Genomic DNA, 126,615 nt, shown 5'->3' on the forward strand with positions numbered 1-126,615 from the left:
CTTGCCTCTTGGGGGCTGTGAGGAACTGGATTCAAGTTCGGCACAATTTGCCCTAGAGTAACCCATTTTCTCCACCTGGTAGAGACACCAACTTAGACCTCCCAAGGAAGATAGATGTCTGTACTTTTCACACTCGGGGTTCTGGGCCTTGGCTTGAGAACCCTCTAACCCCGTGAGCTCTCTTATATCTCCTCTCACCCAGATGAAGAAACAAAAAGGCCTATCCTTAGTTTAGCCCTGTAGTGTAGTCAAGGGCAATTTGCGACCAGCCTGGGCTGCATGAAATCTTGAATCAAAAATAAATAAACAAAAACAAATGCAAAAAGAAAAACAGGCCGGGCGTTGGTGGCGCACGCCTTTAATCCCAGCACTCGGGAGGCAGAGGCAGGCGGATCTCTGTGAGTTCGAGGCCAGCCTGGTCTACAGAGCGAGTTCCAGGACAGACTCCAAAACAATACAGAGAAACCCTGTCTCGAAAAACCAAAAAAAAAAAAAAAAGAAAAACAAAGAAAGGTAACAAACATACCAACCAAGCAACAACAAACTAGGCAGGAGTAGTGTCTCAGAGGTTAAGAGCAGCCACTGCTCTTCCATAGGACAAGTTTGGTTCTCAGCCTCCAGATGAGGCTGCTCAACTGCCTTTAATTCCAGCTCCAGGAGATCTGACACTCTCTTTTGGTCTCCATGGGTGTTCATATACATGTGACCTATGTTCACATATACACAAATGAAAACAACAACAGTCTTAAAAGGAGATAAGGGCTGGAGAGATGGCTCAGCAGTTAAGAGCACTGGCTACACTACATAGAGAAACCCTGTCTCGAAAAACAAAACAAAACAAAGCACTGACTACTCTTTAGAAGGCCTGGATTTCCAGGACAGTTTGTTCCCAGCACCTACATGGTGGCTCACAAGCCTCTGTAACTCCAGTTCCCAGGAATCTAACGCCCTCTGCTGGCTGCTCTGGGCACTGCACACATGGTGCATAGCCTATGCAGGCAAAATACCCATGCACATAAAGAAATTGTTTAAATTAACAAACAAGCCAGGTGGTGGTGACACACACCTTTCATCCCAGCACTCGAGAGGCAGAGGCAGGTGGATCTCTGTGAGTTCCAGGCCAGCCTCTTCTACAGAGCTAGTTCCAGGACCCTGTCTTGAAAAAACAAAACAAAACAAAAACAAACAAAAAACAGGAAAAACCCAACAACAACAAAAATAACAAACAAAACAAACAGGGCTAGAGAGACAGCTCAGCAGGTAATGCAGCTTGCCCTGACACTGGTGTGGAGACCACAGAACCCTTAAAAAAGAGGGAGACTAGAGAACCCACTCTAGGATGTTGCTCTTTGACCGCCACACATGCACTACAGTTTTCTTGTGCTTTTAATCCAAGCACTCAGGAGGCAGAGGCAGGGGGATCTCTGTGAGTTCAAGGTCAGCCTGGTCTACAAGACCTACTTCCAGGACAGCCTCCAAAGACACAGAGAAACCCTGTCTTTGGAAAAAACAAAACCCAAAAATCAAGAAACAAAACCAAACTGGGCAGAAGTGGTGGCACATGCCTTAAGCAGGTGGATCTTCGTTGTTGTTCTTGTTTTGCTTTTTGGTTTTTTTTTTTTTTTTTTTTTTTTTGGTTTTTCGAGGCAGGGTTTCTCTGTGGCTTTGGAGGCTGTCCTGGAACTCACTTTGTAGACCAGGCTGGCCTCGAACTCACAGAGATCCGCCTGCCTCTGCCTCCTGAGTGCTGGGATTAAAGGCGTGTGCCACCAACGCCCGGCATTTTGTTTTGTTTTGTTTTGTTTTGTTTTTGAGACAAGTTTTCTCTGTGTAGCTCTGGCTGTCCTGGAACTCCTTGGAACTCATGCTGTCGACTAGACCGGGCTACCCTCGAACTCACAGAGTTCTCCCTGCCTCTGCTTCCCAAGTACTGGGATTAAGGTTGTGTGCTGTAGGTGGCTCTTTATCAGTTTCTGTGAGCTGGAGGCCAGCCTGATCTACATAAGGAGTTCTAGGCCAGCCAGGGCCCAGAGAGACCTGAGACAGGGTTTCTCTGTACTGCTTTGGAGGCTGTCCCTGGAACTCGCTCTGTAGACCAGGCTGGCCTCGAACTCACAGAGATCCGCCTGCCTCTGCCTCCCGAGTGCTGGGATTAAAGGTGTGCGCCACCAACGCCCGGCGAAATCCCCAGATATTTAAAACAACAACAACAGCAACAAAAATCTGCACAAATTTTTACCAAGCACTTCTGCTTTAGTAAAATGTCCACTAAAGCGAGAGGCCGGCTGTTGCGACAAGCGGCCGGCAGGAGGCAACAGCGCTCCCAGCAAAGTCCCGGCCCTCCTGGCCCCGCCCCTTTCGCCTGGCCCCGCCCCGCGTCGGCGGCTCGGCTTCCGTGCGCGCGCAGAGGGCGGGCGCTGGCAGCAGGTGGGCGGGGTGCGGGCCGGGTGCGCGAGGCGGGGCGGGGGGCTGCCGGCTGCGCTCGGGCCGGCGCGGCGGCCCTGCGGACGGGCGCGCCATGGACTTCAACATGAAGAAGCTGGCGTCGGACGCGGGCATCTTCTTCACCCGGGCGGTGCAGGTGAGGCCTGGCGCGACGCTGCTCGCGGGGCCCGGATGTGGAGCGTGCCCCGAAGCTCCTTCCCTGCTGCTGCTGCTGCGGCGGCGGCGGCGCGCTGGGGACAGCCTGGGTCCCTGCTCCCCTGTCCCTGAGCTGCCCGGGGGAGTTCCCAGCGGGGTCAGCTTCAGCTCCCTGGTGGCCCAGGGTTGGGGCCTGGATCCGGTGCCTGGGCACCCGGCAGTGCCGGTTTGCAATGACAGGTTTGCCCACTGACCTGGCGCCTGCACAGCTTGGGAGGTGAATGACCACTGGGTGGTTCCTACTTCCCCGCCCTAGCCAAACGAGTCCTGGCTGGCAGGCCCAGGTCCACACGCAAACGTCCCAGTCCCTTCTGTGGACCTCAGTCTCCATACCCGTACAATGGGCAGGTTGGTGCTACGGTTCCACTCAGTCCCTTTCACACGCTTGGATAATCAGGCCGGAAGCCAGGAGTAATTTCCTTTCTGTTCTGCGGGAGGCCTGTTTCCTTTTCCTTCCCAGGCCTAAAGGATGGTGACAAGGCTAGAGTCTGGCCGGGTGCCCTCTTTGGGTTCTGTCCAGGCCGTTGATGCTTGTATTGGAACAAGTTCTAAGCATTTGGGATCAGAAAGAGAAACTGAGGCGAATTGTTATCATAGTAAAGGGCTGGAGTGGGTTATGGATGTGACTGCTTCGCTTGTGACCTTGGGGATGGGGCGTTTACCTCACTGGGCCTCTGTTTCTCCGCCTGAGAAATGGGCTCTCTCTCCTGGGATGGCTCTAGGTGCAGCTGCCCTGGTTAAGCCACACATGTGACCCTGCACAGTCATCAGACTCACTGTGACTTTCTGCACAGCAGGTATAAGGCTCAGGTCGGAGGTCTTGCCTGCCCTGAGGGTGAATGTGCGTTTCTGGGGCTTCCATACCCCGGGGCTGGCCCATCTTTGTACCCCAGGAACAGGATCTATATGCTGCCCTTGTGGTACTTGTTGACTCTGCTGAATCCCGCCCCTCCCCCCTCAGAGGCCCATGTGGCCATGTTTACTAGAAAGCTCGGGTTCCCATGAGACCTGGTGTCCCAGTGAGGATTGCTGCTCCCACTCCCAGCTCCAAGCGTGGTGGGCAACCTCAGCACCAGAGAGGATGCCATCCGAGCCCCAGGCTCTGCAGGAGGGGAGAGCCTGGCCCGCGTTGGCATGGCAACCACACTATCTCACACATCTGTGAAGAACCTGATCTGCTGGGTCCTGCCACCTGACCTGGCCAGGCCCACAGAAAGGCCGTGGTGGCTTGGGCTTCCTGGATCGGCCGATGGGGGCAAGCCCGCAGGGTCTCTGGCTCACACCTGAAGCGGAGCCAGTGCCCAGGCCCGGGCTGGGGTGGAGGAGGGAGCTGAGCGTGTTATAAATAGAGGCTTTCTGTGCTCCACACCCACCCTCCTGCTGATGCCATCTTGCTGGAAACTGCCTTGGGCTGGCTCAGGCGTGATCCCCTTCCCCTCCACAGGAAAGGGACTAGACAGCAGGAGGAAGGCGCCTGCAGGGTGACCCAGAGAGGCGTCTGCCACGGTAGTCATCAGGGAAGATGGTGGTATTCTTAATTACCAGGACGTGGACTCCTCCTTTGGGTCAGGGTTACCAGACTTGCTGAGCGAGCACACAGCACCTGTGTGGCTCAGGGACACTTCTGAGGGACTCACCCACCCCCATCCCACAGGGAACGTGGCCTCCCCAACTCGAAACCTACGGGCAGGATCCCTTCTACAGCAGTGATTTAGGGGCCCCAGAGCTGTGTCTGAAACGTCAGTCAGCCGGAGTCTCTGAGGCAGGTGCAGGTGGCAGTGCCCCATCCGGGCAGGGAGGTGAGGGAGGCGTGCCACACACAGCACATTAGAGTAATATGGTGACACGCCCGTGGGTGGGTGTGGAGACCCGCTCCGCTGAGACTCTCCCCAGTAACCACAGTGCAGGTCTACAGGGCCTTCACCCTCATCCAAGTTAGGCAGGTAGCGATAGGTGAATGCTTTGGGGGCTCGGGAAAGCCCGAGAGGCTTGGGAACTGGTCAGGATCCGTCTGCTTGTTAGCATCCTCCAGTGATACCACTGGTGCCCCGGGAGACTTCACAAGTGGTAGCACCAGCGAATGCTACCCCGGGCTCAGCAGAAGAGCCCACGATATTTGAGGTCCCAGATTCCATACCCAGTATTTCCAAAAAGGGAACTATTAAGCCCACACTTTACGCTGGCCAGATATTCTGAGATGGGTTTTCACCATTTTCCAGGGAGAAACTGAGGTCCCCGGGAGATGCTCCTGCCTCTCTGAGCTTTTTCCTCAGTTGGAAAGTGGGGGTCACAGCAGTTCCACAGCAAGGGCAGGGACTGTAAGACAGACAGGGAGAGGCTGAGCTGGACCCGCAGCTGAGGGAGGAGGCTTTAGAGCAGGGAGAAGCCCAGGGCATGCTGCATAATTGATGGCTGCCGAGAGGCTCAACCCCGATGATTCATCCCAGGCAGTGGCTCTGCAGGGCTCCAGCCTCCTAGACCCTGACCTCAGGACAGCCCTTTGCTCAGTCTCAGCAGCTCCATCTGTGCAATGGGCAGCCTGAGTGCCCCAGGCTGTTCAACCACGGTCCTTCTTCCTGATCGTACACCTGTAGCAGATTTCACCTTTCCGGTTGGACGATGACCCTGGGCAAACCTGGTCACCTGGCTGGAAAAAGCTTGTGCTTGGCGACAGCTGTTCCTTGTCTTTTAGATTACATGGTGAGGACTTGGACTGGTTTCTGGTTATTCCTAGGTGGCCCACATGGCTTTAGCCAGCTCTGGCTGGGAACCCATGTGACCTCGCAGGTCCTGGGTACACGCAGCAGCTGGCTCTGATGGGCTGGCAGTGCTTACCACACCCAGAGGCCAAACATTTGCCCAGTCTGCCTCCCACTCCCCCCCCCCCAGCAGCAGTGTGGGCACTTTACACTGGCACAGGTTCAATTCCAGCCTCTCGTGTAAGCCACACCTTTCCATTTCACCCTGTAGAGCCTGTGAGAAGCATCCTTACTGTCTGTTTTCAGGGGAAACAGACCCGGAGAGGCAAAGCCACTTTCCCAATGTCACACACTCAACGGGTAGAACTGAGATATGAATGGGGTCCCTTTGATTCCAGAACCTGAATTTTTGCTGGTGCCCCATGGAGTTCCTTGGTACTTCCCAGCCTTGCTCTGGGCCCCCTCTGTTCCCTAAGGGCTTGGTACTAAGCCCTGGTGGCCACCTCCTCCGAGTCCGTACTCATGGGCGCATACATGCTCTCGTGGAGAGGGAGCAGAGCTGCTGTAAGGCTTCCAGGAGCCACGATTCCAACTCACACAACCCCCTCCCTCACCCTAGAAAGGGGCAGCTGAAGTCCAGGGTGGGTGGTGAGAGGCCACCCTCCAAAAGTTTTTGACCCTGGGACTCTCTTGCCACTTTCATCCCAGTTCACAGAGGAGAAATTCGGCCAAGCAGAGAAGACTGAGCTTGATGCTCACTTTGAAAACCTCCTGGCGCGGGCAGACAGCACCAAGAACTGGACAGAGCGGATCCTGAGGCAGACCGAGGTGCTGCTGCAACCCAACCCCAGTGAGTGGGTGCGGGGCAGGAGGCAGGCGGGGCCCGGTCCCGCTCAGGGCCTCTGAGCGGGAGGGGAGGCCAGACTGGTACACAAGAGCTGAAAGCCTCACTTGAACAGTGGGGAAGGTGGCATGAACTGCAAATGCCAGCCCGGGCTCCCTGCCAGAGGCGGGACAGGGCTTGACCAAAGTCAAGCAGGGCAGCTGACTGCAGGGGAAGCCCAAGGAGCAGAAGACTGGCTTGGAGGCAGCCTGCATGTCACCTGTCAACCGGCAGTGGCCTGAAGTGTCCAGAGGGGTTCGGGACCAAGGCCAGGGCACGTTCACACCTGTGTTACACACTGTAAATCCCACTTAAATGGGGAGACATGGGAGGCCCTGACTTCAGTGCTGCGGGGCTGCAATCAGCTGTGTCCCATCGTTGAGCTCTGGCGCCCTCTCTGGTCTCACAGGGTGGGTGTGGGTGTCAGAAATGTGTCTGGACGTCTTCAGTGTGGGTGCCCAGTGGGGGTTGGGGGCTGGCCAGGGTTTGTTCTGTCACTGTGGCTGTCATTTTTGGCTTGGACCGGAGAGCCCTGTGGTTGTGGCTGCTGTCTCCCTACAGGTGCTCGAGTGGAGGAGTTCCTGTATGAGAAGCTGGACAGAAAGGTGCCCTCGAGGGTCACTAATGGGGAGCTGCTGGCTCAGTACATGGCAGAAGCAGCCAGCGAGCTGGGGCCCAGCACCCCCTATGGTGAGCAGACCACAGGGCTGGGGGCTGGAGTGAGGGGCACTGTCTCTGGCCCCTGCCCCCTCCCTGTCTCCCTTCCCCTCTCTTTTTATTTTGGACTAGGTTTCCCTATTTAAGGCTGACCTTAAAATCACAGAGCTCCACCTGGCTGTGTCCCCTGGGATTTAGGGTGTAGGCCCCAATTCCTTCCTGTTTAAAAAATGATAGCGATAGTGGGGCGGTGGTGGCACATGCCTTTAATCCCAGCGCTCGGGAGGCAGATCCCGGAGTTCGAGGCCAGCCTGGTCTACAGAGCAAGTTCCAGGACGTCCAGGGCGAATCTCTGTGAGTTCGAGACCAGCCTGGTCAACAGAGAGAGTTGGCTCCAAAGCTATAGAAAAACCCTGCCTGGAAAAACAAAATAACAACAACAAAACAAACAAACAAAAAAAGAGATTGCCTGAGTTTGTTCTGAATGTAAGATCTTCCATGAATGTAGACAAGAATAAAAGAACAAATCCTCCTGTCTCAAAAAACCAAAAAAAAAAAAAAGAAAGAATCCTCCTTTAACCAGTTTAGGGGTATGTGCGTGTGTGTGTGTGTGTGTGTGTGTGTGTGTGTGTGTGTGTGTGTGTGTGTGTGTGTGTGTGTGTAATGTGTATGGCATGTGAGGTGTGTGTGGTGGTGTACAGTGTGTGGTGTGGTCTGTGGATGAGTGTGGTTTATGTATAGTATGTGTGGTGTGTCTATAGAGTGTGTGTGGTGTGAATATGTGTAATAACTGTGTATGTGTGTGCAGTGTGGTATGTTTTGGCATGTGGATGTGTTTGGTGTGGCATGTGTGTATGTATATGTGGCATATGTATTTGTGTTGTTTCTGTGGTACTGGAGTTGGGACGTGGGGCCCTGTGCATGCTTAGCAGGCAGTCTACCCCAGCCCTGGGCTGTGTGTGTACATGTATGTGCATGTGGGGGCTAGAGGCCCAACCTTAGGCATCTCTCACCCTGTTCCAGGAGACCAGGTCTCTCCCTAGGACTTGGTGCTTGCTGGCTGATTAGGCTAGGCTGGCTGGCCAGCAAGCCTTTGGGTCAGCCTTGCCTCAAATTCCTGGATGATGAGCTTCCAATCAGGTGTCGCCATGCCTGCTGTTTCCGTGTGCTGTGGGACTGACCACAGGTCCAGGCTTGCCCACAGTGTGCTTTACTAGCCGAGCCGTCCCAGGCCTCACAGCTACGCTTCTTTCTTTTTTTAAACTTTTTTTTTTTGGCCGGGCGTTGGTGGCGCACGCTTTTAATCCCAGCACTTGGGAAGCAGAGGCAGGCGGATCTCTGTGAGTTCGAGACCAAGCCTGGTCTACAGAGCGAGTTCCAGGACAGGGTCCAAAACAATACAGAGAAACCCTGTCTCGGAAAACCAAAAAAAGTTTTTTGTTTCTTTCTACTTTATGTACCAACCATAGTTCCACCTCCTTCCTCTCCTCCCGCTCTCCCCTTCATGTTCTCCCAACCCATACTCCATCCACTCCTTAGAAAGGGTAAGGCCTCCCATGGGGAGTCAACAAAGACTGGCATATCAAGTTGAGGCAGGACCAAGCCCCTCCCCCCATCTAGGCTGAGCGAGGTGTCTCACATAGGGAATGGGCTCCAAAAAGCCAGTTTAAGCACTAGGGATAAATCCTGGTCCCACTGCCAGGGGCCCCACAAGTCAGAACTGTCACCCACATTCATAGGGCCTAGTTCCCTCCTATGCAGGTTCCTCTGCTGTCAGTCCAGAGTCAGTAGCTTGGGTCAGCTGTCTGTGGGTTTCCCATCCACATCATGATCTTGACCCCTTTGCTCATATTATCCTTCCTCCCTCTCTTCGACTGGACTCCGGAAGCTTGACCCAGTGCTTAGGTGTGGATCTCTGTATCTGCCTCCATCGGTTACTGGATAAAGGTTCTATGATAATTAGGGTAGTCATCAATTAGGGGAAGGCCTGTTTAGGCACTGTCTCCACTATTGCTAGGAGTCTTAGCTGGGGTCTTCCTTATGGATTCCTGGGAGTTTCCCTAGCACCAGATTTCTCCCTAACCCCACAATAGCTACCTCTATCAAGATTTCTCTTTCCTTGCTCTTCTGTCCCCAAACTCAACCACCCCATTCCCTCATGTTCTCCTCCCCCCTCCTCTCAGCACCCCCATTTACCCAGGAGATCTTACCTGTTTCCCTTTCCCAGGGGTATCCATGCATGTCTCTCTTAGGGTCCTCCTTGTTACCTGACTTCCCAGGGGTTATGGATTGTAGTCTGGTTATCCTTTCTTGATGTCTGATATCCACTTATGAGGAAGTATATAGCATGTTTGTCTTTCTAGGTCTGCATTACTTCACTCAGGATGTTTTTTCCTAGTTCCATTCAGATGCCTCCAAATTTCAAGATCTCATTGGGTTTTTTGTTTGTCTTGTTTTGATTTTTTGAGATTAGGGTTTCTCTGTGTAACAGCCCTGGCTGTCATGGAACCGGCTCTGCAGGCTGACCCAGAACTCACAGAAATCCGCCTGCCTCTGCCTCCTGAGTGCTGGGATTAAAGGTGTGCACCACTACTGCCTGACTTGATATGAGCTTTTCAATGGGATCTTCTGACCCACAACCTTTTAAAAGTTATTTATTTTTGTATGTATGTGTGTTTTGCCTGCATATATGTATTGTACCACCTGTATGCTGGAAGGGGTGTCAGATCCCCTGGAGCTGGAGTTACAGGCAATGTGAACTTCCTAACATGGTGCTGGGAATTGTACCCTGGTCCTCTGAGGATTATCCAGTGATCTTAACTGCTGAGCCACCTCTCGAGTTCATAAGTCATTGTCTTGCAGATCTATTATGTTCATGCTGGCACACCTCATTCTCTCTTAATTTCAGAATTTTATTTGAATATATCTTATATGCCGTAACAGATAATTGGTTTATGTTATATATTCCAGTGAATTTAGAGTTGTACAAACATTTCCATAGACCAATTAAAAAATTTCCTCATCTCAGCTGGGCGTTGGTGAAGCATGCCTTTAATTCCAGCACTCGGGAGGCAGAGGCAGGCGGATCTCTGTGAGTTCGAGGCCAGCCGGGTCTACAGAGTGAGTTCCAGGACAGCCTCCAAAACAGTACAGAGAAACCCTGTCTTGAAAAACCAAAAAAAATTTTTCCTCATCTCATCTAAAACTGTCCCCTTTATAGAGTCAATCCTGGTTCCCAGCTCAGGCTACCAGTAACGTTTTTTGGGTCTGTTTTCCATTGCTCCAGCCCCATATTTAACCTGTTAAGAAATTGATGGGCTGGGGACCTGGCTCAGTTAATTGATGATGCCTGCGACTTGATCCCTAGCAACACATAAACTTGGTATGGCAGCGAAGAGAAAGAAATTGCCGAAGTTTTTTCCATCTCCCCTAGTAGTAAAGATCTTCCGCTGTCTGGATTTTAAAGCTCCTGGTTTTTTCATGGCCTAGAGCAGTGGTTCTCAACCATCCTAACGCTATGGCCCCTTAATACAGCTCCTCATGTTGTGATGACCCCAACCATAACTTTATTTTTGTCACTACTTCATAACTGCAATTTTGCTGTTGTTGTAAATCACCACATAATCTGTGTTTCCCTATGGTCTTAGGCAACCCAGAGGTTGGGAACTACTGGCCTAGCAAAAGACCTGTCTGGGTTTGTTCTGTCACGTGCTGCAGGCCACAGCGTTCGTTGTTCAGGAGGGTTGGCTGCTGGTGTCACCTGCCGTGTGTCTCACCCAGGTTATTGAGAAAGGGCATGGATCTTTCCTGATGTTTTTTCCAGTTTCCTTCTGTAGTTGGTCAATGTTTGGTGTGTATTTTAGAGCCCTATTAGGTCCATGTTTATCTTTCTGATGGATAGCGTGTGTGTGTGTGTGTGTGTGTGTGTGTGTGTGTGTGTGTGAGCATAGGACTGAAGTCAGATTTGAATGTCTTCCTCCACTGCTCTCTCATTGGAACTGTAGCTCATTTACTCTGCTAACCCCGGTAGCCAGTGCACACCAGGGATCTGCCTGACTCCACTGTCACTGTCATCTGTAACAAAGGTTAGAGATGCCTGCCACCCCACTGGCTTTTATGCAGGTTCTGGGGTCTGAACTCAGGTCCCACGCTTGTGCAGCAGTCACTGAGCAGTGCCCCACCCTGGATTGACTGTGTTGTCCCCATGCAGTGCCCCTCATGAGTTTGTGTTCTCAGTGCTTGAGAGGTTGAGTGTGGAAAGCATCTAAGTCTGGAAGCCTGAGAGCAGCTTGGGCAACAGAGTAACACTCCATCTCAAAACTAAAATTAAAATGCTACTCATTGTCTTTTGTCAGACTTTCTGCCTGAAAGTCCATTTTGTCTGATAACTGTATGGCTATTTAGATCCAGTGCCAGAATGCATAGTATCTTTTTCTGCCCATTTCTTCTTAACCTGTTTACTATATCATAAAATCTCAAGCATGACTCTAATCAATGACATTCAGTATAGACAATATTTAGATAGTTTTAAAAATATCAGATAGTCATTGACTTTTCTTTAGGGTGCTCAATCCATTTATGTTTTAATGTAATTATTGATGTGGTTAGATTTTTTTTCATTTAGGTCTTAGGTAATTTTTGTCTTTCTTTACTGCCTCCTTTTATATTATTGTTATTTTGTATTATGTTTTCTTCTTCTTTGTTTCTTTTTGTCAGTACTGGGTATTTAACTCTGGGCCCATATGTGCTCAGCAAGTACTCTACCAGTGAGCTACATCCCAGATCCTTATCCCCCACCCTTTTCTTTTTTAAACAATATCCTATTAAATTGCTCATAATGGCCTCTAGTTCTGGGTCTCCCAGTCGTAGCCTCCCAGTGGATGGGACTGTGGGCCTGCCCACCATTCCCAGCTTACTCTCCTCATTTCAAGCCGGCTCCCAAAGAACTGTTTGGGGTCAGGACATGTCAGCTAATATTGGTCAGTGGTTGTTTTTAAATGTCTTCAGCCACTGAGACTTTATCAGTCTGTGTATGTGAATTGGGAAACCATCTAAAGGTTGAGCAGTTTACAAGTCTAGCTCGATTTCTGTTCAGCCCAGGGTGGGAAGTTACTGTGTGCTCTCCAGCCTGTCTCAGACATGCTACAGGTGTGCTTGCTGGGAGGTTTTCTGGATTGTGTTAAATTCTGGCAGGGGTGGCGCCCTTTCCACCAGGTCCCCAGCTGCAGGTTGGCTGCTGTTGTCAGTGGTGTCACCTGGGACGCTGTGGTGTTTCTCTCATCAGCCTCAACAGCAGCTGCACGGGACAGTAGCCAGGAAGAGATGGCGCATCCCCAGAATAATACCCTTCATTGTTCTTACCAGGGCCCAGCTGCTCTTCAGAAAATGCCTCTCCATTTGTTTCTGTGTTTTGATCAATCCGGACTCTGGAAGCTAATGTCCTTAATTTCTGGGGGAGATTCGTCAGACTCCTTTTCTTCATTCTAGAACTCCCAACCCTTTGGTTTGCCCTTGAGACGCTAGGCCTCATCCCCTGTCTGCTGGGCCCCAAGAGCCACTGTCCATCATTGTAGGGCTCCAGAGCTTCACGCTGGATGCCCATCTGTCTGTCCCACGTTGGCAACTCTGTAGGTCACCTCCACTTGCCTGGCAGACTTCTGGGGACAGAGTGACCTGAGTCTTGCCCCTCCCTCACCCTACAACCCTGTCTCCCTAGGGAAAACACTAATGAAGGTGTCCGAAGCTGAAAAGCGTCTGGGAGCAGCGGAACGGGACTTCATCCACACCGCCTCCCTCAGCTTCCTCACTCCCCTGCGCAACTTCCTGGAAGGGGACTGGAAAACAATCTCGGTGAGTAGTCTGGGACCACTGCTCTGAACTGTGCACAGGCTGTCATCCCAGGCAGGGAACCCGGGCCTCTCCAGAGGTGGCTCCTGTAGGCTGAGTGACCAAGAATGACAGTTTCCCAGGGGTCTCTGGCCAGGTCTCACTGTTCCTGTCCTCCACCCTGCAGAAGGAGAGGCGGCTCCTGCAGAATCGGCGCCTTGACCTGGACGCCTGCAAAGCACGGCTGAAGAAGGCCAAGGCAGCAGAAGCCAAAGCCACGGTAAGTGCCCCTGCCTCTCCTTGCCACCAAGCAGCTGTTGGGGTTCCAGAGATGGGGCACACAGGGACCTGGTGTTTGGCATGCTCTTTCTTCTTCCCTGGCTGGAGCCAGACTGCTGACTTGTCAGGTTATGGCTTCTGTCCCCACCCCAGGGTAGACATTTATGAAGTAGGCAGGTTCACAGTGCCTTTAAGTGGGCTGGGCAGCCTGCAAGCCTCCTGGTGGGTGTCAGATGGGATTCTTGCATGCCTCTCCTGCCTCTGTGGATGCTCAGCCTGGCCCTGTCTGGGCATGGCTTCCCTACTAACTCTCCACCTGCTGCTTGAACATGGGTACAATGTGCCCTATGCTTAGGCTCCCCTAGGCTGAAGGCTGTGGAGAGCACTAGAGCTGGCCAGCCCCCAATCCCCATGCAGGGACTGTCTGAAGAATGGCCTGGGCCATCCTGCTCCTCCTTCACCCCAGAGCCCACTGGAGCCTGCTCAATCAGGGCAGAACAGGCTGAGCTGATTTGACAGGCCTAGGCCAAGAGGGATGCTTAGCATGTAAGGGACCTAACAGCCACCTCAGGTCCTGAGAAACTCTTAGGCCCTGGGCACGTTAGGAAATCTATTTCTCAGACTCTAGCTGAGGAAAGGTAGGCCAGACCAGGAGAGCCTAGTGGCTCTCCACTCCCATAATGCACCCTACAACATGGCCAGTGTGGTCACTGAGGCCTACACTGCCTCCGGCAAGAGCCATAGCAGGCTCCCAAGTCAACCAAGGTGTACAGGGCACGCATGTGGAGAATGACTGACTATTGTGATCACCTGTCAATCACCTGGGCAGATGAGCCCGACCCCGTTACTTCTGTCTTTTCCTAGTCAACTGCAGAGTGACTGCTTTTCCCCTTGGTACCCAGAGAACCTTGGGCCTGTGAATCAAGTGAGGCAGGAGCATTGTCCATAGGGACACAAGCTCAGCAGCTCACTCCTGGGCCCTTATGTGCCACTCAGGACCCCCGAGGGAGGCTTGTGAGTGTCCTTCCAGTCCTTCTACGCCACCTTGTGCTGGGCTGGCTATGCCTGCTTTTGCTTGCTGTGGACTTAACTAACTCTGTGTTTTTGTTCCTTCCTGTTCTGCTTTGGGTAACTTGGCTCAGTGTGAGGGAGATGTGAGTATACCTGTCCCTTGCTGTGCTGCTTCTGGTTCACCCGTCCTGTCCGAGGGCCCTCGTGGTGTGGCCAGCCCAGGGCATGCCCTCAGGCTTTGCAATTGGCTGGCCTCCACGCAGTCTCCGGTTTGTGGGGATGCAGGCATCAAAGCCTGTGAGGCAGCTTCTTGCAAATGTCAGAAGCCTGTCACTCTCCATCCATGCATCCATCTATCTACTCTTATGGGGAGGGATCTGGCCTCAATGGAGAGGCATAGACTGTGGTGAAATTCTGAGCTGGAGAAAGCTGTGGTGGGGGAGGGCTGTGGATCTGGTGGGCCTCCTTGTGTGCCTGAGACTCAAAAGTGTGGCAGGCCCAGCCTGTGGCTTACTTGGACTCTCAGCACATCTGTCCATTGGGTCTTCATGTTGGACCCATTGAGCCCCCAAGCCTGTCCCATCTCCAGATGGTTGGAGCAGCTGCAAAGGGTCTGTTATATCTGTGTCCTCCTGTCCCTGGGGCCAGAGTTTCTTGCGTCTCCTTATATAGGAGACTCCGGGGCCACCTCCTGGCCTCAACACTGGTCCTGGCCCAGGGTGACCCCCCTCCCCCATGAACTCTGTTCCCCGCCAGACGGTGCCTGACTTTCAGGAGACTAGACCTCGTAATTACATTCTCTCGGCCAGCGCCTCTGCGGTAAGCACCCTTCCCACTATGCCCTGCCCCACCCTGGCCTCCTCTGCCTACAGCTCCTGCCACTGGCTCTGCCAGCGCAGGACCAAAAGCCAGAAGGTGAGGCAAAGCCCTGCTCATGTGACAGGCTGTCCTAAGAGGCTGAGGGGCAGCTCAGAACAGGGAAGTGACAACTCCCTCTGTTCCAGTCGGGCCCACCAGGCAGGCTGATCTGGCTTCTTCCTATGCAAGGTGGAAGATGTTTTGTCCAGCTGCGCAAAGCACACTCTACCACCTCTAGGGACCTGAGGGACGGTCCATCCTATGTTCTCTCCTACAAGGGGACACCACCCCAACACCTCATTGTTGGAGGGGAAGGGGGCTGGGGTTAGGGCAGAGGCTGCCTGGGCTCTCTTAGACTAATCAACTGTTGTTTGCCTTAGAGCCCTTGTAGCTTGCAAGCTAGATGGCCTGGGAAACACGTGGAGAGCAGGTGGGAGGCCAGCTGGAGACCAGGGTGGAGGCAAGTTAGAGCGAGGCTGGGTGAAGCTGTCCTTCCCAGCCGTCTGGCCCTCTGCTCCTGTCCTGAACACGCCATTGTGTGATTTGTGCTCTTCATCATCCCATGGCTGGCAGTGGTCAGAGATGTCAGCCGCTGTTCATGCTCACCCAGGCCTTTCAGACGGCCCTCCAATACGGCACATGGCGATGTTCCCTCCCACTGTGGGCTGCGCACCCTGCTGGCCCAGTTCAGCAGTCCATCCACGTGTCAGGGTGTTATCCTAGGCCAGACTTCCACAAGTGGCCATAAATTGGGTCTCCTAAGTCATGGTGGGGGGAGGGGGTATCTTTCTTCCCTAGACTCTGGATGACACTTCCCGCTCCCTTCCCTGGGCCGAGTTGAAGGAGAAACATCCCGGAGGGTGGAGGCTGCCCTGTTTTTTTCTTTTGCCACTGGCCCCCAGTGTGACTCTGGCCCGAGGCTGCCTTTCTCTGCCGGAGGACAGAAAGGTTCAGTGACTGGCCCAGGGTCACTTGTCCTGTCCTGCCTCCAAGCAGGAGTCAGGGTGGGGTGGGGACATCTGGTCTCTAAGACCCACTTAGAGTTGGGGGCGGCTGTAGGAAAAGTACAAGCAAGACTTCCCAGCTGGCTGGCCCTGCATGTAGCATGCTAGATGGGATGTGGTGTCATTTCCCCGCCCTATGGCAAACTTGTTCCAGCCTCAGCTCCTGCCTGGGCTGGGGCAGGTTATGCAGGCTAGGATGGGCAGAGAGGTTGGGTCCCTGGGAGCCGGGGCAGGCACAGGCTCTGGCATCTGGCTGTCCCTCCCTCTCCACTCATGATGCCCACCTTTCCTTCCCTGCTCACTGGTGCTGTTGTGGTGTCCACAGCTTTGGAACGATGAAGTAGACAAGGTGAGTTGGGGCCTAGGGAGGCAAGGTCTAGGAGGTTGATAGAGGTCCAGGCTTAGCTGCTGCCATAGATAAGGCATCTATAGCACTGGATTCTGCCTTGCACTTGTTGGGGGTACTGGTCAGTGATGCCAAATCCCCCTCTGGCTAATAGTTGCTGTGCAGCACATTAGGACCCGCAGAGGCATCTCTTGATAGATCCTACCCTGATGGGTGGTGGAGGGTCTGTCATTGAAGCTACCCACAGATCCCAAGTTGGTGCTGGCTTCTTGAATGTCATTTCTAGGTGCAAAGCCAGGCAGCTGTGTTCTGAGGACAGTGATATGGTTTCCAGTAGGCCTCAGGGCACAGGGAAGGCTGATATAAAGGGATGCAGGATGGGGGGCTGTGCTCATCACTGCCTGCCCCACCCAGGCTGAGCAAGAGCTTCGAGTGGCCCAGACAGAGTTTGACCGGCAGGCAGAAGTGACTCGTCTTCTGCTGGAGGGGATCAGCAGCACTCATGTGAGTCCCACATTCGTGTTTCTAAGGGTCTCGCCACAAGCATGGACCCCAGAGCCAGCCCACAGACTGGGTGTCCTAGCCTCACTCAATGGTGCCTGGAGTATGGTCTGGCAGGGGACAGGATGGGGACGATCTATGCTGAGGCCATAGGCTACATGAAGTCCCGACCTCTTCCTTCCAGGTGAACCACCTACGCTGCCTCCATGAATTCGTTAAGTCTCAGACAACCTACTATGCACAATGTTACCGCCACATGCTGGATCTGCAGAAACAACTAGGCAGGTGTGGCTGAAACCCCTTATATCTCCTAGGCCCAATGCTTCAGGCCAAGGGCCTTTTCTTCAGAGCTCAGAAAAATCCCACAACACATGAGACTGAACTGGAGGCTCTGCATAGAACCCCATCTGGGTACCTAATGACCTAATGTGGTGAGCCTCACAGGGCTGCCATCAGTGCCAGGAGTCACGGGGGGGGGGGGGGGGGACGGGGGACGGGGACACGGACAGGGAAGAGAGGTGGGCTCTAGTGTTTGGGCTAGGGAAGTGGGCAGGGACAAGCAGGTGGGATGATCTCAGCTTATTTTTTCTTTTTGTGCTGCCAGCTCCCAGGGCACTATGTAAGTTATTGGTGGGTATGGCCTCCTTGTGTTTAAACTGGCTGATGTCTCTGGTATGTCTTGTAGAGTATTTGAGACTCTTGGGTTAGCGCTGACTGAGACACCCTCATTTCTCTAGATTTCCAGGCACCTTTGTGGGCACTACAGAACCTGCCTCTCCACCCCTGAGCAGCACCTCACCCACCACCACTGCAGCTACCATGCCTGTGGTACCCACTGGGGCTGGTTTGATCCCTCCAGAAGAGGCAGCACTCTGTCTAGAGGAGGTGGCTCCCCCAGCCAGTGGGACCCGCAAGGCGCGGGTGCTCTACGACTACGAGGCAGCTGACAGCAGTGAGCTGGCCCTGTTGGCTGATGAGGTGAGTCTAGGGTCCTGAGGAAGCAGGCAAGAGCTGGACAGGAGACCAGAAACACTGGGTCTGCACAACCTAGTCATTCTGGAATCCCTGGACCCTGGGGAGGAGCTGTGGGTGTCAGGGGAGGCAACTGACTACAGGTCTTAAGAAGCAGTCAGTCCCTAAACGGACATGGCCCAGTATAGCCCCTTAGTGACACCCTTCACAGGGCTTAGTCCTGGGGCCTATTTCCAGGGCACAAGTTCCGTCTCTGCTCCCCACAGCTCATCACTGTCTACAGCCTGCCTGGCATGGACCCTGACTGGCTCATTGGTGAGAGAGGCAACAAGAAGGGCAAGGTCCCTGTCACCTACTTGGAACTTCTCAGCTAAGCAGCCCCCTTCAAGGCCCTGCCACTACCTTGTCTGCTGGAGACATATCTTTCTAGGATAGGGGAGCTAACCCTATTCTGGCTGTGGCTCTGTCACTCAGCTATGAAGGACCTACACAACAGAATGGCTCCAGGCCCCTCTGCTATCCCTGCTTCTGACCTGCATCCCTGCATACTCCGGGTTTCCCAGCTCCCTTAAGGCAGGAGGGATACTACATTTGGTACTACAATATGCTGGGGATGCTCTTGGCATGAAAAGAATATCTATCTGCCTTCTAGCTGTGGAAGGTTGAGGGGGAGAGCAGTTAACAGGGCTAACGGTCAGGGACTGGACAGTCTGGCAGGGGACCAGAAGGGATGGTCAGAGCAGCAGCACCAGGTGCTGCCCCTCCCTCCTTCCGTCGCAGCTCTGGCTGAGTGCAGTGGCTGCAGCCATCACTCACGCAGTTTCTAACTGGCATTCTTTCTTCTGCCTGTCTTGCTTGCTCTCTGGCAAATAAACTGTTTGTGTGCAGATTGCCTGGGCTCTTGTCAGGGTCTCAGAGTGCATGAGTGGCCCTGAAAGCGTGGTTAGACTTCATTATCTCCCTTCTCTGGGTAGGGTTTTCATGGAGCCATGGCACAAGCTTATTCCCAGAGTGCAGACCAGAGGAAAAGTTCATATAGCACCCAAATTCCCAGGGTCCCATACATGAAGCTGCACAATGAAGGAAAACTTCCCTAAATTGGGATCCACTGGACTGCAGTGGCTTGCCTGCCAATAGGGAAGCTTCAGTAGCCAATAGCTGTGGGCTCAGCCTGGAGCTATGAGGGATAAGACATTAGCCAACCAACTCTTCTTGTCATCTCCATGCTACCCCCTCATGTCTGGGGCCTCTGAGAGCTGCCGCGTGACCCAGGCTCTGAAGGCCCAATCTATAAACAGTACTTTAATATTTGTATAAATAGACCACAGTATTACCAAAAAAAAAAAAAAAAAAAAACCTGCAGGAATAGATCATGGAAAATCCTGACTATACATAGGCTTCTCCTGTGCTGCCAGCACCCAGGGCCTCCCTGGCCGGTGACATGCCATGGGAATGCTTGAAGGAAAAGGGCCACCTTGGGGACATTGTAAAGAGCCTGAGCACCAGACCCTTGGCTCCCTGCCCATGCTGTTGACCTCTTGATCTATTACAAAAATAATGTCAGCGGGTGGGCGGGAAGAGGACGAAGGGAGCTGCTTGCTCAGTGGCTGGCTCTGTGGTGGCGGCACCCTCTGCCCAGGCTGCAGTGCAGGTCGGTAGGAGCACGAGCAGTCCACTTCCTACCTCTGCACATGCCGAACAAAGGCGTGCACAAGTTGGATCAGAGGTTCCTGAGATTCTGGGCTGGCTTTGGAGAGAGAGGTGGCCTTGCCTTGCGGTGAGGGCAGGACTCCGGCAGCAGGGGAACTGGGGGTTCCCCTTCTGAAGTAACGTGAGAGGCTGGAAAGCAGTGTGCTCTATAAGAAAAGCAGCAGCTTAATTAGGCCCAGGGACCCCAAAGGACAGGCAGCACCCAAACAGCTTTCCCTGTTGGTCAGCCAACATATCTATACCAGCTCTGAGCTCAGTTCCTGCTTCATCCGCTGCTTGTCCCGGGGGTGCACAGCCGGGTCCCTGAGGTAGCGTACTGCCTGGGAGATGAGCAGGTAGAAGCAGTTCTCCATGGTGAACATCAAGAGGGACCTGGAGAGGCAGGTGTGAGAGTATCTCACAATCATAGCTGAACCACAGACAATGGCAGCCCACAACTGCCCCAGGCACTAAGATTCAGGTCTTACTTTAATGTTCGGGTTCCTTCTGCTTGTGTGCTGAGTCCCACAGCTTGGGTAAGGGATTCTTTTTTCTTGTCCAGCTAGAGGAATAGAAGCAAGCAATACAAAAAAATCAAACTAACAGTAGCAGTAGCAGTTAAGGTCTTGTATACCATTTCCCCTGGTACTTTACAGGGTACTTATGGAAACTGCTGGCATGCCATTGTAGGGAGGGGCTGGATACGTCCCATATTACTTGGAAGTGAAAGACCAAGTGGAAAGTTTTGGGGTTGGGGCCCTACCTCTCCAAGCATGTTGAGGGCCACGTTCACTGTGGCCAACAGGGTTCCAAAGGAGGGGGCCACTTCAGAGTCAAAAGTGGGAGTGGTGAAACTTAGGGCAAATAGGAAGTTGTATTCAGCGAGATCCAGGGACTGAAAGACAGAAAACAGCACTCTGGAAATTGCTGGGAGCTCTCCAGAATACAGCATTGTGTACTGCAGAGCCCAAGTTCAAGGTTAGTGTTGAGAACCTACTGTAAGAGGTGCTGGTCAGTACCTGGTCCAGCAGGATCTGGCAGACATCTGGAGTGAAGTGGCGCAGGGCGGCCAGGGTCCTGCTGAGGATCTTGAGAAGGCCATACTGGACTGTGTGTAGCGCTCGCTGCTCTGAGGCCTCAGCATCAGCAACAGGCTGCTTGGAGGAGCAGGCAGATGGTGCAGCAAGAACTGTGGTAGCAGTGGTGGTGGTGGCAGTGGCTGGCCGCTGAACTCGAGGAGTGACAGCTGAGGGGAGGCCATCCCCATTTTTGTTCTGAGGAGTCAGGAAATGAAGGAAAGTCACGGGAGAGGAAGAGAGGCGCTGCCAGCGCTAACAGGCTAGGGGCTCCGGTTACCTGTAGGTAGTGCTGCAGCATCTTGCGGCTGTGTAGGAGGGAGGTACACGCCTGGCACAAGTAACCCAGGTTCACCTGGGACATAGGAGGGACAGGAAAAAGCTCATGGGCAACTCCACATCAGGTCTCTCCAGGTGCTTGCCTTCCTCTCACTGACTAACGCTCTAACTTAACAGCTGCCAGCAGGGATCAGGTCTGGAATGTTTCAGCTGCATTTCTGATATTACTCAGTTCTCAATAAATCAACAAGATGGGAATTACTGTTTCAATATTGCAGAAAACCAGAGGGGATGTGACCTGGCCAAGGTCATATAGACAGTAGCCCATGGCAGCAACCTGCTGCCTTTAAGGTCCATGGGCTCCTAAAGCTTCAAGCCTTCTGAGGGTTTTGAACCTAAGTCTCCCTCATAGGGCCCAAGTTCTCAACCTATCCAGTCACTTTGCTGTGGAGGGAAGCACCAGCCTAAGTAAGCAGCCTGAGTCAAGCCTGTGTCCCCAAACAAGAAGTTCACATTCAGAAGCAGCCTGCAGTTCACTGAGGATAGCCACTGGCTCCCCCCATCACGTCCCCAAGCCTCCCCAAGTTACAGGGCTGCAGGCTCACCTGAACATCACGCATCAGCTGAGGCAGGTGGAAGTGCCACTCCTTCCTGAAGTGGGACAGCTGTAGGAGGAAGCCCACAGTATGATCTGCCTCCTCCAGGCACGCCAGACTCTGTACCGTCCGCACCGCAGTAAGACACTGAAGGCAGAACAACAGAGAATGCTCAGGGGCCTGGCACACTGTGTCTACCTACCTATGCAGATCAGGTCTTGGGCCCACATAAGCTGAGGTGGCTGGCACTATAATGAAGGCTTCCTCTTAGTCGGGTGACTCAGTCAGATTTCTTCCCGCATCTCAAAGATAAGGGCGTTGATACCCCAAGTTCTACAGTCACCTGCCCCAAATGGCTCCAGGTATCCCTTTCTGTAAGGCAGGCAGGCCCTTACCTGCAAGGTCCGCTCCTGATGGACACCCACAAAGTCTAGAGCCTCAGTCAGGAAATTGTAGCGTAGAGTCTTGAGCAACCGCTCCATCAAGGACATGGACAGGCGGTAGACCCCTGGCCAGGACGGAGCATCCAGGGACTTTCGAGAAGTGCTGGGTGTCTACAACAAATGGCACACAGGCTCAGGATGGAAGCCACAGGAACCCACTCAGAGCAGCAGAGTTACTGGAAAGTGGCCCAGTTACTGGAAAGAAAAAAATGTCTTGGAGTGGACAGTTACCACTATTATGAACAGAGCTAGGAGGGGTAAGGCTATCAGACTTAGCAAGATCAGAGGGCTCTAAAACTGGGTCTACTACTAACCAAGTATGTTAGCTTGGCCATGTCCCTGCCTTACGCTGGCCCTCTAAATTTAGGGAGGCTGGCCTAAAGGAAGCAGACTTAGCAGACTTAACAGTTCAGACAAGAGGCCAGGCAATGGTGACACATGTGTTTAATTCTAGCACTCTTGAGTTCGAGGCCAGCCTGGACTATAGAGTATCAGGACAGGCTCCAAAGCTACAGAGAAACCCTGTCTTGAAAAACAAAAAACAAATACCCAAAACACAAAACTAAACGCAATTCAGACATGAGGTACTGTGAAGATGACTCCAGACCCAAGATACAACTGCTGGCCAGCCAGAGGTAACTGAGGTCCCTAAGGGGGACGACAAGGAGGACATGACATGGACACACATACATATACACACGTACGCACACACAAAGTAACACATTGACTTTTGAAGTGACAACTGTCCAGGCTAGTAGCCTAGCACTGGCGGCACTTATTTTGTTTGCTGTTGGGATCAGCTTGGCATCAGGTTCATGCTAAGCATACACTTGGGTACTTCCTCTCGTGAGTCATGTGCCGGGGCAGGAAACTTTACCAGAGAATTGGGATAACACGAGGGAAGAGCAGCAAGATGAGGGCACCTGTCACCTGAGAGCTACAGGAGGCAAGATTCTGGCACTCACCTGTCCTGTACCATTGCTGCTAAGCTGGTACACACTCAGGAGGGGCAAACAGATGCTCTGGGTGATGCCAGCTCCAGCCACTGCTGTGGCTCCCTGGAGGAGAAACCCATAATTAGATGGAACCTAAAAAGACTTACAATGGTAGGAAGAGATCTGAGTTAGACTCTGGCTTCTGGGAACAACTCAGCACAAGCAGGGTATCTTTTGCACCCTAAGCAGCCTCCTACCTGCTGGGTGCGAGCCAGGGTGAGGAGCAGGTGCAGTGCAGCCTCAGTAAAATGTAGGTTCTGCTTCATGCGGAGGCTCACTTCCAGGGTGGTGAGGAGCGTGGGCAGAATGGGGAGCCTGCGAGTCACCTGTAGCCATGAGTCTCCATCCTCATCCACCTCACAAAGCTCCTTAGCCAGATGCAGCCCCAGGACACACACCTGCTGGTAGCCAAGGACAGCCACAGGGAAAGGCAGAAAAAAAGCAGCTGAGGAATAGAAGAGGAGGAAGGCAGCCCTGGGTCCCACTACCCAATGCTCCTCCCAGGAGTGCGACGATGTCACTCCTGCTTCTTGCCTTGCTAGTCTCTGGGTGTCCTAAACTCTTGCTGACCACAGTATTCACCTTCATCTCCAACCTTAGTTTTTTTCCCTTCCTTTTATCTTTTTCTTTAAATTAGAAACAAGCTTGCTTCACATGTCAATCCCAGCTCCCTCTCCCTCCCTCCCCTCCTCCCCCAGGCCCCCCAGTCTCCCACCCAATCTCTACTTCGAACCCCAAGGAGCGTGAAGGCCCTCCCACAAGAGTCTAGGCTGAGAGAACATCCCTCATTGCGGGTTGGGCAGCCAAAGTCCATTTGCATGCCAGGGATAAATACTATCTCCAACCTTAGGTTTTATATATATTTTTGGGGGGTCATTTTTAAATTTCATTTTACTTTCCAATCACAGTTCTCCCTCTCATACTTCCTCCCCCAGCCCCCAAAGCTTAATCCCAGTTCGCCCTTTCTCAAGGGTAAGGGCTCCAATGAGGAGTCAACATAGTCTGACACAGTAAATTGGGGCAGGCAGGGCCAGGCCCCTCTCCCATGCAATAAGGCTGAGTATGGCATCCCACCACAGGGAGTGGACTTCAACAAGCTAGCTCATGTACCAAGTTTGTTATATACTTACTTTTAACAAAAATAATTAACTTTTAATTTACTTTTAAAAAAGATTCATTATTTATTATGCATATAGTATTCTGCCTGCATGTATGTCTGCAGGTCAGAAGAGGGCACTAGATCTCATTATAGATGGTTGTGAGCCACCAAGTGGTTGCTGGGAATTGAACTCGGGACCTTTGGAAGAGCAGTCAGTGCTCTTAACCTCTGAGCCATCTCTCCGGCCCAAAGGACAGCATGTCTCCCTGTCAGGGAATTGAACCCCGGTCTCCTGCATGACAGGCAGGGATACTCACCAGTATACATTTTTATTACTGGAGAATTTCCTATAATGTATTTTGATCATATTTATTCTTTCAACTTCTCTCAGATCTATCTCTACCTCCCTACCCACCCAACGTTCTTTCTTAATCACCAGGCATGGTGATACATGCCTTCGGAAGGCAGAGGCAGTCAGATCTCTGTTTGAGGCCAACTGGTCTACAGAAGTAACTCTCAGGCCAGCCAAGACTACATAGTAAAACCCCATCAAAAACAAAACAAAAACCATCAACAAGAAACACATTGAGAGCTAGGTGGTGGTGCATGCCTTTAATCCAGGCACACAAAGAAACCCTGTCTGGAAACAAAACAAAACAAAAAAAACCAAAAAATCAAAAACAAAAAAAAAAAACAACAAGCTAACAAAAAACAAACAATATCAAAAAAGAAGCACACTGAGGGGATGGAGAGATGGCTCCGAGATTAAGAGTGCTAGCTAGTCTTCCAGAGGTCCTGAATTCATTTCCCAGCAACCACATAAAGGCTCACAACCTTCTGTAAGGAGATCTGGTGCCCTCTTCTGGCCTGCAGCGATACATGTAGACCAAACACTGTACACATAACAAATTTTTTTTTTGAGACAGGCCAACACCACCCGGCCAAATAAATATATCTTAAAAAAAAAAAAAAAAAAAAGAAGGAAAAGAAAAGAAACACACTGAGTATAATTATGCTCTCCAGATACATTTCAGAGTTGAGCCATCCTGTAGACCATAGTCATCTAAGCAGGGTTCACACCCTTAAAGAAAACTTCCCCAAGCTGGGCGTAGGTGGCGCACACCTTTAATCTCAGCACTCGGGAGGCAGAGGCAGGTGGATCTCTGTGAGTTCGAGGCCAGCCTGGTCTACAGAGTGAGTGCCAGGACAGCCTCCAAAACAATACAGAGAAACCCTGTCTTGAGAAACCAAAAAGGAAAAAAGAAAAGAAAGAAGACTTTCCCTTTCCCAGCACCCAACAGTGCCAATAGTGTCACAGCTATGGGTGGAACTTTGAACACCAAATAGGACTAGAAAAGAACCTTCCAATGGCACATGTCAAAATACTAAGTTACAGACCAAAGAAAGGGATGTTTTTCTGTAGTACTAATTTTGACCCACACCAACCATGAAATAGCTTTTCTTGCTTTCCAGAAAGTGCAGTGATTCACATCCAGTGCGTCTCATTTAAAAAGGTGTAGGGCGGGCTGGAGAGATGCCGAGAGGCAGAGCACTTGCTGCTCTTGCCCAGCTTCGGTCTCCAGCAACCATGTGGTGGTTCAAAGTCACCTCTAACCCAGTTCCCCAGATCCACTGCCTTTTCTCATCTCCCATGGTCCCCCAGGGTAGTGACAGCTACCACACCACCTGCTAATAAATACTCCCTCACCCCATCACGCTGGTCCTTGTGCCGAGGCCGCGGGCAGTCATCGGTTTCCATGCTGTCCTTGTCCTCTGCGGCGCTGCCTGATGCCAGGCTGTGGCGGGTCTGATCAAAGAGTGCAATCACCTCTTCTTGGAGAGTCTCACAGACATTCAGCACCAGCTGGGAGTACTGGGGGATCTCACTTACTGCAGAACAGATGGGAAGAGGTGCTGTCACACAAGGCTGTCTTCCTGGCAGGAGCTAGAAAGGCAGTTCAGTAAGAGGAAGGGTGTCATACTGCTGGGAGGGGAAGAACTGTTCTAGGGTAAAATTCTAAGACTGACACTGAGACTCAGAAAGCACATGTGGCCCTATGTTAGGAACCGGAACCCAGGCTGCCTGCTCACCTCGCATCTCCTTCATCTGCAATACCGTAATGAATGCAGAGAACACCTTGGCCTTGGTCTTCTCCATGAGCTGCTGGTCTGCCTGCAGCACCCCTTCCAGGGCCTCTGTCAAGGGTCCAAGGATTTTATCCACAGCACCCAACTCTCTGAAAGAACCAAGGTGAAGCAGTGCACCTCACTCATCGCCCCCAGTGTGCCTCAGAAGCCACATGCAGGCTGCCCTACTGTGTGCTTGTCTGCCAGTCGGTGCATTTCCTGGAAAGCATGCTAGACCCCTTCTCCCCTCCAAGGAAGGAAAGGTGGGTCAGAAGTATGGGCAGGCGCCTGCTAAGGCAGATGGTACCCCAGCTGCACCTCTTGTCACAGCACTCACCGCTGCCACTGCCGCAGGAGGACGAGCAGCAGAGTGCACATCATGGAGCCCAGTCGGAGGCAGTTCACTGATGTTGACACAAGGAGCTGCCGGGAGGGACAGCAGAGCCGTCAGGAGTCTGCTGTGCCTTCCTCGCCCAGCACTGACCGACCTCTCACATCTTTCCCACTGCATCCCACCTCCAGGCTTCCTGAATCCCCACCTAAGCATGTGCAACCGCCAGACCGTGAGGTCCCTGCGTGGCCTAAGGGACAGGAGACCTCCAGACACACTTACTAATGCTTTGGTCCCATCAAGCACGTCAAGAAAAAGCTGGCGCCGCACTGCCACATCAGTCAAGTGCATAATGTCTGCCTGCAAGTACATGGTAAAGGGATTGTTTAGGAGCCAAGAAACGCAGGGCCCTCTGAGGCAATTACCAATTGGGAAGTCATGATCAAGCCCAGATTAATCTACCCCTCAGAACTGCATCCTTTCTCTGTTCAGCAGTTTCCAAAGGTTTCCCAGAGTTCACACCTACCACATGACCTTCAACCCCACCAGTGTGCACTGCAACCCGGCCCTCCCCACAACCTCCCTTTCTAGTTTTCTGAGACTGGGTTCACCCATTGTTATATAGGCTGTCCCTATATTATACTCCTGGCTCTCTCTCGAACCCCCCTGAACACACCATGTGCTTTCTACTTCTGGACTTGGCACCTGCGACTACATCTGCCTAAACTTCTTGCTACCTGAGGTTTCTTCATGTACTTAGGTAGCTGGGGTATCACCTTGGAGAGGCCACCCTGACAACTCTTACCTCATGTGTTAAGCACCACAGCACCTTCCTAACCATTACAACAAAGTAACAAGCTCAAGTTACATTTTTCATCTGTGAATTTTATAAATCTTATAACTTAGCTCCCTTAAGGCTACTCTTCATGAGAGCAGACCTTCCCTGCCTATTCACTGCTATAGCCCTGGTGCCAGAAGGAATGCAGGAATGCAGGAAAGCAGGCAGGCAGGCAGGGAGGGAGGGAGGGAGGAGAAAGGGGAGGAAAAAAGGGAGAAAGGAAGGGAAGAGGGGAAGGAGGGAGGGACCAAGGTCTACCAGTTTCCCAGCAGGCAGAGGACAGCAGCAGTACAACTTAAGAACTGCTGTTTGGTTGGGTTCTAAAAGGCAGTGACATGGACATCACACGCTCAGGTGGCCAAGCTCTGTAGTAGGTTTGCAGATTCATGGGTCTATGGTTATTACATCATAGCGGGTATGGAATGGACAGATCTATTCTTTCTAGGTTTAAAACTCTAGGCACACAGGTAGTCTGTTCTGGAGAACAAGTCAGAGACATGTGCAAGGTTTTGGAACAAGGAGGCATTTGCCAAGGTGAGGTTGTAACCCGAACAGTTCATGTGCTATTATGGAAGCACAAGCACTCGCTCTCTCACACTGCCTGGAGACATGGCTCAGGGGGTAAAAGCACTTGCCACACAACCCGAGGACCTGAGTCACAGACGCCTACGGTGTCCAGAGGCAACTACACATCCTAGGAGAGTCACACCAGACCTATCCAGGCCCAACATGGCTGACAATGTCTGACGGATTTGGAACTTCTCTGTCCTGTCCCCAGCATGTTCTATTATGACTCAGCCCCTAAGCGCCCACCCATCCACATTTCTTGGCATACTCTTTGTTGCATTTTAGTTCTCAGGGACAAACTCAGATTCGTTTCATCCCAAGGAGCTGCGTGTGCTAGGCACCTTAGCGCACCACTGCTTCCTTCTTAAAGCAAAAGTCAGATGCCCAAGAGGTGCTTACGTGACTGGTGGCAATGATGAGAAGCATCCTCCAGGCGGAGACCAGCATCTGATACTCCAGCAAAGACGTGCAGCTGCTGCCCTCTGTTTCAGCCATGTAAACCGCCAAAGACTTGACATACCCTGACCAGTAGGCAAAGCGTTTCTCGCTGGAAAACTTCTTGAGTGTATCTTTTAGTGACTGGTCTAACGAACCCCTATGGTGCCAGAAAACACAAAGCCTAGTCAGGATTCAAAACTAGGAGGGAATGAAGAGAGTGTAGGCCCTTGGTGAGACAGAGGAAACTGGCTCATATGGCAGCAAGCTCTAGGATCAACTCTAGGATGAGAGAGGTTGAAGTCCTTTCAGGAAAGCCTCCTCCTCCATCAAATTCCAATCAGACAAGATTTCCTTTTTCTTTCTTTTTTTTTGGTTTTTCGAGGTTTCTCTGCTGTATTGTTTTGGAGGCTGTCCTGGAACTCGCTCTTTAGATCAGGTTTGTCTCGAATCCACAGAGATCCGCCTCCCTCTGACTCACAAGTGCTGGGACTAAAGGTGTGCATCACCCCCGCCTAGTCAGACAAGATTTTCTTAACACTAACTCTGAAAACCATAAATGCTATCAATGGACTGGCCAGGGACAGTTCACTATGGGCCAAACTATCTCTTTTGTCTGCCCTGCTTAGCAATCATGCACTGAATGATAGACTTTCACCATTCTCCATCCCTCCATCTTTGCCTAAAATTTCATGGGAGAGTGCTGGAGACATGGCTCACTGGTAGGGCACTTGCTTATTAGCATGCAAAAGACCTGGATTTTTGACCCTCAGTACTACAGAAACAGTAAGACCACCTCACAGGGGAAAGGACTCACTTAACTACATAGTATATCTCCAAACATATTATCTTCATGATGAGGGCACAGGTTTCCAGAATGCTGGGCTGTGGAGAGGAGAGCAAAACACACTAATTACATGGAGTAATATATCTCCACCACACCACCACTGAAAGCAAAGACCTAACAACTAGAAAACAAATAGAGACACCTTTACAGAATGCAAATGGGCATCCACCACTGGGCAGGACACCGTGTGTACAATGTGGAGACACCAGAGCTGTCCACCCAGGACAGGAAGCAGGCACCGCTCTGCAGACCAACCCTCTCCCCAGGGACTCCCTTCCCTCTACCATGGCTCACCTCAGATGTCTCTGAGGGAGGAGAAAGAGTTCCAAACAGCGGACTGGTTAAATTCTCCCAAAACTTGGGTCTAGAACAAAAACACTTCTTTGTTGAAATGACACTTTTTCTTTCCCATAGCCCCTTTCTCTCTAGTTCCCCTTGCTGGTAGTTTTTCATACTTCAATGTCCCAACCCTAAAATGTTTTTCACAAATCAACCATTACTATATAAATGTAAAAAGTCCATAAATAAAATCACAGCTTCTACTTAAGAAGTGCAACTGGGGGGCTGGAGAGATGGCTTAGCGATTAAGAGCACTGATGCTCTTCCAGAGGACCCCGGTTCAATTCCCAGTACCCACATGGCAGCTCACAACTGTCTGTAACTCCAGTTCTAGGAGATCTGACACCCTCTCACAAAGTATATACAAGCAAAACACCAGTGTATATTAAATACATTAATTAATAAATGTATATGCTAAGTATTCTATGCATAATCTGGTGAACTCATAACAAACCTACTTCCATTTTATAGACAAGACAGTCAAGCTCATAGGTCCGACACCACTTAGAGGACACTTACTTGGTTCTGAGGACAAGCATAGCACTGTCCCTACGGTCTTGCCACAGGGCATGAAGGAAAGCAATGGCTGCACGATGCAAGAGGGGTGGGCACCAGTATCGGTCTTGCTGTTGGGAATCAATCAGCTCCAGCACCACATGGAGACAACTCCACACACCGAGGCTGAATTCCTACAAGAGGAACAGGCAGGCATTCAAGTCCCATAACTGGACTTCTAAGAAGCTATCACCTAGTTCCACCAGGGGAGGGACTGACCTTCGAGCCATCACTGCCATCCTTCACCTCCAGATTCAGAAACAGCTCAATGAGACCTGGTTGCGTCTCTACAGCAACTGTAAGGAACTCCAGAATCATGACTTTGATGCGCATGTCCTCAATCTTGCTCTGAAGGCGCGTCAGGAAGGCATCACGAATGGCGGCAGCATCACTGCCCAGACAAGCATACACTGACATTGGGGCCACCTAGAGACCAGAACATACTTGTTTAGGGCTCTATGTCCCAGAAAACTCCAATGAAGTTCTGCAGAAAAGCACTGAGGAATTCCAGGAAATGGAAAATAAGAAAACAACCCAAACTTAATTTCTGGAGTGAACTAAGAAAAAAACAAAGAAGACAGTAAGGGCTAGAGAGATAGGTCAGTAAGGTACCTGCTGCACAAGCATGAAGACGTGAGTTCAGATCCTTAGCCCCATGTAAAGGCTGGGCCAAGGAGCCTATTAATCCTCGTACTGGGGAGGTAGAAGGCAAAGGACCACTGGATTTGCTTACGATCCAGTGTAGCCAACAAACAAGCTCCAGATTCAATGAGACTGTCTCAAAAAATAAGACACCCAATGTTGACCTCTGGTCTCCACAAAGCTGTACACATGTGTGCATATGCACACATGCACATATGGATGTTAAACATTTCTCATAGCTGAATTAAGTAAGACATGAAGTATGTGTCTATCTATTAGACTGACATAAAACAACTAATGATGCCATCATGATGAAGACATAAAATTTGGTGTTAAGAGTACAAAGGGCTCCTGGCAGTAGTGGTGGTGCACGCCTTTAATTCCAGCACTTGGGAGGCAGAGGCAAGCAGACCTCTGTGAATTCAAGGCTAGCCTAGTTCCAGACAGACAGCTCAGTGGTTATGAACGGTTGCTAATCCCAGACTCAAGAGGCAGAGCTCTGTTGAGTTTCAGACCAGCCTGGACTACAAAGTAAGACTCAGTCTCAAAAACCAAAACCAACCAACCAACCAACCAACCAACCAACCAACCAACCAACCAACCAACCAACCACACCCTTTCTTGCAGAGAACCCAGGTTCAGTTACTAGAATTACTGTAGCTTCCAGCCATCTGTAACTCCAGTTCCAGGGATCCAATGCCCTCTACTATACTTGTTGTGCACCAGGCACACAGAAAGTGTACATACACACACACACACACACACACACACACACACACACCACTCATACACATAAAAATAAGTAAAAAGAAAAATTGGGGGTAGAGAGGTGACTCAGTGTTGACAGCAGGTACTGATTTTACAAAGGAACTGAATTTGATTCCCACAACCAACATCAGGCAGTTCACAACCACTTGTAACTCCAGTCCTGGGGATCCAACATTTCTAGCCTTGGTGGGCATCTGCACTCAAGCACACATACCCACAAAAACACATACATACATATAATTGACGTGATGAAATTAAATTTAAAAAAAAAAGAAAAAGAGTACAGGCTGCTACAAGCTTGTCAGTCAACAGCATTTACAGTGGAGCTCTGTGGTAAAAAACAAAGAATACATCTAATACTTTAATCTTTTACTATTTTATTATCTCTAGTTTCTGTGCACATGGGTATTTTGGCTTCAGTTATGTCTGTGCACCACATGTGTGTATCTAGTGTCCGTGCAAGCTAGAAGAGGGTGTCAGGCCATGGAACTGAAGGAAGGACCTTTGCAAGAGCAGCCAGGGTTCTCAACTGTTCTCAAGGATAGAGGTTTGTAACTCAGTGGCAGATGGCCTGCCTAACATGTATAAGGTCTTGGGTTACATATCAAGCACTACAAGGAGATTTTTATAAAAAGTGTTGGAGAGCCTGAGAGCAGCAAGGAGAGCCCAGATTCCTACTCTAACCAGCTATATGGATCCTACCGTGGCCAGACGTTTCAGCAGCTGGATGGCCAGACGTGGCAAAGCTGGGTCATGTCTGTGGTAGATATACTTGGCTAGGACAGCAATGAGGTTGTTCCCATGGGCACCTGAAGTAAGGAAAACACAAGAACAGGGTGCCGATTCGAACTCTTCTAAAACATCTGTCCACTGTGTCATAAGTCCAGGTGGCCAATGCATTAACGGCAAAGATATATTTGTAAGGAAACACTCTTTAATAAAAAAGTTACAAAAGTCACTATACTGAAATTTCAAAAAGAAAAAACCTTAAGCCTTGAACCTTAAGCAGAAAAGCCACGAGAAAAGCCATGACTCAGTGGGTAAAGGCCCTTTGCAAAGCCTCACAACCTGATTCATCCCCAAATGACACGGGGGAGGAGGGGAACCAAGTCCCACAGTGTGATACACGTGTGTTCTAATTCTCTCTCTCAAACATGCTTTAAATCTCAGCACCTGTAAGGTGAAGGACGGGGACAGTGAGATTGGCTTAGAGTATTTAGGTCCTTGCTACTAAGCGTGATGACCAGAGTTCAACTCCCAGAACCCACATGGTAGAAAGAAAGAGCTGACTCCCAGACATAATGCACATGAACCTAATAAATATAAAAAAAATAAAATAACAAGTAAGAGTTCAAGGACCCCTTTGAAACACAGACAGTTTAAGGCTAGCCTATGTCTCAAAGGAAAATAATTTGGCTAGATCAGTCAATAGTGGATAGTGGACCGAGCAGCTGCTACTGTGAAGAAGGACCTGAGTTCAATACCCAGCACTTGAACCTTAAGCAAAAAAAAAAAAAAAAAAAAGTAATAATCTTAGACATGATATAAAACGTTACTAAAAATGAGATTGAGCCAAAGATTAAACCAATTTAAAGTCACATTGTGATATGAGCCAATGTGTTTTGGAAGTTTTTGTTGTTGTTGTTGTTCTTTCTTTTTTTGTTTTTGTTTTTCAAGACAGGGTTTCTCTGTGTAGCTTTGGAGCCTATCCTGGCACTCACTCTGTAGACCAGGCTGGCCTTGAACTCACAGAGATTCACCTGCCTCTGACTCCCGAGTGCTGGGATTAAAGGCATGCAGTTCTAATTAAACGCCTGACAGTTTGTTTCTTTTGAGCTCTTGCTATACAAACAAGGCTGTCAGGGACTGATGACACAGAATGCTAGTCTTGGCCAGCAGTTGGCTCTGGCGCTTCTGATTCTGAATCGCTGGAATTACAGGCACAAACCACACTTTCTGTCTCCTTTGTGTGTTGTCAATTCAGTTGTTCAGTTATCTATTTACTTCCGTCATCTCTTGTCAGGGATCCTGCCATCATTCCCATTCTATAGTTAAGAAATCTTTTTTTTCTTTTTTTTTTTTTTTGATATGGTTTCACACTGTTGTCATCATAGTGGTCTAGACCTCAACTTGTTAGGCAGCCCTAGCTGGCCTTTTATTCCTGCCTCAGTCTCCCAAGGATGCTGGTATTTACTATTATGCCATGCTGGATGAGAACTCCGAGGCAGAACATGAATACGCCTGAGGTTTGCACACAGCTGGCCAAAACTTAAATTTGAACCAAGGAAACCTGACTCCAGCCTTCTTCCTTAAGCATTACTATGTCGTCAACAGTAGGTCAGAATACAGTATGATCCAGTCCCCTTGTTTCCAAGTCTAGGGAAATGAGTTGAGAACATTTCCCAATGTCCAAACATAGGACATAAAATATGTCTTTATAGGTAAAAATATAGCTGAGGAAGAGAAATACATACCATGCTGTGTGAGAGCCTGTTCTAGAGGGGACACCACATTAGAAGGAGGTTTCAGCCGAATAACATTATTGGTGACAGAGAATGCCAGCTTCACCGTCTTGATCAGCAGTTGCCCCTGTCCCTGACCTTCTGGCCCATCACTAGGGTGCGAATGGAAATCACAGTTAATTTAGACAACATGGTTACACTCACAGCATGTGTATTTTCACAAATCAGACTCTCCACCAGCTTCTAGGGCCCCAAGTTCAGACTAGGACAGAGAAGAAACAATGCATCAGACACTAGCTAGCTACAGCCTAGGAAATACAAAGTTATTTTTTTAAAAAGAAACTGCAAGGACCAGGAAAGCTATTATGAGACTGCATATTCAAGAAATGAAATGAAGCTTCACCCCAACAAAATGGCTGCTAAAACAAGACCTAAAGAATACAATACCATAGATACATTAAGGAAGGGAAGTGGCAAATCTCACAGGGCTCAACGCTTAAACAAAGAACTACAGGTAAGTAAGGAATGTTAAGGGCAGGAAAAATAGTCTTTTCCAGAGATTAGCCCCTTAACTGATTATCCAATACCAATTAGTCAGGCTTGAAATCATATATGCAACACCAAACATATTAAGCAAGTTGTATTTATATATACAAAGAAAAAAAAAGACGATCAATTTGAAGGAAGACAGCATGGAAAGAGTTGGAAGTAGGAAGGAGAAAGAGTAAAATGATGTAATTCTAACTCAATAAGAAAAAAAATGGGATAAACAAACAAAGCCACTACAAGTTAAGCTAAGTTGGGGCTCTTAGAAAATGCAGTACCTTGAAGACCAATGGGGCAGGCACAGAGGAGGTCCTACCTGCGGGGCTGAGCAGCCATCACCATGTCAATGGTGTCTACACCAATACCCATGATACTGATGACTGTCTGTCCAGCTTCTGTATATGCCAGGCTGCAGATGCAGAGGGATGGAAGGCTGGGCGTGTGGCTAGAAGACAGAGGGTTCTCAATTACAAGGAGCTTGACTCTTAGCAGCACTACCCTGGTGTGCCTAGCCAACTGGACATAGGTGAGATAGATTAGGTATCTGCAAAATGAAGATATTCTGAACACCTTTCTCAGATATGTCCTAAAGACCACCATGAAAAGTGAAGTAAACACACATGAATTAATGAATGTATTCACTGAAATAATTCAGGACTAACCCAATCGTGACACTTAAGGAAGTATGGCAGCAAGGGAGTGTAGTGATATATTATTCATGACTTATTCAAGCTTGTCTGAGATTCAGAAAGCAAAGTCAGCCACAAGCCATAGAAGCCAGGCACACACCTTTTATCCTAGGACTCAGGATTAAGAGGCAGATGGATCTCTGTGAGTCCAAGGCCATCCAGATCTATACAAGATTGATCCAGTCCTATAGAGAAACAGCTCACACAAAGATCTCACACACGCCTTTAATCCCAGGCGTTAAGGAGGTATGTAATACAGGAGAAAGGAGTTCCGTATTAGGCATTGATTCTCCAACCACCCTGAAGATAGGAGGCATTTATTCTCTAGCCACATTGAGAATAGGAACGCCCCAGCCCTTTAACAGGTTAAGAATTCTCTGTTAGTTTGGCTGCTTTGATTCCCTGATCTTCAGCTTGAACTGCAATATCTGCCTCTGGGTCTTTGACTTTTTATGCTACAATAGAGGGCACAGAATCAATCTACAGAGCTCATGGAATAGAAAAGCCTGGATCTGTACTGACTTGGTAGTAATAGGTACCTGTGAGGTGGCACATTGCACCACATTGGCATTTTCTAATGGACATGCATCATTTTTTATAATGATCACATAGTAAATGATTGTATGTGCACATACATGCATCTTCATCTGACCTTTCCTGTCCACAGGGAGGAATGACAACTGAGTCAGTAGAGAGTAAATCATAGTAGGAGATGAATGAGCTTTGGGTTTGTATTAATTTTTATGTCAACTTGACAAAGGCTAGTCAATTGGGAAGAAGGAACTTCAACTGAGAAAATGTCCCCACCAGACTGACTGTGGGGTATTTTCTTAATTAATAGTTAATGTGGGAGGGCGCAGCCCATTATGGGTGGTACCATCCCTGGACAGGTGGTACTGGGGTGCTTAAGAAAGATAAGCAAGCCAGGCGTTGGTGGCGCACGCCCTTAATCCCAGCACTCGGGAGGCAGAGACAGGAGGATCTCTGTGAGTTCTAGACAAGCCTGGTCTACAAGAGCTAGTTCCAGGACAGCCTCCAAAGCCACAGAGAAACCCTGTCTGGAAACAACAAAAAAGAAAAAGTAATCCTAGCTAAAACAGAATTCAGTTAAGGTGAGATGTTGGGAAGAAATGAGGGGACTTAAAACAACCAATACACAGGGTTTCCCCTGCTGAGCCCCACAATTTGCATTACCTGTTATGCAGGTCTGTCTCTTGGCACAGGTTCAGTATTGCATGAATCAGCTCCAGAATTAGGCAACCTAGACTCCAGAAAAGACATGCAATGATGTAGCATTGTATTGATCATCCTCATCAAAGAAGGGAGGGGCAGAGCTTCAGTGAGACAGAAACTCTGGGGTGTTCAACCCACTCTGCCCTTACCGATCAGTTCCCGCACGCCATGAGAGTTGTAGCGCCATTTGTGGTAGCTGGGAAGCATCTCCTTCAACACAAACATCACACACGGTACCAGGCCTTGGCTCTGGGTACTACCAAGCTGTCCCTATGGGAAAGCATTCTGTGAGGGCCTTGGCCATATAAGAAAGGATCTTTTATTACTCAAGATTTAACCTCAAAAGTGCGGACAGGTCCAAAGGAGAACTAGGAACCACTGACCAACAATAGAAGGAGACATTAACTGAACCTATTCTGTGAACAGGGAAAACAACTAAAAAGGCAATATGACAATATCACTAAATGCGCTGACATGAAGGAGCAGGAGGAGAATTAGTTTGACAGGAGAGAGGCACCCTAATCATCAAAGATGAAGAACTGTCAACAACGAAACCTATTCACTGCCAATGATTTCTCACCCACACCCAAAGCTCACCTATCATGAAAAAACAGAGTGGAGTACTGATACCCCAAATTCTCTTATAATAGTGCTCTTTAATTTTAGTTTCTGTATTTAAAACTGAAGACTGCCCACTTTAACTCCACAAAATAATTTCTTTCTAAGCCTTCTTCATACAGGAAGGATATGTGCAATATGTTGAGTAGTTTTTGCGTATGTGCAATAATAGTTGAATTAAACCCACATAAACAAGTACTATGCCACTGAACTACATTCTGCAGGCTTGGCCTTCATTTTACACTGCAGCTCAAACCGACCTTCAAGTTGTCATCTTTTTGTGTTTGACTCCTTAGAAGTTAAGATTACAGTCTGGGGACACCAAGCTGGCTGCTGAATGTTCCCCATGTTTGAGCATCTAAACTCCATCAGGTACTGACCATATACTATTGCTATCCTATAGAAACTTTCAGAAATTCTCAATTGCCTAACATCAAAGAAATTCAAATAGTAAGTGATGAACTTCAAATGTCACTTCAATCCAATTCCAAAATTCTTTTTTTTTTTTCCTAGAGACAGAGTTTCTCTGTACTGTTTTGGAGGCTGTCCTAGAACTCGACCAGGCTGGCCTCAAACTCACAGAGATCTGCCTGCCTCTGCCTCCCAAGTGCTGGGATTAAAGGTGTGTGCCACCAATGCCCGGTCCCAACTGAATTTTTTTCCAGTTCTCAGTCTACTTAATAAAGAAGTAAGAGAACCAAGTAAGAAAAGTCAAAATACCTTCTATGTAGTAAATACTAGACCATGAAACTATACCCGTAGAGGGTGCATATAGGCACATACTTGGACAAAATATAAAGTCCACATACCCCCGATGACAACATAAAACTAGACTTGTAAAGCGAACATACAGATGTACACTAGGAGGGATATGAAGTGCACAGAGATGACAGGTAAAACAGGCTGGAGAGATGGCTCAGAGGTTAAGAGCACTGACTGCTCTTCCAGAGGTCCTGAGTTCAATTTGCAGCAACCACATGGTGGCTCACAACCATTTATAAGATCTGGTATTCTCTTTTGGACTGTAGACATACATGCACAGCACTCATATACATAATATAAAAACATAAAAATTTTTACCGGGCAGTGGTGGCGCACACCTTTAATTCCAGTACTCTGAAAGCAGAGGGCTGCTACTGTAGCAGCCTGGTCTACAAAGTGAGTTCCAAGGCAGCCAGGGCTACACAGAGAATCCCTGCCTTGAAAAACCCAAATAAGTTAATAAAATAAAGTATGTATGTATTGCAGTAGCCACATAGTTCTCAACTTTCACTGCAAGCCTTCTGATTACTAAACAAACTCATACCATCAGGAAAGCACCAAGGAACAAAGGGGCACAGACGCTCAACACGAAGAAGCTGAGGTCCATTAACTTCCAGACAGCTGTCCAGCACATAGATAAGAAGACTACAGTAGCAGGCGGTGGGGGACTGGTACAGAATTATCTGATCAGACAGTACCTTGATAAGAGTGGTGACCAGACGCAGAAAGGCAACTGTGACTCCATACTCGCCCTGGGGCTGTTCACTATTCATCAGAAGATTGCCATACCCTCCAGCATTCATTCCTTCCGCACTAGAATCAGACAAAGGCAGAGGGATAAAATGATGAGCAAGGTTAAGAAAGAAATTATACAGCATTCTTGTTATTGTGTAGACAGCTTCAGCATAAAACACAAAAGCTCTTCAAAGGGAAATAATCAAATGCAGGCAATTTTATAGCCAGGGAATAATTTAAGATTGTGTTTTATTGATGTACAACTCCAACAGGTTTAGAGTGAAAAATCAAATGAGCATTAGGGAAACACCAGTCATCTAAGCAAAGAGCGAAGTTAGCATGCTCAGGTAGTAAGACGGCACCTGTGTCTCAGTGACTGGCCTAGCTCACATACCCTCAGACTGGAGGCAAAGCACACTGACTGTGCTTGTGAATAGGACACCAATTCTCTGGATCCAAGCAACCTTGGAAGGAATGTCCCAGCTGAAAAGTAGATGCCCACACAGCTAATGAGGTTGCAGCTGGGTGAGGAAAGCCTCATCCTACTTGTCAAAATTTAAAAACTAAACTATCCAATATTCGGAAAGCAGAGGTAGGAAGATCTCTGTGAGTTCAAGGCCAGCCTGGTCTACACATCAAGTGCTAGGTCAGCCAGGGCTACACAGTGAAACCCTATCTCAAAAACAAAACAAAAAATTGTGAATCACCAGCGTGCCCCAAAAAGAGCAGTTCTGTACCCCAGTCTCCTCTTCTTCACCTTATCCTCACCCTCAAGTCCCAGAAGACAGGAGCTTCTTGAAAATGAAAAAAGGCAGGCTAGACTAGGAATGCTTCATAGTACGAAGTAAGGTCTACACACTTAGGACCTGGCTCACCTAATCATCTGAGTCATGTTGGAGACAGGGTGGGCCACAAATGGCAAAAAGCCTGTGTGACGAAGATCAGTCCAGACCTGGGAAGGAAAAAGTAGGAATCAGGTGTCCATACCCCTCCAGATGCATATGTCAAATGTGAGAGTACTCTGTTAGAAAGACTTGGCATTGCACCTTTGCTGGATTCCGAGCAGCCAAGACAGTTAAGCAGTTGACACAAGAAGCAATGACATTCACAGGAGGGGAGATCACTGTCGTCAACCTGGTTGGAGAACAAAACACTACACCCAGTAAAATAAATAACAAGCAGTCCCCAGTTTTCTCTGCATTCCTTTTGAATGACAGAAAAGCCTTCAGCTGGAGAGCTATCCCTAAAGTCCTCCCACAGAGGAGCATAGGGCCAGGCTCCTGGAAAGTAAAAGAATCATTGCTCCACCAACCACAGGGACTCACCGCTGCAGCAGCATGTAGATGCGGGATGTGATGGGCAGCAGACAGTCTGCTATGGACAAATCTGTACTAATGACCTTGTGAACCAAATCAATGATGGGTTTCACCCGCTGGCAATGCTGGATCACATCTGTGGGGAAAGATGGCCTGTGACTTCTCAGCACAGAACTGAGAGCAGTGTAAGACCAGATAAACTAAACCCAGAGACCCCAAAGCTGGATAGCTTTGAATTTTATCTTGAAGTTGAGTCTAGCCTTCAAATGTTTTTATTAATTAATGAATTTATTTATTTTAATTTCATATGTATTCCTGTTTTGCCTTCATGTATGTCTGTGTGAAAGTATCAGATCCCCTGAAACTAGAGTTACAGACAGTTGTGAGCTGCTATGTGGGTGCTGGGAATTGAACCTGGGTCCTCTAGAAGGACAGTCAGTGCTCTTAAATACTGAGCCATCTCTCCAGCCCTAGCCTTCAAATACTGCAAGCATTACTCACTCTTCCCATCCATTGCTCACCAAGCGCTGACCTTACCTGCCGTGGAGACAACGTGGAGCAGCATTTCAATCTCGCAGGTAAACAGAGTCCAGCTGCTGTAAGAATATTCCCAACGTACAAGGTAAGCCCTATCATCCAACATGACTTGGCCCACAGTGCCCTGAGGAATTCGAAGGTTGGTCGGACCCCCTGTGGAAGAGAAATTACTGTAATCCTAGTACAAATGTGAGAGGAGACTCTTCTTCTGGACATCACCACTCAACACACACAGATAGGAACTCCTCAGTAGATAGCACTCATATAACTTTTACCTTGAAGAATGATAAAAGATCGAATACCTGTTCACACCTGAATCTTACACTCTTAAGGCTGAAGTAGAAGGAATGCAATACATATAAGACCTCCCCGGGAACTGAGATCTCACCCTCAAATTTTTATCCTTTGTTCTTTCTTTTTTCAAGATAGGGTGTCACTATGTAGACCAGGCTGGCCTCAAACTCACAAAGATCCACCTGCCTCTGCTGGAATTAACAGAAAGTATGTGCCCCCACAACTGGCTTGCCCCAAATCTTAAATAAAAACTCGGGGACAACAGATAAACACACTTGCTGCCAAGCATAATGATCCAAGTTTGACATCTGGGAACCAACATGGTGGAAGAGAGAATCAATTCCCAAAAGTTGTTCTCTGACCTCCACAAATATGTTTACGTGTATGTACAGTCCTGCTTAGGCTTGTACAGAACTCACAGGCTCAAGTGGTCCTTTCAAATCTTTCAAGTAGCTGGGTCTGCAATTGTGCAAGCCTGGCTTCAAAAATTTCTTTTTAAATATTGTATTTATTTTTATTTTGTATGCATTGGTATTTTGTCTACATGTATGTCTGTGTGAGAATACTGGATCCCCTGGAACTGTAGTTATAGACAGTGGTGAACTGCCATGTGAGGTCTGGGACTTGAACCTGGGTCCTCTGAAGAGCAGCCAATGCTCTCAATCCCTGAGATATCTCTCCAGTACCCAACATTTTTTTAGTTGTAGTAAAATAAACGTACCATCAAATTTCCTATGTTATTCATGACCAAAGCCGCAGTGGGGACACTCACACTGGGCTATGGCTGTCACTTCTCTCACTCCCCAGTTTTTCCCTAATCTCTCTAGCTCTCAGTTCCCAGCAATCAGAGTTGTATTTCCTGTCTTAGAATGTTTCCATTCTGAGGTACTTCCTATGCCTAAAGGGTGCATCCAAGTACAGTACAGATATAACACTATTTCAGCAACTGCAGAAAGACAGAACAATAACTATCCCAGGAAGTGTCAGGCAGTAAAACAAAACTACTGTTATGTTTGAAACTGAGTGTAAGACTTTAACACACATGGTGCTGCTGATCAGAAAAGAATAAGCAATCTACTGGAACTTAAAGTATCTCACAGAATTCTCCACTCAAGTGGAGGTAGAAATTCTAGGAAGTCAATCTCTTCCATGCAGTTTGCTAATCCGGTCTCTCTCTTTTTTTTCTTCTCCTTTTCAGACAAGGTCTCACTATGTAGCCCTGCATATCCTAGAACTAGCTCTATAGTTCAAGTAGACCACAGACTGGTCTCAAACTTACTCTGCCTCCACCCCAATCAGCCCAATTTAAAATCTTAACACCAACCATCCATGCAAACAGGTAATTGAAAGATTGTCTGCTTTCTACCTCTTTAAGCCCACTAAGTTTTAATTCTGTTTTGTAAAATGGGTAATTGGGCCTACTTCCTTCAAAATGTTTTGGTGTGTCACCCTTGGTAGACTCTGGCAAGGAAGCCAGTGCTGGCCCTGCAACCCACGTTGCATATCATTTCATGTACTGCATAAAGACTGGTGCAGGAATGCTTTGGTGGCAGTGAATGTCATAGGATTTTCACTTGATTTTAGTCTGTCATCACTTTGTAAACAATATCCAAAATCTCTGGATATGTTGGAATAACCAGTGTGCTTGTAGAAAGAATATCTGACAGCATCAGAAGAGAAACAACCTGCATCATTCCATCTGTGATTTCTGCAGTGGCTTATGTAAAGACTATCATTGAGCAGAGCACTGTAGCACACACCTCTAGCTTCCAGCACTCAGGAGGCAGGGGCAGTAGGATCTCTGAGTTTGAGGTCAGTCTGATCTACACAATGAGTTCTGGGATAGCCAGGGTTATCCTTCAAAATAGTTTTAAATCAAAATTAAAATACTAAAACCAAAAATGATACAGGAATACAATGAACATATAGAAGGCAGTCAAAACTGTTTTTCTTTTAGTTTAATATTTGAGTCATACTTGTAACAAAAAGACAGGTTTTGTCTTTTTCTGTGCACTGATATTATACATTACCAACTATTCAAGATTGGCTGGGATTTATTGGTTTGTAGCTCTATAAGGCTTGAACTATAAACTCCTAAAGAATGGTAAAACATGAGATGGATTCTATCTCATACCACCTAGAATCTGTGAGAAAAAAAAAGCCAACCTGGTTTACAGAGTGAGTTCCAGGACATCCAGGGCTACACAGAGAAATCCTGTCTCAAAAAACCAAACCAGCAGGCATTGGTGGTGCACGCCTTTAATCCCAGCACTTGGGAGGCAGAGACAGGAGGATCTCTGACTCTGAGACCAGCCTGGTCTACAAGAGCTAGTTCCAGGACAGCCTCCAAAGCCACAGAGAAACCCTGTTTGGAAAAAAACAAAAACAAAAATCCCAAACCAAACCAACAGAAAGGAGACAGAAGCTCAGTATGGTGCATATGATTTTTACCTCCACTACCTGGGTAGGTGATGTATGAAAATCATGGATTCCAGGCCAGCTTGGGCTAGCAGCAAAACAAGATTCCCTCAAACAAAGAAGAAGACCAAAAAAAAACCAAAAACAAAAAAAACAAAAACAAAAAGGAAGGTGGGGAAGGAAAGGAAAAGGGAGGAAGGGAAAGCAAGCAGAGGCACTGTTCAGTTCTGGACCATTTATCCACAATAGAGCAGGTCCTGGACCCACGCTCAGCAATGAAAGCTGAATCTGTGTGTGTGAGTGTGTGTGTGTGTGTGTGTGTGTGTGTGTGTGTGTGTGTGTGTGTCTGTCTGTCTGTCTGTCTCTCTCTCTCTCTTTGCTTTTGAGACAGAGTTTCTCTATATAATTTTGGAGCCTGTCCTGTAAACCAGGTTGTCCTTGAACTCAAGGAGACCTGCCTACCACTGCTTCCTGAGTGCTGGGATTAAAACCCTGCACCACCGCCCGGAGGCAAGCCAAATCTCTTTATCAATGAGTCTACAAACTGTGAGAAGACAAGGAATGGATCAAAGGATCCAGCCAGCATTAGGTCTAACAATGTCTTGAAGCAGGGCTACTGCAGAGGCTCTCTGTCTTACCTAGAGGGTACAGGAGTTTGGGTGTTTGCCTCCGCCAAAGAGTTCCATCTTCATGGGAGAGCACATCATGGGGTTTGTGCTTATGAAGTTCATTATAAAAAGACATCTTATCCAGGAAACTGTATACCTGCCAATATCCAGAAAGAAACCCAGTCATATACTCACTTAGGGGACAAAAGTGTTCCATGCCAGTTCTTTAAGCCAAACTGCCTGTGCTTGTCCCCTACACTTCTCCCAGAGTACTACTCAGGCTCTGCTTGGAACTGCCTTCAGCTCTTCTGAGTTAAGGCTCACCATTCTTTATCTAACTCAAGTTCCCCTTACCCCCCCCCCCCACACACCTCACTCTGTCTCTCTCTACTTGCAACTTCTTTCTCTCTCACCTACCAACCACCCACTCCAATGCTGGGAATCAAATCTAGGACTGTGGAAAAGCTGGGAATACAGTAAGCACAACTATTACTCATTTCTTACATTTACTGTCCTCTCCTAAGCAAACATCAGACAACTGCACACTTATTCTCATGGTACCTACAATAGGAACATAGCAAAAAAGATTCTTTTTTTAAAAAGTCTTATTATGTATAGTGTTATGCCTGCATGTATTCCTGCAGGCCAGAAGAGGGCACCACAGCTCACTACAGATGGCTGTGAACCTCCATATGATTGCTGGGAATTGAACTCAGGACCCCCGGAAGAGCTATCAATAATCTTATCCTCTAAGCCATCTCTCCAGACTGAAAAAAGACATTTATGTAAATACATAGAACTAAGGTGACACCAGTGAATTAGAGTATTCCATCCAATTTCAGACAACTTCTTGTACTGAGAGTGGACTTTCAATGTAGAGTACATACAGGAGACCCAGAGGAACCTCAGCCTGCCCTTCCCTCCCTCTTTCAGAGATCTAACTTTATAAAGCACTCACCTTTTTGGCAGTAGACTTCCCTGACACTAGGGCTCGGAGCAATTGCAATAGTGGGGACAAGAGATGAGGAAACATCCCACACACGCTGTCCAGAATGATGCCAAGACCAGAAGTTGGTTCCTAAGGTAGAAAGGAAGAAACCATCCCTCTTCACAAGTGCCCAACAATCCTAAGAAAATTTAGAAACAGAGCCTGCAGAGATAGCTCAGCAGTTAAAAACACTGACTGCTCTTCCAGTAGACCCAGCTCCCATATGGAAGTTTACAGCTGTCTGTAACTCCCATCTCATTACCCAACATCCTGTTCTGTCTGGCCTCTACAGGCTGTGTGCATGCACAGGTGTACAGACATAACATCCACACACATGAAAACAAAAATTTTAATCCTCTTTTCATTTTTTTATTTTCCTTTTTTGAGACAGGGTTTCTCACTGTCCTATAACTTGTCTGTAGACCAGGCTGGCCTCAGACTCAGAGATCTGCTTGCCTCTGCCTCCTAAGTACTGGGAACAAAGGTGTGCACCATCACCATCTGGCAAAAATAATTAGAAGTTTGTATGTTTAAAAGAAAATCTAGGCTGGGCGGTGTTGGCACACGCCTTTAATTCTAGCACTCAGGAGGCAGAGACAGGCAGATCTCCGTGAGTTCGAGACCACCCTGGTCTACAAGAGCCTCCAAAGCCACAGAGAAACCCTGTCTCGAAAAACAAAAACAAACCAAAGACAACAACAAAAACAAGAAAATCTAGTAATAACCCTTTCCTTTAATTGAGAAAACACTTTCTTGATAATGTAGAACATTCACATTCCACTGAAAAAAGATATAAAAGTATTCACGACCAAAAAAGAGGCTGCCTGTCTATCCAGTTCCCTTCTCCTGACTACCCTCTTTCTCTAGGCAGAAAACATAATTCCTTCTGTTATGCATCTTTTAAAGTGAACACTACCCCAAATCATGTCAATGCTTAGCCAGCACACAAGCAACAGAGATGCCCAATCTAAATATGGTTCATAAGAGCTTCTCTCAAGGAGTCTGTGGGTTTCAGAAGAAAAACACATATAAGTAGATCAGTCCAGCTGGGATACAAATGAAAAGAGACATAGCAGCTGGACCCTGACCCTTCAAAATGTTAATTCTAAAACCTATCACAAGTGTTTTAACGATTCTCTTTGCTCAACATCAGCGGTTCTCAACCTGTGGGTTGCAACACCTTTGAGGACTGAACGACCCTTTCATAGCATTGCCTGAGACCACAGGAAAACAGATATTTACATCATGATTCACAACAGAAACAAAATTCCAGTTATGAAGTCGCAATGAAAATAATTTTATGGTTGAATGTTGGAGGATGTTTGCTCTCACTGTGTGAAGATGTTTTACCTTGCCTGTCTAAGCACTAACTGGCTTAATAAAGAGCTGAATGGACAATAGCTAGAAAGAGAAAGCAGGCGGTACTTTCTCGGATAAAGTGGAACTTAGTAAGGAAGAGAGTGATTTCTCCTCCAGGGGAAACAGGGAGGAAATCAGAGGTACAGAATGGAGAAGAAGCAAAGAGCAAACTGCCAGAACATATAAGAGCTAATTAAAAATGAGCCTACAGGCCGGGCGTTGGTGGCGAACGCCTTTAATCCCAGCACTTGGGAGGCAGAGGCAGGCAGATCTCTGTGAGTTTGAGACCAGCCTGGTCTATAAGAGCGAGTTCCAGGACAGCCTCCAAAGCCACAGAGAAACCCTGTCTCGAAAAACAAAAACAAACAAAACCAAGCCTACGCTAAGGCCAAGCTTTCATAATTAGTAAGTCTCTGTCACTATTCAGGAGCTGGTGGTACAAAGAAAGTCTAACAAGAAAGTCACCACAACATAAGGAGCTGCATTAAAGGGCCGAAGCAGTAGGGAGGTTGTCACCTACTGCTCTAGACACTGCCACATACTTACTGTTCCCCAGAACAGCTCTGGAAGAGAAGGGTCTGCCAGGACTTCACATGCTGTGTCAATTACATCCTGTCAAGAGGAAGAAATGGTTTATCTTCCTGGCATGAACCAGCTTTTTCTAGGATATTCTATTAACATAAAGACATCAACAAACATGTTCACACAGCATGTCAGGAAGAACTCTGGCTCACAGTTGTGGCATGGTGCTGCATGCCTATGATCTATGCACTACTTGAGAGACTGAGGCATGTACAGACAGATTCACACATTTACCTTTTTTTTTTTTTTTTTCAGAGACAGGGTTTCTCTGTGTAGCCTTGGCAGTCCTGAAACCCAGAGACCCCGATTCAATTCCCAGCACCCACATGGCAGCTAACAACTGTCTGTAATTCCAGTTCCAGGGAATCTGACACCTCACACAGGCTAAACACCAATGCACATCAAAAAAAAAAAAAAAAAAAAAAAAAAAAAAAAAGCAAAAGCTTAAGGAGCCACAGATGCACACTTAATCACTAGAATCCATGTAACGGTGGACGGGAGAACTGACTGAAAAGTTGCCCTGTGGCCTCCTTACTCAAGCAATCACTCATACATACATACACCATATATCTACATATAATAATATGATTATTTAAAGTTGTTTTTTATAAATTTAAATTAAAAATTTTAAAGCAAGAGTAAAGCTGTAAAGCTAGATATGGTGTGCACACCTATACTTCTTAGTAGTCAATATTGATCTCTGGATTCTTGAGCCCAGGAGCTCACATTCAAGCAAATCTCTGTGAGTTCAAAGCCAGCCTGGTCTACCAACCAAGAACCAGCCCAGGCAGAATTATACAGTGAGACCCTGTTCCAAAACAAAACAAAGAAAAGAGAAACAACAAAACACACACACAAGCAGGCAGTGTGCAGCTCGCCTGTCAGTGAGTGTCAAACTGTCAGGGTGCACATCCATAGTCAGTCAACCCTGAACCAAAACCATTTGGGACAAGTGTCTGCAACGTGGGAGGTTGAGACAAGTCCAGGCTACCTAGTCTCAGGCCCACCTGACTATAAGATGAGACTGTATCTCAAATACAAAACAGGAGAACACAATCATGTCTGTGTATCAAACATGCATACTTTCCACTAAAATTATTCCTATACAGGATAGCATAGCTACAATTTACATACTAGGTATCATCAGTCACCCAGAGATAATAAAACGAAAAAGTTTTATATGAACCTTCTGCTATTTATACATGGGAATAAGCATCAGTGAATTTTGGTAAACTTGGGAGTTCCTGATGCTATGAAAGAATCATATATACCATGATTCCAGTACAGAATTACATTAGAATTTAAGAGTGTATGTGTGTCTTTGTGTAAAATGGAAAGGACATATTCAACTGGTAACTATACACACCTACACACACACACACACACACACACACACACACACACACACACACACACACACACAAAATAATCCCATCATGTGTGATAGGATTATCTACTTTGTATCACTTTCAGGGTTTGCCACAATTTACATCTCATTCACATGATAATAAATGAAAACAAATAGCAAGAAACAAATTAACATACGAAACAAAATAGGCTGTAAGAGATCTGAGGGGGCAGTGTAGTGACTGGACTGTAAATGTGGGGCAGCTAGGCAGCCTAAGGAAAGCGACTTACTGACCTGCTGATTGCCCAGTGTGTGCAGCTCCAGAGAGGTCAGAGCAAAGGAGAGGAGGCCGTAGACACACATGCAGGCAGTGCTCGTGGTACACTAGAAAGAGAAAGGAGTGAATATCTAAGTATGAGTAACACAACTGTTTCCAAGACTCAGCCGTCATATCAGTAGAGTCCTTGAAAAGAAATGCAAAAGGAATCGCAAACATTAATACTTTTCCTAATTTAGTTACAAAATTAGGAAGAACTCTCAACACAACCAAATTCAAAAGGACCAAAGATTTTGTGGATAACAAGAAAACCACATCCAGCCAAGAGTCTGGATATGAACTAGAGGCTCTAAGACCTAATTCAAACGACACCAATATCCACCAATCTGCAGTATTAAGAGCTGTTTGCCTATTAGCTGCTTTCTGTTTTAAGACTAATTTCTTTTTTTTTTTTGTTGTTGTTGTTGTTGTTGTTGTTTTGTTTTTTGAGACAGGGTTTCTCTGTGTAGCCTTGGCTGTCCTGGAACTCCCTTTGTAGATCAGGCTGGCCTTGAACTTAGAGATCTGCCTGTGCCTGCTTCCCAAGTGCTGGGATCAAAGGTGTGCACCACCACTACCCAGCTAACAGTAATTGCTTTTTAAAAATTCTTGTGGTCCAGTTTGAACTCAAGGTCTCATGAAGCAGTGACTGGGCTTATCTTCTACACTGAGCTTAATCCCCAGCCACAAAGAGTAGTTTTCAGAGCAGCTGTAGACTGACATCAGACGAAGTTGTCATACTACCCTAAAATTTCCATTTGGCTTATTCAACTCCTTCCAACTCATCCTAGGCAGCAGCTGTTCTTGTGACAGTCCCCAGGGTGTCACACTGCTAGAGCCACATACATTTGGCTTCCTCAAATTCACTTCTTTTACTTAGTAATATGCATCAGGATTCTCCCGTCTTTTTGCACTGGGGAGTGGACCAGGACAACTGGAAATCAAATCCAGGGTTTCATGTATGGTGAATATTGTATAACTAAGCCATATCTACAGCCCTCTTCTAGGTTTTCTTATGGTTTCTTCTTAAAAGTGAAGAACAGTCTACTGTCCTGTTTGTCAGAGTTTACTTATAGATACTAAAGGGTATTTTCCCCAGCACTATGAAGGTGATTATGACTACAATGATGCTACAAACATCTGTAAATAGTCTCTTCTACTCAGCAGGTTAAAAACCAATGATTACAACCTCTAAGTCTCCATTTTTATCTTGTCTTTTTTTGGTAGCATAGAAGATTAATTCCAAGGCTAGATGTATGAGAGGTAAACACCTAACCACTGAGCCTGCTCCTGATGCTTCACTTTAGCACAACATAAGCTGACTAAATGAACGAGCCAAACTCCAGTTGAGCCCCCAATAAAGACTCTGAAGAGTAAGTTCCCACTCAGATGTCCCCAGTCATCCTCTAGAAGAGTGGATCTCATATTCCTAATGCTCAACCCTTTAATATAGTTCCCAAGGTTGTAGTGACCCCCACCATAGTACTTTGTTTCTACTTCAAAACTGTAGTGTTACTACCTTATGAGTCGTAATGTTGTTGGACCCCTAATAGGGTCAGAACCTTCAGGTTGAGAACAAGAGTCAACTCATCATCAGTTCAAACTGTTTACCACTTGCTCAGTATTATTGCTCGAGTCTAATTACACCTTTCTCAGTTTGTTTTCTAACGTGTAAGTCACACAGTACTCCTAGCAAGCTGTGTTACAAAAGCTGAGTAAGATACCACTGGAGAGTGTGAGTCTGACCACATACAAATGCCAGTGAAAACATCATCACCAAGTAATTCTAGCCCTTAAAAGGCTATGGCAGGAGGCTCCTGACACACACCTTTAACCCCAGCACTCTAGAGACAGAGAGGCAAGTGGATCTCTGTGAGTTCAAGGCTAACCTGCTCTACAGAGCAAGTTCCAGGACAGCCTCCAAAGTTACAGAGAAAACTGTTTCAAAAAACAAAAGAGAAATAAACAAAAGAAAAAGAATAAAAATCACAATGACTCATGCTACTACCAAAGTCGTCACTGTTCTTCTCCAGGGCCTGCCCTCTTCAAGCTCACCTACCAACAACTTAAGACTCACATCATTTCCCCCACTGGCAAGTGACCGAAGCAGCCGAGTTAAGTACTGAAACACATTCAGCTGGATGGCTGTGCCACCTATTTTCCTGACCACACTGCTGGTCTCTTCTGGGTTCAGTGTGTGACGGAGGAGGGCCCAGGCCAAAAGTACAGGGGCATGATGTGGAATGTCTCCCAAGGTCAACATCACACGATCCATATCCTAAGGAGGGGAGAAAACACTTGTGTCTAAGAAAGAAAAGGTCCAGATCCAGCCAAGCATGTCATCATGCTCAGCAAGCCTCAACTGGAGACCCTCCCTCTCCTTCACCACACTGCACCCACACATCTTCACCCCAACACTTGCTAACACACCCAATCACACCTACATTACCCACGACGTTTTCTACTGGTTTTATTACAATCTTAGTTTAAACTATAAAAACATGTTCAAATAGAGAATTAGAGAAGTTATGAGCCTGATACTTCTTGAACTTTTCACGACCTCTCAATTTCTACTCATTCTAACTCAGTGTTTATCCTTATCTTTTTTTCACTAAACCTACAAAGCCTCATAACCCCAAAGATTTTGTCCTGGGACCACCTCTGTGGGTGACTCAACTCCCTATTGCAGAGTCAATTATCATCTCTGCACAAATAACTTTGACTTCTCCTAGACCTAAATAAAAAGAACTGAAAATTCTGTGCATTAGGATAATTCAGGGGCTAAGAACTAATTAGAAACCACCTGAAAAAAGAAAAATGTCCTTCCAAGTTCACCTGACAAACAAGCCCATCTTGAGCAAACTGATGCAGCTCTCTTCTGTCATCCAAGGCACACTTATGCAGGGACTCAATATCCATGCCTTCCACCAGGATGAGGGCACTGAAGTACCTGAAAGGGACAACCCATAACCACAGTTTCATTCAGCTGTGTTGGAACTGACTGAAGATATAAGACACTCGCTTATCAATAGTTGTTTTCGTTTTTTTCCTTTGGTTTTTTCGAGACAGGGTTTCTCTGTATTGTTTTGGAGACTGTTCTGGAACTAGCTCTTATAGACCAGGCTGGTCTCGAACTCACAGAGATCCACCTGCCTCTGCCTCATGAGTGCTGGGATTAAAGGTGTGCACCACCAACTCCCGGTTTGCTTATCAATAGTTATTAATGAGCATTTTCACATTCTTTGTAATCACTGAGCTTTTAAATATAGAGGTTTCTTGGTTTTGTGGTGCTGAGGACCAAACCCAGGGTCTGTGTGTGCCAAGTATGCATTTCACCACACAACTATAGCTCACACCCTTGGAATGCTCCCTTTTCCAGAACATCTCAAATTCAAGTACTTGACACTGGCCTGTTGCGGTGACTGTTAATCAGGGCAGCTCAGAACTAGCACTGAAGGTATACACAGCTACAACCTATCTGACCCAGCTCTCACTCCTCAAATGTATTTCTTTGCTGAGAAAACAGGCCTCAACATGGGGGTATATCCATGGCCATCAGTACAGAAAAAATAAATTCAAAGACCACAGACAGTGCCCTCAAAGCAGGCAGAGAATACACATCTTGCTTATCAGGGTCATCATGGCACTTGCACTGTGCCTGCAGTAGTTGCTCAACAAATGCTCTTGGTGAACGGAGTCACACGCTTTTAATCCCAGCACTTGGGAGGAGAGAGACGTAGATTCCTGTGTTCAAGGCTAGCCTGGTCTACAGAGCGTGTTCCAGAACAGCCCGGCCTACACTGGGAAACCCTGTCCTGAAAAACCAAGAAAAAGACAGAAGAATGTCTGTGGGGCTAATGAGATGGCTCAGCAGCTAAGAACACTTGCTGCTCCTGCAGAGGACCTATTCAGTTCCCAGCAACCATATGGCTTATGGCTTATAACCATTTGTAATGTAATTTCAAGGGATTCAATGCCTTCTTCTGCCTGCCATAGGCACCAGGCACACAAACAGTACACATACATGCATTAAGGCGAAACATTATTTTTTAGAAAAGTAAAAATACATCTTAGAATAAATAAAGGATAGGAGGGTTTTGTGAGAACAAGCCCCTTAATTACAGACTATACTTCCTATGGGCACAGGTTGTGTCAGCACATGCACCCACTCCCCACCCAGTCCGAGAAAGGTGCATCTTCCCTCTGTTTCAGCACAGAGCCACTGCAATGCCAATGGTCTAAACACAGTAAAAGCTTCATAAACTGCAATCCATTAGACTCACCCAATTCGATCTACAAAAGGATCCATGGTTTCATCCACCAGGTGCCTATTGGTCTGCCTACTACCAAATCCTTGCTCCTTGAACATCTTGGTTAGTATCAGTAGGTCACTAGGCGCCATCTCGAAGTACGCATAATAGAGGAAAATAATTTCTAGCAGCATAGACTGCTCCCGGAGACACTGAACAAACCATCGAGACACCTGGCGCTCAGTCTGCACCAATATAGAGAAAATGGGAGAGAAAGTTAAACTAGATAACAAATTACCTTTTTCTTCCTTTTTCCTATTCTTCCTTTTTTTTAAAGGTGTATTTATTTATGATGTATGCAGTGTTCTGTTTACTTGTGCCCCTGCAGGCCAGGAGAGGGCAATTTTATATTTAAAAAAAAAAAGAATATGATATGGACAGCAGGCCAATGGTAGCGCATGCCTTTAGTCCCAGCACTCAGGAGGCAGAGGCAGGCAAATTTCTGTAAGTTCAAGGCCAGCCTGGTCTACAGAGTTAGTTCTAGGACAGCTAAGACTGTTACACAGAGAAAACCTGTCTCAAAACAAAACAAATTAAATCTACCTGGGAGGCCAAGGCAGTGGGGTGCTATGAGGGTCAGGCAAGCCTGGACTGAGCTTCAGAATGAGACATTAAATTCTCAATCCTGTCCTCCCTCCGCCCCCAAAAAAAGAGAAGATGAAATCTAGGGTTTAGAATTCTATTAACTTCTAAGAGAGTATTTTAGGTAACAAAGTAAAAAATAAAGGGGTTGGGGTAGGCTTTCACACAATAATTCTAATACAAATGAGGAAAGAAAAGGAATAAGGGGGGACAAAATGGACCAAGGAAGAAGTTCAGAATTAGGGCCCATTAATCAATGTTTTTGTTCTGACACAATTCCCTCTGCTCTGAAGAACCTGCATAGGTGCTCAGCTATGTAAGTCTCCTAGGGCTCCCTGAACAAGGCATGTCATTTTTCTGACCAGAGATGAGCACAAGTGTTACATACCATTAGATTGCCATGTGTCTCCCAGGTTGGGGCCTCCATTCGGTACAGCTCCTCAAACTGCTGTCTGTATTTTAAAACTAGTTCCTTCTCCAGTTTATCAACACAGTCTGCGTATTCAGCCTTAAAGATCAGAACACAGTAATGCACGTGTAGCATAAAAGGCAAACATTCCAAGTGTATACGAGTAATATGAAATTATTTAAATCTGACGGACGCAGGGTACAGAGAACCAAGAAAACCTGCGCAGGCTCACCCTATAGGGATGTCGTTCATCTTGGAAATATGTCAGAAGATGTAAGACACAACGAAGAATACAGGTTCTTTCTTCATAATAGTAATCTGCAACCTAGGGGGGAAAACCCGTAAAATTTCAAAATCAGTTTCTCACTCTTGCAAAAAGACTCAACTTTACAACTGCTGATAATCAGATCCTTCAAAACTGCATGGAGAGCAGGAGAGATGGCTCAATGGACAAAGGCACTACTCAACAAGCCTGACAATCCAAGTTCAGTCTCCACAACCCATATGGTGGAAGAAGAGAACCAACCTCTACATGCTTCCTATGAAAGTATACACAACAAATACTTTAAAATTCATTTCATTCTATTTTTATTTGTGTGCATGCATGTATATATTACATATGTATAGGTGCCTACCAAGGCCAGAGGAAAAAGGGCAATGAACACCCTAGGACTGGAGTTATAGGTATTTGTCAGCTGCCACATAGGTTCAAGGAACCCAACTTGGGCCATCTGGAACAGCAGCAAGTGCTCTTAACCACCAAGCCACCTCCAAGTCCTAAACAGCACATTTTTTTTTAACATGAACAGAAAATAACCCTTTCTTTTACTGCCAGCCCCCTCAGATCATGACAAGGAGACTTATATCTTATGCTTGTCCCACTAGGTCTTATAACTTAACTTAACCTGCTTCTCTTCATCTATGTTTTGCCTTGGGGCTTTTTTACCTTTCTTTCATTCTCTATGCTTTACTTTCCTGCTTCTTCTGTGGCCGGCTGGCCCTGAGAGTCTTTCTTTCTCCCTTGTTCTCTTTTCCCTTTTGAGCCTAGATTTCTCCTTCTATTTATTCTCTCAGCCCACCAGACCTTCCTATCCCACTACTGACTAGCCACTGGCCATTCAGGTTTTTATTAGACCAATCTGCTGCAGTAGGCAGGCAAGGCAAAACAGCAACACATCTTCACATAATTAAACAAATGCTGCATAAACAAATGCAACACACTTTACATAAATATTCTGCAACATAGATAAATGTAACACATGTTTACATAGTTAAAGTAATATTTCACAATATCCTTCCACAAAAATAAACCATAAACCAAGAAATAAGCCATGAAAGAGAAAGGGAATTATTACTTAATAATCTAAACTCAATTCCAAAATACTTTTCTAGCATGAGTTCTGAGATCCCAAATAACATCAAAGTTACAAACTGGCAGGTCAAATACATGAAGCAAATGTACAACTACCAGGGCTACGTGCTCTAACCACATGTAACCAATGGACATAAGTAGTACTGATAGTACTGAGTATCAACAGTTACTATTCAAGTAGTGTTGGGGGGAAGTCCTGTGCATTTGTCAATAAAGCACTGCTGGCCAATAGGAATCTAGATAGGTGGAACTAGGAGTCCAGGAGAACTCTGGGAAGGAGAAACACAGAGAGTCGAGATGTAACGCCATGGGGTAGGAAGCCTGGAAACTTCTCCGGTAAGAGACATACTTAGATTAACAATTATGGGGTAATTACTTAAGTCAGAGCTAGCCAGTAAGAAACAAGCAAGGCCAACAGCTTCATAATTAATAGAGCGTCTTGTGTGTTTATTTGGGACTGATGCGGCTCTAGAACCAGGCTGGCGGGAAGGCTTCTCTCAAGGAAAAAGCTTCCCTTTACAAAGTAGTCAAATCCACAGACAGATCCAAAGTGAGAATGCTGTAGGACAGGCAAGGAGTACAGGAATACAAACTAACCCTGCTGAATTTTATCTAAAAGGACTGAGAGTGGGACTTAGTGGTGGAATGCTTGCCTTGTATCCTTGAGGCTCTGAGTTAATCACCAGCACATCCCTCCCACCAAAAATACCAAGTTAATTGAGCCTTAGAGAATAGCCATCTATGAACAAGTTGTCAGCACCAGAAGCAGAAGAAACTCTGGATAAATTCCTTGGCTGGGTCCTGCAGCTAAGAAGACTAAACTAAGAATTAAAACCTTAGCCAAGAGAGTGGATGTGTTGGCATATGCCTTTAGTACCTAGTACTGGGAAGACAGAAGTAGGTGGATCTATTTGAGTTCTATGCCAGCCTAGTGAATTCCAGGTCAGCCAGGAATACACAGTAAGACCCTGTCTCAAAACAAAAAAAAGAAAAACACAAGCAAAAGGGTCTAGGAGCTGTCACACAATTTTCTACCAAAGAATGAAACATCAATTAGCGCTTACCTTCAGGGTTAAGGCCTGGCTCTGCCTCTCATCTTGAAGGACCGTCTGAAGGAAAACAGAGCAGTCAAGAAGCTGTCTTACAGGCAGAATTCAACTGGCAAAGAAAAAGATGCACCACACCCTTCATGACTACCCATCTATTTCGTTTCTGTAAACATTTCCACCTTATGTTTAGGCCAAGTCTAACAAAACAGATGCCCAACTCATTTCTCTGTTCTCTGGCCTATCTCTTTATACGTAAAATTAAAGCTGAGCAACCTGGGTACTCTCTTAGACGTCTTGTTTATATGTAAGTCTTCAAATTTCAGCTTAAATATACATTGGGTTCTCTTTCCAGCCTTTAAAAGTCTTGCCTCGGGGCTGGAGAGATGGCTCAGCAGTTAAGAGCACTGGCTGCCTTCCAGAGGACCTGGGTTCAGTTCCCAGCACCCACATGGCAGCTCACACCTGTCTGTAGATCCAGTTCTATAGGATCAGAAACCCTCACAGACATTCAGGCGGGTAAACACTAATGCACATAAAATAAAGATGAATAATTCATTAAAAGTCTTGCCTCTGTCTAGAGAGATGACTCAGCGGTTAGGAGCACTGACTGCTCTTCCAAAGAACCCAGGTTTAATTCCCAGCACCCACATGGCCTCTCACAACTGTCTGTAACTCCAGTTCTATGGGACCCAAAACCCTCACATAGATGTACATGCAGGCAAAACACTGACGTACACAAAATAAACTATAAAAAAAAGTCTGGCCTCAGCTGGGCAGTGGTGGTACACAACTTTAATCCGAGCATTCAGGAGGCAGAGGTAGGAAGATCTCTGTGAGTTTGAGGCCAGTCTGGTCTACAGAGTGAGTGCCAGGACAGCCAGGGCTATGCAGAGAAACCCTGTCTCGAAAATGAATGAATGAATGAATGAACCTGTGTATCTCATAATCTTTGTGTAAAGGGTCAGGGACAGAACTCTCCAAGAAGCAAGGTGGACTGGGGCTGGGTAGAAGCACAAACCTTGAGTGCATCCCGAGTGCCCCTGTAGTCCTCCTGAAGGTAACACTGCAGTAACTGAACACTCTGCTCTTCATCCAGACCCTAAAGCACAGAAGTCTTACGTAAGCAGTGGCCAATGAAGCTCAGAATTTTTATTAGCATCATTAATAATGACATCACGGCACCCACACACAGCATAAACTGACCCCTCACCCCCCTTAATAACTTTCACTCACCAAGAACTTGCTGATTCGTAAGCCCAGCTCCTTCAGTGGTGATGCTACATCTTTATTAGCTTTCACTCTTTCAGCTGAACTTGAACTATGAAGAAAGCAGTGAGTTATTTCCCCATTCACAGTGACTCCCAAGGCATTAAATAAAAACACCCTATGACACTTTAAAACTGGCCTTCTTTTTCCTTTAGTGTCTATATAATGTACAAACATCACCCCACAGACTTTATAGCACAGAGCCTGTTTTGCCTATGTAACAAAATCATGTATATCCACTGTAAACTAGTTACAAAAATGTTATTTATTAAGCTACTTTTTTTTTTTTTTTGGGTTTTTACGAGACAGGGTTTCTCTGTATCGTTTTGGAGGCTGTCGGTCCAGCCTGGCCTCGAACTCACAGAGTTCGTGTGTCACCACTGCCCGGCACTACGTTATTTTTTTTTTAAACATGTTGGAGGCAGTATATGTGGAGGCCAGAGGTCAATGTCAGATGTCGTCCTAGAACTCCTCGGTAAAGTGACCAAGAGTAACACTGACACTTGTTCTATGGGTCTAGCACACATACATGAAATGATGTAACAAGAATGGTATTTCACAGGCAGGCATTGGTGGCGCACGCCTTTAATCCCAGCACTCGGGAGGCAGAGGCAGGCGGACCTCTGTGAGTTCAAGAGACCAGCCTGGTCTACAGAGGGAGTTCTAGGATAGCCTCCAAAACAATACAGAGAAACCCTGTCTCAAAAAGAACCAAAAGAACTGTTCAATGTCATGAAACTGAGATACTGTAACTGAGATACAGTCACAGTAGAGCCCAAACGATACATGACAAGTAAATGCTACACACTGCCCTTGACTGGACAACAGGACAAAGAGAGGACATTTGGGGCTAGGATGTAGGCCAGTTGGTAGAGTACATCTGAAAGGCTCTTCAGTTCAATTCAAGAACTTAAACAAATAAAAACAAGAGGTTATATATCAGCAAAGTCTAGAGTTTGAGTTTTTATTTTAAAGGTTTAGCTGGCACATGACTTTAATCCCAGCATTTGTGAGGCAGAGGCAAGATAATATAGTCAAGTTCAAGGGCAGCCTAATCTATATAGTGAGTTCCAGGACAGCCAGAATAAATAGCGAGACCCTGTCTCAAAAAAAATCTAACAAAAAACATTACCAGACTTCAAATCTCATGTTAATATTTTCCATTTATTTAGTGTCTGGGTGTTTTGCATGCATGTATATCTGTTGCCAACAAAGGTCAGAAGATGGCATCAGATCCCCTGGAACTGGGAGCTGATACTTGCATAGAACTGGTATTCTTTGGGTGAATGGTGAATGCATTACTTTCTCCAGGGACAGTGGAGAAGATAAGAAGTAAAAAGAGTCACTTTGAAGTGATGGCACATGCCTTCAGTCCTAGGCCAGCCGGCCTATAGCCAGGGCTACACAAAACTGTCTGGAGGGAAAAGGAAAAGAGAAAGGACAACTGGATTACTGTGAAGGAAGTGATCCTTCCTTTCAACAGATGGGAAAAATATGCTAGACTCATCCTGCTTATGTCTAAGCTGTACTCTCACTCATTTACGAGCCCAGCAATTTAAGAAAACACACAGGGAAGCCAGGCGGTGGTGGCACACGACTTTAATCCAAGCACTCAAGAGGCAGAGAAAGGTGGATCTCTGTGTGTTTGAGGCCAGCCTGGCCTACAGAGCGAGTTCCAGGAAAGCTAAAAGCCACAGAAAACAAAACAAATACACAAGGCAGTTCCACGTGTGCTGCAGTTCTTTGGGAAAATGGTATTACTAGACACACAGAACAACCATACCTGGGGGGTTTGTAGTAAGAAAGCCCTTCTAACAGCCGCTGCCAATATTTATTCAGTTCTGCCTCAATCTGATTCTGCAAAAGAACAAGGTAATTACACAAATGCAACCCAAAAGGGGATCACACTACACACTGTATTTTCCTTTGTGTCTTTTTGAAATGTTTCCACACAGCTTAAAGCAGCGGTTCTCAACCTATGGGTCACAACCGCTTTGTGGTTCAAATGACTCTTTCACAGGGGTCACCTAAAACCATTGGAAAACAGATATTTACTATACGATTCATAACAGCAGCAAAATTAGTTATGAAGTAGCAATGAAAATAATTTTACTGTTGGGGTCACCACAACATGAGAAACTGTATTAAAGGGTAGCAGCATTAGGAAGATTGAAAACCACTGGTTTAAAGCATTGTAAATGTAGAATTCTGTAATCTTTTCTTTGATTAATACTATAGCATCATTTATGGAAATCTTTGTAAAGGGGTTTTCTAATGATTGCATATTTTACTAAATAACAGATCATTTCTGCCATTCCTCTAAAATGTTAAATACACCCAAGAAGTTTTGTTTTTCCTCTCGCTCTCTCTTTAATAAAATCTCTTCATGGGGCTAGAGAGATGACTCGGCATTTAAGAGTACTGGCTGGTCCTCTAAAGAACTCAAGTTCAAATCCCAGCACCCATATGGCAGCTCACAATTATCTGTAACTCCAGTTTCAGGAAATCTGACACCCTAATACAGACATACATGAAGGCAACACACCAACTCACATAAAATAAATGATTTTAAAAATTAAAAAGTAGCCGGGCGTTGGTGGCGCACGCCTTTAATCCCAGCGCTCTGGAGGCAGAGGCAGGCGGATCTCTGTGAGTTCGAGTCCAGCCTGGTCTACAGAGTGAGTTCCAGGGCAGCTGGGGCAACACAGAGAAATGCTGTCTGAAAAAGCTAAAAATAAAAAAATAAATTAAAAAAAATTAAAATTAAAAAGTAAGCTGGGTGTGGTGGTACACGCCTTTAATCCCAGTACTCAGGAGGCTGAGGCCGGTGAATCTCTGTGAGTTTGAGGCCGGCCACCAGGCAGTCTACAGAGTGAATTCCAGGACAGGCTCCAAAGCTACACAGGGAAACCCTGTCTTGAAAAACCAAAAAAAGAAAAGAAAAGACAACATTTTTAGACACACAGCCTCTATGATTTGAAAGCTAAAGGCAAACACAGAAAAGAACACAAGAGACAGGAGGCCTGCCAGCTCTTCTCTGCCCAAGCAGCAGAGATTCTCCACAGCCTGCCCTCAGGCAACCTCACTGACAGCATGGCATCTTTACAGAAAAGCAATCAATGTGGTACAAACAAAGGCTGACTTAAAATTTCAGTAGCCTCACAGAAGACAAGACGCCATTTTAGGTTTTTCTATTTTTGCTTTTAATAAACGCTATAAAAAATCCTTATAAGAAAAAAATCACAAGAACACTGTCACTCACCAGTTCTCTAAGAGCTGACCTTCCAAGTAGAATTGTCCACAGTTCTCTACTGCTCCTGAAAAATAAGAAAGCAGAGATAATTTTGCTCTTCTAAGAAAATAAAGTTAAAGAAATCTGATATTCAGCCAGGCAGTGGTGGTGCACACCTTTAATTCAGGCATTTCAGAGGCAGAGGCAGATGAATCTCTGTGATTTCAAGGCCAGCCTGGTCTACAGGGTGAATTCCAAAAAAGCCACATAAATGTAAGCACAAAGGATATAAAAATTAGTAGTAGGCTTTTTGAGACAAGGTCTCACTCATGTTTGAAACTTCAAATCCCTGACAGTATATAAGAAACAGGCATTCAGGGGCTAGAGATGGCTCTGCAGCTAAGAGCACTGTCTGCTCTTGCAGAACCTGGGTTCATTTCCTAGCACCCACATGGAAGTGCACAACTGTCTATAACTCCAGTTCCAGGAGATCTGATCTTCACGTCAATGTACATTAAAAAATAAATAAATAAATAATAGACAACCAATCCCATAGAGTTCAAAGCCAGACTGAGCTATATGAGACCCCATTTTCAGAAGCAAAAAAACAATGGGTTGATGAGATGGCTCAGGGGCAACTGTGCTTGCTGCCAAGCCTTGTCAACCCAGAGACCCACACGCTAGAAGAGGAACAACTCCAGGTGTCCTCTGATCTTCATATTCATACACATACACATACAAAATAAATAATTTTATTTTCTTAAAGTTTTATAAAGAGATGGAAATGTAGCTCAATTGGTATGCACAAGGCCTCAGGTTTGATCCCAGTACTACATAAACAGATGTGGTAATTCACACCTGGAATCCCAGCACTTGGGAGGAAGAGAAGTTAAAGCTATACAACAAGTAGCAAATTTAAGTCAATCACCTTGAGAAACAGGAGATTTTTAGCTCAAAAACTAAATCTAAGGGCTGGAGAGATCATAGACACACAAACACACAGACACAGACACACAGACACACACAGAAAATGAAAACTTGGGCTGGGAAGCTGCCCTGTGTGTGCATATGTGTGTCATGCAGCAGATATCTCTAATTCCATCATTTAGATGGCAGAGACAAAGGATGACTAAGGCAAGATAGCTAGCTAGACATGCCATATTGATGTGTCTGGATTCAACTCAGATTTTACAACAATGAATAAATTGGAACATACATAATCAAAGTCAGCCTATGGCCTCCACATATACCAACCTGGCAACACACACATGAACATGTATTACTGCACAGATACATCCCACAGACAACTCAAGAGAAAAAAAATAAACTGAAAACTATCTTCCTTATTAAGGCTAAAAAACAAAGTATTAGAGCCATGTATACCAAAACTGCCATTCAAGATTTTCCCATCAAAGAAGCTTAAACACAGCTAAAATATATAAATTTTTCTTAACAGTTGCTGCTTCTAAGAAAACAACTTCAATTCTATTAAATCCATAGCTACTAACTCCCACATCGACACACTATAACAACTATAATCTCTTTCTGACAACAGGATAACATTCACAATTCCAAAAATAATTAGATTAGATCCAGTTATTGGAACAAATGTTTCTGTTTATGCTGTCAAGAAGCCAGTCTCAGGCCGGGCAATGGTGGATCACACCTTTAGTCCCAGCACTCATGAGGGAGAAGCAGGCGGATCTCTATGAGTTTGAGGCCAGGCTGGTCTACAAAGCAAGTTCCAGGTAAGGCTTCGAAGCTACACAGAGAAACCCTGTCTTGAAAAACAAAACCAAATAAATAAATAAGAAAGAAAGAAATTTAGTGATGTTTTGAAAGTTATCATGCCTTTTCTCAAGGCATACTTATCCTCTGGCTTACTTATCTAACAAGCCTGAATTAGCAAATGTAAAAAGTCAGGCTTTATTTAACTTAATTTTTTTTTTTTTTGGTTTTACCAGACAGGGTTTCTCTGTATTGTTTTGGAGGCTGTCGGTCCAGCCCAGCCTTGAACTCACAGAGATCCACCTGCCTCTGCCTCCTGAGTGCTGGGATTAAAGGCTGTGCCACCACTGCCCGGCCCAGGCTTTATTTAAAATGGAAACTGCTGTATGTCTAGTATGAGTAAGTGTTGTGGGAGATCCCAAATAATGACAGGTAGACTTACAATAATTATGAAATCTTGCCCTTTAACTTAGGCTTGTCTCAACTAGCTCTTTTTTTGGTTTTTGTTTGTTTGTTTGTTTGTTTTGGGTTCAAGACAGAGTTTCTCTGTATTCCTTTGGAGCCTGTCCTGGAGACCAGGCTGGCCTCGAACTCACAGAGATCCACCTGCCTCTGCCTCTCCAGTGCTGGGATTATAGGTGTGCACCACCAATGCCTGGCTCAACTAGCTCTTATAATTTGTATTAACCCATTTATATTAATCTGCATTATATCATGTAGTGTTACCTCTCTTCCATCTTGTACCTTCTCCTTTCTTCTTCCCAGAGTTCTCTGTCCGTAAGTCCTGCCTATACCTAGCTATTGGCCATTCAGCTTTTTATTACACCAATCACAGCAAATACATCTTCACATAGAGTACAGTGTGCCACCACTGCCTGACTTAAGAAGATAACTAACAATGAGACTCTGGAGGACACACACATGACAGAATCTGGAAATGCACTAAAATGGCTCAGGAAGGAAGATTAGCTCCTACTGGCAAGTGAAGGAATGTGCAGACCCAGCAGATGAGGCTGGTACTGGTACGGGCAACCTAAGGGATCAGGAAAGGAACAGCTTCTACCTGTACCTACAGAAACTAAGTGTGCACCCCATCTGACCTAAGCGTACAGTCGCGAAACTAAAGCCATTAAAATCAAGTATCTAGTTTCACAGATAAGATTTTAAAAACATACGGACTGGACTGGTAAGGAGGTACAACTCTTGCTGCTTCTGAAGCCTTGTAACCTATGCTCAATCCCCAGACCCCACTAGTAAAAGTGTCCTCTGGCAACCTGCCACAGCTTGACACCACACTCATGCTCCCTCCTATACACACACACACACACTCTCACACACACTCTCTCACACACACACACATACACACACACACACACACACACATGTGCGCGCACACACACAGGAAGTTTGTTTTAGTTTTTTTTTAATACATTGATGAGCCAATAAGATGGCTCAGTGGGTAAAGGTGCCTATCACTAAGCCAGATGAACTTATTCTCCCACACTATGTGGGAGGATGAAACCAATTCTGGCAAGTTGTCCCCTGACCTCCACATGTACTCCTCAGCAAACAGACACCCACACATATACAACAAACAAATAAAATAATTAATCTAAAGTTCTAGGAGACAACATAGAATTTTATTTCTAAGAGGCAGAAGACCAGGCAGATGATGGTTCAGTAGGCACAGATACTGGCCACACAAGCCTGGAGCCCTGAATTCAACCCTGGGAGCCACAATAAGATGGAAGAAGAGAACAAACTTTCCAGAGCTGTCCTCTGACCTGTACACAATAACATGACACACACACTATAATAAAAAATAAGTAAGTAAGAGGAGAGAACTCCAGCACCCGGGAGAAAGAGGCAGGCAGATCGCTGTGAGTTCAAAGCCAGTCTGGTCTACAGAGCAAGTTCTAAGACAGCCAAAGCTGTTACACAGAGAAACCCTGTCTTGAAAGATACAGAGACAGAGACAGAGACAGAGAGAGCATGCAGGAGAGATGGCTCAGTTAACAACAATTACTGCTCTTGCACAGGACCTGGGTTTGTTTCCCAGCACCCACATAAAGCAGCTCACAATTTGTTGGGATAATCTTTTTGTACATTGTGTGAATGTCCTTCCTCACCTGCCTAAGACACCTACTGATTGCATTTTAATACAGAGCTAAATGGCCAGTAGCTAGGCTGGGGAAGACAGATGGGACTTCCAGAGGAACTCTGGGAAATAACCGGAGGTGCAGGACATTCACCAGCAAGATGTGGAAACATAAGGTACTGAGCAGAGGTAAGGAGCCACATGGCAGAATGTAGATAAATATAAACAGTTTAATTTAAATTATAGACCTAGTTGGGAACAAGCCTAAGCTAAGGCCAAGCTTTCATAATAAAAAGTCTCTGTGTCATTATCCAGGAGCTGGCATTCAAAGAAAGTCCATTTATATTTGGCACACAACTGCCTATAACTGCATTCTAGGTGAATCAACACCTTCTTCAGCCTCTGTGGGTACTAAAACACCAGGTACACATAAACTTAGGCTACACTTACAGAGAACCCAGGTTCAATTCCCAGCACCACAAGGTGACTCATAAGCCTCTGTAATTCCAGTTCCAGGGCACTACACACAAGTGCTGCACAGGCATGAATGCCCACAAAATACTCATAGACATAAAAAACAATAAAATGTTCAAGAAAAAAATTTAAAGAGCTGGTCGGTGGTGGTGCACACCTTTAATACCAGCCCTCGGGAGGCAGAGGCAGGCAGACCTCTGTAAGTTCTAGACCAGCCTGGTCTACAAGAGCTAGTTCCAGGACAGCCTCCAAAGCCACAGAGAAACCCTGCCTCAAAAAAAAAAAAAACAAAACAAAATTCTAAAGAAAACTTGTGGGTACAAAATAAAGAATAATCAGAGGCTGGGCACTGGTGGCACAGGCCTTTAATCCCAGCACTCGGGAGGCAGAGGCAGACGGATCTTGGTGAGTTCGAGGCCAGTCTGGTCTACAGAGCAAGTTCCCAGAACAGTCTCCAAAACAATACAGAGAAACCCTGTCTTGAAAAACAAAACAAACAAACAAACAAAAGAATCAGAAAACATATGGAGCCAGGCGTTGGTGGCGCACGCCTTTAATCCCAGCACTCCGGAGGCAGAGGCAGGCGGATCTCTGTGAGTTCGAGGCCAGCCTGGTCTACAAAGTGAGTTCCAGGACAGCCTCCAAAGCTACAGAGAAACCCTGTCTCGGAAAAAAAAAGAAAGAAAACCTCTGGAGAACACTGAGCTAACCAAGTTATTCGAATTAAAACAGCCCTTTTAAAAGTTACATTCTGGGCTGGAGAGATGGCTCAGAGGTTAAGAGCACTGACTGCTCTTCCAGAGGTCCTGAGTTCAATTCCCAGCAACCACATGGTGGCTCACAAGCCTCCATAATGAGATCTGGTGCCCTCTTCTGGCCTGCAGACATATATTGACAGGATGTTGTATTCATAATAAATAAATAAATCTTAAAAAAAAAAGAAGTTCCCTTTAAAAATAAAAATAAAAAAAGGTTACATTCTACATAGAAATAAGTGCAATTACTGTCTACCTGACTCCAACAGAGCTGCACAGTTCTCTTGTAAGCTAGGATTTAAGCTTAGCAGCAATAGCTTTTAACTTTAAAGGATTATTATGTATAGTGTTCTGCCTGTATGTAAGCCAGTAGACCAGAAGAGGGCACCAAGGCTCATTATAGATGGTTGTGAGCCGACATGTGGTTCCTGAACTCAGGACCTCTGGAAGAGCAGCCAGAACTCTTAACCACCCCCAACTTTTAACTCTTTTGAGACAGGGTTTTACTGTGTAGCTCTAGCTGGCCTGGAAGCCTGTCCCTGCTGGGATTAATGTGTGCATACCACACTGGACACAGCAATAGTTTTTCATACAGTGGCTTTACTTTTTCACACACCTGCACCACTCAGACTTCCACAAACACCAAAAGACTTCAAAACGCCAATATTCAAACCAACTTTCTGCCAAATGTGAGTGACTTTCACAAGATTCTGAGTGCCTGACAGAGCATCATTCCAGAGTTATCAGTGCCAGCTCCTAAGCACACACCTGCAACAGCAGCAGCTGCAGGAGGGTTACAGTGCCAGACCACACACACAACGCCAGGCTTCAGTCATTTCAGTAAGCCTCTAAAACACACACGAGGCCTGCAGAGATGACTCAAAGGTCAAGAGCACTGGCTGCTCTTCCAGAGGTCCTGAGTTCAATTCCCAGCAACCACTTGGTGTCCCTGAAGACCAGATTGAGATCCCCAGCACCTACATAACAAACTAGGGCAGGTTTGACAGCCCACCAGGAATCCCAGTGCTCAGGAGACCAGGGAAGCTGAGGCTAACATGAATCAGACTGATCTGGAGACCGCTGCCTTGGTAAAGCAGACATAGAAGAAAAGACACCCAACAACCCCCACATGCACATACAAAAGATTAAAAGACTCCCATTTGGAAAAGCAGGAGCTTGAAATGGAAAGGTAACTTCTTTTTTTGTTTGTTTGGTTTGGTTTTTTTTTTTTCCGAGACAGGGTTTCTCTGTATTGTTTTGGAGGCTGTCCAGGAACTCGCTCTGTAGACCAGGCTGGCCTCGAACTCACAGAGATCCGCCTGCCTCTGCCTCCTGAGTGCTGGGATTAAAGGCGTGCGCCACCAACGCCCCGGGAAAAATTCATTTCTTAAAGTTTCACACAAGTATCCGTAGTTGTGGATACAAGGACTAGCATCAAACAGCAGAAGGAAGAAAACCAGACTGGCCCTCACAAGAATCACATCTTATCCACAGGAAACTCCCAAGGGAGAAGAGTCGGATTTAGAGAAGAAAGACAGGCGATGTGTGAGATACATGTCTGTCTGTCTGCGTGTTTGACCGCTCAGCAGGGAACAAAACCAAATGAGACTAGCAGAGTCAATTCCAGGGGACAAGTTAGGTTTAAGTTTTAGGAGTGGGAAGTCTGGTCTATAACGTAGACGATGTAATAAGCACAGGGGTCTGGTTATGACTTTAGTCTGACAGGCTTCAGTCTGAATCCTCATGGGGATTACCACAGAAGAGGAGGACTACGTATGAACTGGACTTTTGAGTCAAGTGAACAGGAGGCGCCTCTCTCCTAGTTGTGAGAAATGAATGAGATAATAATTCCTGCAAGGCACTTTCCCAGGGTCTGATGTAGTAAGCGCTCTTTAAAGGCAAGCAAGGCTCGTAATTCATGTCCGTACTTTCCACACTAAGAAGGCAATGGCAGAAGGATAGGAGTTCAAGGCCAGCCCGTGGGACAGGAGACCTTGCCTCAAAAAAAAAGGACCCCTTAAGCAAAAACCATGTGTTTGTTTCATCTTGCGCCTGAAGCCTGGAACAGCTCCCCGAAATCTCTTGGAAGATGAAGGCATGTCTGCTGAATGAATCAATACCGGAATCGGCCAAAAATAAAAGAAGGCGGGAACTCAGGACGCCCGCGGGAAGAACCCGCGGCGTGGGCAAGGCACGCCCGAGGCGGGGCAGGGCGCGGGGACGACATGGCGGGGGCCCGGGGAGGGGGGTGTCTTCCATGCGACCCCGAAATGCCCCGCAGTGCCTACAGGGAGCGTGGAGGGGGAAGCCGAGTGCGGCGTGGGTAGACGTAAGGCATGAGGACCACGGCAAGGGAAGGGAGAGCCGCCGGCCCGCTCCAGAAGTGTCCTCAGCCCCGCGAGCGGGGACGGTTTGAACCTAACCGCCTCCCCTGTGGGTGTCCGTCCACCCATCCTGGGCTCTTTCTCCGCCACTGCCGCCGAATCCCGTTTCCAACTCCCGCCCTGCTCCCACCCGGCGCCTCACAGCCACCCCCGCCGCCGCGCCCTACTCCGCACCTCACACACGGCCCACCGGCGGCAGCCGCCATCTTCGCGCGCGCGCGCCAGCCCCGCCCCCAGACGCCGGGCCCACGTGACCGCCCCGGTCCGAACGGGGGCGGGGCTTTCCGTCACGTGATGGCGGGGCGGGCCCTGAATGGGGCTATCAAGATGGCGCTGCCCAGGGCTGAGAGCCGTCCGCGGTGGAGGCGGTGGAGCCGGTGAAAGGTGAAGAGTGCAAAACATCTGCTACACCGTAGGTCGGAAGCGGTGGAGGGTGACCGGGCGCAGGCTCCCAGGCCTCAGAGTGTCCCGAGTGGAGCACACTTTTGAAAGTTGGAGAAGGTTGCTGGCTGGGTGAAGTTGCTGCCCTCTGCTTGGCTGGTTGAGGCCAAAGCGTCCCTAGTCACCAAGCTTCCGCAAGAGCACAAGGCCTAGAGACATGACCCGACAGTGCCCTCCCCCAGTCGCGGAGTCTGGGTTCCCGCTGAGCGGCTCGGTGCTGGCGGAGGCTGCAGTGGTGTTCGCAGTGGTGCTGAGCATCCACGCTGCGGTGTGGGACCGATACTCGTGGTGCGCCGTGGCCCTCGCAGTGCAGGCGTTCTACGTTCAGTACAAGTGGGACCGGCTGCTCCAGCAGGGGAATGCCGTTTTCCAGTTCCGAATGTCCGCGAACAGTGGCTTGCTGCCGGCCTCCATGGTCATGCCTTTGCTTGGGCTGGTCATGAAGGAACGCTGCCAGACTGCGGGTAACCCGTACTTCGAACGCTTTGGCATTGTGGTTGCAGCCACTGGCATGGCAGTGGCTCTATTCTCTTCCGTGTTGGCACTGGGCATCACTCGCCCGGTGCCCACCAATACTTGTGCCGTCTCCGGTTTGGCCGGAGGCATCATCATTTATATTATGAAGCACTCCCTCAGTGTGGGTGAGGTGATCGAGGTCCTGGAGGTCCTGCTGATATTTGTTTATCTCAACATGATTCTGCTGTACCTGCTGCCCCGATGCTTCACTCCTGGGGAGGCACTGCTGGTACTGGGTGGCATTAGCTTCGTCCTCAACCAACTCATCAAGCGCTCTCTGACTGAAAGCCAAGGGGACCCAGTGGACTTCTTCCTGTTGGTGGTGGTGGTAGGGATGGTGCTCATGGGTGTCTTCTTCAGCACCCTCTTTGTCTTCATGGACTCAGGCACGTGGGCCTCCTCCATCTTCTTCCACCTCATGACCTGTGTGCTGGGCCTTGGTGTGGTCCTGCCCTGGCTGCACTGGCTCATCCGCAGGAACCCCCTGCTCTGGCTTCTTCAGTTCCTCTTCTACACGGAAACTCGCATTTACCTCCTAGCCTATTGGTCTTTGCTGGCCACCATGGCCTGCGTGGTGGTGCTGTACCAGAATGCCAAGCGGTCATCTCCCGAGTCCAAGAAGCACAAGGCTCCTACCATTACGAGAAAGTATTTCCACTTCATTGTGGTAGCCACTTATATCCCAGGGATCATCTTTGACCGGCCACTACTCTATGTGGCTGCCACCGTGTGTCTGGCAGTCTTCATCTTCCTGGAATATGTGCGCTACTTCCGAATCAAGCCCTTGGGTCACACTCTTCGGAGCCTTCTGTCCCTCTTCCTGGATGAACGAGACAGTGGACCCCTTATCCTAACGCACATCTACCTGCTTCTGGGCATGTCTCTTCCCATCTGGCTGATTCCCAGGCCCTGTACACAGAAGGACAGCCTGGGAGGAGCAAGAGCCCTGGTCCCCTATGCTGGGGTCCTGGCGGTGGGTGTGGGTGATACTGTTGCCTCCATATTTGGCAGCACCATGGGGGAGATCCGCTGGCCTGGAACCAAGAAAACATTCGAGGGGACGATGACGTCTATATTTGCTCAGATCATCTCCGTAGCTCTGATACTAATCTTTGACAGTGGTGTAGACCTGAACTACAGTTATGCCTGGATTTTGGGATCCATCAGCACTGTGTCACTCCTGGAAGCATACACTACTCAGATAGACAATCTCCTTTTGCCTCTCTACCTGCTGATATTGCTGATGGCCTAGTAGTAGCAGCTGTGACTGTGGAAACAGAGATATAGGGAAAAAGAATAAATGGTCCCCACGGCAGCTAGCTACTTGGACACCAAGAACTGAGGGGTGAAAAGCAGATCTGGTTTTTTTTCAATTGATTCAGACTTAAAATAAACAAGCAAAGCTCTCTTGGTTTTATTTTTGCTGATAATTAGAATACAAAAAGGCTTAAAGGGAGCCGGGCGTTGGTGGCGCACGCCTTTAATCCCAGCACTTGAGAGGCAGAGGCAGGCGGATCTCTGTGAGTTCGAGGCCAGCCTGGTCTACAGAGCTAGTTCCGGGACAGCCTCCTAAACAATGCAGAGAAACCCTGTCTCGAAAAACCAAAAAAAGACAAACAAAAAAACCAAAAAGGCTTAAAGGCATTCACCAGTTCAGGGAAGTTGAATATGCAGCAGAGTGTGCTCTTGTAGTCTGGGTAGGGCTTGGGTGAAGTGAACCCTGTAGGCAGCAGAACAGAAATGCTTAGGTGTCTGGTGACAGACAAACCTGGTCAGGATCCTTGGCCTTACAGTTTAACCGCATGGCATCTTTGAGTGAGTCTGTGCCTCAATTCTTCTATCTGTAGGATGGGAATAGTGACAGCCTGACCCTCACTGGATACTAGAAGGCTTTATTGTGTATGAGGTGTCCAAAGTATTCCTTCTGGAGGCCATCGAGACGGCTCAGTGGGTAAAAGTTCTTGCAAAACAAGGCTGAGATCAGTCCCTAGAACCCAGGTAAAAGGGAGAACCAACTCCCCAGAGCTGTCCTCTGACCTCCACATGTGCGTGTGCTGGCTCATGCATGCCTCCACAGATGCCACATATACACCACACTAAGTTTTTGTTGTTGCTTTTAGGTTTTCAGTCTGATCCACCTAAAACCAGTGAGGGGAAGTGTCACTATTACCCAAGACTAAACTCGTCTCATAAAAGAAGCCAGGCAGCATAGGAAGAAGATACGTTGTACTTGGATGAGGGAGTGGCCTTTCATCTCCTGGCTTCGCCCGGGAGAAAACCCAAGAGGTGAAGAACTGAATGCTTGCAGTGTCTCCTGCTTGGACTAGGACGAGCTGGAGAGAGCCATAGGTCAGCCCGTGTGCATAGAAAGGCTGAAGAAAGCTGGCCCCACCCTGCCTCTGCTGCCTAGAGGAGAGAACCTCAAGCTAGAAGGATGAACCTAACAGCCCTTGCATTCCAGACCTGGCCAAACGTGTATCTCTCTCTTCTGGTGCAGAGTCCAGATCCACAGAGGCTGGGAAGTTCCTGGAGAATTCATAACAGTTCGCTGTGGGTATGGGTGCAGGCTGTCTAGTTCCATCCTGAGTCTCCATGTCTCCCAGGGTTTGCACAGAGCCTGGCCCTGTGGTAGACATTGACTAAACAAATGAGCAGTTGCCATCAGTGAGAAGATAACGCCAGGATTCCTAAGGCCTCCCCGCAACATGGCAAGCAGAGAGACAAGGCCAGAAGCCAGCTGAAGTCTCTTCCTGGGAATCAATGCCAAGCCCTTTCCCTCAGAGCACTGGGTCATTCCTCTGGTGCCAATGGAAAGTTAACAAGCCCAGTGTTCACTCTCCTCTGTGTCAAAGGTGGCCTGATGTTGGAGAAAGAGCACCAGCTTGCTCACCAACTCCCTGCCTGGCCTTGCAAAGCATTCTGCGGGGCTTTCCAGTTGGTAGAGGACTAGACCCAAGCTTCAGATGTGGCTGCCAAGGCCAAGCAGATGGCTCAGTGACTGAGGGCATAGAACTTTGCTGGGCCTCGCTTCAGTAGGGAGGGAAGGAGGCAAGTTTATCCTGGCATCCAGAATCCTCCCTGGCTGAAGGATCACAATTTTGAGGCTATCTTGAGCTACAAAATAAGCTGAGGGTCAGCTTGGGCTACATGAATGCTATCTTCTTTTTTTTGAGAGAGAGGGTCTCACAGTGTTTTTGTTTTTGCTGGCCTGGAATTTGCTAATAGGCTACCCTCCCAACTCCCAGCTGTTCTGCCCCCCCATCTAGGATCAAAGGCATTTGCTGTGGCACCCTGCTCAAAATGCTTCTTTTAAAAGGTTGCCAAGATAGCTCAGTGGATAGTTCCATGTTAGGGCAGGAGCAGTGGCTCAGCTGCTGACTCGCCATCCCCAGGGCCCAGTTCCAGGGGGACTGACACCCTCTTCTAGACACCAGGCACACATGTGATGCACAGACATACAAGCAGGCAAACACTCATTTACATAAAAAATAAAAATGAGTCCTTACACACCTTTAATCCCAGCACTCCAGAGCCAGAGGCAGGTGGAACTCTGTGAGTTTGAGGACAGCCTGGTCTACAGAGTGAGTTCCAGGACAACAGTACACAGAACCATCTCAAAAAAAAGTGTGTGACACTGAGGGTAGAGCCCAGGACCCTGTGCAAATATGCTACAACTGAGCTCAAAGTGCAGCTTTTTGCTTTAAAAAGAAAAAACAGCCGGGCGTTGGTGGCACATGCCTTTAATCCCAGCACTCAGGAGGCAAAGGCAGGCGGATCTCTGTGAGTTTGAGGCCAGCCTGGTCTACAGAGTGAGTTCCAGGACAGCCTCCAAAACAATACAGAGAAACCCTGTCTCGAAAAACCAAAAAAAAAAAAGAAAAAAGAAAAAAGAAAAAACAATGTGGTTGCAACATCTAACTCCTCTGTTTGTGATATCTGGCCAGTCTTCAGCTAAGCAGGATTGGGATCTAGTAGTTGTTCTAGAAGGTGCTGCTAAGCATACCCACAAGAGTCACTCTGGCAGGCCCTCATTGACCTTTGCTACCCAGAATGAAAAGGCCCTGAGAAAGGAAGGACGGGGCCTGAGGAGAGCAAGCTGGCCTCAGACCCAGCCATCAAGACCTAAGACTGCATTCCTATCCCCAGACACAGCCATCAAGACATAAGACTGCATTCCTAGCCCCAGGGTTCTTTCTACTTTCCAGCAGAGGACAAAGGGGGTAGAGATTAGACACTCAGGCCTGGAGGGGACAGGATAACTAAGCATTTGTGTGCGTGGGGCAGGTCATTTTCCCTTTCCTGGTCAAGTCCTGGGTTCACAAACACAGGTAAGAACCCCTGCCTCTCCTGCTAAGTATGCACAGTGAGTGCCCACTAATGTTGTTCACTATTACTGTGTGTAACCGCACAAGACAGGGTGGGGTGCCCTTAATGGCTTTCTGCAGGGCTGCTAGTGGGAGAAGGATGGATGGAGAAGCTATGTCCAAGTCATTTTGTTGGGGCTGGCGAGATGGCTCAGTGGTTAAGAGCCACTGGCTGCTCTTTCAGACAGGTTCAATTCCCAGCAGACTCATGACAGCACACAACCATCTGCAATTCCAGTTCTAGGGAATCCAACTCCCTCTTCTGGCCTTCACAGGCACTGCACACAAGTGGTGCACAGACATACACACACATAAAACACTCATATACATAAAATATACTCTAAGTCATTTTTATTCGGTGCTTTACACAGTAACTTCCATCCAAGAGAAAACTGGAACTCAGCCAGGATCCTTTCACTGCTGAGAGGGCACTTCAGAAGGCTGGGTTAGGACAGAGAGGTGACAGGCAAAATTGTGGAGGAAACCCTTCACCCTGCCTGGGCTGCTGCCCTGCCACCTCTGCTTCTTGTCTCCCTGTCTGCTGGGCCAAGGTCACAGACACCATCAGAAAAAAAAGCCCATACAGGAGGATGTGCCCTTGGGTTGCAGCCAGAGGCCCTGGTGTTGGCAACTTCACTCCATGGCAGACTAGCCCAGATCTGCCAGGGCCTTTAGATGTACAGCGGAGGGAAAGGCAGCTCAGTCGTGGGCTGCAGCCTGCAGAGTGCAAGGGTGGCCTTAGCGACCACTGGGCCTCGGCTTCAGGGTCTTCTCAGGAAGCTCTCTGAGGCACGTACCGACCCTGCTACCTACCAGTTCTCTGGGCTCCAGACAGTGCCGGCAGCGGCCTCCATGAGGTGGAAAGTATAGGCCTGGCGTGAGCGGTCGGAGAGGTTCTGCTCACTCTTATGCACCACTTGTCCGTGGATCAGGACCAGACCCCCTTGGGGAATACCGCCCAGTTACCAGATGGCAGGCACCATGGAACCCTTTGGGTGCCAGGGGTGGGACAAACAGACAACTAGGCATGGCCACCTACCTCTCCGCACTGGCAAAGGCACAAAGAGGTTGTTATCCCAGGCTGGCTCTGACCCAAGGAAGCTGGTGGCAGGGCTGGAGCCTGCTGGGGCTCTGATCATTCTTCTTGACACCCCACCTGTGGGCCAACATGTTGCCTTTAGTCTCTCTTTTCGTACGCTCCTCTCCCTGGGAAGGCTGAGCAGAGGTAGATCGAGTCCTCACTAGTATGGGAGCCAGGGATGAACCAGAGGCAGCCGTTCTCCAACGTGGCATCCTCCATCGCAATCCACACGCCCAGCACACGACCCAGAGGCTCCGTGTACAGAAAGGTAGCATCTTGGTGAGGGAAGACTGTGATAGACCCATCTGGGGGTGAGTACGGGGCCCTTGGCTAGGCCCCACCTCACCTTGGCCAGGTTCTCATTCCATAACCTTCCCAGGACCAACCTCCCTATCACCAGTGAAAACTCTCACCACTACTTGGCCTACAAGCTCTGGGCAACAGATTCCATCCCTGAAAGTGTCTCTAAAGTGGTTCCAACTACAGCCTGCCTCAAAGGCCTGCTAGAAGCTTCTGTAAAATGACCTATTAAAATTACCTAGTACAGGAGAGACAGCTAGAGAGATGAGTCTATGGTTAAGAGCACTGGCTATTCCAGAACTAGCACTCCCATGGTAGCTCACAACCATCTAAAATGGGATCCATTACCCTCTTCTGGTGTGCAGACAGCACTCATATATGTAAAATATATAAATCTTTTTAAAAATTGCTTAGTGCAGGCTGGGCATTGGTGGCACATGCCTTTTATCCTAGCACTTGGGAGGCAGAGGCAGGCAGATCTCTGTGAGTTCGAAGCTAGCCTGGTCTACAGAGTGAGTTCCAGGACAACCTCCAAAGCAGTACAGACAAACCCTGTCTCGGAAAAAAAAATTGCTTAGTGCAAGGCCTAACCTTATAATGCATAAACAGAACAAACAAACAAACAAAACCCTATTGTTTAATCCCGGTCACATCACTGAAGCCATCATACTTAACCAGGGCAAGCAGATTCAAACCACCAAATGGTCCACCAGTACCATCATAAGCTAGAAATATAAGCAGAGCAAGGTACTGATTATGAATGACCAAGCCGCTACATTCCTTTGTTGGCCCAACTATGTAGCCTGGTATTCACAATCCTCCTGTCTCCAGAGTACGGGGACTATAGACTTGTGCCACCAGACTGGAATAACATTCATATTTGCATACTAGGTAAATGTTCCCCCATTGACCTATAGCCCTAATCCTCTTTTTTCTTTTGTTTTGAGACAGAGTTTCAGTGTGTTGCTGAGGCTAGCAACTCAGTTCTCCCCAGTAGCTGGAACTAGAGGGTTATGCCACAGCACAGCCTCCTGGTTTTTGTTTTTGTTTTTTTTTTTAATATTTTATTTATTTATTGTGTATACAGTCTTCTGCCTGCATGCCAGCGGAGGACACCAGATCTTATTCAAGGTGGTTGTGAGCCACCATGTGGTTGCTGGGAATTGAACTCAGGACCTCTGGAAGAACAGTCAGTGCTATTAACCACTGAGCCATCTCTCCAGCCCCAGCCTCCTGTTTTATTCGTCAGGAGACACAGCCCCAGTCCATTTGCATCCACTTCTAAAGCCTCCCTATGTTGATGCCAGGCACACCCAGGATGAAGAAGCCACTAGACAGAGGAGCTTTGTACACAGTGTCAAGTGACGCGGTACCAGTCTCAGAGGACCCAAGTTCAATTCCCAGCACCCACTTGGCAGCTTACAACTGTCTGAAACTGCAGTTCCAGGGGAATGAGAGCTTACAACTGTCTACAACTCCATTGAATACACCCTCACACAGACAGACATAAAAATAAATAATTAAAAATAAAGAAAACCAACTTTTTAAGCCAGGCATGGTGGTGCATGCCTTTAATCCCGCCCTGGAGAGGCAGACACGGCGGGGATCTCTGTGAGTCTACAGAGTGAGACCCAGGACACCCAGGGCTTTATAATAAGATCCTGTTCCCTGTTTTGAACAAAAAATGGTATGGGCCACATGGCGACTATTTCTTTGTGATACAGTGTTGTGACAGGGCTGGAGAGATGGCTCAATGGTTAAGAGTACTAACTGTCCTTCCAGAGGACCTTAGTTCAATTCCCAGCACCCACATGGCAGCTCACAACTGTCTGTAACTCCAAGATCTGACATCCTCACACAGACATACATGCAGGCAAAATGCCAATGTACATAAAATAAGAATAAATAAATTATAAAAAAAAGTGTTGTGACATTGCAGACCACACTTCTCCAGCACCTTTTTTTTTTTTTAATGATTCTCACTATTAATGCCTTTCCCTTTGGGAAATTTTGTGTGGGCTTTGGTAAAGAGTGAAAATGTATAAACAGAAGCTCTTTAAATAAAATAACTCTTTTGAAAAAATTCCTGCCACCTGGAAACCAGAAATCTCATTGCGTTCTCCGAATTACACAGAAACCAGCAGTTAGCTATTCCTTGACACACCTGACCCCAAGGATGAACTGCCTACAATTCAGATGCAGAGCCTAGGGCCCTAAAGGGCAGGAGTTCAGTTAATAACTATAGGGAAATCAGAATGGTATGGTATAATGGGAAAAGCGTAAGACATCAGAACCTAACCTGTTGGGAGTGTTATGAGAGAACAGGCCCATACAAGATCAGTGTTTATCCCCTGGAGGAATGAGAATGCTCTTATAGTATGTGGTCCCCAGAAGTGTCTTTCCCAAGGCCAGGCATTTAGATAAGGGCCTCCATTCCCTTGGAGGCTTGAGGAAAGTTCCTACTTGCTTGAGCAGTCATTCTCATTATCTCTGGCACCAGGAGCTTGTGGCCCTTCCGTCCATCAACATATGATGACTGATGCCTGTTGTCAAGGTCAATGCTAGATTCCTCAAATCCTGGTCTCAAACCCCAGCTCAATGCCCCCTTTCCTTCCACTTAATCCTATGTGGAACTATAGCATATAAAAGGTGTATTCTTTTTTTCAATAAACACTGCTGGCAGCCATCCCGATTAACCCTCAGATGCTGTCCAGCTTCTCTCCTTCCGCCGACTCCACACCTCCTTTTTGGAACCTGAACCCCTGCCGAAGCTAGTCTTTGGGAAGAAAAAAATCTTAGGGAGTAGGACCAAGGGTTCTGCTCTCAACCAGCTAAGTTTGCTGTTGGAATTGGGACCACTGTACTAAGGGCTCTGGGGACCCTCCCTCCCCCAGGCTACTGTTCTAGGCAGGGATGGAAGGTGGCTGCCCTGGCCCAGGTCCTCGCCCATTCCTCAGATCCTGCAGAAAGTGTTTTCCCTCCCTTCAAACACTCAGTGGGCACTGTTGTCCTGTCTCCAGCCTGAGGCCTCTTCTGGCTCCCACAGCAAATCAGCCTCAACTCACCTTCACCGCCAAAGTGAGGTTGCTGCAAGAGAAGGTAAAGAACTCGTCAGGACAGAGGAGAGCGGAGTGGGGTTTGACCTGAGTCTGTCTTTTTTTGGGGGGGTTTGAAACAGGGTTTCTCTGTGGCTTTGGAGGCTGTCCTGGAAGTAGCTCTTGTAGACTAGACTGGCCTCGAACTCACAGAGATCCGCCTGCCTCTGCCTCCCCAGTGCTGGGATTAAAGGTGTGCGCCACCACCGCCCTGTCTTTAACAACCCTGCATTAGCACCCACCTACTGAGTACCTGCGGATGCTCAGTCTAAGAGGGGAACAAAGAGAAACCACCCCACCCAACAGGAGTTTGAGGTCTGCACTGAGGCAGCAAGTACCCACCCTGCAAGTCCACAAAATAGAGCCCAGTGATCCCAGTGCTAGGACAGGCTTCGACTGACCCTTTGCAAGGGGCAGGGGGCTCTTTTCCCATTCTTAGAGAAGTTGTGTTGAGCTGGCCCTTAAGAGCTGAGAGCAGACCGTTCGATAGAACAAGGGTTCCCTCTTCCTTCTCCTAACAGGTTCTTTTGTTTGTTTTTCGAGACAGGGTTTCTCTTTAGCTTTGGAGCCTACCGTAGAACTTGCTCTGAAGACTAGGCTGGCCTAGAACTCACCAAGATCTACCTGTTTTTGCCTCCGGAGTGTTGGAACTAAAGGTGTGCACCACCACCACCTGGCTCTAACAGGTTTTAATTGATTGTCTATGTAGTGCCAAGCACCTCAGCCAGAGTCTGGCTCTACATGCCCCCCTCCAGGAGTCTGACCACAGTTCCAGCAGTTCTTGGCCTAGTGTAAGATGATGCTGTGTAGCCCGACGTTGGTGGCGCACGCCTTTAATCCCAGCACTCAGGAGGCAGAGGCAGGCGGATCTCTGTGAGTTCGAGGCCAGCCTGGTCTACAGAGTGAGTTCCAGGACAGCCTCCAAAGCAATACAGAGAAACTGTGTCTCAAAAAAAAAAAAACAACAACAACAACAAAAAAAGATGATGCTGTGTATGAACAGCCTGTCATCTTACAGAGGGTAAACTGAGGTGTGGGAAGGCTGCAGAGCTTACCTTAAAGATATACATGCTCTGCACCACCACTGGCAGCTGGAGGCCCAAACTTCTGATCAAAGCCTGGAAGATGAAAGCCACACTGCCGGCATGCTCTCAGACACACACACACACACACTCACACACACGCACTGCCAGCTGTTCACACATACACATGCGCGCACACACACACACACACACACACACACACACACACACACACACTGCCAGCTGTCCGCCCACATCTGTCCCTTACATTCTGTCACTTTCACCTCCAGCCCCCACTCACCTGCACCTTGGGAGAATGTGTCACACTCCTGAAGACAGGTTCATGGGCATGCAGAGCTATGGGTCAGAGATAGGTTCATGGGCTAGCCTGGGCCCCTGTGTATCCCTCCCACACTCTGAACACCAGACTCAGGCCTCACTTTGAGGTTTCCACCTATTCTAAACTTTCTGCTTGTTTATAACTAGGCAAAGGGCTACAGACATCTTGACCCTATTCTGTCCAGGGCCTTATTCCTTTTTTGTTTTATTTTGCTTTTGTAACACGATCTCACGTGTCCCAGGATGGCCTGGGAGTTACCATGTACCTGAAGATGACCTTCAGTTTCCCGTCCTCCTGCCTCCGCCTCAGGTGTGCCAGCATCAAAGGCACAGGCCACCATGCCTGGCTTATACAGTGCTAGGGATAAAACCCTGGGCTTCACTAGGCAAGTGCTCTACCAAGTGAGCCACACCCCAGTCTCCTGTGACCTTAGTCATCACCTTCTGACCACCGGGAAAGCCTCATTCCAGCCTTGACTCCCCACACCTCAGAGTTAAAAGGACTCACAGAGGCCTGTCTCTTGGTAGCAATCTCAGCAATGCCATTTCCTCTGTGTGAGCTCAGATGACAAGCCTCTCCTATGAGCCTCAGTCTCCTCCTTTATTTATTTATTTATTTATTTATTTATTTATTTATTTATTTATTTTTTGGTTTTTCGAGACAGGGTTTCTCTGTAGCTTTGGAGGCTGTCCTGGAACTCACTTGGTAGTCCAGGCTGGCCTTGAACTCACAGAGATCCACCTGCCTCTGCCTCCCAAGTGCTGGGATTAAAGGCGTCAGTCTCCTCCTTTATAAAATGGGGGTGAGTCCCAGCACTCGGGAGGCAGAGGCAGGCGGATCTCTGTGAGTTCGAGGCCAGCCTGGTCTACAGAGCAAGTTCCAGGACAGCCTCCAAAGCCACAGAGAAACCTTGTCTCGAAAAACCAAAATAAAATAAAATAAAATGGGGGTGCAAAGAACAGCTATACCCCCCAGGAATGTTGTAGGGCTCAGGACCAAGCAATGTGCAACAGCAGTCCAGATCCTAGCATGAGACAACCACTCCTTGCAAGCATATGCAATTGTTATTACAAAAAGGGTTGAACACACTTAATGACACTGAGTTATACTCTTGGAAATGGTAATGATGAACAAGGTATTATGGTGCATGCCTGTAGTCCCTGCATTCACTCCAGAGACTGAGGCAGGAGGTTTCTGAGTTCCAAGCCAGCCTGGTCTACAGAGCAAGTTCCAGGACAGGCTCCAAAGCTACAGAGAGAAACCCTGTTTCAGAAAAAAAATAGGAAAAACAAAATAAAAAAAGAGAGCCAGTGAGAAGGCTCAGTGGATAAATATGCTTACTACTAAGCCTGACAACCCACACAAGGTTTCTCTGTGCAGCCCTCACTGTCCTGGAACTCATTCTGTAGACCAGGCCTGGCCTCGAACTCATGGATGTTGGGAGATGTCATTCTATAAGTATGCGTCTGATTGGTTTGAATAAAGCATTGTTGGCTAATAGGGAAGCAAGATAGGTGGGACTAGGAGTCGAGGAGGATTCTGGGAAAGAGAGACACAGGCAGACACAATGTAGGCCGCCAGAGGAGTAAGAGGTACGGACCCTTTTCTCCGGTAAGAGAAATACTTAGATTAACAACTACGGGTTAAATACTTAAGTCAGAGCTAGCCAGTAAGAAACCAAGCAAATGGCCAACAGCTTCATAATTAATATAGTGTCTTGTGTGTTATTTGGGGACTGCAACTGTGGCAGGGCCCAGGCATCTGGCAGGGAAGACTACACGTTACACATGGAGATCTGCCTGCCTCTGCCTCCCCACTGCTGGGATTAAAGGGTGCATCACCACTGTCCTGTGGTCAAACCATCTTATGGTGGGCTCTGGTCTTGATTAAACTCTTCAGATCTCAGATGCCATATTTTCTTTTCTGTACTTACCATGACCGATTTTGTTGACAGATTTCTCTGGAGGGACCAAGAAATTTCCTGTGGTACAAAGAAACAGACAAAGGCAGGCAGAAGACCTGGGGTCCAGCTTTCCTCAGGTGACTGGTCTCAGCTCCCTCTCAGCCCCAGGAGGAGCCACCCTCATCCAGCCACACCCACCCTCATGTCCCCAGAGCCCCGCTCCAGACCTTTCTTGTCAAAAACGCCTTTCTCGAAGAAGAACCGAACCTTGTCACCACTGCTCAAGAAGTAGTCTGTGTTGCCCTGTGGAGGAGACATAAGACGGACTAGGGAATGGTTGGGAACAGAGCTGGGTGTGACAAAGAGAGGAGTAGATTCAGGTGCAGCCCACCCCACAGAACTACAGATGCCCTCCCCAGGGGCTTCTCAAACATGACCGCTGAGGTACACACAGTGTACATAAAATAAATTATTTAAAAAAATAATAAAATGTAAGAGTTAGCTAATAACCAGCCTGAGCTATCTGCCCAACATTTATAATTAATAGTAAGTGTCTGTGTGGTTATTTGGGAGGGACTGCTGAGGTACAGAAAAACTCAGTTTACAGGCCAGCAAGCCCTAAGGATCCACCTGTCTCCACCTCTCCAGTAGTAGGGTTTCTGTACCCCGATAATAGGTTTCTCCGTCAACACAGTAAATCACATCAAGCAGATTGAAAAAGCAAAAGAACAGGTTTATTTGAACAAAGCAACTTCCAGGTGATTTCTCCAGCCCCAGAGATGGAGGCAAGAGAAGTCCCATGCATTTATTTGGCCCTCATAAACTCAGAGAGTGGCATTATTAGGCTTTGTTGGAGGAAGTGAGGTCCTATTAGAGGAGGCTGGATGACACGCGCCTTTAATCCAGACTTTGAGGATAAAGGGCACACCTTTAATCTGGGCCACACCTTCTGTTGGAAGTGTGTCACTGTGAGGGTGGGATTTGAGGTTTCATATGCTCAGAAACTATCCAGTCAGGTGTAGGACCCTTGGCTATTTCTCCAGTGTCATGTCTGCCTGCACTCTGCCATGCTCCCACCATGATGGACTGAACCTCTGAACTACTAAGTGAGCCCCCTCAATTAAATGTTTTCTTTATAAGAGTTGCTGTGGTCATGGAGTCTCCTCACAGCAGCAGTAAAGCCTAACTAAGACAGGAACATCTTGCCACAGACCCTTTCTCTGTACTCTCTCTGCTTCCCAGCTGCCATGAGGTGAGCAGCTCTGCTCCGTCATGACCTCCCTGCCATGAAGCCAAGTGATCATGAACTGAGCCATCTGAAACAGTAAGCCCAATAAATCTATCCTCCTGGTTGCCAGGTTTTGTCACAGTAACACCTGCCCACTTGTACAGCTTTTCCTAGCCTTAAACATACTAAGAAAACACACACTGGCAGCCTATTTTATATGTTTAGTATCTTTTTAAATTTTTATTTATTTATTTATTTATTTTGGTTTTTCGAGACAGGGTTTCTCTGTATTGTCTTAGAGGCTGTCCTGGAACTCTCTTGGTAGACCAGGCTGGCCTCGAACTCACAGAGATCCACCTGCCTCTGCCTCCCAAGTGCTGGGATTAAAGGCATGCGCCACCAACGCCCGGCTTAGTATCTTTTTTTTAAAGATTTATTTATTTATTATGTACAGTGTTCCTTCTGTATGTGTGTCTGCAAGCCAGAAGGGGGCACCAGATCTCATTACAGATGGTTGTGAGCCACCATGTGGTTGCTGAGAATTGAACTCAGGACCTTTGGACGAGCAACCAGTGCTCTTAATCTCTGAGCCATCTCTCCAGCCCTATGTTTAGTATCTTATATGAACTATGGAGTCCTGAGCTCAAAATGACAGAATGGTTCTCTGTGAGCTCGAGGCCAGCCTGGGATACATAGCCAATTCCAGAACAGACAAGGCTATAGAGTAAGACCCTATCTGAAAACAAACAAGCAAAGCCAGGTGTTTGTGACATACACATTTAATCCCAGCACTTGGATGGCGGAAGCAGATGGATCTTTGTGAGTTCAAGGCCAGCCTGGCCTGCAGAGTGAGTTCCAGGACAGCCAGGGCTACTCAGTAAAATCCTGTCTCAAAAAACCAATCAGTCACTCAAACGACCAAACATTTTATCTGAGGAAGGCGCTGTGTCACCAGAGAAAAGAACACCGCTAAGATGCCCACTGGAGCCTGCGGGCACTCACACTGTAGAGCAGGCTGGCCTGGAACTCACAGAGATCCACCTACCCCTGCCGCTTGAGTGCTGGAACTAAAGGCATGCGCTACCATGCCCAGTTCTCTCCCCCCTCCACCCCCTTTTTTCTCCCCTAAGATAAAAAAATGTATGTGTCTGTAGAGGGTACTGGATCCCCTAGAACTGGTGGTACAGACAGCTGTGAGCTTCCATGTAGGAGCTAGAATTGAACCTGGGTCCTCTGGAAGAACAGTCAGTGGTCTCGGCCACTGAGCCCTCTCTCCAGCCCCCCCCCTTCTCCTTTCAACTTTCTTATCTCTGCTATCTACTGATTGTTGAAGTCAGAAGACAGTTGGGGGAGAGGACAAAATTCAGCCCCCTCATTCCTTAGAGTGTGTGTGTGTCCTTCTATTTGGATAAAAGCGGAAACAAACAAACAAAAAAACTCAAAAATTTAGGCTGTAATGTGTTTTCTGAAGACTCCACCCTCCCCTATCCTGGGGAAGGCACTTCTGGATGCTGTAATTCTGTTTATGCCCACAAGATGGCAGAAGCTCATTGACATCAGTTAGAGTGAGCCCTGTTGCCAGATCAAGGAGGGTTAATAAAACTGGCTTGGGGAAAGCAACTGGCCTTCCTAGTCTGACAAGAGGATGACTCACCCCAGAGTGGTCCATCAGAATCTCACGGCTCACTCTGGTCACAGAAGGATCTTTGTGGCAGGAGAACTTGAGGAACCATAGCAGGTCAATGCCCAGCACCGCGTGAGCTGGATTCAAGTCCTGGCTCTTATCAACTACAAACTGTGTGGCTGGAGCAACCAGTATTACCCAAGGAAAAGCCCTGCTTTTCCCATGACCAAGTCAAAATGATCCTATCACGTAAATTCATAGTGAGCAGTGACACAGCATAGCTCCATAGGCTGGTACCCCGCATGCAGATGGCTGAGCTCTGATCTCTTATCAGAAGAAGCCTGTGGCCTAGGCTCCTCCCATCCAGGCTGCTGCCTCAGGAGGGCACTGAGCTCCCATCAAAAACCAGATGCCTCGAGACCAGCCTGGACTACCAAGGGAGTTCCAGGACAGCCTCCAAAGCCACAGAGAAACCCTGTCTCGAAAAAACCAAAAAAAAAACAAAAAACAAAAAAAAAACCAGATGCCCATCCTCATGGACCCCGGTACCCACCTGAGTTCGAAGCTGCTCATCTTCCTGGGTGGAAAACTCTGTCCGACAGTGCAGAGGGACGTCCATCTCAGCCACAATCTCACCAATCCTCTCTTGCATGGCCACACACTCTTCGGCCGTCAAGAATCCTTCCAACAGCAGAAACCCATCCTCCTGAAACTGCAGGCAGAAACGAGACGAGGGATTCTCTCTGCCCTCCCCCATTCCTTATGATCCATGTTTGATCGCAAACCTGAACCAAGATCAGCGTCCTGCTGCTGCTCTGTCCCCTGTCCTGGATATGTGTGTCTGGTACTCAGTGAACAAACAGTCAATATGGCTGCTTAGATCTTAGAGAGGAAAGAGAAGGGAGATTGTCTCTGCTTTTGGACTCCAGCGGGTTTGGGACATATGGAAATACAATCTTTTTTGCTTACACATTTATGTGTAAATGTGTCTGAGTACAGAACACGTGTGTGTGTGTTTGCAGGTGTACATGTTTATGCATGTGCAGAGCCTTTTTCCATTCCTGAGGAAGGCAGCCTCCTTGAACCTGGGATTGTTTCTTCTTCACTAGACTGATAGCCTGTAAACCCTAGCATTCCTGCGTCCACCCGGAAGGCAGGCTTACAGGCATGTGCAGGTTAAGTGGATGCTGAGATTCAAACCCTGATCCTCATGATTGCACAAGACTTCCTAACCACTGAACTACCTCTCTAGCCCCCTTCTTTTTTTTTGTTTTGTTTGCTTCCTTTTAGACGGGGGTGTGTGTGTGTGTGTGTGGGGGTGTCTCTGTGCAGCTTAGGGAGGCCTCAAACTCATGGTCCTCCTGCCTTAGCCTCCTGAATGCTGGCATTACAGGTGTGCACCACCATATCTGGCTGTCCAGTCTTGACTAAGCATGAGTGTGTATGAGACAGTTTTAGGATAGACATGTGGTTACGAACAAGCCACCCTCACACAGTTTTCAGTCCAGTGATGGGGACCCAAAAGTCACTGATTGGTAGGCAAACACACCATACCACATTATGTTGAGTACAGGGAGCGAGGGGCACGCTTGAGAATTAAAGGCAGAGCATCTACTGAGGATACTCTACAGGATACTGGGAGGCGGAGAGACAGGGAAGGGCCATTGCAGACAGAGAACAGGGTATGCAAAGCCTCTGGACACCGGAAGAACGTGAGAAACTGGGAAGGGATGGGGCCCAGGGTGAGGAGAGGGCTGGAGGAGCCAACCGGAAGGAGGCAGGGCTGGGGCGGACAGAGATGGCCTTCCTCCCGAGTCTAGTGGGAAGCTGGTGAACACAGACAGCTCATTCTGACGTAGGCCTGTCTTTTTATTCCGGAACTGCAGAGAAACGTACGGGTGAGAAAGAGCATCTGCAGGGCTGGAATGTCACTCGGAAGTAGATTGGTTGTCCAACCCGTCCACGGCCCTGGCTTCCGTCCCCAGCATTGAAAAGGAAAACAAAACAAAGTTAAGGGTCCGAAGCAAAGATGAGCTGGGTGTAGTGGCCCATGTCTTCTAATCCCAGCACTCCGGAGGCAGAGGCAGGCTGATCTCCGAGTTTGAGGCCAGCTGGATCTACATAGTGAGTTCTAAGACACCCAGGCTACACGGAGAAACACTGGGTGAGGGGTGATACTGACAAGGGGCTCTGTCCCCGGATGTACTGCGAGATAAGAAAAAGGACTGACTTCCAGTGAGTAATTAGCCACAGATAAGTTTGACAACTGAGGCAAGAGTGGCAGCTGTCATGAGAGACTAGGGTGTGAGTGTAGGTGTGGGGGGGGGGGATGAGGTGGAATCTAACAGGGCCACCAGCCAGCACTCAACTACTAAGCTACAAACACAGCTCCAGGAGGGACTTTGAAACAAGGATCCAAAGGAAGGCTAGATCTAAAACATTAACAGTTTTGGCATATGAATCCATGGGTGGGTATTTTAAAGCGTGTGTATTCTAACTCCTAACCCCTATATGATAGGTTTTTGTAATGGACTGACCTACCTACTGGCCTGTCCCATGTTTTCCTGCCTTCCTTGATAGGCTCCAGGGCTGGCTGGATTGGCTAATCTGAATTCTGGCTTCTCTACCCCGTACCCTGAATCCCCCCCACACCCCACCTGGGGGTGCTTGTCTGTGATCTCTGATTCAGGCCATGTACACAGAATTTAGGGTTTATGCCCTGGGAACCTTCTCTCCTTTGTGAAATGTCAGGGGTAGGTTAAATCCAAGGGTCACTAGAGAGGTCTATACCCTCTCCAGCCACAGGCCCCTACCTTTTTGAGCTGTGAGGGACTCAGGCAGGCCATGGGGACTACTGCAAGACACTGCTGGCTCAGGGTGCTGACTCCTGGACTGGAGAGGAGAAAGTTCAGGAAGAGACCAGTGAGGAGGCCCAGAAGGGCTTAATTGTTAACTACCCAGAAAACAGCCCACCCTACAGCTCCACCCTCCCCACCAGCCCAGTCCTGTCTGTGCCTTCCATGCAGCTCCCAGTCCCATCCCTCCCCCCTCCCCCACCATTTCTGACCTCTGAAGTGGACCTGGTTTCTCCCTGCACCAGCCCAGCCTCCAGTTAATCCGGGACTAACCTTCACCTGTTCTCCCTTGATCCCTCCGGTTTCTCTCCTGGGTGGTACTGGGGATTGTTACTTAGCGTGGGGCAGGCAGAAGACGGTTAGTGAAGTCACCGTTAGTATGAGGAAGGCAAAGTTCCTCAGTCCTCAGTCACGGGATCTGAATCTACTGAGGCAGGGTGTGTGGGACTGAGTGGCCTAAGAGTTGCTAGGCTGTGTGCTCCAGCTTTGATTTAAAGCCCTCTAGATGCTGGAAGACTGGAGCCACTCTGAGGGAGGGCAGATGAGGGGGTCCTGGGGCCTCAGAATGCTTTCTGCTCTCCAGCCTCAGACCCAGGATGGCTGGTGTCTACAGAGGGGCTGGCAGGATAGTCAGAACCACCTGCTGGCTCTGCAGCTGACAGGGGCATTGAGCTCTAAAAAGCTGTCCACTGGCCTTCCCAGAAACGGTGCTTTGGTGCCAAGGGACAGAGTGTCTCAGGAGTGAACGAGGGGACACTGCTCAGCTGTGGAGAGCCTTGGCTCCGGATCAAGTGTTTTCTGGGCCACAACCCTGGGAGCTGCAGCTTTGTCCAGGCTGTGTGGCCTTCAAGAAAGCCAGCGAGGACTGTGTACACTGGCCCGAGGCTGATGGAAATTCTCTTGGGTCGGGCTGGGGAAGGCCCCGGAGACAGAGCAGGGAGAGTCACAAGGCAGGGCACGCAGAACTAGTCCTTTCTGATGCAACCGCTGAGCAAAAGCAGACACCCAACCAAGTTCCAGGAACACAAGTGGAGAGGGCCCCTACTGCTGAGCCAGCAGTGGCCTGGGACCTCACCAAAGGCTGGGGGCAGGGGCTCGGCCAGGCGCTGGGGAGTCAGCCCTTACTTTCTGCAGTCGCTGATAACAGGACCCCAGTGAACAACAAGCCTGATAAGAAGCCAGACCTGGGGCTATTGCCTAGGAGGTGACTCCCAAGGGGTTCACCCAACGCTGGCAGAGTGAGGGTGAGGTCCTGAAGGGGGAGGAAGTGTTTTGTTTCTAAAACTATTTTCCAGTTTCTCCAAGTTTTCTAAGCTGTTTTTGTAAGTAGAGGTTAGGCCACCACCGTGGTTTCAGGTAGCATGGAGAGGCAGGGATGAGGGGGGTGGGACAGGGAGCCTCAGTTCTAGTCATTCTGCTGGCCTTGAGGGGAGGGTGGGCTGTGTTTCCGCATCATTCTTCCTCAGAAGCTAACCAGTTCCAGACTGAATTCTCAGGGGCTGGGGAATTTACAGGCCTGAGGGTCTCTCCCAATCCCCACCCCTACCCCAGGGTGGAAACAGGGTGGGGAGGGAACCAGACCAGCCAGACCAGACCAGACAGGGCAGAAAGTTCCCCACCTGAAGGTATGAAAGAGGTTCTTCAGTGAGTGGAGCCCGCTGTCTGCTAGCAGCCCCCAGGGCGGAGGTAGAGGGAGCGCTGGCTCAGATCTGAGGGGCTGGTCCCTGTGGAGCAAGGGAGACAGGCTATCTAGTCAGTTCCAGAACTGTCCAAGCAACTCAGGGCTCCTCACTAAAACCGTCCTCACCTAGAGGTTCCTGGTGCAAGCCCTCACGATGGGCACATGGTCCAGAAGGAAGGTGGGGGACTGCTGAGGGGCCACAGACTATGGCTTGAAGCCCCAAATCCATCTATAAGAAATGAATTCTACTTATTTTGACTTTTTGATAAACCCTCAAAATGGCCCTCTCTGCTTGTTCCATAGGTCTGGCTGGCCCATGCTATGTAGCCACACTGGCCTTGTCTTCCGGCAACCTTCCTGAGTCAGCTTGCAGACCTCTCAGATGACAGTTGTGACTGTGGTGCATGGCTGGTTTCAACAACCACAGGGAGGCAGAGCAGAGTAGGAAGCCTTTGGGTCCACTGGCATGAGTGAGTTAATGCTTCTCCTGGCCAACAGGTTAGCCCTCCAGATCCCAACTCCTGTGATGCTAGGAAATGGCATGAAACCCTCACTGGATACAGCCTTGAGATCCTGGACTTCTAACCTCTGCAACTGTGAACCTAAGGAAGCATTCCTCCATAGCTCACCCAGGACTGAGGGGGGAATAGAGCTCAGTGGGTGAAAAGAACACTTGTTCAGCATGTTCAAGGTCTTGGGTTCCATTCCCAGTGATGCCTCCCCTGTCCTCCCCACCCATAAACCATTATTAGGTACTACAGCCACGGAGAATAGAAAGTGGACATTATATAACCATGGCTCCTTCAAACAAGCCTGCCCATGCCACTATTATTCCAATTTTACAAATAAGAGGAAAACCTAGCACTTGGAAGGCAGAGGCAGGAGGATCTCTGTGAGACTGACAGCCTCCAAAACAATGCAGAGAAATCCTGTCTCGTAAAAACCAAAAAAACAAAAACAAAAAAGAGGAAAAAAGAAAAGAAACCAAGGGGACAGGGCAAACAAAAAAATTAAGGGATCTTTTTTTTTTATCATGCATGCACATAGTGTTCTATGCTTGGACACCAGATCTCATTATGGATAGTTGTGAGCCACCATGTGGTTGGTGGGAATTGAACTCAGGTCCTCTGGAAGAGCAGGCAGTGCTCTTTACCTCTAAGCCATCTCTCCGGCACCCCTCCCCCACAAAAAATTAAGGGATCTAAAAGACTCAGTAGTGCTGAGATCGGAAGGCCTCCCTTGGTCACTGCCAGCCTTACCTTTGCAGAACCGTGGATTCCTGGGTGCTGCAGCCCCAAGCATCTTCTGAAAGCAGGACGGAAATGCCCATGGCACAGATGGGGATATGGAGGCCACAGAGGGGAGAGATGGGCTGGAACATGGACTTCTGGCTACTGGTTCCCATTCCAGATGATGTCTCCCAGCCCCAACCAATCAAAGCTCATGAGGGCCTGGGACAACAGAAAATGCACTGGCCACGAGATTCTGGGTCAGGAACCATGCCTGGAGCACACAGGTGCACAGCATCCAGCAACTGCCTCAAAGGTACTATGAGTTTCCCAGGGCAGAGAGGTGAGCAGAGCTACTGCAGGTGCCCAAGAGACGGTTCCTTAACAAAATAGTCATCCAAGATCAAAACACCTCAGAGGAGTGAGGGGACAGACCCGCGCTCTATGGCATGGAGATCTCCAAAGGCAACTGTGTTATAGATTTATTTGACATCTGAACCGAGTTCATAAGTCAGATCCATGTGTAACGGATTGCTTCATGGTTGTCAGAGGCTAGTGTGCAGTATTTCCAAGGGTTACATCCAATGACACGACGCAGAAAACACAAATGGACGGAAAGACAGATGTAATCGTTAAGACATGAGACGCTAAAACGTGCCCTAGTGTCCATGTGATTGATCTAAGGCGAGGACCCTTCTAAAGTGGGGACCCTAGTGATTGATCTAAAGCAGAGTGGCTTGCCGCCACTAGGCGCTAACTATACTGTGTGCAAACCAGGTACCCAGTATGGAGACTAGCCTGGAACCAAAAACTGGGGAACCTGCCCTCTCCGTGCCCAACTTGCCTCTAAATGTCTGTTCTTCCCGAAGGACCAAATGGGGACAGAGCCAATGTAGGCAGCAGCAGAGGTGAGTGGTGGCACTGAGCAAACCCATGATGTGGGGATAGAGTCTGTGGGAATCAGCTGCTTGGGGCTCCGTAACACTGTGCGTGAGGGGCATCGTGGGGGTGGTGAGAGGGAAGGAGCACCGTTCATCTGGGGACTAGCCAGCCCAAGTCTCCTCCCTTCTTGGCAGCTCCAGAGCCTTCCTTTTGGCTGGCAGCCATGAAAAGGGTGCTTGCCAAGACCCATGGAGGAGGAAAAAAATAACAGGACAGACCAAAAAAAAAAAAAAAAAAAAAAAACAACTAAAAGTAAACAAAAATAAAAGCCCTGCCTGCCCCAGGAGGAAAGAAGAACAAACAACACTTCTGGACTAAGGTCAGGACAAACTGGAAGACATGCTGGCCCACACCACAGGGACAGGAAGTTTCGTTCAATGTCTTGCTGCTTTGCTGAAGGGGAAATACCACCCACCCTGAGACTTCAACTCACTGGCCTTAAGTGTCTTTTTTTTTTTAAGTTTTCTTTTTTCTTTCTTTTTTTAATACCCAAACCATCATTTTCAAAGCTTAAAAAAAAAAAAAAAAAGAAAAGAACCTGACTAAAAAAGTTTGTTTTAGTTGCTTCAAAACTGGTGTGGCAAGCCCCAGGCCTGACCCTTTCACCTGGAAGCCTGGTCTCCCACAAGTTTTGCTGCCAGAGCCCTGCCCAGTGCCAATAAGGCCACCGTCCTGCGGCTGGCTCGCCTTACCCAACTCTGGCTAAGCCTGGGTGGGCACTGACTGTCAGCATCACCCGAAAAGAAAAAGGCGAACACTGCCAGGCTGTTTAAACACTTCCCACAGAGATAACCCTTCTTGGGAATGTATAAGTTATCTGGAGGGAGGAGATGGGAGGAGAGAAAAATAAATACCCAGATCTAAGTTACTGTCCCTGGGCCTCTGGTGCCGGCTCAGCCTCTGAGGCAGAGATGGCCTCCAGGGTGAAGACCCTGATTGTCCAAATACTGTCCTCTGAGAGTAGTCTCAGAGTTTACAGTCTCCGGCAAGTGCCTGCCCTGGGTATATGAGTCCCAGAGGGAGAAAAGGGGCCAGCCCCTCAGTTCCTGTCTTCTGCCCTGGCCCAGCTCATGCCTGGCCCGGGCTCTGCCTGGAGGGACCCAGCTGGCTGTTCAGCAGTCCTGGAGAGCTGGACTGCCCACTTGGCCTGAGGGCACGCTGAGGGTCCTTGCTACACGCTCAGGCCTGCTCCTTGTCAGCTCTCCAGAGCCGTTCCTTCACCTCGGGCGGCAGCGTGCTGAACAAGTCCTCCTCCACCACCAGGCCACTGCGCTTGAGCAGTGGACACTCGCCCAGCTCCACGGGTAGGCACTCCAGCCGGTTGCCCCGGAGCTCAATCTGTGTCAGGTTGGTCAGCTCACCCACTCTGGAGGGCAGTGACTGCAGTACATTGTTGCCTAGGTGCAGAGCCCGCAGCTTCCGGCACTGGAAGAGCTCTGGGGGGAGCGCCTCAATCTGCAGGAAGGAGCAAAGGGCCAGGTGAGGTGTATGGATGGACAGGGCGTCGTCTTTCTCACACACTCAGTTTCTCTGCAGCCTGACAATCCTCACTGTGGGCCCAAATCTGGCCAACAGCTACCCGTATGTAGGTATTGCTCTGCAGTTACTTCAGGAAGCCATCCTGACTCCTGGGTCCTACAACATTCACGATTCTAATCCTTCTGTCTGTCATTTCCCGGACTGGGGGCTCTATAAGTGAAGCGTAGGTCTACCCAGTACCTGCCCTTGAGAGGTATAGCGGCCTGCAGCTACTGCTACCCAACTCACCTCCACACCCCAGGGCCGGAATCCCAGCTAGATCACTCCTCCTCCCAGGACATGCCTTCGCTACCTGTCAGGCCCCAGGGCTAACAAGGGTGCAGGGGCCCAGCACCAAGCACTCGGCACTTCCTGTTTGTCTACATGGGAAGAACAGACAATATCCATGTGCAGCTTACCACAAGGTAGGCTTACTCAGCACAGATACTGCTTTGCTTTTTTAAAGATTTATATTGCACGCATGCGCGCACGTGCATAGGTCAGAGGACACTCGTGGGAGCCAGTTCTTTCTTTCCCACTGTGTGGGTCCCTAGGATCAAGCTCAGGTTGTCAGGGTTGACAGCAGATGCTGTTCTCACTGAGCTACTTTTTTCATGTGTATGGCTGTTTTGCCAGCACGTATATCTGTATAGCACATGAGTGCAGTGGCCACAGGAGCCAGAGGAGGGCACCAGATTCCCTGGAATTTGAGTTATAGATAGTTGTTAGCCATCATGTGGGTGTTGGGATTGAATCTGCATCCTCCGGAAGAGTATCAAGTACTCTTAACCTCAGAGTCACCTCTCCATTCCCCCCAAATTTACTTATTTTTATGTATATGAATCCTCAACTGCATGTATGCATGCATGTGCACCCATGTGCATGCCTAGTGCCTATGAAGGCCAGAAGAGGGCATCAGATATCCTGAAGCTAGAGTTATGTGAACATTGGGAACTAAACCCAGGTCTTCTGCAACAAGTGCTGACAACCACTGAGCCATCTCTCCAGTCCCTGTTTTTTTGTTGGTTACTTGTTTTGAGACAGGGTCTCACTAACAAATCCTGGAACTCGTTCTGTAGACCAGACTAGTCTAGAACTCACAGAAATCTCTGTCTCCCAAGTGCTGGAATTAAAGGTGTGTGCCACTACCACCAGGCTCTTTCTTTCTTTTATTTTTATTTATTTTTTTATTTATTTATTTATTGTGTTTACATTGTTCCTGCCTGCACACCAGAAGAGGGCACCAGATCTCATTATAGATGGTTATGAGCCACCATGTGGTGCTGGGACTTGAACTCAGGTCCTCTGGAAGAGCAGTCAGTGCTCTTAACCACTGAACCATCTCTCTAGCCCCAGCTCTTTCTTTCTTAAAGATTTATTTATTACATGTACAATGTTCTGTCCCAGTGTTTGCCTGCATTCCAGAAGAGGACATCAGATCTTATTACACATGGTGTGAATCACCATGTGGTTGCTGGGAATTGAACTCAGGACCTCTAGAAGAATAGCTAGTGCTCTTAACCTCTGAGCCATCTCTCCAGCCACCCCCATCCCCTTTAAAACAATATTATTTACACTGGGCAGTGCCTGAGAAGATCAGGATAGGTGCTGGGTTCTCTAGAACTGCAGTTATGGGTGGTTGTTAAGCAGTCTGATGTGGGTGCTGAAAATTTAACTCACGTCCTCTAGAAGAGCATCAACTACTTTTTTTTTGTTTTGTTTTGTTTTTTTCGAGACAGGGTTTCTCTGTATTGTCTTGGAGGCTGTCCTGGAACTCGCTTTGTAGACCAGGCTGGCCTCGAACTCACAGAGATCCACCTGCCTCTGCCTCCCGAGTGCGGGGATTAAAGGCGTGCACCACCACTGCCTGGCGAGCATCAACTACTCTTAACCTCTGAGTCATCTTCCTAGCTCTCAGCACAGATACTGTTAACCCATCCAGTGTCCAAAACTACCAGTAAATGACCTGTGAATGCTTCCTATTGAGAGAACAGATGACTGAAGACAGGAACTTGTCTTGAAGTTGAGCATGTAGAAGATGGTGCCAGGATTTGAACCTGGGTCAGAAGCGATGCTGTTGACTACGCACAGCAATGAATGAGGAAGGGAGAAATCATGGAGCTACACTAGAGCCATCCCTGGTGTCCTGGGCATGCAAGAAGAGCCTCAGGAATGGCAGCCTCTGCCCTGCCCTTCTGTGGGCAGTCAGCTAGACTTAGGGATCCTTACCATGCCTGACAGAACTGGCAGGTAGAGAATGGGACCTTACTACCAAGCAGGGACTGGGTAGGCTGCACAATGCCCGCTCTCAGTGACTCTGCCACTGTTGCTATTTTTCTGCAAAGGACAGGTGACACACACCCTGTCTGCGTGGCCATTTTTGAAAGAGGATGCAAGCTTTGCTTTTTGCTGCCACTCACACAGGAACCACATCTTGATTTGTCGAATACAGTGCTCTGTTCCAGAGCAGGAGGGAAGTCTCTTGTCCTCTTGGGCCTCAGTTTCCCCATTTGTGTGGCCCAGCTGTCCTGGAACTCACTCTGTAGACCAGACTCGCCTCAAACTCACATATATCTGCCTGCCTCCCAAGTGCTCGGATTAAAGGCGTGCGCCACCACTGCCTAGCCCAGTTTTCCCATTTGTTATTTAGTTTTTCTCCATGTAGTCGTGGCTGTCTTGGAACTCACTCTGTAGACCAAGGTGGTCTGGAACTCACTGAGATCCACCTGCCTCTGCCTCCTGAGTGCTGGGATTAAAGGCGCACACCACCACCACCCCGCCCATTTCTCATTTTTGAAACACAGAGTTTGGACTAGAAATTCTTCTCATCTCCAGCATTCCTAACTCAGGACATTTTTTCAGTCTTGGACCCTAACCTCATAGGCTGTGGTTCCCAAAGAGCAACTTAGTTTTCTCAGCAGGGAAATGAGTGCGACCACAGCCTCAGAGTCACCATAACACGAGTATCACAGTGATTTGTTCAATGAGATGTCTGACCTGGGTACCCAGAACTACTCTGCTAAGGCCAGGGTCAGGGGTGAGGTAAGATGGCTACAGGGTCTGAAGTTCAGGGATATGCAAGTCACGGGAGATGGGAGGTGGGCCCTGAAGGACCCAGGGGCCAGAGCTTCCCAGAATAGCCACACTGCCTTCCTGCCCCCACCACCACACACATCCTGTGACCTCCTCTAATGACACAAAGTCAAGGGCAGTAGAATTGGTTCTGGCCAGTGAGGGACAAAGTCAGGTCCACTCAGAGTTAGTCTGTGCTTCCAGAGACCCCTTCTTGAAATCCCCTCCCCAGAAACTCACTAACTACCACAGTAACACCAAGCACTCCCCAGGCCTCAGAGGAAAGAACAGGTACTTTTGGTAGCTTGGTTATGGCCACTCCTAACTTTAGACCTGTCCACAGTTCACTGAAGGCTTAAAGTGGTCTCCACACACCCTGAATTCATCTACCCTATCTCTTCAGAGACCTCCATGGCACCCTGATTAGCTCCTCAGGGAAGTGGCCTCAGGTCCACTTGGTCTTCAACGAAGATGACATTTGCAGGAGGCTCTGGGCTGCTCCCTTGTCCATGGCTCCTCGCCCTTCCTGAGCAACCATCTGGAAAGATGCTACCTTTGCGAAACTCACAGAACCCAGCCGCTGCTGTTCTGTCAGCCTGGCCTCTGGCCAGTCACAAGCCAGATCCACAGCTGTCCTGTCACTGACTCCCCATGCAAAGGAGCCATATGACCCAACCTGACCTCACTGCTCACCTCAGAGCTCAAGACCCCTCCCTCCTCATCCAGGAGCACAGGAAGGATGGCTCTGAAAGTCTCAGGACAAGTCACTGAGGGCCCAACACAGGATGCACACTCATCATTTGTCTGAAGACCCCCACCTCCTCTCAGGTCCTGAGAACCACCTCACACTGCGTCCCCAACGGGTGACCCATGAGTCCGCCTCCAAAGACTCTCCCACTCAACAGGTGACCCATGAGTCCGCCTCCAAAGACTCTCCCACTCAACAGGTGACCCATGAGTCCGCCTCCAAAGACTCTCCCACTCAGTCTCATTCTGTCCCTAGCAACCTTGTCCCTCCTCACTGCCCACCCTGTTGTAGTCTCAAATCCAGCAGGGCCCTGCCTGCCTGTAACTGGTCCAAGCACATTTTTTCCTATAAAAGGCCTCTCTCTGGGTACTCCCGGGGGTGGGGACAGGATGTGATTAAGCAATGTGCTAAACAGGGTGTCAGAGGGTCTCCTTCCTCTAGTACAGGACAACATGCCTCTGCCAGCTCCTTTCCTAAGGGGTGACCTCAGCTAACAGGCATGACACTAACAGGCAAGCCTAGTGTGAGAACCTGGGGGTGGGGGATGAGCTAAGGCGAGGCTGAAAACTGGACTACACCTTCCTGAACCCTGTAGGAAAGTCTGGGGTGGCCCAGCACCTGGGCATAGCAGGCACTTCAGGGTAAGGGATGGAGAGTCCATCCCAACCCCCTGGAACAACCAGGCTCCAACATTATGCCTCAGGGAGCCACTTGGTACCCCACCCCCACATTAAAGAAGGGATCGCCTAATGTTTGGTTTTCGTTTTGTTTCTGTTTTTGCTCCCCGCCTTCAGGGACCTCCATTTTCTCTTTTCAATGAGTTCCATATAGTGAAAACAACCAGAGTTGGACCACCATCCTTGAACACCCTCAAATATACATAAACCATAACCGGGCATCAGTGGCGCACACCTTTAATCCCAGCACTCGGGAGGCAGAGGCAGGCGGATCTGAGTTCGAGGCCAGCCTGGTCTACAGAGTGAGTTCTAGGACAGCCTCCAAAGCAATACAGAGAAACCCTGTCTTGAAAACCAAAAAAACCCCAAGAGCCTCAACAATCCCCCGCCCCCCAATATGTAAGCCATACCTGGGGTAGGGAAATAAAGACTGTCCCAACCCCTCTGACATGGAGGACACAGGATGGCCTGCACTAAAGGTGCCCAGTGACAGAGGAAGGAAGCCCCTAAGCCATAACCAATCTGTGCCTGCCATGTAGACCTGAGTCTTGAATCAGGGCCATTGTCCTCCATGTCTGGGGCTGGAAGAAAGAGCTGCAGTGTCCTACCTGCTCAGGCCACTCCTCCTCACCCTCCCCACTCAAGGTCCAGCAGAGCTTACTCAAACGACTGCTGTAATGGAGGCACAGAGACCGGCGCCCCAGCTCTGTCTCCTGACCCCTAACCTTAGGTCCCCACCTTTTACAGGAAAACATCCTGCAGGCCTTGAGTACAGTGGAGTCTCCTACCCAACATCCAGTGGCTGTAGCCTGGTTTCCCCCGGGAGGTCAGACCACAGGTCAAAGAAGTGCCCTGCCCCCAACCCCAATCTAACTGCCCTATTCTTGGTGAGGGCTTTCCAGTCTCACAAAGAGCTGGGACCAAGGGGTCTGACGGGGGGAATTCCTTCTGTGTATACGTTTGTCTTATTGGTAGATAAATAAAGCACTGTTGGCCAATAGGGAAGCAAGATAGGTGGAACTAGGAGAGGTGAAGGATTCTGGGAAATAGAGGCACAGTCACCATGTAGGACACAAGAGGAGTGAGAGATCTGAACCCTTTCTCCAGTAAGAAACGACCACGTGGAAATACTCAGATTATCAGTTATGGGTTAATAATTAAGTCAGAGTTAGCCAATAAGAAGCCATAGCAAAAGGCCAGCAGGTTCATAATTAATATAGTGTCCTGTATGTTCATTTGGGACTGACGCGGCTCTGGGACCAGGCTGGCGGGAAGAATGCTCGTTACAGGGGCCACCTACAGTTTCAAGGGCATTGCTTCCCACTATGCTAGGCCCCAGTGGTTTGAGCAATTTCTTCTCCAGAAAAGCAGGAGGGGATAAGCCAGCTCATCTAAGCCCAAACTTTCCCTCTACCACCCTGAGGCAGAGAGGAGAGGGACGTAAGCAATGCTGGAGCTATAGAAACCATCTGGCTTCACCTCTTGCTGAGGGGACCCAGGCTAGCCCCTTGGCTCAAAATCTCATTGGAGACAAACTGGGGGATAGAGACCACAAGCTTAAGGTTAAGACCTGCCTTCTACCACCCTACTCCAAGAGAACCTTGGTCTTGGGGTTCCTGTGTTATGTACACCCCTGAAACACAGGCCCTGCCTGACCGCACCACTTGTATGGCAGAACTCTGAGCTTATGTGACAAAGACAGACTCCCGGCCTGAGATTTTTTTTTTTTTTGGTTTTTCAAGAAAGGTTTTTTCTCTATATTGTTTTGGAGGCTGTCCTGGAACTCACTCAGTAGACCAGGCTAGACTCGAACTCACAGAGATCCACCTGCTTCTGCCTCCTGTGTGCTGGGATTTTTTTTTTTTTTTTTTTTGGTTTTTTGAGACCCGAGTGCTGGGATTAAAGGAGCGTGCCACCAAAGCCTGGCTCAGCCTGAGATTCTGATTTAGCAGATCTGCAACGAGGCCTGGGAGTTTGGCTCCTGAACAAGTACCGTGTTTCTAGAAACAAGTGAGGACCTCAACCCCAGAAGCATGCACTGTCCTGAGACACTAGTTCTCTGAACACTCAGCAGGCAACCCTGTGGCAGGCCACTCACCCTGTTGGCCGTGACGGCCAGGTTCTGGAGGTTCTGCAGGAGGCCGATGTCAGCAGGAAGGAAGGTCAGGTTGTTGTGGCTGAGGTCCAGGTAGCGCAGCTTGCGGCAGTAGAAGAGCTGGGTGGGAATCTTCTCGATTTTGTTGCGGTTCAGGTAGAGGCGCTCAAGGTTGGTGAGGTTGCCGATCTGGATGGGGATGTAGGCAATGTGGTTGTACCACAGCTTAAGGCAGGTGAGGCGGTGCAGATGCTGAAAGCTAATGATCTCCTCAATGGTCTTGAGGTTGTTGTCCTTCAGGTCAATCTCCTGCAGGTTGTGGAGGCTAAAGATGGAGTGAGGGATGCGCTCCAGGTCACAGCGTATCAGTTCCAGCTCCGTCAGGTTCACCATCTTCTTGAGGCTGTTGAGGACGATGAGCTTGGTGCCCTCGTTGTTGATGGAAAGTTTCTGCAGATGCACGCCCACATCTGTGACTACCTGTGGTAGCTTGCTCAGGTTGCTTTTGAGCCGCAGTACCTTGAGGCGCTTGAGCTCCCGAAGCCCATCGATGACAATGTAGCGGTTGTTCTCGGCACTCAGGTTGCCGGTCAAGTGCAGCTCCTCCAGTGTCTTCAGGCTGTAGATCCACAGCGGGATCTCCTTGATGTCGGTGAACTTGATGTGCAGTGCCCGCAGGTTCTCTCGCAGGAAGGCCAGAGCAGGAGCCTCGATCTTGGCTGCCGTGTGGTACAGCCACAACTCCTTAAGGCCCGTGAGCTGGGCAATGCTGGGCGGGATGGTCACATCAGGGATCAGCTCCAGCTTGAGGACCTCGAGTTCCACCAGGTCAAACACGGTGTCAGGGATGCCACTGAGCATGAACAGGTGTAACTCCAGCTTGTCCTGGGCATTTCTGGTGAGCCGCTGCCGCAGCTTGTCCAGCGTCCACTCGTTGTTGAGGTTCAGCTGCCGCAGCTTGTTCTCACTCACCTCAGACAGGAAGACGGCGAAGCGCTTTGAGTAGAGCGGGTCATACTGGTCGATGAGGTGCAGCATGAAGGCAAAGTCGTTCTTGACATCTGGGATGTCACTGTAGCTGCTTTCCTCTCGGATTGACTCAAACGAGTACTTCTTGAGGGAGCGCCGCAACATCCACCACAGTGTGTACATGCAGATGAGACCATAGAAGATGACCAAGCTGATGTAGAAGGACGCTAAGATCTTGAAGAGCGTGGCCAGAGGGTGGGCACACCGGTAGGTTCGGTACCCTGTCAGGCTCTCAATGTCTACAGTGCAGTCCACATCGAACTTGATGTTGTGCACATAGTACACAGTGTAGCAGATGATGAGGACGAACTTGATCACCTTGATGATGGTCTGTCGCATGTAGAGGCGGTACACGATGTCCCCTTCCTCCACGTGGGTCCGAAACTTCTTCACCTTCTCAAACAGTGCCTTTGCCTGCTCCCCTTCCTTCTTGTCCAGCACACCTGTCTCGGATCTGTCCACGATGCCCTGCTCAATCCGTGACTTGGTCCGCTGAAGCATGGGCACAGTGGCCTCCACGTCCTCGCTGACTGTAGATGACTTCTTGTCCATGGAGCCATTCATCTTGCTGAAGGCTGGCTTGGGGTCACTCTCCTCCACCACTGTCTCTGACAGTGCCCTTGTGGTCCATGGTGAATCGAAGCACTTGAGCAGGATAGACACAAAGTGCTCCAGCTTTGAACTGGTGCGTGGGAACTTGAACCAGAAGTTGCTACAGGCCAGGAAGATAAGGGTGTGCAGGAGCACAAGGTAGGGGAAGTACTTGGCAAACCAGTGCAGGCGGTTCTCATAGCACACGGCGTCCACATAGTTGTACTGATGGCGGTCTAGGTCATACTTGATCCCGGTGGGGCCTGTGTCGGGACTGGGCAGGACTGTGGAGTTGGGGTAAGTGGGCTCTGGGCTGGAGGCCACCCAGCCTCGGAAGGAATCATTGCAGGAATCTTTGGTGACCCACTTACAAGGCAGGCAGATCATCTTGTCCTGGGTGACTTGCAGCGTCCCCCCAAAGACAGCAATCATCAGCATGACAATGGAGATGTAGTCAGTGAACACATCCCACCATGGCTTCAGGATCCGGTATGCTGGTTGTGTGTCTGCAAAGTAGCGGAGCTCTGTCACCGGGATCATGATTTAACCTGAAAGGGACCCAGCAGAGGGAGTTATTACCAGGCAGATTCACAATTCTGGACCCCAGGAATGAGGGAAAGATACAAAAATTCTACCACTAGAGCTTGGTGATGGTGGCAAATGTCTTTAATCCCAGCACTTGGGAGGCAGAGGCAGGTGGGTCTCTGTAAGTTCTCGGTCAGCTTGATCTACAAGAGCAAGTTCCAGGAAAGCCAGGACTGTTACACAGAGAAACTGTATCTTGAAAAAAAAAAATCCATCATTGTCTAAAATTCCATTCTACATGTCAGGTGTGATGTCACAGGCCTTTAATGCTAGCACTTGAGAGGCAGAAGCAGGTGGATGGATATCTGTGAGTTCAATGCAACCCTGGTCTATAGAACAAGTTCCAGGACACCCAGGGCTATACAGTTAAATCTTGTCGAAACAAAACAAAACCCCAAACTCTCAAAGTCTGGAAACCAGCACTATGATGCTGCAGTAGTGACCTGAGGGGTTTCTGCAGTGAGGAAGGCAGGGGAAGCTTACCAACAACTCTTTCCTTGCGGGGGGGGGTGTTGTTGTTGTTGTTTTGAGACAGGGCTTCTCTGTGTAACCTCCCAGGCTGTCCTGGAACTCACTCTGTAGACCAGTGCTGGGATTAAAGACATGTGCTGCAGCCACCGCCGCCACCACCAGCTGCAGCCAGTATTCTTAACTGCTCATCCATCTTTCCAACCCCCAAGAACTCATTCTTGTAAAATAAACCTTGATGCTTAAAAATCTACACATGTAGTCAGGTGTGGTGGCATATACCTTTAATCCCAAAGCAGGTAGATCTCTGAATTTGAGGCTAGCCTGGTCTACATAGTGAGTTCCAGGCCATCTGGGACTACACAGTGAGACCCTGCCTTGAAACAAAAGAAACTAAAACACACTTGTAAGTCTGTACATACACAGTATAGACAGACCTGTGGGGGCAGACAGAGGTCTAGCGAGGGACTAATGGAGGTAGGGGTGCAGGAGGGAGGCTATGTGTAACTTCCTGTGAATAGTCTGCAGTGTGGAGAAGGAGCTGTAAACAGCAAGGGAAGGAAAAGTCTCCTCAAGAGTTGCATCTGGCTGGACTTAGGAAGTCTGGGAATCTAACAGCGGTTTCTATGACTCACATGGTTAGCCCATTGAGAAATGCTGGACCAGAAGCTGCTTTACTGAGACCCAGTCTGAGCCACAAACATGAGCAGAAGGGGAGTCCCTGGTATCCCTGAACACTCAGCCAAGGAGACTGAGCTTACTCTGATCTACAAAACTATAATGAGTGGGATAAAGGAATTATCTATCCCTGGAAGTTCACTAGAAGAGATCTGGAAAAATATAAAAAACATGAGGTGGGGGGAAAAGGCCCCGCCCACTCAGCTGCCCTCAATGCACACTCTGACTGATAACTCTCCTGACTTCTGGTTTGGTTTCACCTGAGATGAGGTCTTATATAGCTATAGGCTGGCCTCAGTCTCATTCAGCATATAGTCAATGATGACCTTGAATTTCTGACCCTGTCTACTCCCTAAGCCACCACACCCAGTTTATAAGTTGCTAAGGACCAAACCCACAATTTACTGCATGCCACACAAGAGCTACATTACCACCCCCATTTTAAAAAGTAAAATTGTGCCGGGCGTTGGTGGCGCACGCCTTTAATCCCAGCACTCGGGAGGCAGAGGCAGGCGGATCTCTGTGAGTTCGAGACCAGCCTGGACTACCAAGTGAGTTTCAGGACAGCCTCCAAAGCCACAGAGAAACCCTGTCTCGAAAAAACCAAAAAAAAAAAAAAAGTAAAATTGTGCTCCTACTTAACACCGTGTTTTCTTGATCAAAATCTAGATTTCACACCAATTTTAAATATTGTATTAGGTAGGTCTCATTCTCTTGGAAGAGGAGTGGGACATCCTGGGGAGGGAACCGGGCTACTGTCTTTTCATACTGATGTTGATCATGACGGATCCTTCAATTTGTTGAATCCTTTCCACAAATACCACCTGCTCCCCACCAGTCTCATTAAGTACCTCAAAATGGGTATGAGGCACTGGGCCTTAGTAGAGGAGGCACTAGCTACAGTACAGGGCAGGCTCCTCCCACATTGGCTCTGGGGGAATCTCTCCACCCTCTTCTCTTTAGCCCATGCCACAGATAAGGCAAAATATAGTTTCAGGAAGGTAAAAAAAAAAATCTGCCCAATGAAGTTTATTACCAAGTAAAACATGGGCTCATTCCTCCTGGCTGAGCTCAGGCTTCATTGCTCTATGGAGTTTGCCCTCCTCTTGCCTAAGGTCCCATGCACAGGAAGTGCCTAATACACAAGGAGTTGAAGAAACCCTCAAAGGTGTCCCGCTTCCCCACCCCCAGGCTCCCATTGTTTAGGTCACCTCAGGGCCAGCAGACAATACCAGCAGCCACCCAGAGACAGTTCTCCTAGTGAGGCTGGACTCTTGGGCCAGGGTGAGTGCCTATCCCACAGGAAGGCCCCAGCCCGCTAATGACCACCTGGCTTCGTACACCACCCACACTACTGGGAGAGAGAGGCACAGGGGGGGACTGGGGAGGGCCGGCTGAATCACACATCTGGAAACCACACAGGGTATCTTTCCTGGCTCCAAAGTCTCATCCAGGGCAGCAGAAAACTGGAGAAGGGGAGAGGTAAAGACTGAGGGCTTGAGGGAGTGAGGCATCCTGTCCCACTCATCCAGGAGGAGACTGGTAGGGACAGAGAGCCAGCCATTTGGGGCAGGAACAGCTTCTGGCTGTGGCTTCTACCCTACAGTACTTCCTTTGATTTCTGGTGGGAAGTTGAGCCTGTCCGTTCATGGGGAATATCCAGCCTCCTTATGAAAGACAAGGTAGCGGTCAGGGTCCAAGATGCAGGCGAGGCAGCCCAGGCTGAGAGGTCAGACTAGCTAGCTGCCTGAGGAAGAAGACACTCATTCCATCCATGCTCATCCACCTGCCCCGCCCCCACCTCAAAGCACATCCTGGATTCTATTCAGGCCTTGGCTAGGCCCTGTCTCCCACCTCAGGCCAGAGTGTGAGCCTGGAAGAGGCCGAGGCCGGCAGGTGAGCTGAACCGAGGGCTGCCTCCTCCAGGCAGCTATACTGCTTCTGCAGCTTGGGCTGACATGACCAACCACCCCTCCCTACACCATGGGGCCAGGCCACATGCTTGTTTAGCACAGTAGTCCACAGCACTCTCAAAGAGAGACAGGGTGGGGGTGGGCAGGGATGGGTGTGGACCTGGGTGTGGTGAGCAAGCAGTTTCAGGTGGCTATGGCTTGGGCAGGGCCAGCAAGAGATGACCCCGCCCACTTCCTGCCTCAGGGAGAGACTGGAGCTCTAGGGAGTGGTGAGGCGCAGTACCCTCCAGCAGCCGGAGAAGCCCGATGAGTAAGCACCCACAATGGGAGCAGCTCCCACGCACAGGCTGGGATGGGGCCCGGGCCAGAATCCAATGTGTGCCCATGGCTTTCCTCAGTGGCTTTGGGACATGAAAGATACAACTACCACAAATGCAGCCATCGTCCCATGCCTGTGTCCGGCCTGTGCTGTGAAGCAGCAGAGCTGTGGCACAGCCTCTTCACCTCGCAAAACAGAAACTCTGATCATTACTCACTAACTCCTCCAGTGACCAAGACACTGCCAGCTGCTGTGTCTACCCATCTCCACGAACCCGACGGTTCTAAGTCTCTGGAGATGATGCAGTGCTGCCCTGCCGCCATTACACCATTCCTCCCTTAACTGGAACTCCTCAAGGTCCATCATGTTGTAACCTACTTCAGACTGACTTTTGGTTTGTTGAGACAGGGTTTCTCTGTGTAGCCCTGGCTGTCCTGAAACTCACTCTATAGACCAGGCTGGCCTTGAATTCAGAACTCAGAGATCCACCTGCCTCTGCTTCCTAAGAGCTGGGATCCGCTGCCCTGCTACCGCCACTGCCGCTGCCAGGCTTATGGGGGTTATTCTTACTCAAACCACTGCAGAGAGTGTGTGTGTGTGTCTGTGTGTGTCTCTGTGTGTGTGTGTGTGTGTGTGTGTGTGTACAAGCTTATGGGAGTTACTCTTACTCAAACCACTGCTGTGTGTGTGTGTGTGTGTGTGTGTGTGTGTGTGTGTACAAGCTTATGGGAGTTACTCTTACTCAAACCACTGCTGTGTGTGAGTGTGTGTGTGTGTGTACAAGCTTATGGGAGTTACTCTTACTCAAACCACTGCTGTGTGTGTGTGTGTACAAGCTTATGGGGGCTATTCTTACTCAAACCACTGCAGAGTGTATGTGTGTGTGTATGTGTGTGTGTGTGTGTGTGTGTGTGTGTGTGTGTGTACATAAGCCAGAAGGGACTGCAGTTACAGGTAGTTGTAAGGCATCTGACGTGTGAAACTCAGATCCTCTGGAAAAGGAGCAAGATAACTACTAGGCCATCTCTCCAGCTTCTATTCTTAAAAAGAAAATTTTTTAAGACCTGATTTCACTATATATTCCAGACTTTCCTCAACTCAGCAATCCTCCTGCATCAGTTTCCTAAGGGTTGGATTGTAGGTATGCAGCACACACTTTGCTTCTTTCTTAAGGCTCAATACTACACCATGTGCTCATTTCACACACAGGCTTAAGAGCAGACTGCACACTTATGCACAGTGCAATCCTGACAATCCACACCCCCAGGGGCCATTCCAATGAGCAGCTCCACCTGCCAGCTCTCTTGGGTGCCCCTGGGTGTGAAGAAGAGCATCAGAGGGTACTAGGATGGGTACTAGGGGCAGGATCTTTCTCAGGAAGTGACCACAGGCTGTCTGGATTCTCTCCACTTTCCTGTCTGGAAGGGAGAGGAGACTCTGCAGGAAATGTGCCCAGGTGGCATAAAATATGGATCAAGGACCTGAAAGGCAAGTGGCAGAGCCCAGTCTTTGCACCCCACTGCAGGTCATTTAGCAGGGCTTGGGTCCCAGGGCTACTGTCATCCCCACAGACACCCCTTGTCCTGATTCCTCTTGCTGCTGCAGTGGGAGAGACACCATCTCCGTTTCCTAATACTGCGAGGCCACCATGGGGATATGGAGGGGCCAAGGTCCTGAGCTCTGGAGAGGAGCAACAGACTGGGGCCAGGCTGGCTCTGCTGCTCCCTGGAGAGAGTGACCATGGACAGGAGGCTCCCCCTTTCTGAGCCCTGACTCCTTTCTGACAGTGTCAGGTTCTGGGCCACAGCCTGGAGGTGGAAATGAGGGGCAGGTGAACAAAACAGGTATGTCTGGACCCCACCCCAGTGCAGCCTTAAACACTTGCTGTTAAAAGGAAAGTACGTGGGAGAGGGCAAAGAGATGAACAGAAGGTTCCGGGACTTCAGTGGAGAGACAGATGTCCATCAGCACTCAGTAGTTGGGCAAACGGCCAGCAGAATGGGAGGTGGGAGTGAGGAGGCTCTTCATATGCTGTCAGGAAAAGTCAGTCGAGAACACTAACGGATATGTTCCCTTAGTGCTAAGGCCTGATCTCTGCATCCACTATTGGAGGGTTCTCCTTGGGAGAAATGGAGGCAGAGACTAAAATGGAAGCTTAGGCTTCTAATCAACACTAATTGTCCTTCCCATCATAAAACCATATGGAGCCCATGGTCATGGCTCAACAAGTGAGTACTTAGCCAACATTTATGAAGCCCTGTGTTTCATTCTGAGCGTGAGTGTGCACACACACACACCACAGAACATAAAAATGCAAAATAAACACAGCCTTAAAAAAGAAAGGGAAAAGCTGGCACTCAGGTGTGGACATCAGGTGTAGCTCTGGGATGGAGGTTCAGAAGGCAATAGGAAAATGGGTCAAGTCAGGTCTCTCCCCAAGAGATGAAGACTTTGGAGAGAGTAAATGGAGAACAAAGATGAAAGGTATGAAATCAGGCTGAGGAATGGCAGACGAGGGCTGTGCCTTGCCTCACTATAGCGGTTTCTTATTTCTTAGAGAAAAGGATCTCACATAGTCCAAGTTGACCTCAAAATTGCTACGTAGCTGGGGATGACCTTCAACTCCTGACCTACCTACCTCTACCTCCCCAGTGTTGGGTGACAAGCAGGTGCCCACACCCAGTTTATACAGTACTGGGGATCAAACCCTGGGTCTCGTGCATGCCAAACAAGCACTCTACCAACCGAGCCTATCCCAGCCCTGCTTGTTCTAGCAGAGATGAATCAATGTCCTCTGGACACTGTCACATGGGCTGGAGGCTGAGAGTATGGTGAGAGATCCCTGAGGGGAGAGAAAGTCTAGGAATTTCTGTTTAACATGGACCTTTTGGGGCTCCCCCAGGCCTGTATGCAGAGTTTTGGGTGCAGACAGGTGGAATAAGGGTTTCTCAAGCAGAATGAGCTAAGAAAACAAAGGTAGGCAAGTGCCTGAGCTGGGCCCCAAGACAGAGACACTGTCCCAGGAATATTCATCCCAGGGAGCAGACGCAGGAAATCGTGTGCCTGCTGTTCCTGATGGGTTAGATATTTGTTAAATGGTCAGAGGATGAAATACTGTACCGCAAACAAAAGTGCATGTGTGAAACACTTAAGGACACAGGGACAGATTGAATGTCTGCTAACTGTAAATAAAACTGGTAACAAAAGGACCGCTACTGTTGCTACTCTCTCTCAGTCCAGGGTTAGCTCTTTTCATTATAATCATATGCTATAATCACATAAACACGGGAAGAGTTCATTCTCGGTAGGCTCATTCATTATTTGGAGAGCGGCTATGTGTGGAGGTCAGTGGTAGCCTGCAGGAGTTGGCTCTCTCCTTCTACCGGGTAGATGTAGGTGTCAGAGTCGGGCCAGCTTTGGCAACCTTGCAGCGGAGGCAACTTGTGGACCCTGCAGTCCTCTTCCTGTTGGTTCATCTTTCTTTTCTTGAAAGTTTTTCAGAAATGACATTTTTATCTATCACATTGGGGGACTTTGAGGGGAAGATGGCAACTACTTGTTCAAAGGGGTTGGTCCTCGTACATGTCATCTACCATGACCCCAGACCAGCATTGGCCGTGTCCCTCTGAGGGTGGCACCCTGAGCTTTGTTGGCAAGCACGTTAAGATTGTCTCTCTGGTACTGGGAAGCTGAACCCTGAGCCTCACATGTGCTAGATAAGTAACCTGCTGCTGAACTGCCTCCCGAGCATTTCCAAGCTTTGCTTCAGGTCTTTTTTTTTTTTTTTCCTTTTTTTTTTAATTTTTTTATTCATGTATTTTATGTATACGATCAGTCTGCCTGTCTTTGTACACACCAGAAGAGGGCTCCAGATCCCATTACAGATGGTTATAAGCCACCATGTGGTTGCTGGGAACTGAACTCAGGACCTCTTAACCAGTGAGTTTACCTCATTGGAATTTATTGTTGTGGTTCAATGGGATAGACTCTAATGATATGAGATTTGAGGCTGGCAGTTTCTAGGCCTCACTCTTTCCCCTTGAACTGCAGACTGTCATGTCTGACTTTCCCAGATCTGGCTATCTGCATACTTTTCTTCTGTCAGATCTCTGGGATCCACGCTGTGGAAGGAGAATGAGCTCTGATGCAGCACTGACACTGTCCTATGTCATTCTACGAAAGGTGCCACCCCAGGGGCCAGCCCTCCCCATCCCCACACTGTGAAGGGCCAGCAGGTGGTAGCAGCTGCTGCAGGCTACCAGAGTAGTGAATACAGGGTAGTGAATACAGACAGGGTAGTGAATACAGGCCTCCTCCTAGCCTGCACTCTCTTCCCAAGGACACTGTCCCTGAGCTTAACTCAGGGCAGCCCCATCCCAGAGACACACAAATGTATTCTAAACAAGCTGCATGTGGGAGCAGAAGGGTCAAACAAGCCACCCAGAGAGCCACCGCTCTGTCCTAGGTGGCAGGCAGATGGCAGAGGAAGGACAGACAACAAGTGAGTTCAAACTCATCTCCAGACAAAATACTCTTGTGGCCCCAAGCACATAATTTAGCCCAAATATCTGTTGTTCTAACTCTAAAACAGGAATGGTCCCTCTTCACAAACCTGTATACAATGACCCAAATGACGTCCCAGAGATACTAGCCTAAAAATGAACTTGCTGACAAGGACATGAGAAGTGTGATCCCCAAATCAGAATGGGGGGTATAGCCAACAACAGTGCCAAGAGGTCAAATTCAAAGAGAAAGAGTCTCCCAGGGAGTGGGGGTGTCTAATGAAGCCAAAGTTTCCAGTTTGCAAGAAAGGAATGCATCCAACACCCACCATCCCTTCCCCGCCCATCCAACACCCCTGCCTATATCACCAGCCTACACCCAAATGCAGTGAAAATAAGGATTTTATGTTACATGCATCATACAATAAAAATGAAGAAAAGCTCGGCAGAGGTGGCCCACACCTTTAGTCTCAGCACTCCAGAGGCGGAGGCAGGCCTATCTCTGAGTAGAGGCCAGCCTGGTCTACAGAATGAGTTCCAGGAAGCCAGGAGTACACAAAGAAACCCTGTCTTGGAAAACAAAAACAAAAAGAAACAAAGACAAAAATATGAGCCCACTCTTTATTTTTATACCTTCTCACCTTCAAGTCTACTTTTTATTAAGCCTTTAAAAAACCTGTTCATTATTTATTGATTTTGAGACAGGCAAGAGGCAAGTATGATAGCCCACACCTTTAGAAGGCAGAAGCAGGAGGATCTTTGCATTCAAGGCCAGCCTGGTCTACCAAGTAAGTTCCAGGGCAGCCAAACTCTTATCTTGGAAGGAGAGAGAGAGAGAGAGAGAGCGAGAGAGAAGGAGAGGGAAAGGGAGAGAGAAGGAGAGGGAAAGGGAGAGAGAAGGAGAGGGAAAGGGAGAGAGGAGAGGCAAGCAAGCAGAGTTTATTCAGGAAAAAATAGCTCTGTAGCTAGAAGATGGCTCAAAAATGAGTTGCCCAATCTTTCTTGTTGTAATTAACGAATCACATTTATCTAATGCGTGCATGTACACCTGTACATATGCGAGGGCACGTGCCAGGTGCACGTGGAGGTAGGGAACAACTTGAGGGAGTCAGCAGCAGCTGAGGAATGAGTTCAGGTTGTCAGTCTTAGAGAACTCTGACTCACTGCCCATCCTGTTCACCCGTTATCTTAAAAAACATTCACTGAGCAGCCGTTCTCAGGTTGTGGGTCACAACACCTTTGTCAGTCCAACCATCCTGTCACAGGGGTTGCATATCAGATATCCTGGATATCAGGTATTTACATGACAATTTATAACAGTAGAAAAATTACACTTATGAAGTAGCAATGAAATAATTTTATGGCTGGGGTCACCTCAACATGAGGAACTGTATTAAAGGGTCACAGCATTAGGAAGGCTGAGAACCACTGCTCAAGAGCATAGGACTGCCTGCAAGAACTGCGGCAACCTACCATAAACCTGTTGTTATTGAAAACAGTCCATCAGTTTAAGACAAAACAAACAAAAAGCTCCTCATTATTGCATGTATGGAAAAGCGTATCAACTCCACGAGGTTAAGTCAGAGGGTGGGTACGGTCATGGGGTTCTCTTCCACATCTGACTATTTAAATGTGTTGTGTTTGTAAGTAGGAAGGCACTTAGGAAAAAGTTGCCTTCAGTCTGCTGCGGACTACAGCTGAAGTAACAAGGACGGGAGCTACCACGTGAGGAAAAGTCAGCCCTATGCCCCAGCACCCTGTGACACACCACAGCCACTGCAGCCCTCACTCTAAGGGGCAACACACGGGCAGGAAGACCTGGGAGGGGGGGTACCATTCAGCCACGTCCCCTCTGCTATCTCACCTGTAAGGAGGGACAGTGACTGTCCAGAGTCACTGTAGGAACTGAGGACAGTGAAGACAAGATAACACGCTGCCCTTGTTTAAACCTGACAGGGCTGAGCGAGCCTGGGCTCACAACCTACCCTGCCATTCCTGAAGACCTCCCGAGTACTGCTGTTTCCTCTAGGTGAGGGTGGAGTCCCTTACTGGTTTTCGTGCCCAGGAAAGACCCAGAGAGGCAGCCTCAGGCATCACGCAGCATTTTCATTCAGAGTCCCCCTTTCCCATCCTTCCTCCTCCTTTCCTCACTCCTCCCCTCTCACATCTTTGCCTCAGCTACCTGAGTGGCGGAACTACAGCAGTGCACTGTACCACACCTCATTTCCCGTTGATGCGGCCGGGCGGTGGTGGCGCAAGCCTTTAATCCCAGCAGAGGCAGGCGGATCTCTGAGTTCGAGGCTGGGCTGGACCGACAGCCTCCAAAACAATATGGAGAAACCCTGTCTCTTACACACACACACACACACACACACACACACACACACACACACACACACACACGATCAGAGAAACTACATGCTGCCCTGTCCATTTGGAGAGACCACCCAAGCGCTCAGAGCTTGCAGGGATTTGGGTAGCTCCTACACCTGGCCAATAGGCCCTCCGGAGCTGGGGAGCAGGCAGAGCACAAAGAGCCTTTGTTGAACACAAACAGAGCCTAAGAGAAAACTTCCCTGCAGGCAGAGAGGGAGACTGGTACCCCTCCCTGCAGCACAGATGGGCAGCTGTCCCTCTAAAGTGCTCCCAGGGAAGGGAACGGGCTGGTCCTCAGAGGCCCTGTCAGACACCGAACAGCTGGCTCGGCCCCTGTGCCCCATAGGGTCAGGCCTATGAATCTGCCACAGGGTTTATGCTTCCTCATGTAGCAGGCTGGGAGGTGAGAGGTGGTCTCACACTCTGTAGTACACAGCACCCCATACTAGCTGGAATGAGTCAGACTGTGTGCTGGGGACTTACCCTGCACAGGAGGGCACTCCCCCACTTCTTGGCAACAGCCTAGAGGAGACAGAAGGCCAGAGCAGTAGGGTTAGAAGTATCTGAACTGCTCTCACTTCAGGGCAGGGCTTCCCAAACAGGTCTGTCCTCTGCAAACCTGTAGGGGTGTGGCCTGTGTTCTGGTAAAGGGTGACAGGCAAGGGCCACCTCCTGGACTACGTGCACTGGCCACTGGAATCCGTATCCAGCTCAGTAAGTGAGGCTCAGATCCACCGCGTGCCCTGCTCTGTGCCCAGAACCTCCTGCACCTTAGCTTTCAATAGCCAGGCAAACCACTCTGTGGCTCCCAACCTTATCAATGGGTGACTTGGGAAAAGAATTCCACTTCATCTGTAAAATGGGCTGTAATGTCTATTTCCTTGAGGGGTTGTAGTGGGACTAAATGAAACGGTCCCTAAAAAGCTTTTGGGTCACGCCTATGCAGTAAAGTATTTACTACAGTTATTATTAGAGGTTGTTTGAGACGTTGCCCAGGCTGCCTTTGAATCTGTGAACTCATGAACTCCTATCCCAGCCTCCCAAGCATCCGGGCTACAAACAGGTACATGTCACTATTGCTGCTGTTCTTAGAACAGAAAGGCTGAAAAGTTAGTTCCTTTATAACGTGAAGTTCAAGTCCTGAGAGGTGCAGTGACTTGGTGTTATAGTACCTGGTGGGAAGATGGGCCCAGATCTGACTTGCCACTGTGACAAGCACTCCCTAAGCTCCCCTGGATTTCATTGCATCCATAGGCTGTTCAAGACACTTCTTAGGAAAAGCCTCCTTTTGCCAAGCTGTGAACAGAAATGAGGCTGCTGCAGGCATCCCTGGCAGGTCATACTCAGGAGCCTCTAGTATTTCAGGGGTTAAGAAAACACTGAATAACTTTGTGGAGCCCATTTTATATGGAGAGATACCTTGCTCAGTCTAGGCATGGAGGGTGCGCTTGGTCCTGCCACAACAAGATGATGGGACAGACTTAGTAGACGTCCTAGGGGAAACCTTACCCTCTCTGAGGAGTAGATGGGAGGTGGTGGGGGGACAGGAAGAAAGGAGAGAGGGGGAACTGGGATTGGAATGCAAAATAAACAAATAATAGAAATAAGAAAGAAAAGGAAGGAAGGGAGGAAGGAAGGAAGGCAGACAGGCAGGCAGGCAGGCAGAAACCCAGTTTTGAGTCTGTGTACCTGGGAGCAAAGCAAAGACCTGCCATGAATACCTGCTGTCGTCTAAGATTGGCCAGGCGTTGGTGGCACACACCTTTAATCCCAGCACTCAGGAGGCAGAGGCAGGCGGATCTCTGTGAGTTCGAGACCAGCCTGGTCTACAGAGTGAGTTCCAGGACAGCCTCCAAAACAATAAAGAAAAACCCTGTCTCGAAAAACCAAAAAAAAAAAAAAGAAAGAAAGAAAGAAACAGAGGTATGGCTGGGCAGTGGTGACCTGAGTCTTTAATCCCAGCACTTGGGAGGCAGAGGCCGGTGGATCTCTGTGAGTTCAAGTCTAACCTGGGCTACAGAGCGAGTTCCAAGGCAGCTATAGCTGTTACACACAGTGAAACCCTGTCTCAAAAAACAAAAAAAAAGAAAAAGAAATGAAGTTATAAGCACTCCAAACAAGCTACATCCACATTTGCTGTGGGTCCGGGGGAATGAGGTGTTGGCCTGGCCCAGGCAGGCAAGGGGACCAAGCAGAAGGCAAGCTGTCTACCACTCCTTGAATCAGAGCCCAGGGATCTACCTGGGGGATGCAAGGTGCCCCACAAGGCTAGGATTCTGCCACACCACCTGAGCTACTGAGCAGCACATTTGCCATGCTGACGGTCAGAGAGGGCGCATGGGATTTTACAGTTACTTTTCCACTAGAGGAATGTTTCACTAAGTGTGTGCTGTAACTCAGCAAGCAATTTAATTTTGAGATTTCAAGTCCTCAAGACACAGAAAAGAACTTTCTGCAAGGCAGGAGGTGAAGCTGAAACAAACCAAGAGAGCCCAAGATGTCTGGGGTGGGGGTTGTCACAGCCCTTCCAGAAACATGAATCCGTCCCACGAATCTTCCACAAGAGACGATGAAGCCCATCACACACACACAGACACTGGAACACAAATATCCAACCTGGTTCTGGAGGGAGCTCCACTCCACTAGCCTGGCTTCATTTACCAAAGACGGAGACTGTGCTGAAGCCAAGTGGCTTTCTGTTCAGTGTCCCCAGCATAGTCTGCAGGCACTAAGTCTGATCACACAGGGAGCTTCTGCCACGTGGAGACTCCTGGGTCCAGCCCTCCAGGCCTGACTCTAGATTGGGGATTGGGACCACACTCTGAAAGCATCCTCAAAGTAAAGAGACAGAGAAGAACCGGGAGGGTGGAGTAGACAGAGCATGGGTCACTACGCCATTGACCAGTTTCAGCCCTGGTGTTGGGTTGCCACTTACAACTTCAGGCAAATGACCACGTCCCTGTAAGCCTGGTCTCTTCGTCTGTCCAAAGGTAAAAGGTCACCAAAATCAAGGCTGAGGTAGAAGTGAATGCAGTGGTCTGGTAGGCTTCTTAGCACTAAGGATGTTTGAGGAGGATAAAGCGTTGGGAGATGGGAGTAGAAGTCGAGCCATCAGCTACTCGGGGACCGACTCCTATCTATCTCTGAGAAGCAGGGAAACTGCAAGGGAAAAGCAGAGGAGGAAATGGAGCGCAAGGTCGGAGATGACCTAGGAAAACCATCAAGTGAAGCGGGCACCAGGAGCTCAGCAAAGAACTCAGAACCTGCCAAACATCACTCCACAGACTCCAGATGCCAAGCTTGACATGCCTCACTATAAAATCCCTGCTGATGCTGGGTATGGAGGTACACACTGTAATCTCAGCACTTGGGAGGTATGAGACAGAAAAAGAAGGAGTTCAGGGCCAGCCTAGGCTACACGTGATCCCATTTTTAAAAAATGCTGATGTCAGCTGTACTCAACAGTGGATCTATCAACTCATAACACTGGGAAGCCCTTCTGTTATCTTCCAGTCTGATTTATGCCTGAAAGGAACACCCTGTGACCAGGACAGAAATGTCCTGTAGGTACTGTAAGGATAAACAGAGACACTTATGACTCAAGTGTCTGTTCGGACAGACAGGCACATTCAGCAACCAATTCTACTCATGTGTTACACTGGCCTGCTGGGGCCCGGGCAGACAGCAGAGGCAGAAATTGGCAGGTCAAACCTCAGGCCAGCATGTTGCTGGCTCTCCTGCACACTGTTTCAAAGCAAAGAAGGAATTCCCACCTCACATAGGCACTTCCCGCTGCTTCCTGTTCACCACTGCCCAGCAAGGCAGCCTCTAGTTCAGGCCTCCACTCTCCAGGGACAGAGTTCCTCAACAACCAACAGGAAGCTCCCACAGGGCAGGGCAGTCACTGCTGACCTCCTTCCAATAAACAAAAGAGTAGGAACAGCACCACACACCAGGCATTTTCCACCTTCCTCTCAGATGTCAAAGCCCCACACAGTCAGAAAGGCCCAGCAGGCCAGGGCAGGGCCCCAGGGGTGCTGCAGCAGCAATGCACCTTCAGTCTGCCAGGCTCAGCAGCCTGTCTGAATCTGTCCTAGGAAAGGGCTGCCCTTCCAAGAAACAAGAGAGCTAAATAAAGCTGGCAGCTCCACAGTGACCTGACTTTTGGGAAGTAGTGGTGGGGGTCTCTCCCCTTTATCCCAGTCTCTGAAGAAGGGGTCAGGACTTTACCTTTCGATTGACATTAAAATCTAAACAATATGATGGAGCACATCTACAGTTCCAGCCCTCTACAAGCTGAGGTAAGAGGATCAAGAGTTGGGGCTGAAGAGATGGATCGGGAGTTAGGATCACTTGTTGCTCTTGCAGAAGACCCAGGTTCAATTCCCAGCGCCCACATGACAGCTCACAACTGTCTCTAACTCCAGTTCAAGGGGATCCAAAGCCTTCTTCTGACCTTCAAGGGTACTAGACACACATGTAGGCAAACATATTCATCATTCATACACATAACAAAATAAAACTAAAACAAACAGTCTGGCAGTGGTGGCGCACGCCTTTAATCCCAGCACTCAGGAGGCAGAGGCAGGCGGATCTAATGTGAGTTCAAGTCCAGCCTGGTGTACAGAGTGAGTACCAGGACAGGCTCCAAAGCAATACAGAGAAACCCTGTCTCGGAAACAAAAAACAAAACAAAACAAAAAAACTCAAACAAACAAGAAAGTTTGAGGCCTGCCCGGGCTACATAGATGTTGAAAGCAGCATCAACCCCCTACAGGCTGAGGAAGAGTGAGAGGTTGGGGGACAGAGGCAAAAACAAAGGACCAGACCCAGCCAGAGTTACAGGATCTGAGTTCAAATCCATACCACCTTCCTCATGGTGGTTTTAGCATGCTGCTTCCTGGTTCTGAGCCTCTGTTTCTATGTGGGTTAACACTGACAGAGACCACTGCTCAAGCTTTGGCAACCAATCCCAAGATCCTGTCCCAGTGTTCTGCGGGCTCAGTGTCTCAGCACAGGCCAGCTCTAGGCAAAGAACACTTTCTAAGACACACCCTGCTCAGCACCCTCTCCACACCAGTTCTCTAAAAGTGACTACTGTCACCACCTGTTTGGAGGATTGCTGGGGATCTAATCCTCATGCTAACAATGTCAATGTGCTCCCTTCACCACTTCTTCATTTGCTTTTTGTTTCTGTTGTTGTTTTTGAGACCAGATCTCTCTATGTAGCCCTGGCTGTCCTAGAACTCGCTATGTAGATCAGGCTGTCTTCAAACTCAGAGTGCCGCTTCCTCATTTATTTTCTTGAGACAGTTTTAGTATGTAGCTCAGGCTGATCTCAGGCTTGTGAACCTCCTGCCTCGGCCTCCCCAGTGCTGATGAGAGGGCTGCAGCTTCAGTCCTCCATCTTAAAGACATGGGACCCAAGGCTGTCAACGCTGACCACCCATAGTCACTCAGCAAACACTGCTGAGAGTCTTAACTAGATCTAACTGAGTCAGGTCCTGGCTAGTGAGCCTCTGGCCCTGGGAAACCTCTCCAGTACAAAGGAGGCCTGGAGAAGTTGGTAGTGTTTGCCTAGCATGCACACAACCCTGGGGTCCAGGTCAAGCACCCACATAAAGTGCACTCAGTGTTACAAGTATGTAACCCTGGCACTCAGGAAGTAGGAGATCATCTTCAGTTACCTACCAAGTCTGAGCTACAAGAGACCTTGCCTCAAAAAGCAAATAAAAGAAAAAAGTATACAAAGTATGCAAAGGACCCTCTGCCTCCAACAGATATATTTATGACCACTAAGTATGAGGACTGCTCATCTCATCATGTTCAAGCCCATGCTCTCTAGGCTCTGACCAGTCCTGCAGCAGCTGCAGAATTAGCAGGAACACATCTTGGGAAATGTGTTACAAGGCAGCATTTCTAGCTATCCACACGAGTAAGATCTGGGGAGAGGGAAGACAAAGCAGAGGCTCAGTGCAACAGCACTGGGTCCAAAGAACACAGCCAGCTGGGCCTGCTCGAGAAGCCTGTAGTCTGGCTACTCAGGGGCTACTCAGCTGCGAGTTTAAGGTCTGACCTGGAAAGTTAGCAAGACCCTGCCTGAATAGAACAGTGAAACGAGGACTGGGGATAAAGTTGGGGGTAGGAGCTAGCAGTGCTTGCCTTGCACACAAAGAGCCCTGGGTTCGATCCCCAGCACTGCATAACCCCAGACTGGTGGTGTGTGCCTATAATCCCAGCACAGAGAGACAAAGGCAGGGAGATCGGGAGTTCAAGGACAACCTCAGATACATACTGAGTTTAGGAAGTAACTTAACAATCGAGCACTTGTCTAACACATGTGAGGCACTGGGTTCAATCCCCACCACTGAAACAAGAACAAAAACACCAAGGCAGAGCAAGCAGGGAACACTCAGATGCCCTGTATCCTGTAAAGGCCAAAGGACTATGAAAATGGAGGTATGGACCATGCTATCTGCATGGGAGAGGCAGTGCAGAAAGTCCGGAGAAGGCCTTACCCTGAGGTGGCTCTGCTATCTTCGTGTTGGCTGTTGGTGCTGAGGCTGGTCCCTGTCTGGATGCACAGGGTCCTGGCATTCCTTTTGCTCCATGGACGCTGCTGCCGCCCTAAGAAGAAGTTAAGAGCTACAGTCAATAGGTACATCTGTGGGGTCAGAGAGCCTTATATTGGAGTCAGCGTTTAGAGAGCCTGAAGATACTGTCAGGGCCTATATGGGGCTCTAGGCAACAGGAACACCTGTCCCACAGACTCTGGTTCTCCAAAGAGCCCCCAAGGCCCTGCTGGGGACTCAGGCCCAGCCCAGACCAGAGGGGTTAGTTAGTACAGGCTCCTAGAAGAGCAGGTTTCTGGTAACCCCTGGGCATGAGGAGTAAGAGAATGATCCAGGCAGGAAACAGAGCACGTAACCACTGGCAGGAGAGAAGAGGTGGGCAAGATGCTACAAGCTACTGTTTGGTCACAACTAGTCCTGGCGGTGGAAGTGGAGAGAAAGGAGTGGCAAGGAGCTAGCCAGGTCAGACAAGGATTTCCGCTCACATGTACCCATGAGACACAGTGCTCTGCACTGCTCACCAGAGACAAGGTGGCAACGTGAGAGAGGAGAAGAGCAGCCCAAGATGGGCATGTGGCCCCTCTGTGAGGGAGTTAAAACAGCAGGAATTATCCAGGAAGCAAGCAGCACACAGCAGGACCTGGGTGAGTCTAGGGTGAGTTGGGGAACACCTGTCAACTTAGGATGCAGTCTCCGGTAAAAGATAGAGGTCAAACACAGTCTCCCAAGACATAGGAGGACAAGACAGACTTACATGTGACCATGCAGTAAAGCACCTAGAACCAGAGGAGCAGAGGCCATCCAGGCCACTGTGCCCCACCCTCCGTCTCAGGCAGGACTGGGACTCTGCTGATGGTGGACAGCCAGCATTCATAGTCATGACTAAAGTAGGACTCTGGACTCACCGACTCTTCTGGTCCCTTCTTGAAGGACATGTACCCTGGGCAGTCTGATCACTAACCCAAGGCTCCCTCCTCCTTCCTCTGGACTGTATCAGGACCACCACTGTCTGTATTTAATGCCTGCATTTATTCCTCCCGAGTTATCAGGAGGTCTTTGCTGGTCAGCCTGTGCCTTGGTGTCTCTATGCAAAAACCTAGACTCATCTACAGTCTCAGGTGAATGAGGTGGGAACAGGTTGGTTTGAGCTCTTCTAGGCAGCAAGCTGGGGTTCTGCCACATTAGGATGATCCTCAGCAGCCCACACCCTCCACAAAGGCCACTCAGATTTGCAAGGAAACTTCGTCCTAGTAAGCATGCCTTAGGCACAGAGAACAAATGTCTGAGGCTGACTTTTTGGTAGTGATGGTGGTGGTGAAGGGTGTCAAATGCTTCTCTGGTCTCTGCTGTTGTACACCATCTTCAAAACCAAGTGGAGCACTGACCCCATTACACACACTCCAGGAAGTCGTCCTCAGCACTACTATCTGTCCTTGCCTACTCCAGGCAGCCACAGGGTAGCATGACCTTCATCAAGGAAACAGTAGTGTGAATGGCCTAGTACACTGCGCCTCAGAATACACTCCCACTCCCCTACCACAACAGTCGACCTACTCTTCTTCTGAAGCATCTGTCTGTCTGTCTGTCTGCCTGCCGGCCGGCCTGTCTGCTCCAGAGGGCAGAACACAGATGGCAGGGGTAAAGGTATCATTGACACACTTGCAAGGAAAAAAAGGTCCTTGGAGCCTCTGGCTACTCATTTCTGCCTCCAAATTTCAGCACACAAGTGTCCCTGTCCTCACACACCCTCTCACCTTCGACGCCTCATCCTTAAAGGTACCCTAGCTGAGGCAGAGGAAGAGGAGGCAGTGTTAAGCGTGGCTGTCCTAGAACTACCACTATGCCAGCCCTGTTCCCATCAGGAAAAGGCTAACACTCATCCCTCACTCAGTTCATGTGTCCGTCCCCAAAAAGGCAGGAATTGATCAGAGGAGAACCAGCCCATCTTGGCTCACTCAAGCCTAGAGGAAGGGGAGGAATATTCACCAAGGCAGGTTCAAGAACCCAGGGCTCCAGCAGAGCTTAGGGACCCACGTCTTTACCCAGCACTCGGGAGGCAGAGGCAGGCAGATCTCTGTGAGTTCGAGGCCAGCCTGATCTACATAGACAGTTTCAGGACAAGCAAGGCTACATAGTGAGACACTGTTTCTAAAAAAAAAAAAACAGCTCTCTGGGCTGTTCCTTCAGCCTGGGAGCATCTTTGCTGACCTCCAGCTCACCCACACCTTCTTAGATCACTCCTGCCCGCCGAAAGATGCACAACCCAGGGGCAGAACCAATTGGGAGTTTCACATCAATAACCGGTCTTCCAGGGAACCCCAGCCCAAAGACCGAGATCCCAAAAACCTGTGCTCCCGCTCCCAGGGCAGGGAACTGTCCCGAAGATCAGGAAGAGGGAGGGGTCCAAGGAAAGAGGCTAGTAGCCCACGGCTAAGAATCGGGGGAGTTGGTGGGGGGGAATCTGTGCAGAGAACGTCCGGGTGGAACCACTGGGAAGAGGGCGCCAGCGCGGAGGGGCGCGGATCTGCGAGGACCAGAGCGACAAGTGTGGCCTGGGGAGCGCGGCGGAAACTTGGGTGAGAGGAGCGCGCTTAGCACAGGGTGCCCGGGAGGGGGCTCGCGCGCCGCGGCACGGCCGGGAGGGTGGGGTCGGGAACGGCGCCCGCGGGAGGCCGGACGGAGCGGAGCACAGCGGCGGCGCGGGGCCCGGGTGGCCGGCGTCCGCGGACAGCGAGAGCCGCCCAGGACTCGCGGGGGCGAGGCGCACGTCGGAGTGGGTTTCGTGAAGTGACAGCTCGTGTTTCATCCCACACCCGACCCACTCACCTGAGCTCGCCACTCGCAGCTGCCCGGCAGGCAGCCCCGGCCCTCCGCCACACAGTCCCGTCGCCGAACGCCGCGCTCCTCCGGCGCCCTCCTTTTGTTTGTCCCTCACTGCACCACTCTCCCCACTCCGCCCCGGAAGTGACGTCACGGGCGGGCGCACCCGCGGCAGCCAGGGCGTCACCATGTCTGTAAAGGGGAAAGAGTCCCACCGCTTCACGCTACTCTCTCCAACGCGCCTGCGCCGAGTCACTTGGGGGCGGAAGTAACGGGGTGAAGTTAAGCCCCCTTAAAGGGACAGGGATCCCTGCAACCCGAGCGGTACGTTACTTCTGGAAGAGCGGAAAGTGACCCTAGAGGAACTTAAGTAGTTGCTCACCACCGTTGTTCGGGTTCCGATAGACACCGGGCCAGAGTCCTCCTGCCTTTAGTGCCGCTCGTTGGCTGAGTACCTGCCCCAAAAGATGCAGGAGCCGGCAAAAGTAACTTCCGTGCTGCTAGCCGACTCGGGCTCACTCCTCCACACACATCCAGCTTGTGAAGGTCGTTCGGTAAAAGCAGTGCAAGCCCGAGTTGACAGTTAATTCTGAGCTGAGCGGCGTCTACGTCTCCAGGTCATCTGCCGCCAACTCTTCATCTATATGGATTTTCTTGGGTCCTCATGATTCCCAGGCTAAGTGTAGTGATCCGTACGTTGGTAAATTGTTTAGCCCAAGTACATCCTTACGCTAAAGGACAGCAGTGAACAGCGGGCCGTTTTTGTGGATGTGGACGTGGGTATCACTGGTGTACGCACCAGCTGATTGATAAGATACACAAGTTGTACAGATTATCCTTCCCTTGCTGAATGATCTCCGCCCCCTTTTGCAGTGACAATTGACCATAACTTCGAGAGTTTGTTTCTGTACTGTCAATTGTTCCATAATCTGTGCACCCATCTTTCAGCCAGGCACATCCATATTTTAATCAACTTTGAAACTCCAGCTGTTTCTTCCTTTCCAGACACTGACTCTTTTTTCTTTGAGAAGGAGGCAAAACAAAAAAAAAACAACAACAACAACAACAACAAAAAAAAACCAAATAAGACCTGGGGCAGGGGTAAACTAGGGAAGCTGCATGGAGGAGATGACACCTCAGCCAAACCCTGAAAGATGGGCTACAGACTGCATTAGACTCTGTACCAAGTTGTTAGGTAAGAAACACAGTGGAAAGTTGCCAGCTGTGGACTAGAACCGTGCTAAGCAGAAGCGTTGCCTAGGGGGAATTTGCCGACATTCATTACAACATATATATCATTATCCATCCTAAACGGATTCATGTTGCACATAATATGTGACTTTATTATTGTGCTAAACAGTGTATCTCGGACACTCTATTCTCAGTGACAGGGATTCAGCCCAGGGCCTTGGCATGCTAAGTACAACCTGCTGTAGAATAATCCTTTTGTACACTGTTTAGATGTTTTAATCTCCTTGGTTTAATAAAGAGCCAACTGGCCAATAGCTATACCAAAAGAGGTTAGGTGGGAGAGCTAGACTGAGAGAACTCTGGGAAGAAGGAGGGAGTCGCCAGCCAGACACAGAGGGAGCAGGAGATGGATATGCTGTGTTGGGAAAAGGTACTGCCATGTGGTGGAGTGTAGGTAAGAGATATGGGCTAATTTAAATCGAAAGAGTGAGTAACAAGCCTAAGCTATTGGCTGAGTATTCATGCTTAACAATAAGTCTCTGTGTGGTTATTTGGGAGCAGGCTGACGGGGTAAAAAGGCTGCCTACACAACCATTGAGCCACACTGCAGCCCCTCACTGCTTTTAGTAACTTTTGATGTTCCATTACCCAGATATGCCATGGTTTACTGATGCAGTCCTAACTACTGGACCTCTTCCCATGTCTCCTATGACAAGTGATGCCATCTTCATACAGCCATCTTTGTACATATGTGCATTTCTATACCGTAAGTTCGTACAAGTGAAGCTAGTGAATGGTTGTACATATTTACAAGCACTGTAGGTTAGTCTAGCACTTGGGAGGCAGAAGCAGGTGGATATCTGTGGGTTCAAGGCCTGGTCTACATACACAGTTCCTGGTCAGCTAGGCCTACATAGACAAACCTTGTCTCGATAATAATAACAACAACAACAACTTGGGAGGCAGAGGCAGGTGGATCTCTGTGAGTTTGAGATCAGCCTGGTCTACAGAGCGAGTTCTAGGACATCAAGGCTGTTACACAGAGAAACCCATCTCGAAAATAAAATTAATTAAATGAAATAAAAATATAAATCAGCGAGTTCCAGGACAGCCTCCAAAACAATACAGAGAAACCCTGTCTCGAATATATATATATTTACAGTAGATATAGTGGTAAATTATCTTCCACTTAGCTTTACTGTTTGTTTGTTTGTTTGTGGTTTTTCAAGACTGGGTTTCTCCATGTAACAGTTCTGGCTGTCCTGTAGACCAGGCTGGTCTCCAACTTACAGAGATCCACCTGCCTCTGCTTTCCAAGTACAGGGATTAAAGTCATGTACCACCACCACCTACCTTACCTTTACTGTTTTAATTTTTTGTGTCTGGACATTTTGCCTAAATTTATGTCTGTGTACCCAATTGCCTGTGGAGGCCAACAGGAAGTGTCAGATCCCCTGCAACTAGAGCTACAGAGGGCTGTGAGCAACCATGTGGGTGCTGGGAACAGCAGCCAGTGCTTTTGTTTTGTTTTGTTTTTTGTTTTTTTTTTTCGAGACAGGGTTTCTCTGTATTGTTTTGGAGGCTGTCCTGGAACTCACTCGGTAGACCAGGCTGGCCTCGAACTCACAGAGATCCGCCTGCCTCTGCCTCCCGAGAGCTGGAATTAAAGGCGTGCACCACCAACGCCAGGCAACAGCCAGTGCTCTTAACTGGTGAGCCAGCCAACTCTCCAGCTTTTAGCATTACTGTTATGTTTTGTTTCCTTTTTGAGACAGCCAAGTTTTGCGTGGGAGGAGTCCATTTCTAATTTGCTAACAGATTCCAGGATGGCAGATGCTAGCTAGCAGGAATTCTAGTCTCCCTAGGTCTGGCCTTCGTATGTTGTGGGATATTTGTACACTGTGTGAAGATATACTGCTGTGATTGGTTTCATAAAAAGCTGAATAGGCAATAGCTAGGCAAGAGGTATAGGCAGAACATCTGGGCATAGAGGAAGTAGGAGGTGAATCTGCATGCCAGAGACTCCGGGAGACACAGAAGCAGGATGCGCAGTATGTGACAGAAAGTACATTAATAGAAATGAGTTAATTTAAATTACGTTAGGCTCTTTAAAAAAATGGACTGGAGAGATGGTTCAGAGTTTAAGAGCACTGGCTGCTCTTCCAGAGGTCGTGAGTTCAATTCCCAGCAACCACATGGTGGCTCACAACCATCCATAATGAGATCTGGCGCCCTCGTCTGGCCTGCAGGGATACATGCAGGCAGAACATTGTATACATAATAAATAAATTTTAAATAAGTAAATAAATTATGTTAGGCTAGTTAAAAACAAGCCTAAGCTAAGGCCAAGCTTTCATATGTAATAGTAAGTCTCCATGTCCTTATTTATGAGCTGGCTGGAAGGACAGAGAAAGACTCATTACATTTCTATCCATATGAAGAGCTGGTCCATTGTCTCTGAAGTCACCGCATGTAGATCTTGGATTCTTTGATTAATTTCTCTCTGGCTCTGCCCTGGCTTGCTGCGCGGTCTGTCCTCACATTACCTCCTGCTTATCTCTGTGCACACAGGCAGGGCTGGGCACGATATCACAGTCTCTATTCTTATTCTGGTTCAGCAAGTAGAGGGCATATGCTGAAGCCTGTCACTCCTCCAGTCTGAAGTGTCTCTCACAGACTCACGTTTCTCATGCTTGCTCTCCAGTTGCTGGGACCATTTGAGAGGGTCTGGAACGCGTTTATCAGTTTTTGAGACAGGGTCTCAACATGTAGGCTTCCTGGAGCTCACAGAGATCCTCCTGCCTCTGCCTCTGGAGCGCTAGGATAAAAGTGGTGCGCCACCATGGCTGGCTGCTGTGAAAGTTTTAAGGGGTTGAGCCCAGCTCATGGAAGCAGGTCCCAGGGATGGACCTCTGGAAACTATTTCCCAATCATCTCCCATGTGTCCTATGCACCCCTCCTACCCCCCCACACACACACCCTGCCTCTGCTGCCTCCTCTGTCACAGTGTGAACTGTCTTTGCCTTGGAGCTCCTGCTACTGCTTTTCCTGCTTCTGAAACCTTGAGTCACAAAACTGCCTGCCCCCAGCAAATTGTTTTTGTTTGACATTTTGGTCACAACAACACAAAAACAACTAAAAACAAAAACAAAAAATGGTGCTGTCTGAGGAAAGGCTGCTGTGATAAACTGCCCGTGTGCTCCTTGAGCCTTTGAAACCAGCCTGAGAGAGGGAGGAGTGTGGAACAGTCTGAAGCTGTGGGCTGCAGGCGCTCTGGAGTGGCATGAGCGCCACCTAGTGTCCGGTTCGGGGGGGGGGTGCCAGAAACGCCGACAGTGACTTCACTGGGGCGTGCACAATAGGCTTTAGCCAGTTCATAGTGAGAGCTGAAGGTGGACCGGAATGGGATCTGAAACCTGTACAGTCTGGGCAGAAAGGAGCGCTGGGATTAAAGGTATGCCCAAGACTTTTATTATTTGTTTGTTTTTTTGGGTCTTTTTTAATTGTTTTTGTTTTTTGAGACAGGGTTTCTCTATATAATACTAGCTGTCCTGGAACTCGCTCTGTCGACCATGCTGGCCTCCAGCTCAAAGATTCACCTGTCTCTGCCTCCAGAGTGCTGAGATTAAAGGTGCACTCCACCCCCCCAATTCCAAACATTTTTTTCTAATATTTTTAAACTATTTATTTTGTATACAGTGTTCTGTCTGCATGTATTCCTACATGCCAGAAGAGGGCACCAGATCTCATTACAGATGGTTGTGAGCAATCATGTGGTTGCTGGGAATTGAACTCAGGACCTCTGGAAGAACAGCCGGTGCTCTTAACCTCTGAGCCATCTCTCCAGCCCCAGGCAAAGATACTTATTTTTATCTTTCTGTGTATGAATGTTTTTCTTGCATGCATGTCTGTGTGTGTAGTGACACCAGAAGTGGACATCAGATCCCCTAGAACTAAAGGTACAGATGTCTATGAGCTGCCACTTGGGAGCTGGGAACCAAACCTGTGTCCTCTGCATTTGCAAGCAGCAAGGACACTTAACTGCCAAGCCGTCGCTCTAGAACCCAGCTTGATGCTTTTTATGTTTTGTGATTTGAGACAGGGTCTCTCTACATAGCCCTGGCTGTCCTAGAACTCACTATGTAGACCAGGCTGACCTAAATTTATAGAGCCAGCTCACTGCTGCTTCCTTGGCCATTGTGTGAGCAGCCTCTTCCCCACGCTGCCTCCACCACAGCCAGCAGCTCCTCAGTCAAGCAGTGCCTTCCCCACTTGCTGGGTCACAGCTCCTGACACCGAGTCAAGCTGTTCTCCTAGTCCTTGTTCCCGGGGCAATTTGGTCACATGATACACTGCAACTGCACCTTGTGGGAACAATCTGTCACCTGAGCCTTGGGCCTCATGAACTTCAGACATGAACTTGTGCCTCCCCCAAGGCCTGGTGGCCGTTCCAGGCTTCACCGTCTTCTGCTGTACCATCAGGAGAGCTGCCTCTGTTTTATGAAGGTGAGGTTGCGCTGAGGGATGCAGACGGGAGAAACAACGTGTTTGGTGCAGACCAATCCACACCCGGGTCAGAGATGAGAGGCTCCAGGTGAGAGTGAGGGCAGAGCTCAGTCCCTGAGGCTGGCTTTGTCCACGCCATACCCTCTCTGTCCTGGTCACAACCAGTCTCATTGCACTCCAAGATGGCTTTATGCTACCGTGAAATACACACACACACACACACACACACACACACACACACACACACACAGTAAAAGCATCTTGGTCAGGTGAATTAAAATCCTCACACTACCGTACCCAGGTCTCCATATGTATCTGAGGGCCTTTGTTTTTCTTTAGCTTGAGGCCTTGGGCTTGCTAAGCTGGCATTCTGCCAGGAAGCTCTATCCCCAACCCTTCTTTTAGAGGTTTTTTTTTTTTTTGGTTCTTTTAGTTTTTGAGATGGAGTCTTACTATGTCACCTAGGCTGGGCTTGAACTTGCGATCCTCTTGAGGAGCTGGGAGCATGGGTCTGCCCCACTATGAGTAGCCCCTGTGTAACCTCTTTATCTCTTAATTACTC

General features: G+C 48.5%; 5 protein-coding genes across 23 annotated transcripts; 2 read left to right on the plus strand and 3 right to left on the minus strand.

Moving 5' to 3' along the window:
• The first annotated feature begins 2,446 nt into the window (after positions 1-2,446).
• Positions 2,447-18,563, plus strand: Sh3glb2 (SH3 domain containing GRB2 like, endophilin B2). Of its 17 annotated transcripts, none has more exons than XM_013124817.3 (14): positions 2,447-2,581; positions 6,048-6,189; positions 6,784-6,912; positions 12,596-12,729; positions 12,893-12,985; positions 14,127-14,138; positions 14,752-14,814; positions 15,652-15,801; positions 16,183-16,206; positions 16,618-16,707; positions 16,889-16,989; positions 17,309-17,323; positions 17,442-17,682; positions 17,943-18,563. In XM_013124817.3, the coding sequence occupies exons 1-14, from the start codon at positions 2,519-2,521 to the stop codon at positions 18,048-18,050; spliced, it is 1,365 nt and encodes a 454-aa protein (XP_012980271.1). In that variant the 5' UTR covers positions 2,447-2,518; the 3' UTR covers positions 18,051-18,563. The 17 variants fall into 17 exon arrangements, with proteins under 17 accessions (XP_012980271.1, XP_005085544.1, XP_005085545.1 ...); XM_040745057.1 differs by lacking the exon at positions 17,943-18,563 and adding an exon at positions 5,149-5,340 and having other exon boundaries at positions 2,468-2,581; positions 17,309-17,334; positions 17,442-17,573; XM_021236200.2 differs by lacking the exon at positions 2,447-2,581 and adding an exon at positions 5,182-5,340.
• Positions 18,564-18,965: 402 nt separating this feature from the next.
• On the minus strand, positions 18,966-68,017 carry Nup188 (nucleoporin 188). Its single transcript, XM_040745053.1, has 44 exons — positions 67,947-68,017; positions 60,364-60,418; positions 58,885-58,958; positions 57,069-57,153; positions 56,854-56,934; positions 55,851-55,895; positions 53,647-53,739; positions 53,394-53,513; positions 52,397-52,608; positions 50,949-51,063; positions 50,191-50,391; positions 48,092-48,181; positions 46,414-46,479; positions 44,479-44,598; positions 43,551-43,677; positions 40,201-40,353; positions 39,673-39,799; positions 39,394-39,481; positions 39,223-39,299; positions 38,311-38,425; positions 36,382-36,502; positions 36,194-36,260; positions 34,627-34,755; positions 33,777-33,916; positions 32,005-32,111; positions 30,112-30,318; positions 29,857-30,026; positions 29,293-29,362; positions 28,969-29,036; positions 28,116-28,311; positions 26,594-26,671; positions 26,318-26,403; positions 25,945-26,090; positions 25,562-25,743; positions 22,952-23,152; positions 22,725-22,817; positions 21,712-21,870; positions 21,326-21,463; positions 20,722-20,796; positions 20,385-20,639; positions 20,129-20,260; positions 19,854-19,927; positions 19,629-19,758; positions 18,966-19,532 (listed from the first exon to the last, which is right to left on the minus strand). The coding sequence occupies exons 1-44, from the start codon at positions 67,976-67,978 to the stop codon at positions 19,356-19,358; spliced, it is 5,277 nt and encodes a 1,758-aa protein (XP_040600987.1). The 5' UTR covers positions 67,979-68,017; the 3' UTR covers positions 18,966-19,355.
• Positions 68,018-68,065: 48 nt separating this feature from the next.
• On the plus strand, positions 68,066-70,135 carry Dolk (dolichol kinase). Its single transcript, XM_005085486.4, has one exon. The coding sequence runs from the start codon at positions 68,371-68,373 to the stop codon at positions 69,979-69,981; it is 1,611 nt and encodes a 536-aa protein (XP_005085543.1). The 5' UTR covers positions 68,066-68,370; the 3' UTR covers positions 69,982-70,135.
• Positions 70,136-73,427: 3,292 nt separating this feature from the next.
• On the minus strand, positions 73,428-89,775 carry Phyhd1 (phytanoyl-CoA dioxygenase domain containing 1). Of its 3 annotated transcripts, XM_040745059.1 has the most exons (13): positions 89,482-89,775; positions 88,161-88,265; positions 86,500-86,578; positions 84,240-84,398; positions 81,062-81,137; positions 80,865-80,912; positions 78,893-78,948; positions 78,625-78,687; positions 77,540-77,561; positions 74,336-74,464; positions 74,133-74,249; positions 73,907-74,036; positions 73,428-73,810 (listed from the first exon to the last, which is right to left on the minus strand). In XM_040745059.1, exons 1-13 carry the CDS (start codon positions 89,625-89,627, stop codon positions 73,765-73,767), a joined length of 1,176 nt encoding a protein of 391 aa, XP_040600993.1. In that variant the 5' UTR covers positions 89,628-89,775; the 3' UTR covers positions 73,428-73,764. The 3 variants fall into 3 exon arrangements, with proteins under 3 accessions (XP_040600993.1, XP_040600994.1, XP_040600995.1); XM_040745060.1 differs by lacking the exon at positions 74,336-74,464; XM_040745061.1 differs by lacking the exons at positions 88,161-88,265; positions 89,482-89,775 and adding an exon at positions 86,815-87,511.
• A 143-nt stretch (positions 89,776-89,918) lies between these two features.
• Lrrc8a (leucine rich repeat containing 8 VRAC subunit A) lies at positions 89,919-120,506 on the minus strand. The gene is made up of 4 exons (XM_005085484.4): positions 120,363-120,506; positions 117,483-117,591; positions 98,507-100,671; positions 89,919-91,848 (listed from the first exon to the last, which is right to left on the minus strand). Exons 3-4 carry the CDS (start codon positions 100,661-100,663, stop codon positions 91,573-91,575), a joined length of 2,433 nt encoding a protein of 810 aa, XP_005085541.1. The 5' UTR covers positions 100,664-100,671; positions 117,483-117,591; positions 120,363-120,506; the 3' UTR covers positions 89,919-91,572.
• Positions 120,507-126,615: the final 6,109 nt, after the last annotated feature.

Source organism: Mesocricetus auratus, unplaced genomic scaffold (assembly GCF_017639785.1).
Source record: "Mesocricetus auratus isolate SY011 unplaced genomic scaffold, BCM_Maur_2.0 Super-Scaffold_100004, whole genome shotgun sequence".
NCBI classification, from domain to species: domain Eukaryota; kingdom Metazoa; phylum Chordata; class Mammalia; order Rodentia; family Cricetidae; genus Mesocricetus; species Mesocricetus auratus.

What these genes read in the sequence shown, in the direction of transcription:
- Phyhd1 (XM_040745059.1), bottom strand. Translation starts at nt 89,627, where the DNA reads ATGGGAACCAGTAGCCAGAAGTCCATGTTCCAGCCCATCTCTCCCCTC. An exon ending in AGGCGTTTTTGACAAGAAAG is followed by an intron (nt 80,913 to 81,061) that starts GTCTGGAGCGGG and finishes TTTGTACCACAG; the next exon opens with GAAATTTCTTGGTCCCTCCA. An exon ending in TGTCAACAAAATCGGTCATG is followed by an intron (nt 78,949 to 80,864) that starts GTAAGTACAGAA and finishes TCTGACCCATAG; the next exon opens with CTCTGCATGCCCATGAACCT.
- Sh3glb2 (XM_021236200.2), top strand. Translation starts at nt 5,260, where the DNA reads ATGACCCTGGGCAAACCTGGTCACCTGGCTGGAAAAAGCTTGTGCTTG. An exon ending in CTTGTCTTTTAGATTACATG is followed by an intron (nt 5,341 to 6,047) that starts GTGAGGACTTGG and finishes CTTTCATCCCAG; the next exon opens with TTCACAGAGGAGAAATTCGG. An exon ending in TCTCGGCCAGCGCCTCTGCG is followed by an intron (nt 14,815 to 15,651) that starts GTAAGCACCCTT and finishes TTTCTTCCCTAG; the next exon opens with ACTCTGGATGACACTTCCCG.
- Dolk (XM_005085486.4), top strand. Translation starts at nt 68,371, where the DNA reads ATGACCCGACAGTGCCCTCCCCCAGTCGCGGAGTCTGGGTTCCCGCTG.
- Nup188 (XM_040745053.1), bottom strand. Translation starts at nt 67,978, where the DNA reads ATGGCGGCTGCCGCCGGTGGGCCGTGTGTGAG. An exon ending in TCTTACTACAAACCCCCCAG is followed by an intron (nt 57,154 to 58,884) that starts GTATGGTTGTTC and finishes CTTTCTTCATAG; the next exon opens with TTCAAGTTCAGCTGAAAGAG. An exon ending in ACAAGGACCAGCGTGATGGG is followed by an intron (nt 23,153 to 25,561) that starts GTGAGGGAGTAT and finishes GGCTACCAGCAG; the next exon opens with GTGTGTGTCCTGGGGCTGCA.
- Lrrc8a (XM_005085484.4), bottom strand. Translation starts at nt 100,663, where the DNA reads ATGATCCCGGTGACAGAGCTCCGCTACTTTGCAGACACACAACCAGCA. An exon ending in TGGCCGTCACGGCCAACAGG is followed by an intron (nt 91,849 to 98,506) that starts GTGAGTGGCCTG and finishes TCCTTCCTGCAG; the next exon opens with ATTGAGGCGCTCCCCCCAGA.